At 43.4% G+C, this 121469-nt stretch overlaps 2 protein-coding genes, 1 long non-coding RNA gene and 2 pseudogenes across 3 annotated transcripts in view; 1 reads left to right on the top strand and 4 right to left on the bottom strand.

Moving 5' to 3' along the window:
• ADCY3 (adenylate cyclase 3) overlaps positions 1-45344 on the bottom strand; it is a 68074-nt gene extending 22730 nt beyond the window's left edge. The window contains 2 exon segments of the mRNA XM_039886948.1: positions 14215-14364; positions 44633-45344. Coding sequence (XP_039742882.1) covers positions 14215-14364; positions 44633-45307 — 825 coding nt within the window. The 5' untranslated portion in view covers positions 45308-45344.
• On the top strand, positions 17892-20615 carry LOC120621891 (uncharacterized). Its single transcript, XR_005658330.1, has 2 exons — positions 17892-18390; positions 18479-20615. It is a non-coding gene; the product is annotated as an uncharacterized LOC120621891 (long non-coding RNA).
• A 23003-nt stretch (positions 45345-68347) lies between the features above and the next one.
• Positions 68348-97270, bottom strand: DNAJC27 (DnaJ heat shock protein family (Hsp40) member C27). The gene is made up of 7 exons (XM_039887669.1): positions 96994-97270; positions 86821-86903; positions 83275-83344; positions 78293-78457; positions 77564-77686; positions 75462-75622; positions 68348-72163 (listed from the first exon to the last, which is right to left on the bottom strand). The coding sequence occupies exons 1-7, from the start codon at positions 97078-97080 to the stop codon at positions 72031-72033; spliced, it is 822 nt and encodes a 273-aa protein (XP_039743603.1). The 5' UTR covers positions 97081-97270; the 3' UTR covers positions 68348-72030.
• LOC120622095 (ribulose-phosphate 3-epimerase-like) lies at positions 88310-96956 on the bottom strand (annotated as a pseudogene).
• LOC120622207 (uncharacterized) lies at positions 94062-94180 on the bottom strand (annotated as a pseudogene).
• Positions 97271-121469: the final 24199 nt, after the last annotated feature.

The following is a 121469-nucleotide window of genomic DNA, read 5'->3' as shown; positions in this document are numbered from 1 at the left end:
GAAGGAGGAGGAAGAGGAGGAGGAGGAGGAGAAGGAAGGAGGAGGAGGAAGAGGAGGAGGAGGAGCAGCAGCAGCAGCTGCTGGGTGGCCTGAGGGGGGACCTGGCTCCGATTCTGGCTCTACACCTGAGCGCTGGGAAGGCCTCACTGCCTCCCTGAGCCTCTGTTTGGAAGCTCGTTTTCGGAGCGCTTGAGGAGAAGGATTTGAAGGGAAGGATTTGAGGGGAAAGGCGCCAGCCTGGCTGTGGGGGGAACAGGCCGACTAGTAAATCCAGTGCAAGACTCTGCCTACCGAGGTCGCTGCCAGAGCCGTGTCTGAGCAGCAGGCAAAAGCCTCAGCTGAGGACTTGGGCACAAGAAAGAAGCAAACAACATGAAACTCCAAGCCAGGAGACGGGACAGCAGTGAGATTCACATCAAGGTGGAGACGGCGACACGCTTCCAGACTTTGGACTCACACCATCAGAGGCAGGGGTCCAGCGTTCACCCGGGTTCCGCTGAGAAAGCCATGAACTGCTGGCAATCACACTCCGAGCGAGCTGGAAGTGGAGGGAGGTGCGACCAGGGTTCGTCACGAACACAAGGCTCAGGGAAGGGAGGGCATGCGACAATTTAGATAACCTTTGCATTTTTCTTTTCCTTTAACCTTTTTATTTTTAAAATTACTTTTTTTTTTCCCCTGCAATGCCATCTTTGAAACTGAATCGAAACTGGCACCTCATCTCTTTAAAAAATCCTGGAATTTTGAATTCCAATGACGATTTGTTATCGCGTAACTTTTTGTGATCATCTTTGTCGTGAGCCCTTCACGTCATCTCCTCTTTATAAAAATGACTAGTGGGCACAGAAGCCACCTTTCTCGGGACTGTGTCTTTCCAGGCTCGCGGTGGCCTGCAGCTCTGGCATGTGTCTGCCTCACTCCTAGAGTATAACTTTCAGTAGCGGGTGGAAGTTTTCCAGAAAACTGGACTGTGAGAAAATGACATTTTCCTTACCTCGAAGCTATTTTTAAAATCTGATGGTCTGGACCAAAAGAAGAAATATCAATTGGTGGCTAAAGAGACAGGCAGGTAAGATAATACTGACTAAAACCAAAAGTTGCTTCGCTGAGGTGACAAAACATTTTAAAAATTAAAAAGCTTGTCAGAGAGATGTGGCCTCATCAATCCAAGGCTTTCGGGGTTAGAGCAAAGATCACCGACCTGGGCTTAGGCTGCTAAGGCCCCGGTGACCCTGGGCATGTGCTTTGCCCCTTCGCACTTGGTTCTTCGCCTGTAAAATGAGTGAGATCTCTTTCTTTGTTCAAAGTGCTCAAATTCTTCCAGAAGGAAAAGTTAGAGAGTTTGTGCTTCTAACATTAGGGCATGTCATTAAAATAATCAGTGAACACGGATTTTACTTCAGAGCGATATGGTAAAATATACAGGATGAAATTCAAAAGCATAAATATAATCATCTCTATTTGAGTCCCCAAAGTCAACTACAAGAGAATAGAATGAGAAAGGCATAATGTATCGAGACTGGGGACCAAATAGTCTAACCACCTGGGATGCTATCAGATTTTAAATAAACTCACAGCATAAAGTGGTGCCTGAACAGGCCCTCTGGCCCTTAACAAAAGTCGAGGGTCCTGACAGAGGAAGGGGTGGACCTCTGGGCCCTCCCCTACAAGGAAACAGACCGCCTAGGCCCTCGTCAGGGCCTGACCGGAGGTGGGGGAGCTGAAGGCCGGGCATCTACGGTGGGCTGAGAGTCTGGCCTTCAACCCTGAGAAGAGGGGGCTCCGAGGCACCACAGAAAGTTCTTTGAGTCTGAGGGAAGCTGCTGCATGGCAACGGGGTGAGACTTGCTCTGGAGGCCCCATGAGAGAAAGCCACTGAGGGGACACTGCCAGGGAACAGGCTGTCACTTCCAGAGAAGGAAGAATTTTCTACAAGTCGAAACTGTTCAAACCCTGAGAGGTGGTGACCTGCCATCCCTGACACCGTGGAGAAGGCCACAGGAGGGAGTCACCACAGGAGGGACGGCTGGCCCCGGGGACAGGGGATCCAGCCAAACTCTGGGAGTCGGGGCCTGGGGCACCGAGAGGCGGCTCCACACGTCCCCTCCTGAGCCCCACCGTGCTTTGATGGTTTTCCTAAAAACACAGTAACGAAGGTCAAGGCCCTGACCCTCTCTGGGAAGAGAAGCAAACGAGGTTCAGAAAGAGAAAGAACAAGCCCTCAAAGTCTCCGGTCTGCTTTCTGTGCAGAGAAAAAACTGCCCCCATCCTGGGGGGAAGCACCCCAGTCCTGCCCGGGCGGTGAGCAGACCAAAGATGGGGTCGGGGACTGGCTGGGGCATGAAGTACTGACCCCTGGGCAAGAGGCCACAGTGGCCAGGGGCAGGATGCTCGGCCTTCAGGCCTCCTGGGCTGGGATCTCCTGTCTGTAAACAGTCCTCCGCTGAGCTCTCAGGTGAGCTGTGAGGCCCTGGCCAGGGGCCGTCTGCCAGCCTGGTGAGGCCCGACTCCGGGAAGGAACCAGTCAAGCCCCCTTCTCAGCAAAGACTCATGTCAGGCCGTGCCTTCTCCCTGGCTCAGGGCTGGGACAGAGGAAAGAAGCCAGCACGGCTCCCAGGGGCCCTGCGTTGTTACAGGCGACACTCTGATGAGGCGTGCAGGAGTTAATTACAGCCAGGTGGCCAGCAGGGATTTGGAGAAATGAGTGTGACTGACGAGAAGCTACGTTTCTAAGCGGCAGAGCGGGGAAGACTTACGTGAAGAAGGGCACCGGCAGTGCCCAGCTGGCTGTGCGTGCGCGGTCTGCTTGTCTGTCTGAGGATGTGTGTGTCCTTGCGCATGCCCGTGTGTGACCTACATATGTGCTGTGTGTACAACCACATACAAACACATGTCACTACGATCCATCACAGGCTGTGAGCAGACTCACAGCTGCCCACAAACACGTCCGTTCTCTTCCTGATTTATCCAGATTCTTGGAGCTTCCAGGCCATTTGGAAGCTATAAAGTCACTGGGCCCTACCAGGTGCCATCCTGGCCCGACCACCTGAGCAGAGAGGGCAGCAGGAGGAAGGAAACGAAGAGGAGGGGGACCTGGCCTGCCAGCTCTGGGAGGCCAGGGTCCAAGCAGCCACAACAGGTGAAATCCGGAAGCTCCAGTGCTGCTGTTAGGGTGTGGGGCAGGGGTCCCCATTTAGACTAGGGCAGGGATCACCACTTAGACTAGGGCAGGGGGTCACCATTTAGGCTGCTGCCCCCAACCAAAAGACATGGTCACAACCTCATTCACTCAAAGAACAATCACTGGTTATCTGTGCAAGTTCCTGAGCCAAGTGCTGGCAAGGTCAAAGGTAAGCAGTACTCCTGAGAGCTCAGATGTGCAGGGCAGTCGAGTCACGTGCGGAGTGACTGGTCCCACCCGGCGGGAGTGCTTTGCTGTCTTCAGCCAAAGGCTGTGGGAGTTCAGAGGAGGGAGAGGTTGCGTAATTCAAGAACAAGTGATCTTTCCACAAGACCCTCCAGTGAGAGAACAGGCTTCAAGCCAGCGTCCCCAGAGGCCCCCAGGTTGACGGGCGCCAAGAGGGAATCAAGAGCCACACTCGACCTCAGTGGTAGGGGAGCCGGACTCCCAAGCCGCCACCAGGCCACGTCATCTCAAACAGTACAGAAGTCACACAGTCCCGGGTCAGCCCGGAACTCTCATCCCGCTAGAGCAGGAAGGGGGACACTGAGTGTGTGGGACTTCTGGTCACGTGCCTGGACTCCTGTGCAGTCTCCAGAGACAGGGGCCACTGTGTGGGCCAAGGTGACTGCAATGTCAGGAGATAGCCCTTTGGGCCCAAAGAAGGCCACGTGTGTGGTATCTGGAGCCCTCACCAAGAGTGCTTGGCACAAAGCAGGTGCTCCTTCGGGGTTTGTTGAGTTAATGAGCTGTCATCTAGGAGATGCGGCCCAAGGGGCAAGCCATCGCCCTGTAGAACAGAACTTTCTGCAGTCACATTCATGTTCTGCAGTCCGTGCTGCCCACTATGGTGGCCGCCAGCTACCGAGCCCGTGAAATGTGGCTACTGCAAAGGAGCAACTGACTTTTAATTTTAAAATGTTAATTAAATAGCCACACGTGGCTGGCGGCTACCCACTCGGACAGCTCTAGGACACTGCAGCAACTAAGCACAGCTCGCGCGGCAGCCCTGAGGGACAGAGAGCAGCTGCCTGGAGCACTGGGCTGGGAAGGATCTGTGAGGGGTGGGATGGGAGGGAGAGAGGCAGCGTCTGCAGGGGCGGCGTCCGTCCTGACCTGGAAGCAGCAGCTCAGGCATGAAGACCCGAGCAAGTTAGACAGACGAAATCTCCACCCCTAAGGCTTTACGGTGCTTTGGCCTCACTCCCTTTTCCTCCTCCCAATGGAGCAGTAAATCTTGCTGGTTCTTCCAAATGCTGCCCCCACCTTCCTTTACGCTACCCGCCACCCAGCCAGCCACCACTGCAGCCCCAAAGCAGTTTTTGGTGGATCCCCTGACTCTAGTGCTTCCCACATGAGGGACGAAGAACAGTCCTAAATGAGGACTCTGTCACCATGGCATCATGCTCCGTCACCTCCACCTCCCCCACCACCTCACTTCTCACCAACCCCACCCCTACCTTCCCCTCAGACAGACCCTTCATTTTCCCACCACGTATTGCCATTTCCTGTCCTTCTTCCTGAAAAGTCACCAAGAACCCACATCCATCACGTTCTCGAAATCTGACACCGAACACACTTCTAGGTCTCTGCCGCATGGACGCTGGTCATCCATCCTTCCTCTGCCTTCCCCTGGCCACCTGCTCTGTGCCTGTGCTTTATGCCGCACTGCTGTACACGTAACAGAGTCACATGACTGTAGCTTATCCCAAGTGCGGCCCCCGCCAGATCCTCTGGGTTCTACGGTTCCATGATGCTTTTGCCAATTCGGGCACATCACACCACATTCCCAAACACGCAGGGACACAGAGGGGACTGGCTGATATGCTGAGGGTTTCGCTGCAGAGAATTTCTACCCAGTGCTTCCCTCTTTGCAGCCGGTGGCTGGCTTCTGGGAAGGCCCTGAGTGCCTCTGGGGCAGAAGAGAGGGTGGGGCAGGTCTGGGACTCCTGTATGGCACTTGGCAGCAAGATCACCTCTTATCCTTGGGTGGAAGTAATGGAAGTGTCCCTGCGGTTCCCCGGGTGCTGTCTGGTTGCCAGCCTTTGCAGAGCTCCCAGCATGCTGTGAGGACTGTCCCAGAGGGTCAGACATCCTCACCCGGCAGAGCCATGTGGAGGTGGGGGATAAACGCAGGCACAGGCCCTCCCACCTTTCAGACATACGCCCAAAACGTGAGCCCGCCTGAGTGTGTCCCACCCAACCCGGCCTGGATGTCCATGAGACGCCTCACACTTTTCCTGACAAAACTCCCAAACCTGCACCTTTCCCCATCTTCCCCATCTCTGCACAGAGCGACCCTGCCTGTCCTGTTGCTTCCGGGCTAAAACTCTCAGAGCCACCGCTGACTTCCCACCCTCCCACGTCCCATTCCACCCAGCAGGAAATCCCATCGGCTCTGCCTCCAAAACATATCCAGGACCCTCTTTTCCCCGACATCACCTCCATCCTGGTCCGAGTCACTACCCTCTCACGAAAACCACGGCTCACTTCTGACTTCCAGTGCTGTCTCCATCAGCAGGCAGATTGATCCATTTAAAATCTACAACCCTCCAATGTCTCCCGACTCCCTCAGGGGAAAAGCCGAGGTCCTTACAAGGTGCCGTAAGATCTGGGCCCCATCACCTCTCTGCCTCACCTCCTACCTCTCATCCGCTCACTTCTGCTCCATCGGTATGTGCCACCTTGATGACCTGTGAACACCCCTCAGGGCCTTTGCACTTACTGCTCATCTCTGTAGACACTGCATGGGTCACTGGGTCACATCCTCACCACCTTCAGGTCTCTGTTCACACTTCGCCTTATCAGAAAGCCTTCTCTGGCCACGTGATGTCAATGGCTGCCTCCCAGACACGTCCTGTGCCCCTTCCCCTGCTTTACCCGTCCTACCTCCTACTGCAGCACACTCTCATTTAACGTCTGTCTGCCCCATAGAATCTGTCCTGCTCATAACTGTTTCCCCAGTGCACAGAAGTGTCTAAAATATTTGTGGCATGAATGCTCTTTTTCAGACATTTTGACAATCTTATTCCGACAAAGAAACTGGGGCTCAAAGGGCATAACTAATTGGCTCAAGGTCATGCGGCAAGTCAGCGGCCTAGCCAGGATGTGACTGCACGTCTTATTCTGTTCCCTGTGTTGTCAGATCTTTGCATTTTCCAAGGCAGCCAGAAAATACAAGTTTTTATATAGAATGCCCAAATTTTTAAGTATTAGGAACTTAAAAAAACTCTAGGCAGATCAAACAGAACAGACACCGATAGGGCAGGTGAGGCCCAGCGACTCCTGTCCTGACTCTCCTCGTTAGGACAGAAGCCCCTGCCAGGAGCGAGGGAGCATCGATGCCCCTTCTAGGTTTGCTGTGATGATTAAAGGAAATAATCCGATAAAAACTCAGCCCAGGGCTTGGCACTGAGTAAGTGTTCAATAAACTACCCCAAATACTAAACAAAACTTCATCCTTACAGCCAGAGAAAGGTGGGGATGCATCATCGTCCTGGGCGCCTGGGCACAGTGGACACTACAACTGCTCGGAGAACAAATGCTGCGGGATGGGGCTTACGAGCCTCCGGAGGCCAGCAGGGCCCGAGCTCCACGCCACAGCCCGTGCCTGGGTCTGTGGGTGCTGTCGTGGCCCCCGTGACACTGCAAACATGCTCTCCCTGCCAGGAGCCTCCACGGCTGAAGAACAACCTGCCCTCTGTGGGCTCGTCACCTGCTTCACCTAAAATGTGGATTTGCTAAATCCTGACATGTTAGAATGAAGAGTGTTCTGTGAAATCCAAGCGCTGGGAGTCGGAACCAACAGAAGCGCGAATTCCTACTTCACACCATGGAAAATTCGCCTTCTGGCTTTTCTCAAACCAAGAGGCCGTCAAGGTTAAAATGAAAACTAAAGAATATGAGATATCTTCGTGACTGGTTCTGTGAAGAAGTTAGAACAACAAGACTCTTCTGAGGCTGATGGCAGGGGGTTTCCTCTGTGGTTCCTGTCAAGTGGGTTTGGCCTCAACACCAGGTGCTGAGGATGCGAAGGTGCAGCAGCCACCATGACGTGAGACAGAGCTGCTGTGGGGAGGCGGGGGCGCCCTCCACCCACCTCAGCCTCCCCAACCCTGTTACCGTCACCGGCTCCCAGGAGGCAGATCCCCAGCCCCGGCATCGGGCAACAGCGGGCACTCTGAGGGCTGACTCTAGAAGCCGAACCCCAAGCCAGAAGGGAGCTGGCTTCCCTCTCTCTCTGTCTCCACCCTGACTCCCCTGTCCCCTACCAACCTCCCGTGAGAACAGGGTTCAAGGTCGAGATTACTCTATGACTTATCCTCACAGCAAAAATGTCTTGAAGGGAATGGCGAAGCAGGCTCGGACAGGGGTCAGAGAGGAGGGACATTCAGAAAGACGAGAAACTGAAGCATCCCGAGCCCCGAGCTCTGGGGCTCCCAGGAGAGAAGTCTGAACCCCCCTGGCAAATGGGCAGGTCCTCCCTCTGGGACCTGCTCAAGGGCAGAAGGCCACCCACCCAGAGAAAGACTCAGTACGAAGAAGAAATGCCATCCATGGTCAGAGGTGACTCTGGGCGTTGGGCTTCCAGGGGAGAGGCAGAGTGAAGTGGCTGTTCCATCAGCGCGTCCCCCACCCAGAGTCTGCCTCCACCATGTCCTTGTCCGGTGGATGAAGTGGATCTGGCCCCCTGACACTCACAGAGCCGGTACCAGCGAATGGTTTGCTGACCTAGAACCTGCACAGCCAGCCCCAGGAGAGCTTCCCCAGGCCTCCTCTCTGGAGGGTAGGGACCAAGGGCGCCCTCTCTTCCCCAAAAGAGGACAAGGCTGGTTGACCTAACTCAATTTGACCTGAAAGGAACTGCTGGCCTCGCTGAGTCCCCTGTCGTCTCTCCATCCTCTCCCACATCCTGTTTCAACTGTACCCCGCTCCTTGGGAAGTAGTTCAGAAAGGCTGATGATTCCGTAGTTTGTACTTGGTGACAGGTGTGTACTGGGTGGATTTCCTGGATGTCGGCTGTTGCCAGGTGGCAGTTGGGGCGCTTAGCAACCCTCAAGGTCCCCAACTAAACCCTAGAGTATGGTCACATGGGAATAAAGAAAACAACTCCAGTTACTTTCTCTGGGCCTCCTGTTCCACCCCCCACCCCGTGGAGCAGAGGGGAACAGGAGAGAGGCCTGAAGTCCTGGCAGCCTCGTGTCATAGGTAAATGCCTTCGGACTGCCAAGAGCTAGATGTGTACCCGACAGATATAAGGAGAGCTTTGCACCTTCCCAGGGGATGCTGGCTGGTGGCCCACCCATCAGGGAGTTGCCTGCCATTAGCAGGAGGTCGGTCACCTTTACAAAGGACAACAGCAGCAAAGGGAACAGAATCAGAGGATCTGGGGTGGGATCCCCAACGCCAGCCCATCCCCAGCCTCACCGTCTAGCTGAGGGGGCCAAGGCCCAGAGAGGACACTGTCCTGCTGGAGGCCACACAGCCACCAGGTCGGCCTTCCTCCCCGCACACATGGGGCTTTCCCGAGGCGGTTTAGAAGACAAGATATACCTAACCTGCCCACAAAACAAAAAGTGAGACACGGACCCTGAACACTAAATTCTGAATGGAGGCCTCCTCTGCAAAGGATATACAAGGAATTTTTTAATTGGGAATTGTTTTTGAAAAGGCATTTAAACACTGAGTATGGCACCGAACTCAAGCTCAGATGGCTCCTTCGGCAGGAGCCTCGTTCAAACCGGCATCCATTTCCTCTCCTGCGAAGACCTGCCACAGCCCTTCCCAAGGTGTTTTCATACCTATCATCTCACTCTGACTCTCACGAGGGGTGTTCACAGGAGGAAAGCGAAATGGGATCGTGCGGCCTCCACGACCAGCCTGCTCTCAGCTCCAAAGACACGTCAGCGGACGCTCCTGGGGTAGATAAACCAGCACAGAGCCAGGCCACCAGCAATGTCAGCCCGGACGCCCAGGGAGGGAGCAACCTCTGCCCGACTGGCACCGTGGGGAAGGGCACGCCAGGCCCAGCCAGCTCCAGCCGACCTCTCGGCCCCTCCCTTCAGCCAGTGTCCCCAGGGGCTGGGGCCAGTGTGATCACAGCTAAGGGCACTGAAGGGCTCCACGGGGTTTGGACTTAGCATTCTTACTTCGTGTGATTCCCAAACAGCCTCGTGACAATGGCATTATTTTTTAATCCCAGTTTTTTCAGACAAGCAACCCGAAGATCAGAGAGGCAGAGTACCAACCAGGGGACTTTCAGTCCGGTTTTAAAAATCAAACCCGGGGCTTCTTCTTCGAGTGATGAAATGTTTTGGAACTAGACAGAGGTCACGGTTGTACAACATTGTGAATGCACTAAATGCTATACTTTTATACGGTTCATTTTACGTTATTTGAATTTCACGTCAATAAAATGGAAAAAGAAAAAAAAAAATCAAAGCAAACCTGAAAGCCTTTTCTAGCCAAGAACCCAATTTATCACACTGTATTTTTTTAAACTATTTTTTTTTTTAAAAAGAAACCCCCCGATTATGGGAAGTTTTGATGGCCTCTTCCATACTACTCTGTATCTTCAAAACTTTATCCAACAACAATAATATGATGATAAACAGTCTAAGTGCCTACTATGGCCAGGTACTACGCTAAGTAAACACTTCACATCTAGCTCCATAATAACCATATGAGACGCGCGTAAGACGTAAACGTCTGATTAACTGCTATCCTTAACTGCTATGTTCTACGAAAATAAGGTGTTATATTAATAATCAGGATAAAAGGGTTAGACACTCTTTCAAAACATAAAAAAAAGACTTGAAGGAATATCCTCTATCAGTATTTTCTTTACACTTGTCTATTTTTCACCAAATTATACAACGTATGCTAAAAAAGAAAAGAAACTTCCAAACCTAGCTGACTTGAGCCAAATAAGTAAACAGCAGGAAAGAGCTCACAGGATGATACAACTGCCTTGGGGTCTGTTCCTTACAACTGGGGTTTTCAAAGAGGCATCCTTGGGGGTGCTGCAGGTGCTCCAAAAGCAAAGAAGTATTTTCTTGATAAATAAGAAAAATTTAAGTGCCCAAGTGCACGCCCTTTCATTTACTGCTGGGAGGAGTGTAAATTGTTCGAACCTCTATGTGAGACAATCTGGAAATATTTATCGACATTCAAAATGCATGTGCCTGGTTCCTCCAAAAGTTAAACACAGAACTACCATATGGCCCAACGATTCAACATCTGGGTATGTACCTCAAAGAATTAAAAGCTGGGACTCAGACAGATTCTTGTACACCAATATTCATAGCAGCACTACTCACAATAGCTAAAAGGTAGAAACAACCCAAGTCCATCGACAAATGAATGGATACACAAACTGTGGTATATACACACAACAGAATATCCGGTCTTAAAAAGGAATGAAATTCTGACACATGCCACAACACAGAGGAACCTTGAAGACATTATGTTAAGCGAAATAAGCCAGTCACAAAGGGACAAATACTGTGCAACTCGACTATGTGAAGTAGCTAAACTAGGCAAATTCATAAAGATAGGAAGTAGAATGGTGGTTGTCAGGGTCTGGGCAAGAAGAAGATAGGAAGTTATTATTTAATGGGTATAGAGTCTGCCTGGGAAGATGAAAAAGTTCTGTTGATGGATCCCGGTGATGGCTGCACACAAAACCTCAGTGAATGTCCTTAAGGTCAAGGAAGTATACACTTAAAATGGTTAAAATGGAAAATTTTACATTATGTATCTTTTACCACAGCATACGTACATATGTATGTGCGTGTGATACAAACATTTTAAATGCACGACACATGCCCTTTGATCCAGCAACTCTACATCTAGGTGTTGAAGTCTTCAGAGATCCTTACACACACATGACATGGTGTCCCTATAACAAAATCTATCACAGCAATGTTTGCAGCATCGAAGGGCTAGAAATTACCTACATGTTTACCTGTAGGAGCCCAGTTAAATAAATAGTTTCTTCTATATAATGGAATACAATATATAGTCACTAAAAAGGATGAGGCATTGCAAAATGGGTTTGGAACCTAAGGTAGTAGGTGAAGAGACAGAAGTCTGTACAGAAGAGTGAACAGAGTGTGTGTGTGTGTGTGTGTGTTCCATATATACAGACTTAGAAATATTACCTCTGCAAGGATACATAAGAAAGATGATAGTGTCTGTCCGAGGGGTGGGGAAGTGGATGGCTATGCAGGGCGAAACTTACTTTCCATTTTCATACCTTGATAATTTTATACCATGTATACCTTTAGCTACTCAAAAATAAATTTTAAAAAATTTAACGTCCAACTTTTGCATCTTGCTATTATAGAGCTTACATCAGACCAACCCTTTAGCCAAGAACAACTACAAAATCTGGATAAAATACAAAAGAACAGCTATTTGAAGGCAACAGGGAACAACCACGGCACCTCGGACTTGATGGTCCAAGATCGCGGAGAGAAGGGAAATGCATCGAAGCGAGCCCGATGCACTGTGCGCTTCCCCCCGGAGACCGAGGCTGACGGGCTAAACCAAGAGCTATGGCTAACGCTCTCAAGGGGCTGGAGAAACGAGGATTGGCGAGCAAGGGCCCCAAGGCAGAGTAGAGGGGTGAGCTCCTGGAGAGAAGAGAACCACAGAAAGACAAACCTGATTTGCTCTGTGTGAATCCCCTGAGCATATGCTGATCCCCAGACTGCATGGGGCAAGAGACCAAGAATCCAAGCAGAAAGTGACAGCTCAGAGGCTAAAATCAAAGGGTGGTTTTGGCAGCCTCACTTTATACATAGGGAAACTGAGGCCCAAAGAGATGAAGTAAGTAGCCCAAGGTCACACTCAGCCTAGAGCTGAGCTGGACAAATGTATTCCACTTGATGGACAGTTACAGGCGCCTGCTGTGTCCCAGCGAGGCCTGGGGATTGCACATTAGTGCCCCTCCTTCCCTCGACCCTGCACCTCCCTTCTGCCTCTCTGGACCTCTCATTCCTGATGCCAGTGTCTGCTCCCTGCTACTGCAGCCCTCGGCAGGCTGCTGGCGCCCCGGGGCTGCTCCGTGGTGTCTGGGAGTCCTGCAACACATAGGGTGCCCTCTCTGCCAGGCTCCAGGCTCCCTGAGCTGACCCTGCCCGGAGGGAGCATGTGACACTAGGCATTGAGTTTGCGGGCTTCACGGTCCATGCACTGCAGCCTGACCATCGCTGTTTCCAAGCTCTACAGGTTACAAAGCACGTCTGCCTGTATCTCTCATCTGACCCTCAGGGACCACTGCAAGTTGAGTATTAACACTCCCATTTTGGAGTATGAACATCCCAACTCTGCGGGTGAGGAAAGCGAGGCTCTAAGCATTATGATAACTTGTCTAACTTACCTACGTAGAGAATAACAGATCAGGGTGAGACCCAGGGGGCCTCTTCACCACTCCAGAGGCCCCCCACCCAGCACGGTTCAATGTGATGGAGGAAGTCCTGAATTATACATTATCAGACAGACAAGATCGACACAGATAGGTCTGCTGAAAACTGCACGAAGACTGTATAAAAAAGAGCTCCCAGCCTAGTAAGTGCTGACATGTTTGTTTTTTTTGTTTTTGTTTTTAACATAGAGAACCAGAAGGATGAATTCACAGTCCGAGCGATCAGATGCAAATGAAAGACAAGAGAGTATAAAAAACTTAACTAAAGAACGCCTTTCGAGGGGCTCTGTAAAGCAAGATTTTTTTAATACACTCGAGTCTTAGCAGCTCCTCGATAATAACCACAGGACACAGGGCTGAGAAGGGGACGAACAGATTGAGCTAAGCCTGGCCCTTTGTCACAGTGGAGGCCAGGGAGATAACCTGCTTTCTGGAAGAGATGAGTCCGAGGCCCAGCTCAGAAGCGTCTAGATCTCACTGGTAAAGAGAGAGAGAGAGAGAGAGTACATCCTCAGGACACAGGAAGTTGGGACCCATCAGCTAAATGACTCATTGTGCGCCTTCAAATAGCACTGTCTGGGGAAGGGGAGGCCCACCAATGGGCCACCCCTCCCCACTCCAGACAAGGGTTCCAGAGTGACCCCCAAAACTGTGGCCCTGTCCACCTGAGTGGCAGAGTCCGTGAAAGCTGCAATTTTAGTTAACCCAGAGCACAGAGCACCACATGAATGTAAAGTGACATGGTTCCCAGAGCAGAGAATCATGTATGTTCCACGCATTGAGTTTGCGTGTGAAGGGGAAATAAACCTATGGGTAATAGGAGATTGGTGGATGTAATTTCCAGAGACCTTCGAAAAGCATCTGCCATAAATCCAGACCCAAAACTATTCAAAAGGCTGAGTCGCATGAGAACTGGGAGGTTCCGCGGTGGATCGGGCGGAACGAAGTCGTAAACAAGCAGCAGAGGCAGGCACTTTTCCCAGCGGAAAAATGTAAATGGTGAGGTCCCTGGGGACTGGGCTGGTTTCACTTTGTCACTAATGACTTGGAAGGAGAAGGAAGTGGGGAGACTGCCCTGAGCATGGAGACTGTGCCCCTGGGCTGACAGACTTCACTCGGAAGGGTCGCGAGGCCGAGGATGGGTCCCCACTGTGGGAGAGCATCTCTGCACGCACAGTAGATGTGCAGTGCGAAGCCGCCCTTGACCTGGAGAGAGCGGCAGAGCGGGGCCGAGGAGGAGTCACACGGACACGGCCCGGGAGAAAAGCATCAAAATAAGCTCACTGAACCTTTTCACGCAGGGAGTCATTGGTGGCTGCTGGGGCAACGTATTCCTTTAAGAAGCAAAGTTTTCAATTACAGGCCAAATAAAGGGGCGGGGTGGGGGGGTGGGGGAGGCAGAAAGAGGGGAAGACGAAAGTTTACCAAGCACAGAGAAGGAGCTTCGGGAGTGAGTTTCCAGCAAAACAAACTCAGTACAACCCGGGCGGGCCGTGTTGCTGCACTGAGCTCACGCCCTCCTGACAGGCCCCGCGCCCCAGCCATAGCTCCTGAACCCAAGCTCCGAGCCCGGACTGCCCTGGGCCACCCCGAAGAGCCTCACCTGCTGCTGGCTCTGCTCCTCCAGGTTCATCTTCACCTCCAGCGACTGGCGGGCCTCCAGGAAGGCCTTGCGGTGCTTGCGGTCTGCCATGTAGTAGGACGTGATGCCCACGATGACGGCGCAAAGGTACAGGGAGACACTGGCCAGGATCTGCACCCCACGAGGAGGAGAGAAAAGGACAGTGGTGAACATCTTTAGGAGATGGGATACAGGAGGGGGGGTGGGCGGTGACCAAAATTAAACCCCTAATTACCAGTGTCCGGGGCAGGCCCCAGCAGAGCCTCTGACCTCGACGGGATCCTGAGGCCCTGGAACAGACCTTGCCCCACGTGCAGTGGGGGGGCTCCAGGCCTGGAAGGCTGGTTGCGGGGCTGCTGTTCTCCCTCCTGCTTCGCACCGCAGCTAAGCTGGCCAATCCCGTGCACCGTGAGGCCAGAGCAGTCCCTCTGCCACCTATTCACTCACTCGTCTGTTCAGCCACCATTTACTGAGCGCTCACTCATTAGGTGCACTTGACCCTGTGCTGCTTAGTTGGAGAAGAGAGTGAACAAAGCCCAGATCCACTGGCTGGGAATGTATAATCCTAAAAGCTGGAGGTCATGTGGAATGTCACAGGAGACCTGAAGAAGCCCTGGGCTGATTCAGGAGTCACAATGCCACCCGACACATGTGCCAGGATTACAAGTTTCTGGGATTCACATGCATCCTCTTGGCCAGCACCCCACCCCCCACCCGCCATCCCCCGCTCCCCCCACCAGCAGGTGAGAGGTGACCAGTATCAGTATCTAGGTCTCCTGAGAACTAAAGCTACAGGAAGGGGAAAAGGGGGTTATGGGATCTGATGTCTGTGCTGTGAGCTCAGGTCACTGGCACAAAGGGCTTCTCTGGGCATCAAGAGCCAGTTCCTCTGTACCTGGCACCCTGCAGGCTGCCCTAGGTGTCTGTGGTCCCCAGCCCACTCCTACAGGCTGCTAGGATTGTAGACCTGATCACCACCTGCTGGAGATAACCTTGGATATGGACCTGCATATCCTAATCACACCTGATTTCCTGGCACTGGCTACTTCAGGCTCCAATCTTTGACCCTGACTGGGCTCCATTTGGGACTGGATCAGGGTCTAGTTCCTTCCACTTCACAAAGACCACTGGCCGTGAAAGGAAAGCTCATTATGACAATTTTCTGGGTACTCATGGTTATGCTGTATCTCCTCTGTTTTTATGTTTCATCGAGGCTAATCAATATTAACCCTGAGGACCCAGCACCCCCATCACCAAGTTCCTGCAGGGTCTGTTGAGAGCCCAGGGGGCACTCAACAAAGGCCCACTGAGTAATGAATTAACGAGGAGGTAAAGCAGACTGGTCATCAAGTCACTAGATGCAGATTTCACAAGCTCCTTAGGTGGCTACTTCTGGCAACTAACAACTGATTGTATTATTGGGCCTGGGCAGCCCTTACCCCTATCACCTGTATCATTCATGGGGCAAGCGGGCGAGTTCAACGTCCCATGGAACATCCTGTTCATCTGCTGCTGGGGCATGATAGCCCACTCCGGTCTGAGTGATCATTATCAGCATGGCCCCGGGCCACTTATTCAAGACCTGATAATCTGAAGGGATGCCAACTTATGTTCAGTGAGTCAGAGCAAATCACACAGATCATGTTGGGTCTCAAAGCCAGTCTGGCCTGGGGTCCAGGAACCTTCACCAGCCCAGAGGCCACGCTCTAGTGGGGGCCGTGTGGCCTTGGCAATCTGCCTGCCCCAAGGTCACGGTACAGGAAGCTGGTGGACAAGGTCAGGCTGTACCTTGTGCATCCTCACCAAGCAGCGACACTCCACTGAAGCCCACGTTGGGTCCAGATTCAGCAGCCACCAGGGCCAAGGGGCTCTGGGCTTACGGGGCTGTGGGTCCTGGAGGGCAAGTGAGAAGCTGCACACAGAACGGCCACATCTACCAGTATCAGTAACTCTGAACCAGGGGCTCTAGACATGGCAGGCTGCCCTGGGGCCGCGGGCCTGTCACTGGCCATGACTATAACCAGTATGGGCTGTCACACTAAGCTGAGGCCAGAACTCTGAGCTCAGAGGTCTTCCCGCCCTTCACAGATAGGCTCTGGCTGACCGCCTCATGGGGACAAATGGGACGGGCTCTGTAAAGCGTACAGTGCTGAGCCTGCGTCAAGAATTGCTGTTGCCGTTACCCACTGGGGCATCCACTTAAGAAAACCAGACCGCTGTGCAGACCAAGAGAGCAACTATAGCAGAAGAGCCTCAGACTGACCCCAGCTAAGGCTGCAACCCAAAGACCGGGACAGGGCGTCCGTCTGGTTCGTGCCTGGGACCGTCTGTGCAGGACGACCTTCCCTCCATCGAGCTGTGTGTATTTAAAAACAAAATCTACTTTGGCACTCCACCTGTAGGTATATATACTTGTAGGTATAGAAAGTAAAGTCAGAAACAGCCCTGGACTGTGGCACTGCCCCTCGATAGCTGGGTGACCTGCCAGGTCAAATAACCTCTCTGAGCTCCAGTTTCATCATCCACGAGCTGAGGGGTGGACGGACTCATCTAGAAGGTCCCTGCAGTCTTGACACTGTCTGCTCCCCAACAGACCTGACGTACGAGGGCAAAGGCTGGGACCGGAGAAGACCTGGTGTGGCAAGGACAAGGGGAGAAGGCTGGGGGGAGGGAGAGGCGGCCGGGGAGCCGCGCTGCCTCCCACGCCGGGAGCACCCCAAGCCACAGAGGCCTCCTCCCCTTCCCATCCCGCACTCTCAGCTGAAGGGACAGGGACGTGGAGTCAAAAGGCTGCATCTGGGCCACGCGCTGGAGAGTGATGTGGGGCCTGCTGGTCCCATCCATGCCGGAGAACTCCCTCCTGGCCTCCCAACGAGCTCGCCTGTTTCTAGGCATTTCTCCCTGGAGTCCCGGGCCTTGCCTGGGTTTCTTGGAGCTCCCCCAATTCTATAAACTGGCCTCGACTGAAGAAAGGGCCCTCAGGGCACTGTTTTCCTGACCTACACCAAGCCCTCTCCCACGCAGCCAGGGCTGTGGGGCCTGGAGGGGCTCGGCAATCCCCCAGTGCCAGGAGAGTGGCTGGCGGCTCAGCCAGGGCTCTGCAGGCCACTTCCAGCCTCCGCGTCCAGGGCGCAAATCCCACAGGGTGATGCTGCAAGCTGAGGAGACCTCCAGCCAGGAAGCCAGGGTCGGCTGTGGTCAAGAAGGTTCGGGAGGGAGCAGGAGGAGCTGCTAGGAGGAGTTCCAGGTGCCACACCAGACTTGAGTCTCGGGGTGATCCCCTTGTACCTACAAAGCTGAGCGCCCTGCTCTGGGGTGCCATCCAGGTCCCCTCTCTCACCCCAGTGGCCTCTTTTAGACTGCGCAGCAGTCTTACTTTAAAAATAATAAAATGACGAATCTCCCAAGAGGGTAAACATTCAGACTAAAGCTTCATCTAACCCACGACAGTCAGAAAAAGTAACTTATAATACCCCAGGCTCAGAAACGCAACTGTGAGAAAATTCCTTTACAAATTTTCTAACTCTTGGAATTTGATGAATCACCATATCCTGCACATTTTCTAACGGCCCCTGGGGGCAGGGCTTTAAAACAGAAGTCACCCCATTGGAGGCAGGCTAGTGGCTCAACTGCCTAGGCTGACCTCTCCCTATAGGCTCATCGCTGCCTGCAGATTCCAGAACACTCCAAAATTGGGAGAAAAAAGCAGCAAGGAAGAGAAAATTGCTCTGGAGTGTCGATGTCCGTGTGGGCCACCCTCGGAGACATTGTGATGCTGTGCTGCTGGGGGAAGCCTCTGCTCATGAAAACAAACCGCGATGTTTTGGAAAAGAATCTCCAAGGAGCTGCAGTGCAGGCAAGAGCAGGGGGAAAGGCACCTCTGCGAGCAGCCAGCCGCCTCCCCTCCCCGAGGAAGCCCGCGAGGGCCTGCGCAGCCGCCACACAGCGCCTGTGAGGTCCCCACCGCGGAGCCATGCTTGCTGCAGACCCTTGGAGGGGCCTCCCGGTGGATGAACAAGTCACAGAAAGGGGTCAGGCTGTGCAGCCACATGTACCTCGTGCACCACCAGCAGGATATGTGGCCTAGAACAAGTCACTTAACCTCTCTAAGGCGTGGTTGGCTTCTCCATTCTCACAGGAACCCTGGAGGCTGTTCCGGTAAGATTAAAAGAGAGATCATATGTCACACTCCCTAGCACAGGGCTTGAACAAAATATATTCGTCGTGACTTTTTCTTTTCTTCCAGAGGGGAGAAGGCAAATTATTACCAATAACAACACTTCCGTGAAGTTTTACAAGAGCCTTCGTCTTAATTATTTTGTCACAACAAGCAAAGTGTTCTCATTCTCACCTTGCAGAAGAGACTTGAAGCTCAGAGAAATTAGGTTATGAGTCCATGGTCCCCTGGACTGCTGAGATTGGAACCCCGGTCTCCTTCCTGTTATGCCTTTTCCCCCTGCGAGCGCAGAGTTTAAATTTCAAAACATTGAAAAACATCCATCCTGGCTCAGAGGACTGGACATCAAAGCCACCCTGACCAGGCGTGTGAGGCCCTGGGGCAGGCCCACTGCTGCTTTCTTGCCCAACAAGGAAGTACAGAACCCAAGCACGAGTCCAGGGTGCTTCTCCTACATTACGGTCTCAGCTGAGCTGTGATGAGGGTCAGCAGAGACTGGGCAGAGTCCAAGGCACGGTGGGGTGGGGTGGGGAACACAGAACCCAGTAAGGACCTGGAGCATCTGCACAGGTGGAGAGGTCTGCAGACAGTGAGGTGACTCTCGTGCTGCCCTGGAGCAAACCCTAGCATCACTGTGCCAACAGACGTCTGGGGTCTCCAATAAATATAACCCTACTCAACACAATACAAGGTCCGAGCCTTGGGGTACTACTGACGTGCCCTACCAAGCCGGGAACTGGTCAAGTTTCTACCAAGTGTCTCAAAACAAAAGGCCCTCCAAAAGCTTCCTACTCGTTTGACAGCTTGGGCGTGCCTCTGCTAAAAGACAATCGATGTCCGCCATCTTCCAAAACAAAGACCACGTCCAGGATGGGCATCCAGCCAACCTGACATGTTACATAAAGTCCCTCAGCATCTGCTCGGTTGCCGGAACAGCTTCTCAGCCCGTGCACCGCACAACCCCAGGGGCATCGCTCTGTAGACTCTGACGCGATGGCTCCCCTAGAGACGGGGCACATGCCAGACCTGACAAATGGGCTCCAGTGTCACTCTTGTGCCTTACGTCTGGCTGCTGCCCACCAGGCTCCCCTCGCTCCAGCCACACAGGGCCTCTCTCCAGTCCTCCAATAGGATGTGCTATTTCAGGGCTCTACAGCTCCCACCGGAACACCCTGCCCTTCTGCTGCCTGTGGAAGGCCACACGTGACGATCCCCTGACTTAAGCCAGGTCAAGCACGCAGCACATACCTGGCCTCAGTCATCTCCCAGGAAATGTTAGTTGTTACTCTTCCAAGATCCAGCTCCCACACCCTTCCCTGATGGCCCAAACAGAACTATTCATTCATTTATCCATTCAAAGATTTAGTGAATGCTCACCCTGTGTCAGGTAGGTGCTTGGCATTTAGCAGTGAGTAAGCAAAAAAAGTCCCTTCTGTCATGAAGCTGATGTTAGGGTAACAGCAAACAAGTAAGAAATAAGTCATCAGGAAGAGCATTGGAGCTCGGGAGAGAATACAAATGATACAGTGAGTAGTTGCTTTAGAATGGGGAGTGAGGGAGCCTGTTGCCCCAATTCTTCACTCCCCTGTAGGAGCCACAGGGAGAATAAAATTTTCTCCCCTGCTGCAGACTCTGATCATGTGATTTGCTTTGGCCAGATGGATGTTAGTGCATATGACATGAGCAGATGAGAACAATATGCACCGAGCAGCTCACTGGTACAGCAGAATGAGAGGCCCACAGAGCCAAACTAAACCCCAGCGGCAGCTTGTAGCCAAACCCACCTAAGCTCAGCCTAGATCACCACACCCCAGCAACCCAGATGTGCCATTGAGAAATGTGTGCTTGTGAACCACCGAGTTTTGGGTGGCTTGTTACGCAGCATTAGGTGAAAAGAGCTGACAACTACAGGTGGTTAGAACAGGTCTCCGTGAAGCAATGTCATTTAAACTGAGATATGAATGACCAGAAAAGACTCAGCCATGGGAAAAATCAGAAGAAAGAGCATCCTGGATGGAGGAGACACTAGTACAGAGGCCGTAGGACACAGGACTCTATCCCATGAGACACATTCCCACCCCACCCCCCAACACCTGAGACATCTGTACATATCTCCCCCATTGGGATGTGACAAGCACCTGAATTCAGGGTGTGTCTCTTTCTCACATTTGCAGGCCCCAGGGCCTGGCACAGGACAGTCTCCACACACACAAAAAAATCATCCACCCCAAATGTCAACAGACTCAACGTCAATAAACCCTGGTGGAAAAGCAAGGCCTTCTTCCTCTTTAATTACTGAATATTCATATGAAACGTGCCTAAGTATTTTTATTGAAGAATAATGAACTCTGAGGACAAAGATGTGAACAAGCAGATTTATTTTTATATCAGCTGTAGAGTTTGTGGGCTAAGAGGAGATGCTACTGATATCTGCTGAAGGTAAGGACACACAGTAGCTTGAAAAATGCACCTACTTTGGAAAGACGGCCCGAAAATCACAGGGTAGAGACGATTAAAACCAGAGAAGGCCATCTGGTCCATCTCCCTCTGGGAGGAGATGCAGGAATGAACATCTTGCGTTTAGCGTTTTATACTGACCAAAGGATTATTCACTTAAAGTCTATGGACTAGATTAGGGGGAGTCAGTGAACCTCTGACATTATGGGATCTGCCCTTTCCTGGGGATCAAGTCCATTGCTTTCAGCAGATTCTCAAAAGGGTCTGTGAGCCCAGATGATTAAGAACCACAAAAACTCATCAAAAGCTCCCAGTCGCCTCCTGTGACTTCACCACAGAAACAGAAAACAACAGGTCACAGCACTGTGCGCCTTCTCTTATCGATGTGACCCTATGAGTCACCTGGGTCTTTTTCTCTAGGCCAAATATCCCTACTCTACTTAAAGGACTCTATTTTAAAACATCTAATTATGTTTGGCTTCAGATCCTTTTTTGTAAAATTCAACGCTACTGAGTTCTCAGTGAGTAGCAGGCCCCATGCTGGGTCCTGGAGAGTAAAAAGGGACCTTAACAGCTCAAACGTAGGAAGATAAAGAAGCTACCAGAAACGGAGGAAGCACTGACTGACTGAGGGATGGGGGCGAGTCAGTCAGCAAAGGCCCCTAAGAGGGAGTAAAACTTGGGCTGGATACCCTCACTTATAGGACAACATAGAGATTTTATACCATGTTAAGATATGGATTCTGGATGGGAAAGAACATTTAAACCAGTTTCTAACTGGTGGCCAATGTTAAGTGAAGGAAAGGCAAAAAATAATAAACTATATACACTTATGAGAGTGACCAGAATGACGACAGGGTGTCATGCTGAAGCTCAGGTCTTCCCACTTCTGAGCAAGACTAGCTGCACAGATCCTGGCTTCCCGGAACTGTCTTTGAAATGAACTTGAGAAAGAAAGTACCAGCCCAGAGGAAGAGGAATATGTCATCTGGGGATAGAAGAAGAGTTTTAAGGTTCCAGAAATATCATCACACAAACTTAGCAGGTGAAAACGTGAAGGTCACTGATTACACAAAAACACCGACGTCCACAGAACAGGGCACGCTCTTGGGGTCTCAGACTCCCCACCTCTCACTTCAAAACGACTCAGATCTTGAGTGATACTTTCGACTCTCCGTTGCAGACACCGGCATCACCCCTTCCTCGAATCTCAGCTTTCTCCTGGGAAACTGATCCCCTTTCTTCTCTCCCTTGTGGCTTCTTAGGAATGTCTCCGCCGGCCCTCCTCCCTGCAGCCTTTCAGAACCTGCCTAGACATTGAGGATAATTTTTTCAGGGCTTAGTCCTTAGTTGCTGTTTCTCTAGTTCAGTGTTTCTGAGCCAGGGCCCAGGATGTGCAAGAGGAACAGGCTAAGAATGAAGATTCCTGGGTGCCACTCTGCCTGCAGAGACCCGGGAATCTGCATTTCCCACTCCTGCAGGTGATTCTCTGCAATGGAATCACTGTTCGGGGGGGTGGGGGGTGTAATAAATATTAAGACAAAGCTGAGATCCGCCAACCTGCCTGGTTCTTTGAACCACACTCAATGTGTGTGGTCACTTTAGGTTATCTCCCTGGGCCCACTGCCTATTTTTCTTCTGTCCATTTACTCTCTGTCCTTTTCTAATGATCTTTCGATCCTTGGTTCACCCTTGCCCGGAGTTTCAGCCACCTCCTTATCATTTTTTATGTTTTCTGTCTGGCCAGAATCTCTGCCACGCATTCAAAGCCACACCCACTGAGATGTTTTCCATCTGTTCCTGCTGTTTCGTGTGTCCTGCACTTAATTCAGCTCCCTGACTTTCAATTCAGATTTTAAGTCATTTTCCAAGTTTCCTTCTCATTGTCCCAACCCGTTCTCCTCCTGCCCCATATCTCTGGGCTCTTGGCAAAGCCGGTGCATAGTTACGAAATCAGAGAGACCGTCTGGGAGGGCACAGAAAAGACTTTCAAATTTTGAATTCCAAGTCCTGGCAAACTATCACCTCTCCTAAATTTCAATTCTTCGGCTTCAATTGTCTTGAATTAGTGCTACCTGGGTGTGTTCCCCTTACCCTCGTTCAGGGGTTCCCAACCCTGGCTATACCTTAGAATCACCTGGGAGCTATGCCCCGGCAACACCCCAAAACAAGGACACCGGGGGCCAGATATTGGATCATTAAAGGCTCCTAGGTAACTTTAAGGTGCAGCCAGGGGTCACTGGGAATACCCAAGTTTGTCACGGTCTCCCATAATTAGCCCGAATGTGAAGTTCCATTTCTGCCAGCTCAAAACACCTCAATAGCTGCTGATTGTCCAAAAGGTAAAGTTCGAAATCCTCATTCTGGCACTCAAGATCCTCCAGACACTAGTCCTGGTGAACTTTTCTAAATATCTCCCACCATTCCCTGATGTAAACTATCTCCTTCAGCCAAGCTGATGTCCCCAGTGGGTCACCCAGCAGCCACTCCTGAGCTTTGGCACATGCTAGAGCCCACTCTTTGAGAGCTGTCAGTCTTTTCCACTGACGCAGCTGAAGAGGAAGCCTCACCTCTCACCTTGCTAGTGCACGTGGATTTTGCATTTTATTTCATAAAATCCATTTTCATATTACTATTTTTAAACACTTAAAAATGTTTGCCTTTGAATAAAACAGATGTGTCCATCCATTATATTATATGCTCCACCAGGGCTGGGACAAAATCTGTTCCAGTCACTGCTGTGTCCCCAGCACCTGACAAAAACGCCTGGCACGTAGAAGGCACTCAATGACTATGGAGTGAAGGAATGAATAAATGGAAGGAGGATGGAAATGCCAACTCCACGGGTGTTCTGAGGCTTCCACTACACCAGGCAAGCACATCCCTGTAGCCCCCAGGGTGAGAAGCACCTCGCCTGGAATATCCCCCTTGCATGCTCATCCCTTCCATCTTCCACCCTTCCCTCCGAACCTAGCTACGCCCTGCCTCCTCCTCAGAGCCGTTAGACGGCCCTGCCCAACAGAGTGACCACACTCTCCCCTGAGTTTCCTGAAGAGGAACCGTGAGCAAGATAAACCATTCGGTGACAAGGTTCACGTGTGCAGCTACACGCTGATCTCGTTTTCACAGAGATGACATAGGCAGGGCAGGCGCAGAAACCCCAAAACGTCAACAGTGGTTGCCTTCTGAGGGAGGGGGATTCAAGACAATCTGTTTTCCTTTTTTTTGCCTTATAATCTTTCCTATTGTTCCAGTCGCTTGGACCATCCTAACTGCCAGACTTAGGGACCTCTTGAGAGGGAGCGTCCCCTTCACAGAAACTCCCTCCTTCCGGGCAGGCCCCACCCTGGAGCCTCTACGTCCAGACTGGGAGTCCGTCCACTGGAACCTCCCCTCTGGGCACCTGTTTCTACGCAATATGCCTCACCTGCCCCCAGACCTTCCAAAGGACCAGCTGGGGAGATAAACCTCCCCAAGGTCTCCCAACAAGACCCACGCACGGAATCCAGCAGCCTCGCCCTCCGCCCTCCTGCTCTGCTTGGTGAAATGCAGGAATTCAGAACCACAGGGTCACAGCTGCCATGGGTGGAGGCAGAAGACGCCCCGCCCACCCCACGATCCAGTGCAACGATGCCAAGCCAACCACCTGTCACTCCACAGCCACCCCTGTGCCAATGCTTGCAAAGGATGTGCTCTCTTCACAGACTGGCGCTGGTTCAGGTCACCCCACAGAATCGCCATCTCACTCTGATGAGCCTCCCCTCCGGCGAAGAGAGACAGCAAGTCCAGCTGGCAGGGTGACTCAATCCAGCCCGAGTGGTGCCGCGCCAGCCGAGGCGTGTGGCATGAAGGGCCTGTCATCATCAACCTGACCATCCCTCACTAACAGTGCCACAGGGCTCACTTGTTGGCCTACTTTCTCGGGCGCAGCCACCATTTTCTTCCCCTTCCCCTCAAACGCTTTCCCCGCTGCGGGAGCCACTACCCTTCCTTTCCCCCAGAGACTGGCCGCTGACCAGGGGGACTTTCCCAGGCTTCCAAAGAATTCCAAAACCATCCCCTGGCTTCCTGAGAGGTCCCCGACTTTTAAAATATTACCTTTTGGTTTTCACTTAATTTCTCACGTATTGGCCTTACACTTTTGACACACGAGAGCCGGATCTGGATTTCTTTGCCCTTCTCCTGCCTGAGTGTGGGATTTAAGCCCATTATCAGCAATGGCCCACAATGGCACCTGCACCTCTTGGAGCTCATGCCTGGGCGACATGCTTCCCATGGCAGTCCTCCTCTATGAGTCCCCAAAGACGTCTGTCCCAACCCAAACCACCCCATCACACACACACACACACACTTTCTCTCAGCGAGGTAAACTCTGGGCCAGCGAAACACAGCAGCTAGAAACTGGGCATGAATTCTAACTCCCCCACCACTGGCTGTGGCATTGGCAAGTCACTACTCCTCTCAGGTGGCTTTCTCCTCCGTGAAATGAGCATAAAACGGTTCCTACCTCGGGGTGGGGTGTGAGAATTCATTTAGACAGCACGTACGTAAAGTGCCCAGCACAATATTCTGCTGGAAGCACAGTAAGTCTCAATAAATGTTGGCTATTATGATTAGGCATATTATAAATTCCCAATATCACCACTGAACTTTATTCTCAAGATTCCGGCTTTACTAGTCTCCTTTAATATCACTTTATCACCTGGCAAGGTGATGAGTATCAGCAGTCCCAATCCTGTCTGTGCTTATATCCTAAGGCTTCACCCTCAACCACTCCGCTTAGTTTATCTCAAGTAGGGCCGGGAATCTGGATTCTGAAAAAGCCCACCTCCCCCACTGGGGATTCTGATGCAGCTAGCTCTGCTTGGGACCCACAGGACTGCAGTATAATCTTATCGTCACATTTTATTATTTAAATGCGCGTCTGCGGCCCTTGTTCTTGCCTATAAGGTTCACCCTGGTGTCTATTTATTGTCTCCTCCATATACCTCTTAGCTGCCTTCCTGCCACTATGCCTGTCCCCACCCTCCACTGCCTATCAGGTCTCCAAAGTACCAATTACAGCTCTCCCGGTGTCCACTGTGTGCCAGCTGGGCTGCCAGCCTGGCAATGTTGCTCCAGCCAGATCCTAAGACGCTGCTTTCAGCCCCTCTCCCATCCCTTTGCCCACTCCTACCGGGAAGCCTCTCGTAGCAATGCCAGCAGCTAGCTGCTGGAGCTACCTGCCCATACTGCACTTACTAAGTACCTCCTCAGCCCACAGTGCTGCCTGGTATCTGGGGCACCAATGAAACTTGAGTGATGAGTCAACAAGCCCTTCTCCAGCCCCTACAATGGAAGACACTGTGATGCCAGGGAATGAGCACTGGCTTTGGACCCAGACAAGCTCCTAGTCTTTCTTTAGCAAGTCTCATAAAACCTCCCTCTTCAACTTCCTCATGGGGAAAATAAGAATAGTTCCAACTTAACCTCCATTTAAGAACTCTCTGCCCAACCCAAGGTCACAAAGATTTTTTTTTTAAGATATTCTATGTTTTATCCTAGAAGTTTTATAGTTTAAATCTTACTATGATCACTTCAAGTTAATTCTTATATGTGGGGTGAGGTATGAATTACAATTTTTTTATATGGATATCTGATTATACCAGCATCATTTGTTGAGATGATCCTTTTTCCATTGGATTACCTTGGCACTTTTGTTGAACATTGATTATAGATGTTATGCGTCAATTTCTGAACTTTATTTGGATTCACTGATCTAAGTGTCTATTCTTAGGCTAATACTATACTGTCTTGTATTATTGTAACTTTATATTACATCTCATAATTAGGTAGTATATGTCATCTAATTTTTTAAAAAATTGTTTTAGCTCTTCTAGTTTGTGTATATATTATTTTTTAAAATTAATTTTTTTATTATGGTGACATTGGTTAACAAAATCCAGTAAGTTTCATGTGTACAATTCAACAGTAAGGGCATATATATATATATATATATATATTGCATTGTGTGTTCACTGCCCATAGTTAGATTTTTCTGTCATCTTGTATTTGACCCCTTCTACTCCATCTACTTATGTATCCATTTAAATTTTAAAATCATCTTATTTCTACAAAAAAAGACTGCCTGGATTTTGATTTGGATTGAATTGACCTATAACAATTTAGGGAGAATTGACATCCTAATAATATTGTTATCTGCAATCTCGACATTAATTTAGATCTTTATTTCAGCAATGTTTTATAGTTTTTACTACAAAGGTCTTACACATATTTTGTTACATTTAGTTTTAGGTATTTCGTGGCTTTAGATACTACTTTTAAATGGATTTTTTTCAATTTTCAATTGTTTGTTGCTAGTATATAAAAATACAATAGAGTTTTTAATATTAATCATGTAGCTTTCAAACTTGTTAAAAAACTCATTTCTAGCAGTTTATGGATTCCTCAGCATTGTTTACACAGACAATCGTATCATCCAAAACTTAGAGTTTCATTTCTTTCCTATTCATATGAACTTTTTAAATTGCATGTTTTTTCATACACAATGAGGACTATTCATCTCTAGTGATTTTTTTTTTTTCTTATGTCTGTTTCTGGTTTTGATAACAGGATAATGCTGACCTCGTAAATTGGGTTGGAAAATGTTCAGTCCTCTTCCATTTTCTTGCAGAGTTTGTGCAGAATGGGCATTATTTCACCCTTAAATGTTTGGTGGAGTTTAGCACTGAAACCACCCAAGGCTGCAATTTTCTTTTGGGAAGGTTTTTAACTAAAAACTCACTTTTTTTAATGGATATAGGGTTATTTGACTTTGGTTGTTTATATCTCAAGTAATTTGTCCAATTTGTCAAAGCTGTCAAATTTGTTGGCTTACAGTAGCTGGTAACATTAACTTATTATTCTGTTAATGTCTGTAGGAATTATAGTCATGTTCCCATTTCCATTCCTGGCATTTATAATTTGTATCCTCTCTCATTTCCCTGATCATCTAAAGTTTTATCAATTTTATTGACTTCTTCAAAGAATCAGTTGTGAATTCACTGATCTTTATCATTTGTCCACTATTTTCCGGTCTGATATTTTTTTCTTACTTCCAACATCTTACTCTGGGTTTAAATTTTCTACTTAAGGTAGAAGCACAGATCATTGATTTTAGACCTTTTTAAATTAATATAAGCATTTTAATGCTATAAATTTCCCTCGCTACTGCTTTGCCTGCATCCCACAAATTTTGGTGTTATATTTTAATTTTCATGTAATTTGATACAATTTCTAATGTCTCTTTTGTTTTTATCCACAGGTTATTTAGAAATGTTTAAATTTCCAAATATTTGGGGATTTTCAAAATGTATCTGTTATTGCTACTTCAATCCACCATTTTTGTCAGAGAACGTCATACTTTGCATGATTTCAATCATTTTTTAATGCACTGAATCTTGTGTTATGGCCCAGCAGATTGTGTGTCTTCAAGAACATTTCAGTGCACTTAAAAAGAATGTGTATTCTGTAGTTGTTGGGGGGAGAGTTCTATAAATAACACTTTGGTCCAGCTGGTTGTTTGGGTTATTCAAGTTTTTATATACTTAATAATTTTATCTATTTGTTTTACCAATAACTGAGAAAGGAATATTGCAGTCTTCAAATATAATTATGGATTTATCTATTCTTCCTTTTAGTTCTATCGGTTTTTGCTACATGTATTTTAGATCGTTGTGATTAGGTGCATATGTATTTAGGATTATGATGTCTTTTGATGAATTTACTACTTTATCATTATAAAATGTTTATCATTCTAGTTTATCTCTATTATTGGCTTATGTGGCATACTTCTTTGTGATGCTTTTTTAACGGTTGCTGAGATTTACAATATACAACTTTAACTTAATATGGTCTACTTCAAATATTATCAGAAAATTATATGTTCATGTCTCCCCTCCTGTCCTTATGCTATTGTGCTAAACTTTTGCTTCTAGGTGTTATAACTCCACAGTACATTGTTTATATGTTTGCTTCAGTCTTTTAAAGAGATTAAAAATGAAAAAAATAACTTTTTAATATTTTCCCACATGTTTACTATTTAGGAGTCTCTTCATTTGTCTGTGCAGTCCAAATTGCTGTCTAGTGTCATTTTTCTTCTGCCTGAAAAACTTTAATACTTTTTGTAGCGCAGGTCTACCTGTGATGAATTATCCCAAATTCAGTTTGTCTATAAAAAGTCTTCATTTCCTGTTCATTTTTTGAAGAATATTTTTGTTGGGTATAGAATTCTAGATTGACCATTTTTATTTTTCAGTTTTATTGTGTTCTGCCTTGAATAATTTCTGACCAGACATCAGTTATAATTCTTATCTTTGTTGCTATGTAATTTTTTTTTTTCTTTCTGGTTGTTTTTATGAGCTTCTCCTTATTACTAGTAGTAAGCAATCTAATTATGCTGTGCCTTGGTGTGATTCTTTTAATTTTTGTTTGAGTTATGTTGAACTTCTTAAATTGTGGGTTTATGGTTTTCACAAAATTTGGAAAACTTTCCACCATTATTACTCCAAATATTTTTTCTGTGCTCTGTTATTCTGGGATTCCACTGCTTACAGAATGTAGTCAAAGCTATCTCAAATGGCTTCCTAGGGCCTCCATTTCAGATCCCAAATTATCTTCCGGCCTTCTCCCGTACTATCTCATATATCCAATGCTCCAGTCGAAGGTTCTGTTAATACATCTATGTTCATCCCCCAGACCACTGCTCACCGGCAATCACCTCTGCCCCTTCCCTACCGATCTAGGGCTCAAAATCCAATTTGCCCTTCATGGCTGAACTCAGTCCTGCCTCCTCCACAAGACCTTTCCTAACCGAGATAGAATGATGTTTTTCTTCTGCATTCTCACAGGTCTGTGTGTCATAGTGTTCCCTTGAGGGCCTGAGGACTTCCTTTTTATCATCTTGGGATGAACCCACCTTCAGACCCAGAAGAAAGGTATTGGCCCCTGCTGTCCCTGTGATGGGAATAAGAGTTAACGATTACATCAAAATACGTCTTTGCGACACTTTCCTGAGGGAGAGGAGTTGAGCAAACAGTATTTTATGAAGGAGTGAGTCAGGCAGGATCTCTCCTTTTTCCAAAGGGAAAAATGAGCCACCCAGGAGATTAAGTCAATTATTCTGAGCCAGAGGAAATACCCTCTCAGGATATTCACTCTGAGACCAATCTATCAATGTAGCCTCTCACAATTTGGGGAAAAAAAAATTCCAGCCTCTGACTTCCTTCTTGTAAGGTCAGAGTGCAGAAGCAGGTACTCCTGTTCCAGGAAACCACTCAGCTCCTGGCTCCAGGTCTCAAGGGAGAGAACCGTGGCCTGGTAAGGACTGAGAGGCCCCAGGGAAGTAAACAGAATTCCCAAGATTGGGAGAACAAAAGCAGAATTAACCACGCAACCAAGAGCAGCTCACCAGCCTGAAGTCATCCCAAATTTATGCTGGAAACTCTTTCCGTGGCACAGAACTCCAGACCATCCCCTTCAAATACCCCCACACCAGGTCACCTGCCCTCCCTTTATTTCCACCTCCCCTTGTCATTCTTCCCACACAACCACACACTCAACAGCCTCCTGACTGAACAAATTTCTCCTAACACCCCATTGGCCCCTCGCTCACCCTTGTCATCCCATATTCCAATGCCACTTGCCTCCAATGCCTACCTGCTCCTATCACGAACCCTTGAAACTCCCCCATATCTACATAAGTTCCCAAAGCAAAGACATACAGACTATTCGTGCCTCTGCCTCCTATTTCCTGTACCTGTCACAGGCCCCTGCCCCACCATGCACAGGTGTCACAGAGTTCATCAGCTGTCTTTGAGGGGTTGCGAGAGCACTGGCCTGCAGGCCAGGAGACCGAGGCTATAGACTGAGACTCTGTCGCTGTCTCACTCTGTGACCTCAGGCTAGTCACTGCCCTTCTGGGCCTCAGTGTCCTCTCTAGAAATGCTCAGTGAGATCTCTAAGGCCATCATCCGTCCTGGAAGATGTGGTGTGGGAAGTAGGGAACGGCAAGCAGAAGGGACGAAATTGCACTCGAGCAAAATGCAGTTTGGCACCAGCCAACAGAGACACATTTTGGGGGTTTACATAGTTATAAACACATAATAATAGTAACATCTGCACTTGAATGGGCTTTGTGGCTTACAAGAGAATTTCACTCATTGTCTTATTCTTTACCACAACCCTGTAAGAGCTAGCATCATAACGAACTTAGGAAGCAAGCATATTCTAAGAACTTTACCTATGGTAGCTCGTTCAGAGGCTTAGTTAAGAACAGAGAGAGCTAATCACCTTGACCAAGATCACAGAGCGGGCAAATAGCAGATCCAGCCTTGGAACCCCGACATCTGGCCCCATATCTGGCTCTTACTCCCTGGGCTAGGCGACATGCCCCTCTATCCTCCACACTTATGGAGGAGGAAACCAAGGCTGGTGAGATCAAATGGTTTGCCCAACACCCTGGAACCCACAGAAGGGTTGAGTCTGAATTCAACTCCTATTCACTGACAAAAATGACAGTAGGTAAAATCAGAAATGCAAGAAATGTCAGCACTTGACGAGGATGTGGATAAATGGAGCCCTAACTCTCCAAGAGAGGCCCAGCGGGGTTCACTGAGCTGTCCAGAGCCCCGGGCGTCCAGCCCCTGGCCTGGCTTCCCTCCTTCCCCTGGCTCCCTGCCTCCTCCTTCACAACCACTACTCTCTCTCTTCTACCTTGCGAGTTGAAGTGTGATTCAGACGCCTTCAAGAACCCCAATGAATAAACCCACTCATTCAGGACCAGAGCTACCGCAGGTGCCAGATCTGATGGCAGTACTTCGCTCTAGGCCAGGATGCTGCCGTGTACCCCGCCACCTCCACCATCAGACTGCTGTGCCAGGCAGTGCCAGCACTCCCTGCTCGGCGGGACCCGAAAAAGTCCTTTTGGAGACTGGCAGGAGCAGCTCGCCACAGCCTGGCTCTTCCTCAGCTACACACAAGAGGCCACCTGCAAGGACCTCAAGTGGGACTTCCTGGCTGGAGGAGGGAAGGGCTGCAGGTGCACTTCCGCACCTCGAGTGGGACACTGGTCACCAGAGAGAAATGTGCAGACAGCACCGAGAGGTTCCGCTGACTTGCATGTTTATAGAAATCATTTCTCAATCCTAAGTGTGCATATATTCACAAAACTATGCAAATTCATAGAAAGCTCTCTAGAAGTATACAGGCCAAACACCTGGCAAAGGTTTCTATGGAAGGGGAGTGGAGGAAAGGGGAGCTCTCACTTTTATTCCTTATACTCCTTCCTAGGTTGCATTATTTCTCACAAGCACGTGCATGATACAAAAGAAAAACCAATCTTCATATCTGTCTGTAGAAAGGGGCCCAGTGTTAATAGTAAGTATCCTTGAGGGATAATATTATGGGTAATATTTTCCATACTATTTAGTATTTTAAAGGCTTTCCGTAATGAGCACTTTCATTACTTTTATATTAGATTGAACCATGTGAAATGAAATTGCCATTTTTTGCAGATTTTTTTTTTTTTTTTAGGTGAGGCAACCCTCCATTGACCTCACAGACTGCAAGGACCTTGTCAGCTTACAATCCTTTTTTTATTATTCTTAACGCCTACAGCTCCTGGTGTTCCTAGGTGGTCTCCCATCCAAGTACTAACCAGGCCCAACCCTGCTTAGCTTCTGAGATCAGACGGGATCGGGCTTGCATTTTTTGCAGATTTAGTTTTTGCACATTGATGATTTCACAGGATTCAACCCAATAATAATTCATGCATCAATGTCTAACAAATATTTATGGAGGGACTGCTCTGTGCCGGGTCCATATTTTTTTAAAGAAAGGACATAAACCAAGCTGGGTCTCCCTTGTAGGCAGGACCCCAGCTACTCATCTCTATACCCCCAGCACCCAGCAACCTGTGCAAACATGTGTCCAGAGCCATTTGTGTTTGGCTGAGTGAAAAGGTAAATTAGTAAATGAACGGAAAATAGATGCCCATCAACAGGCATACAAATGAAATTACACATTCTAAGGAATCAACAACAAATACAGCCTCCCTGCAAGAAAAGAAGAGGACAAAGAAGGGGATGTGTCAGACTCCAGTTAACTCGATCATCGTGCTGACGGTGGCTGCTCTGGCAGGGTGACAGAAACACAGAAGCAATGGAAAAGGGATGTAGCATAAGGGATGCGCAGGCTGTGGGGGACAGAGCGTGGTCAGCAGGCAGCTCAGGGAGGCAGACACATCCTCCAGCCATGAGCAGAGTTTCTGGCTAGATGGTCCCTGACAAGTGCTCTTCTGCCTCGCCCCACTGCCTTAAATGGCACATCCGGCCAGGTCAGGGAACATCCCATCAGTCTCTTCAGAGCTGGCCTGTCACCTGGGAACAGGGGTTTTCTCTATATTAACTTGAATTTTTATGCTGACTACCATTCTTTCATTAAGGATGTTTAAACCTTCCAGGAGTAGAAACCCCCTCCCCACCAAATCTTAAATTACAGCTATAAAACTTATACTTCTAGCATTTCTGTCTGCAATAGGGTAGGATGGGCAGGGCTATTAGAGCAGGAGGGGGGAAACGCATGTAAAACAGGCAAGGCACTCCTGGGGCATCACGTTTCAGTCTGCAGCCTGAGAAAGTGCCCAAGATAGTGTAAGGTCCAGATGCCACATCCCCTGAGGACTTCTTGAAAAAGTGAGATGGTTTAGGCTAAAGAGTAAACTAAGGGAGAGAAAGATGGCTGAAGTCAAATATCGGAAGGGCTGCCAGGTAGAAAACAAAAAGCAGGTGTCTGTTCCTTCCTCTGGATAAACTAGAACCAAGAATGGATGCTCAGAAGGAACTAGATGGTGCTCCAAAAGGGGAAAGAGCACGGGACCTCTCTGAAGCTTTCTGAACCCAAATTCCAGATTAGTCAAGTCCTTCTGTAAAACCTGCTGACCTTCCATGCACAGCCAGCCCGACCCTCTTGAGAACAGCCCTGCATTTCTGCTCCAATTTTTTGGAGTGTTTCCCAAGATCAGTTCTGTTTAGTCACAAACCGGCTTATGTCAATTTTTTGGTTATATTTACATAATTTAATTAAACAGAACCTAAACAGATGAATTATGAGTGTGAAAGACGGTACCTCTAAGACAAATAAAGTAAGTATTCTGGAAAGTTTGGGTAAATATAGCTTTAAAAAACTGCTGATGAATTGGAAGTGGGCAAGACAACAGCAAAAACTTATAGGAAAAAAAAGTCAGCCTTCTGCACCCAGATTATTTCCGAGTGGTTTTTAATTCTCCCTCTACTTTAAGGGAATTGGAAATTCCCTTAAGATGACACTTCCTAGCTACAAAAAAAGGCCACCAAAAAACGCCAGTGAGGGCACCCAGATGCAGAGGAAAGGTCTTTCCCTACAACAAAAGATGAGCAAGTGACTGTACAGATACATGTTTTCAATTAAGGTGAGCTATTTAAATTTATATAAATTATATATGTGCAATTTTTCATGATTCCTAAATTTTACTTTTTAAAGAAAAATCTTGAGTTATACTTTACATATAATAAAAAGCACCTATTTAAAGTGTATATTTTGATGACTGTTGACAAATTTTACAGCTGTGTGACTACATCCACAATTACAATACATAACTCTTCTATTACCCCCAAATGCCCCTTTGTGCCTGAACCCCGTCCCACAGAGGACCTAAGGTATCATAGCTCTCGCCACACTATGTGAGCTCATCCACTGATCACCACTGAGCGCTTATTTTTCTGAATTCCTTTTTTTTTCACGTAGATTAAAATTCACTCTTTTTGGTATAAAGTTCTGTGTGTTTTGACACACAGTTGTATGACCACTGCCACCATCATTTAACTTTTTGCATTAACTGACCAACTCCCTGTCTCAGTCTCATCAGATAAGAGGATTTTCACTGCATGTGGATCTGGAAAACTTGGACTTGAGACCAGCCTGCCTGAATTTTCACTGTGTGATCTTGGGCACCTTATTACCTATCTCATGTCTCTCCTCTACTTTCTTTTCTATAAAATGCCAAAGACAGCAATAAGCACTCACAATGAAAACAATGAAAATTAAAAAATCTGCATCAAAAGAACAGTATTCTTTGTCCTCACAGGCACTTCATCTTAAAAGTACATTCTAACATTTATAAGGCAACAACAGCAAAAAATGATGGTCCAGCGAAAAACAGGGGGGGGGCAGATTATAAGCATGAGTAAGACAACCAAGGTACTCCCAGACTTCTGGAACAAGGGGCTGTACTTCTTTCCCTTGGGGTCGGCCCAAAATTCCTCTTCATCACAGCCAATAATATAACACTGACAACAACTGCCAGAGCAACAGGCACTTGTAGTGCCAGCTGCGTATCAGGCCCTGCACTGCAAGGCCACGTACATCCTTTGGTAGGTTTCAACACTGTATTAACCCAGTGAAGGAGGTATCATTAGCCCATTTCACAGATATGGAAGCAAGACCAAGAGATTAAATCTCACAGTTGGTAAATGAGGAGCCAGGAGGGAATCCATGTCAAATGACTATGTAGCCAGGGCATTTATGGATTCTCAAAGCAGAAAGCCTACCCAGGCATCAGCCTCCCCAACGCCCCTTCACTCCTTTATAACTGTAGAGGTCAGTGGGTCTGAGCTAAGACATGATGGAAAGGTAGGAAATGCTCCCTAAACACCCTACATTGGGCCCTTTACTGAAATTAAGAGGCAATGTCCCAAATTGGTCCCCAAAGATAGCAATATAACAACTACAACCCCAATTTGGGGGTGATTAATATGTTTTCCAGAGTGCTTAATACTGCGCCAATGAAAGATAAACTGTAATCAAGTGTAGGAGTTTAGAAAAAAGAGCTGGAGAGTGAGAATTTATGCCACGTATCTGGCACTACAGGGAAGCCTGTGTCCAGCTGACAGAGTCATCCACCACTGGGACAGGAGCCCATGGGGCAGCTGGGGTGATGACCCATACTTAGTGCCACGCAAATCTGTACCCAATAACAGACCTAGTATTCCCCTCCCTGAGAGGGCAGTGAGGTCCACCTATCATCATCAAGTGGGTGACCAAGCCTTGGGTTTACAGGTCAGTCTCTTAAGAATTGGCCCATGGGGATCAATTCCCCAGAATCCAGACCCCTTGGGTGAAAAACTCAGCTTTCCAGGGGCAGCTGGGAAGCCCACCATGGAGCTGGAAAATGCCTTATGCTGCCATATCTGACTCAGCTGGCACCAAGTTCCATTCATGGGGACCCGTCTTGAAATGACATGTGGACAACAAACCACAATGACAGAAATCTTGCCGAGTTCAAATCCAGTCTGCTTCTATTGGGGTCTTGAATGAGGATAAAGGGTTGGGTGGGATTTGTTCTGAAACATGTGATTTTCTGTTTATAACAAAGAAAATGTTCTTGAGAGGAAAGGGAAAAGGCAAGAAAAGGTTATGTCAAAAAAAAAATCAAAGGATATTTCTAAGGAAGCATAAAGAGGAATTTTGCTGGAAGCAACAGCTGAAAAACGTGATCAGAGGAAGAGGCATCAGACATAAAATGATCAGGAGGGGAAAGGAGAGAGGCAGTAGGCCTGCGGTATTATATATAAATAACTAAATAAAATATAAATGGTAATAAATTAAGAGTAACCAAATGCCCTATAGAAAAGGAGCAGTTCATTACGGTACAATTAGCCAACATATCATGCAACCGTTAAAACTGATGATTGCGAAGACTAATTTAAAACACAAGAGTCTGTGCTACAAAGCTAAGAAAAGCAGGAGTAACATATGTACGGCTTTGTAGAAATTCCCCTATGAAAGATTAGAAAAGAGCACACCAAAAAAATTGGTTATAAGATCATAATTTATCTTGTCCCCAAAGTTTCTGCAATATTATAAAGCATTTCATAATCAAAACATTTTTTAAAAAAATAATGCTTTCACAATGAGGAAAAAAGCCAGTTGGTTACACAGAAATGAGATGAGAGAAAGGATAATAAACTTGGTCTAATTCATTCATAGATAAAAGATCAGAGATGGTTTGTCAAGTTTAAGTACAATAAAAAAATAAATAACTAGCATTTGCATGGTGCTTTATAGTTTGCAAGGTGCCTCTACCTACGTTATCCCCCACCAGGTAACAAAGTAACACTCCTGTGCCCTTCTTTGCCTAGGAGAAGAGTGAGCAGCCAGCCCCTCACCTGAACCCCCGGCCCTGCCTCGCCTCTGCTGGTCTTGTTTCCCCAACGCAAGAGAACCAGCAGTGCAAACACCATCAGACAGAGGCTGCCTCTTGCTCCCAAATGGTCCATTCACCCATCACAGGCCACCTGGGACAAGCAGGAAGCTGGGAAGGAAGCAGGGTTGGGGCACAGATGCTCCATGCTGGGGACCCCACCACCACCGGGCTGCTGCTCTCTAGTGCTAGGTTCTAAGCCTTCTTCCCTCTTGATTCTGTATACTCTCCCTGGGCAACCCTTATTCTCCCTATGGTTTTGGGTGCCATTGAAATGTTGATGATTCCCAAATTTGAACTCTAGACCTCTCTTCTAAACTCCAGATCTTGAGCACAGGGCCTGATATACATAGATGTTCAATAATTATCTACTAAATCATCTGTTATTTCCACTTGGATGTCCCATGGGCACCTCAGACTGAACTCATCTTCTCCAAACCCTACTTCCTTGGTGGGCAACCCCCCACGGTGTCATGCCTGGACCACTTTGATAGCTTCCTAAACAGTCTTGGCTTCACTCATGTCCACAAGAATGATCCTTCTAAACGCAAATCAGATCATATCTGTCCCTGCTTAAATTCCTTCAGGGGAGCCCCACCATCATAGGAATAAAGCCCCAAATCTCTAGCCCCTCCTGCTCTCTAGCTTCTCTGCATTTTGTCTCTCCAGCTCCCACCAACCACTCCTGTTCCTGTTACACAGCAATTCGCACCAGTCCCAAGCAAGTGAGAACTTCCTATGACTCTGACCAGAAAGCCCCATTCTCACTGCTCCACCTGGCAAACTCCTATTCATCCTTCAAAACCCAACTCAACAGCCAGCTGATTGGAAGCTTCCTGCTTCCCTAGGTAGGCCCCCTCTCCTTAGCAGGACTGTGAGATCCCTGAGGGCAGGGGCTGAGTTTTACTCTTCATATACCCTGCCTAGAACAATGCTTGCAGCCCTGACAAGATGCTTGATAAGGGATGGAGGGAATGAAGTGTCACAGACTAGAGGAATGAGTGGGGTGGGGGGTGGGGGAGGTGGGATGGTGAGAGCTCCAACTCTGCTCAGCCATTTTTCTGTGTAATCTTATGTAAATCACTTTTGCCCAAGGAGAAGATGAGAATTAGGGCAACGGAATAACAATGACTCATTTTCTGTTGCTGCTTTCTCCCTAGACCAGAAAGTGGTAAAGGAGTATTGATTAGCATCCTTGAAGAGTCATCTAAATCTTGCTTTTAAAAAATCATTCTCAAATCACTTGGATTAACACCAGAACAGTTCCTCTAGCTTGGATCTAGCTAAACTTTATCAAACTCTCAAAGAGTAAAAGGTTAACAGCAGAGCAGGAATGTATACATTTAACATTTATAGAACGCTGGTCACGGACCAAGGCCCTGCCAGGGGCTGCAAAGGAATTCTACTATGAGTCTCAATCTCTCCTTGTGGCAAATGACAACTTGCTAAGAAAGACAAATCCACCATTTTTGAAAGACATGCAGGAGTAAATACTCACCTCCTGAGAAAGAAACACCAACATCAGAGCCAGGCTCCCCCGTCTAGTTGATGTGTGGAGAGAAAGGGCCAGGGTTGGTGCCTGAGTTGGGATTGGAGGTGGAACGGCTTCCCCAGAACCTGGCACAGTGCCCTGGACCAAGCGGGTACGCGTGTTTGAAAAGTTGAGAATGAATTCTCACAAATGTAAGGCAAGGCAAAGCCCATACGGATGAACTGCAAGCCATCGTCTTTTTACATGCAGTTTCTGAAATTTTCTGAAAATCTTAGAAATGATATACTGGATCTCACAGAGAAGTAATACCCTCAAGAAGTTATATATGCCTTGCTCTGGACCACATTTCTAACTTCTCAAGTTTCCTGTGGTCACAGAGTATTTTGTACCCCACCCGGACTCATGGCTTAGTCCCTTCTCTCAGCCTCCCTCATGTGTCCCCTGGTTTGGTAAATGGCTGCCCTCCATCTTTCCCTCCCTGTCCTATACACATGTCTCTCATATCAGGGTAGAATCAATTTCCCTTTATCGTGCACCTGGATTAGCCTTGTGACTTACTTTGACCAACAGGGATGGGTCTCGCCTTCAAAAACTCCTGTACCTCCCACTTTCTCCCAGACATCACCACACTGTGAGGAAACCCAAGCTACCAACACGGAGAGGTCATGCGGTGGAGCCCCGAGGCTCCAGACATGAAAGACGTTCTGAGAACCTTCTAGCACAACTGTCAGCTACATGCTGGTGGCTGAATGAAACAGTCCAGGCAGCCAAGTGAGTGACCCCAGCCAGTGCCACGTGAAGCAGAAAAACTGCCCAGCTGAGTACAGTCTACCTACAGGATCACGAGATAACTGCTATTGGTTTAAGTCACTAAGTTGTGAGGTTGTTATATAGCGATGCACGACACAAACACGTAGTAAATGAACGGCTGTATGTGCAAGGAAAGCCACTGAGAAATGAGCCATCCCACATAATGAATTTCCTCAAGTTCCAAAATAGAATCCTTATTTGTCCAAACTTGTTCTTATCCATTTCCGATAAAAAGTTTTTAAAATGCAACATTGCACTCCACTTTATACTAAATGTTTTTTTTTTTTTTAGACGAGTGGGTCATCATTATGGACACCAGTTACTAGTGTCCTGTAACATGTTGATGCCTCCTACGGCCACAGAAGATATACAGGGGCTGTTGGCTGCAACACTGAACCCCCAGACAGCTATGCTCCCTGATCAGTGGCAATATGTCTGCCCCTGGAAACATCTCTACATCTCCCAAAGCTGCCCCTTCTAATAACTGTGGGTTGAGAGACCAAAGACCCAATCCGGTTGGAACTGTATCTCAACGGTCTGAGGGAAGACCTAAGGGGTTCTTTCATGATTGCAGAAGAGAAGGAACTCTGGAATCCCACGGACCTAGGTTCGAATCCTGCTCCACCACCTACTAGCTGTACGGCCCTGGGATAAGTCATTTCACTCATCACATATTTCAGTTTCCCCATCTGTAAAATAAATATCTGCTTCTGGCTGGGAGACACTCAACTGAAACACAGCAAGAGCTCTCAGTAAACGGGAGCGCCTTATCTACACTCCGCGTGCCCTGGGCCCAGCCTGCACACACGTGTCGCCTCTGAGCACCCATTGGAGTGTTGGTCAGGCCTGTGCCCATGGACGTCTATTATCAAGAGTGCGCATGCTCCTGAGGAGACAGCTGGGGGTGCTGAATGTTTATTCAGGGTTGGAGGACCCTAGTGGGATTCACTGTGCATTTATGAAGAAATTGCAGAAAAAGAACCACCTTGCAGTCCCAGCAATTCCATCTCAGGGAGAACTTACCAGGGCTGTTGGGCAGACCAAGCCTGGGGTGAGCGTGCGAGCGTGCGAGCGTGTGTGTATGTGTGTACGTGTAACCACAAGGCATACCGTGACGCTCAGGGGGCAGGCCTGAGGGGGTGAGGGGACACCGCCACTCTGATGTTCACGGCAAAATGTCAGTGAAATAATGTGAGCAAAAGTCTTAAACTGCACTCGTACGATGACGACAAACTAGAAAAGCTGTTTACACATAGGCAAAGATCAGAAAAAGCCACAGAGGAATGAGACGGGAGAAGGGACTGAGGGCAAAACTTTCCGCTAAGTTGTTTACATGTTCAATAATTGACTATTCTTCCTCACATGCAATTGGATGTGATGGCCTCTCACACATTTCCTCATTCTGGTCTGTAACAGTGCTGATCTGCACACTCTTCATGGAGGGATGACCCCTCCGTCCGTCCCTGGGACAGTGGCAGAGCCCAGAACAGGGTTGAACGTGCCTCCTCCCAACCTGTGTCCAGCGCACTCTCTCAGCTTGACCGCCTCTGGCTGCTCAGAGCCGCCAGGCTGCCATCTGACTTCGTGTCTCATGAACTCCTGGCCGTGTTCCCACAGGGAGCATTCTGTCACAGACTTCTCCCCTCCTTGCATCCACTTCCCAGGAGGAGAGAGGGGTGCTTCCCAGGATACTTAGAGGCCTCCTACCTCTCGACACCATTTTTCAATACTGCTTAGCAGCCAGAGAAGCAGGAAGGTGCTCGGATGCCGGGGTTTCAGAGAGAGGCCTCCAGGGAAGCCCCCAGTCAGTGCCCCACCTTCGCCACCCCAACTTCTCACTCATCGGTGACCCACCCCAGTTTTTTAGCCACTCCACCTCCTGTTTCCTCATCCCAGAACCTCAGTTTCCTCATCTGTAAAACGAACCAGTAACATCCAGGATTAACTGGGACAGTGCGTATAGTATAGAACCCTTAACTCGGGCCTGCAGACTGGAGTCTGAGGCGTTAGCTCCCTCTCACACCCCCACTACGGCAGCTGCCTCCGGCCCCTCCGAGCCGCATGTTCATTCACTGGGCGAATGGTTTGCTATGTAATTTGTAGGTGTGAAAGAAATTACACATCCACAGCTCTATCATGTTCTAATTTGTGAATAAAGGCCTTAACAGGCTATTAATTCCATGAGAGAATTTTGTTCTCAAATAGCCTTTCTGCTATGAAATAAATCAACGGTATGAAATCAGGGGTCCCTTACCCCTAATTTGCCACAGACTCATTCCTTTAACAACACGTCAGAAGCTAACAGGTGTATATGGGAGGATGGGAGGGTCTCAGGAGCAGCCACTGGCCACAGGAATGTTCCCCGCCATTTGGGCGGCATTTTCTCCCCACCCCCATCTTCCCCTCCATCCTCACCCATCAGCTGCTGCTGGTCCTGCTCTCGACTTCCTGCTGCTTCATCACAGTTTGGAGGCAGTAAGGGTAAGTTGTGTCCTAACAGGCCTGGTGGTGCCAGGACCCATGCAAGGGGGGCAATGTGGGAAGACCTTGGCAGCTGCAGCTCACTCCTCCTGTTCCCCCAGCTCCCCGCTCCCAGTATCCCAGCCCCATGCTGTGCTCTCCACCACAGCCTTAGGCTGTCATCATCTGACCTCTTTCATTCCCAGGCCCCGCAGGCAGTGAGGCCCGTCACTCAGCAATATTCACTAATAAATGAAGTCCCAGCAACACCTAAGTCTCCGACACACCTCATCCCACATTCCCTGACTGCACCTGCTCTACCCGTCGGACCCACCTGCCTGCCTCCCATGAGAAGAGCCCAGGACAGGCTTCAGGCCCCGAGGCCCCTGTGTCCCTCCTGTCTTTCCCGCACGGAGCCGAGTATGGGTTGAGGGGGTGAAAGGTGCAGAGGAAGACAACTTGGGCAAATGCTTCTTCAGTGCTGCCGGGGATATAGCAACAAACGTCCTCACAAAACCCCGAAATCCTGTGTCTGCTTCTAACTGTGAAACTGGGTTCGTCCCCTACTGACCCAGGAGGGAGTCCCTGGCTGGAGCCAACAGGTGATGGGCGAAGAGGAAGAAAAGGGGAGTCTATCGACAGGAGGGAGAAAAGGTGAGAGGTGCTGGAGACTGCAGAGAGTTCCTGGTGTTACGATGACCAGGGGAGGGAGTCTGGCCACTCTGTGTTCACGTCCCTGTCCTCCAGCCTCTACCCTCTTCTATCCTTGATGGCACCCCCATCCCATGGGACAACACAGGCCCAGAGGAGCAGCAGGCGAGTGACGCGTCATTCCGCAGCTGGGGGCTGTTCTCCCCACCGCCACGCAGGGCTACGCAGGGCTTAGTTTCTACCGAACTCAGAGACAGCAAATTCAGGGACACTGACTTAAGGAAGACTCTGGTGGATGGGCCTGGGAACCCAAGCATCTTTTTAAAAATCACATTAGTTCCAAACGAGTGACTCAGAAACTTCTGGAACGCAGCCCACTGAGAGCTGGGGCCTCCTTCGCGATCTCAGGCTCCCAAACGGACCTTGAGAGTTACCTTCCCCTCCCCCTCCTTTCCCAAAGCCACATCCAGGGTACTGCTTCCAAGTCGAGGCCATGCTCTCCTGGGATGCTAATATTGTTATTCTTGATTTACTTATTTTTCTTATCTTTTTTCTGCTTACTCATCTGTTTGGGTGTTTGTTTCTTAGAAATGTCCAAAGGACACCAGCAATCATGGGATCAACCTCTGGGCTCCAATAGAGAGAATGTCTGGTTTGCTCCCCTAATGGACAGCAAAGCATATGGCAAACTCATGTGGTCCAGGCAGCCTGGCAGAGAGGAAAGGGCCAGAGGTGACTTCAGTAGAAGGTAATGGTTCAGAGTTTGATCCCGGGCCCCAGATCCTGCCAGGCCCACCTACCTGTGTGCCTCTAGGCAGTCCTGTCTACTGATTCCCAGTAGGAATGACTTTCACCTTTCTTTCCCAGACAGCTTCCAGCAGGGGTCCCAAATGAGCAGAAGCACAAGCCGAAGTTCACCGACCCAGATGTCATGACAGTAATGGCAGGTTGTCACCTTACATGAAATGGCATTGCGAAAAAAACAAAAGGATCTGTTGGTGTGCCAGATGCACCTGCAGAGAGGCACCAAGAGCTTCCATAAGAGAGGACACTGCATGAACCATATGGGAAAACAGAAAGAATCTTGGTCCAAAAACCAGGAAAAAGTTAAAATCAAGAAACACTTGTGTTTTTCTCTAACCAAGTAGGAAGCAATGGGACGGCCCCACTGGGTTCTTGCATCAACCACCAATGGCACCGCTGGGCACCTAGAGACTCAGCCCCCCATCCCAGGAGACAACGACAGTGGCTCCGGCCGAGATGGAGGCAGCCGTGTGACGTAGTAGAAAGAGCACTGGAACTGAAATTGAGAAATAGAATTGGGAAAGGGATACTCTAGTGAGATGACTGCCATAACTGTGTGGCCTTGAGCAGGTTGCTCTCCCTCTCATGTAGAAAATAAAGAGGTTAAAGAGGTATTGGGCAGGACATGCGACGGAATTCACTGACGCTAAGCCCCGCGGAGTCAGTCCCCCAGATACTAAACTCAGAAGGCGCAGAATCACATGTCAGTCTCTGCAGCCCCTCAGCACCGAGCGGGGGTCTTGGGACCCAGGAGAGCACTTTCACCCACATTTCTCTTGATCTTGACAACGACATTATGCAAGTAGGCAGACACTGCCCCATTTGACAGGGGGGCAATGAGTCCACACAAGTCAGTTACTTGCTAAAGCTAACCAATGACAGACTAGGGGCCAGAAGCCAAGGAAGCCTCTTTCCCCACAAGAGATCCTTCTGGCAGAGGTCAATGAAATGAAATGGCCAGGACAATGCTGTCTCAACCTCAGGTCTAGGTGGGCCTTCCTGCCACCCACTTGGGCTTGGCACAAGTGACAGAGTAGCCCTAAGGCCCAATGTCTTGACATCCTTCAGTCCCTAGGGCCAAGCAGACAAACTCTAATGCAAAACCAGGGGTTGAGGGAGAGCTGCACAGACAGCCGAGAGCCTCGGAGGCCTCCCGGACACGTTTTGATTCAAGGGCAAAAACCATGCCACCCCCACTTTCAAAGCAGGTACCACCTTGGCAGCGAGCTGGTGGGCGGGAAAGTCACAGGGTGAAGCCCAGGGCGGAACTCACCTCTCTCAGCAACTGCATCCCCTTCAGCCCATCCTGCTGCTGCTGGGCCACGGTGACCCCCAAGACGAGGGTGTGCACCATACAGGAGACCACAGAGATGACGACGATGGGGCTGAGGCTGAGGGGCAGCGTGATGAAGAAGGAGAAGACAAAGAAGGCCTGCCAGCCCACTGTGTCGCTGGCCGCATGGGCGCGGGCAAAGTTCAGGCCCAAGTAGGAGAAGATCTGGGCTGTTATCAGCAGCCACAGTAGATAGGGCACCACTTTCCGGGTGACCCGGTCCGGGAGCAGCCCCTTTTTGCAGAGCACGAAGAGGATGATGTCCAACAGCAGCCAGATCCCAGCCACCACGAGGGGAGCCAGCTGGTCGCGGGAGAAGACCACAGCGCACATGACCACCACGTAGCAGTCGAAGAGGGCTGCGAAGACCACCAGCACCAGCAGGGTCTCATGGCGCTGCCTTTTGAAATAGGTCTGGTACAGGTTCTCCAAGGACTCGGGCACGAAGGTCAGCCGCATAAAGCGAGGCAGGCAGAGGCAGGACCCCGAGTTCCGCACAGAGATTTCATGGGTCCGGCCCACCCCGCGCTCAGGGTCAGAGGGCAGGCTGACGGAGTACTCCGCGGAGTACTCCGCCGAGTACTCGGGGTCGGAGAAGCCCTGGTTCCTCGGCATCCTGGCTGGTGTCTGCTTCTGCTGGCCTTCCGGAAGTGGACCGGGAGCAGAGGAAGGGCTCTGGGATGGGCCACCTACCAGCACTCTCTGAGGCTGGGGAAGGCTGAGGGCTGGCCGCCTGGGGCAGGAACGCAGAGCAGGTCTCCAGGGCACGCCTGGCCCTGATCATCTGGAACTTAAAGGACACGGCTAAGTAGCGACACTTCTTCCTTCTTACCTGGGCTTCTCCATGACCCACCTCATAAAAGAACCGCTGTTGCAAGAGGCTCGGGAAGCAGGCCCTTCTGCAGCCATCTGTACACTCCCGCCACCACTGACCACACACACGCTTAGTCCTGTCCAGCCAACACTCGGTTTCCTGTCTCTGGCTTGCCGAGGGGCCTGGCCACCTCTCTGTCCCTCACACCCCTGGCCTCTGTCATCTCTTTTCTCTCAGTCCCTGACTTCCTCACCTAAGGCTCCTCCAGGCCCACGCCTGAGAAGCTGAAGATACAACGTGCCAGCAAGAAGCCGGAGCCATCGGGGATTCCTGACTCTTCCTTCTGTTTACTTCCTTTCCCCACCCAGCCCTTGGCGACTCGGCTGCCCACCTCGGGGCGCTGAGTGCCCTCCGGAAGGCCGGCCCTGTCCCCGCGCTTACCTGTGCGGGAACTCCGGAGCCGCGTGGGGCCGGGTCACGCGGGCGGGGCGGGAGGCTTAGCGCGCCCGGGGTCTGCTCCCCGCGGAGCCGCGCCGCCCCTCCATCGCCATGGCCCCCGACCGCAGCGCGGCTCCCCCGTCGTCAGGCCCGGGATCCAGGCAGAGGCGCGGGGCTGCCTCTCCGCATCCACAGGCGCCTGGCCGCAGTAGGAAGGAGGAGGCGACGGGGACTGGAAAATTCGGGGCGCCCGCCCCTGGGGCTGCGGCTTACGGGGCTGGCGTGCGCGGCGCGGCCGGATTCCTCCCTCTCGCCCCCGCTGTCGCCGTGGCCGCGGCGCGGCTAGGAGCGCACCCGGGGCCCTTCTCGGCAGCAGCGCGGGTCCAGGCCGGGGAAGCCCGCCAGCATCCTCTGCCGCCCGCGCACCGAGCGAAACCAGCCGAGCCGGGCGCGGCGCGCTGCACTGAGTCCCCGCGCGCGGCGCGGGCGGCTCGGGGGCCACGCGCGCTCCAGGCCCCAGGAGGCGGGCGGCGCCCCTCCCTCCCTCCCTCCCCGCAGTCACCGCCCTCTCGGCGAGCGCGTCCGGGAGCTGGGGAGGGGTGGGGGAGAGGCGCCTCGCTCCAGGCCCCGGACCCGCGCCGGTTGGGAGGAGAAGGGCGAGGAGGAGCGCGGGGCGAGAGTTGGAGAGGCCCCGGTGGGCCCGCGCTCCAGCACCGGGGGACTGGTTGGCGGCGACTGCTCGGTGGAAGCTCCGGGGTGGGCGGCGGGCAGGAAGGATGGGGGAGTCAGCGCCTTCCCCCCGCAGGCCCTCCCCCCGAGGATAAAAGACCGGGACCTGCCCTCCCGCAGGTGAGGCGCACTCGGGCACCTCTGTCGCCCCCTCCTCCACTGCGGCTTCCTTCCGGGCGCGGAAAGGCGGGGGCTGAGGTTTCGGGACCGCTCCCCCGGGCCTGTGTCCCCGCCCACCCTGGCAGCCCAAACGCCCGAGCGCGGGTCCTGCGGTTTCTGCACAAGGACCCGCAGCTGAGCTGTGTTCTTGACGCACGAGGGTAGGAGTGGCCCAGTGGGCACGTGGAACTGGAGGAGATCGGGCTTCAAAAAGATTTCCCGTGCACATTCCACCTGTTTGAGATGTGCTTGAATTTACAAACTCTCCTTCAAAACTCAAATGCACCTTTAAGTGGTTAAGCCTATCAGTCCCTTCTTAACCTTAGTATAAATTCCTTTCCTTGGATTCGACGGAATATCTTGCCAAGATCAACAATGGGCTTTAGGAATTTAGATGAAGGGAGAGGAAGGAGATGGGTTAATTCGGAACAAAAGCATGTGGGAGGGGGAAGGGATTGCTGAGGACAGCTAGCAACATCCCCTGGGTAGAGCAGAAGACAAGGGTCAGAGAGGAGAGAAACTCAACTATCCAGGCTCTGGATGGAGATGCCTCCTGGAGCTCCTGAGCGTCATCCATGAGTTCCCTTTCCAGAACCTCAGGTGTCAGCTCCCATCCCTCAGGGAATAGATTCATCACTCCCTCATACTGATTCTGAAAAGCTCCCAACTTCAACCCAAACTCATCAGGGTTTTGATTCCAAAGGTGGGGGATATAACATTAGATCTTGAAAGAGGGTAATTTGAATAAAGCAGCACTTTTCCCATTATTTTAATTTGTTTGGAGTCCAAATATTTATTTTGAATTGTTACATGATGTTAAAAAGGAGGTATGATTTTTATGTTTAACAAAGGGGCATGTGTTAACAAAAGGGAAAAAGCTGATGCATACTGTTTGGGCCTGCTTTGGCACACCTTGTACCCTCTGTGCCTCCCTCCCGCTTTCCTGGCACACGTACCGACCCTCAGAGTTCTCCTGTGGGGCTCCCTAGTTGACAAGGCCATGCGCAGCTCCTGGGCCCCAGTGGGTTCCCTGCTGGGTCTACCCTGCTCCCGCCCCCCACCCCATGAAGGAGAGGGTTCCACAAAGAGGTACCCCTGGTAAAAACCCCGATCTCCTGCCCTTCCTTTCTCAACTGCTGCCCTCACTGTTCCGTTCTCTGCCCTGCCACAATCCTCTTTGCTGCAGACACTTGTTCAGTAGACGTGAGCTGAGGGCACACAGTGGATACCCAGCCTGGCCAGGTATCAAGGAAGATCAGAGGAGCCATCCAACCCCTGCCCTCAGGACACCTGCCAGCTCTGCCAGGGCACCAGGTCGACCAACAAGACAGATTCTCGGCTGCTCACAGGTGGCAGTCAGAGGGGACCTGAACCCGGGCCTTTCAGGAACGGAGGGAAGGATCTGATCAGGTGGCTGGAGCCTCCTAACAAAGTCTCAGCAGCACATTCCCATCCCTGCTCTTCACTCCGGGTTATGGGTGTGGCCCTTCTCTGTGGATGTGGGAAACCCCACGGGACAGCTGCAAACCTCACAGGGCCTGCCTGGGAGCCAGAGGCTCCTGGGTTAATATTCCAGAGCAAGAGAGTTGCTCCAGGTCCTGCCCACAGAGATCGGAGAAAACACTAGTCAGATGCAGGCTGCCAGGCACAGGAGCCTCATCTGTCTCCCTCACAGCTGCTTCTCCAGTACCTGGCACCTAACAGGTACTCCACACAGCCATTGAATGAATGGATAATTTCCCTAAGAAGAAATGACACTGTATAAGTGCACTGGCTGTCCCCAAGGGGCCCAACAATCCTTACTGATCTATGCTGAAAATGTCCTGGTCCAGAGACAATTAAAAATAACCACACTTGAGTGAAAAGGGTGGGAGGTACCTTCAGCTTCCAAACTATACATTTTGATGTAATCCGCATGACTGGCGTGCACTGCTTTTGTTTTTAAAAGACACAGTAATCTATCTTTAAAACACACGCGCGCGCACATGCACGAACCCACACAAGCCAAGACCATGAATGGCTTTGTGGGTGACTTGCCTATGACACGTGTCCTAAAGTGAAGACAGAATCGTGGACCTGGGTAGGAGCTGGGAGGGCATCCTGACCCCCACCCTATCCTGGGATCTGCTTGGATAGGATACTTCTTTGCTGAAGGCATCTTTTGTTTGTGTGGTTTGAGACTAGAGATGATTGCTGAGAATTAACTGTTATTGGATAAACAAGAGTGGTTTGGCCCCCAGGGGAAATGTGGCGGCTCCTGAATCCAGCAAACAATAGATTAGAGCAGAACCCTGGCATCCTGGGGAAAGAGGAGTGGAGGAGAAAAGATCATTAGCTCCCGTGCTCTGGGCCTCCTGAGAGCCCCGTTGGGGCCTTAGCTGAGAGCAGAGCCTGAGACAGGGACCCAAGTGCAGGTGGTTTAATTGGGCAAGTGATTCCTGGGGAAAGAAGGCGGGAAAACGGGTAAATATGAGGTACGTGACAGAGCAGTCACTGCTCTGGTCAATGGGGCCACCACCCCTCTGGGCCCCTCTGAGGAGCTGTGCAGAAGGCACCTCAGAATTTTCTACTGAAGCTCGAAGAGGGGAGTGTTTATCCACCTGCTTGGTTAAGGGTCACCAGTGGGGGTGTTCACTCCCTAACACTTCCAGGTGTGTGCCAGACACGGGAGGCAGAGTGGTGGGTGCCGGGGGTTGGTGGGGGGGGGGACAACAGACATTCGGTGCAGAGAGGCAGGCTGCCTCCAGGGTGTGCCTGCAACCAAGACGGAGTAGATAGGTGAGCCGAGAGGATGTGGCACGCGACACACGAATATCCTGTACCGGGCCCAGAGCCCTCATCAACTCCAGCTGGCTCGAAGGTTTGAATCGTGTCACCTGGAGGAGAGAGGCATGTGGTACCAAAGAAAGAGCTGGCCTCCACTAGCCAAAGAACTCAGCCTTGTGCTCTGGCCTCGATGTTATATGGGTCCTCAGATAAATTATTCAGCCTCTCAAATCTCCGCGTCCTTGTGGTGCGATGTGGCACTAACCCTTAGACAGGGTCCTTTGGAGGAAGAAAAGATGAATGGGAACCAAAATGGTTGGCAAATCTCCACGGAGTAAGTGGGAGTTGACCATCCATCTCACAGCGGGATCCCTGAGCAGCTCTGACCACTTCTGTTCCAGTGTGATCTGCACAAGGCCAGGCTGGGGTGCCATCTCCCTTGGGCCCTCTCTGTGGTTACATCTGCAAACTTCTTTTGATTCCATTGCCGTTTTCCTCTTGGATGGCGTCAGTCTGTCTGCAACTTGTTTGTCTCTCTGTATCTCTTGGCGTTTCTGCCTCATGTTAGTGTCTTCCTGATTCTGCCTCTGTCTCTGTCACTCGTTGGGCCACTGTGTGTGTAAGCATGTGAGCATCTGTACATGTGAGTTTGTAATTGTTATGTGTATGAGTATGATGTGTGAGAGAGTACATGTGAGTGTGTGATCCGCGTGTGACTGAGCATGTGTGCAGTGTATGATAGGACTGCATGTGAATAAGCACATGTGCAATGTGCATGTGTGTTGAGTGTGAGTGTGTGTACACACGGCACAGCCACACTGCCCTGCCCTTGCAGGTCTGGCTCTGCCTCCCCTCCTCCCCCGTCTGACTGTTCTGCCCACCTGCACGGCCACCTGCACAGCCACCTGCCCTGCTCACTGGCCTCAGGCACTGTTCCAGGCCTCTCAGGCAGAGCTGAGAGAGCACAGGGAAGACCCGGGCTGGGGGGCTTTCTGGGTCTGTCACCTCCTCGAGCCAATCTCGTCCAGAGCAGGACCAGGTCCCCTGATCCCTTCAGCCCAGTGTTTGAAACAGACTAGCTACAACATAACCTGCCATTGGAATAACATCAATTAAACACTAACCGCATGTCAGTTTTCACGTGCTGGGTCTGTGCCTCCTAATGGGTGGTAAAGACAGTGCTAGCAGTGCCCACTTCCTGTGGCAGCCTGCCTTCCAGGCACTGCGGGTTGTATTTTCCCCTTTAGTTCTATGAGGTAAATACTGCTAATGTCCCTATTTTACAGGTAAAGAAAAAAACTGAGACATGAGGTAACTTGCTCCTGATCCCATGGCTAAGAAGGGACAGAGGGCGGGCAGATTCCAGATACTCTGACCACCTACATACAAGTCGAGCTCAAGCAGAAATCCCCAGGAAGCTTCCTCCAGTCAGTTACTGCTTCTCTAACCAAGGGGACGCTGCGATCTTAGGCTCGATGCCTCATTTGTAGCCAGAGGAAGCCTGGAGAATCATGGCTCCCTGGATGTCAGAGCTCAGAGAGACTTGAAACATCATTCTGCTCCAGCCCATATAGGGAAGTTTCAGCCCAGACAGGTCACATTTGGGGAGAGAAAGACACATGCCCATGGAGCATGAAGCAACGTGTGAATGCTGAATAATCCTAAGGCCTCTGCGGAAATGTCACGTTTCCAAAAGTGCTCAGCCAGGGCCCCTCCGGGAAGACGCACCATAGAAATGTGTGCTAACAAGCCTCTCGCTGGCCTGCTGGGGATAAAAGGAACAGAACAAGATTTGAGAACAAGAGATGGCTAGAAAAGGCCCAGGCTGGAAGGAGAAGGGAGCCTCCATCTCCATGGTCTCTCTCACTGGCAGAAAGTCACCAATACCCAGAAGAGCGAGGCTGAGAGACCCCAGGGGACGGGGGGAGTTGGGGGTCCTGGCTGGAGGAGCTTAGAAAAGGGCAGGTGCAAAGCTATCAGTGCAGATGAAATCGGTCTACCAGCCAAGAGCTGCTCTTCACCACCTCTCCCCATCTCAGGAATCAGGAATCACCCTTGACCCTGCCCTTCCTCTCACCTGCCCCCACCCAGTCTCTGACCCCTCCCCCACCCCTCAGGGCCAATCCAAACCTGGTCTTGTCCCTATCTTTTAAAAAAATCTGGTCACTAGTTGTCCCTGCCCCAGGGTAAGAGGAATGCCCACCTCCCCACATGCTGGGGGGGATTAAATACTACTTGTAAAGTGCTCCGATGTCACCTTCCCATTGAAGTTGTTCTCAAGGAACAGTAATGGGTTTTTTGTTTGTTTTTTTCACTTAGAGATCTGTAGTGGGTTGAATGGTGCCTCCCAAAAAGATACGTGCACGTCCAAATCACTGGAAACTGTGAAGGCGATCTTATTTGGAAAAAGGCTCTTTGCAGATGTAATTAAGTTATGGATCTTGAGATGAGATCATTCTGGATTACCTGGGTGGCCCTCAATCCAAGACGGGCGTCTTTAGGATTAACAGGTCCAGAGGAGCTGGTGATGCAAAGGTAGAGGCAAAGGTTGGAAGGATGCGGCCACAAGCAAGGGGACACCTGCAGCCACCAAACGCTGGAAGAGGCAACGGCGGACTCTCCTCTGAGCCTCCAGAAGGAGTGCGGCCCTGCAGACCATCTTGATTCCGGCCTTCAGGTCTCCAGAACTGTGAGGGCATAAATTTCTGTTGCTGTCAGTCCCCCAAGTTTGTGGTCATTTGTTATGACAGCCATAGCAACCTAAGGCAGGGTCCCATAGCACATTTTCTACACCCATATTTAACACTCGCTACGACTTTTTGTGATTTTACATGGCTATCTCCCTACTCACTGGACTTGGAGCCCAGTGTCAAGGCCTTTATTCACCTTTGTACCTGGAATGCCAGCCCCTGAGAGAGTCTCAAAAAACCTTGTTGAATTAAAAAAACAAACCTGTTAAACCCTGTTCTCCAACCATAGATCACCTACCCCCAGGGTACCCCGAGACATGTCAGCAGGCGGCAAAAACCACAGAACCTACCTTGTAGTTATTCCCGGCATCAATTTCACTTGAAGTGGTTCTTTTTCCCCCTTGGAGGCGGGTTGAGTGACTTAACTGTTAAGTCACCAATTGCTATTTTTATTATGAAACCATAGGAGATTGACAGTGGAGTGGAATGCACAAATTTCTGTTTTAAGGGACAAGGTAAGACTGCAGGAAAATGGAGACATGGTGGCAATCTCTGTGGATCACACCTGCAGACCTCCTGGAGGGCTCCTTCTCTACGTCCGCAGGAACCCTGGAGATGCCGCGGTCCACGCCAGCACTAGGACCTGCCCTGCTGCTCCCCAGCTCCCTGGCCCCGGCCACGCCAAGCTTCTCACAGTTCTGAGCATGCTCTTCAGGCCCTCATCACTGTTCCCCCGACCCTGGTCTCCTGTCCCTCTTCATCCACCTGACAAAATACTACTCATCCTCAAAGTCCCCTGCCACCTGTTCTGTGAGGTCTTCTCTGAGATCCGAGCAGGGGCGGCCTCTTGGGAACCTGCTGTGAGGACAGCCTGCTAGTCTGTCTCCCGCTCTGGATGAGTCCCTCGAAAGTGGACAGTGTATGCTAGGCCACCCCCTATGATGGTGTGTAATTATTTGTTGATAAATCTTGTTTCTCCCCCATAGCATGTGAGTTCCACTGGAGGAGAAACCTTGTTTTGTTTTAACTGCTGATTCACCTGTGCTTAGTGCCACTTGGCCCACAGAAGGCGTATTTCTTTACAATCGCTGCCATGACAGATTACCACAAATAGTGTCTAAATAGTACAAATGTATCATCTCAAAGTTCTGGAGATCAGAAATCCAAAATGGGTCTAATTGGGCTAACATCACGGCATTGGCAAGGCCTCATTCTTTTTTGAAGATTCTTGGAGAGAATCTAGTTCCTTACCTTCTCCAGCTTCTAGAGGCCACCCGCGTCCCTTGGTTCGTGACCCACTTGCTCCACCTTCCAGACGAGCAATGTTACAGCGCTGTGGCCACTCTCCCTCTGACCACTGCCAGCAAAGTTTTTCTCATTTTAAGGACCTATGTGATTAGACTGGACCCACATGGAAAATCTCTCCATCTCAAGGTCCTTCATCGAATTTGCAAAATCCCTTTTGCCACAGAGGGCAACATATTCAGTTTCTGGAGGATAAGATGATGACAGTTTGGAGGGGCACTGTTCTGCCTGTCACAGTGGGTTCCTGATATGCCATCCAGGCAGAACTGATTAGATCAAGGACCTGTGTTAATTCCTCCCCTGTGAATTTTCCCCAGAAGTTTCTAATCTCAATGCTGCACTAAATGGCACTATCAAGTTAAACACAGGAGTTGTAAAGCATCTTAAAAGTCTGCAAGAAGGTGCTTTTTTGAGAAGAAAGATGCTCTAGAAATCTTCTCCTGCAAGAGAAAGCTGTAGAAGGAACGCTCCCTCCTGCGGTTCCCCTCCCCGCCACTTCCATGCTCCCTAATCATCAACAGGACAAACACACTGTTCCATCAAGGCTGGCTGGGAACAAGAGGAGACATGAAGCCAGCACAAGAGTTTTTGCCTGTTCACAGGATTCATTCCAAGACTCCACCAAACCCTCTTTTCACTGCCGTTCAAACTGTCTCTGGGAAGCACAGTTCAGACTGTTTCATGTCCTCGAAAATGTCTACAGTTTTCCTACCTCCTTCAGATTTGATTGTAAAATCATTAGCATCCAGGATATTGCTTGGTTGGGTCCCAACTCACTTATCTCATTTAATCTTCACAACTGTCCTATAGTAAAAATATAATCATTATGTCTATTTTACAGATGAGAAAACTGAGGCTAGGTTCCTAATTCACCTCGGGTTCCATAAGTGAAGGGTGCTGCCCAAGTGTACACCCATACATTTGACCCCAGGGCCTGATACCGAGGCACTGTGCAATCGGAGCCCCCAGCCACATTGCTGGAGAAATGAGAGTCGGGTAGCTCACCTTTCTGCTTAGATAGAGGTCAAGTTAAAGTTAGCACTGGACCTCAGGAGGTTGGTCAGGGGGAGAACAAAGCAGGAGTGAGCATTAACAGGGAGGCCCGGGCTTTGCCTTAGGGCAGGTCTGTTCCAATCCAGGGTCATCCTCTCCAGCCTGGGAGGCAGAAAGGGCAGAGGGTGGAGGACAGAACAGCAGATCCACAGCAGGGCAACACCGGAGGGGAGGCCTGTCGCCTGGCCGGGCAGGACTCGTGCCAGCCCGATTTACCTTCTGCTGACACATGTTCCTATCTTAAAATGAGAGACACTGAGGACGAGGTCCGGCAATTATAACTACCAAGTCAGAATAGCGTGAGGCCCAGGTTTGCGAAGCCGAGGTTTATCTGCCCACCTTGGTCTTGTAGGGTGCCCTCCTATCCCCTCTCCGGGTCTCCAGGCCTCTCCCCTTCTCTCCTTCGTTCCTCTCCCTCTCCTCAAAACATGGTGTCAACACCAGATCCCAGTGATTCACCGGGAGTAGAGTGATTTGAATGTTACTACTAAGGTCTTGGGACCATCTCTTACTCCTCTGCCTCTGCCTGCTCCTGCTTCTGAACCTTTAGGAAGTGAACCCAGGCATCAGGCAGATGAGGTATGCAGATGGGCCTCGTTAGGGATGGAAGTTGAGCTGAAAGCTGGGGCTCAGGTGTGTGACCACAGTTTGGGATAATGCTTCACTCGAACTTGAACCCGGTCCCAGGCCACGTGGGGCGAACCACAGTCTCCCTAGAGGGTAGAGCCTGTGCTGGGGAATATGGAGGAGAGAGAACAAAATGCACCCCCATCTTCTCACCCAGCCAACAAATGTGAAATGAGAGGGCCAAGCAGATGGGGCTCAGTTCTTGTTCCCCATTTCACCAACAGAAAGTTAGCGAGGCCGGGAGAGTGTTCAGGGGGCCTCTGTCGAAACAGAAGGGCAAAAGGGGCAGAGGGTCTCCACTAACAGTGATCTCTGCACACATCACATACACAGGCATGCACACATACGCATGCACACAGCACACACAGGCACACACCTTTCAATCCATGTCAAAGCCATGAGTCAACGGACTAAGAACGGTGGCATTTCAGATTTCACTAAGCAGGTAAGGGGAGAAGGTATTTTGTATTCAAGGTGGCTTTCCTCCCTTGCCCCCCGCCCCCAATCATATCAGAGCAGAAATGATCCAAAAAGCACAACAGAAATAGAAGTGACTATCTCCCGTGCAGGGCTGACCCCGCCCCAGCCCTGGAGCCCAGCCCCTGCTCCCCTCCCGGCCATCCCCTTCTTTCCTGGCACTTTCCTCGAACAAGTAAAGTTTCTCCCATCTTAAATCGCAAAGAACAACCCTTTTAGACCCGTCATCCCCTCTAGCTGCCTCCTATGCTCCTCCTTCCTTCTGAGTCAAGCTTCTCGCGGAAGTTTCCTGAACAGCACTCATAATGTTTACTTCAAGGTTGAGGACCGGAAAAGACTGTGTGCAGAAGGGTGCACTCGAGAAGAAAGAGGAGAGACTATTTGCCAAGAGATGAGGAAAAGACCCCTCAGGAAGAAGGAACAATGTGAGCAAAGACATGGAGGCAGTAAAGTCCCAGGAGGACATGGGGATGAAGAATGAAGATGGGTAGTGGAAGGGTATAGAAAGGGAAGTCACAGCCAGGTAGAAGAGGCAGGACCACAGAAGGCCTTGAATGCCGAGCCGAAACAACTTTACACTTCACAGTTGTTGACGATTCATTTGACCAAATAATATGGGCTGATCACCTACATCCTCTCAGAAGATTGATTTGGGATAAAAGATGGCTCGGAAAAAAAGGAAGAGACTGTCAAGAAAAAACTAGCAAGAAAACACAAAATAATAGCTACCCGGAGATGGCGGTCCAAAATTAAGTAACGGTCTAGGGTTCATTCCATAACGTCCTCGGGTCTGGCACATGAGACGTCATGCTGATTTACACTCGAGTTAGACACAAACCCAAGTTTTTGGTTGCGCATACTCATGTGCTTTTGCAGCTAGTAATTTTTATAACTATTAAATAATTCGTGGCATTGTTTTCTTTCTCGTGTTCTTTAAAGAGATGCTGTTTACTGCTCAGCAAGAGGTGGGAATACATTAGCTTCCCCCTTTGCTCTCTCTTTTCTGATCCTGCTGTGCCACGGGCAGCACCTTTCTCAAAGTGCTGTCTTCAGCAGAATACATGCTAAGCTTTTTCGAAACCAGACAAGAACTCGATCCTTTTAAATTTTTTTTTCAGATTTTAACATTTTTTCCCCCACTCTCTTAAAAATCACCTCAGTAAAATGGGTTCGAGTGGGTTTTAGCAATTCTTTCACCCATTCTCCCTTCTCGGCTGTCCCCAGCTTTACCTGCACCATCCCTGTCAAGTGGGAAGCAAAGACTTCACTCATTGCTGAGCAAGGATCAGACCTCCAATATAAGGCTCCCTGGTGAAATGGCTCTAACCTTTCCATTCACGGATAGCCCCACAGAGCCCACACTACCTGCCAGCTTTAAATCTGTTTGGACAGGAAAGCTTATAACCCTGCTCTGCTATTTTTAGCAACTGCTAGTGTTGAGTCAGTCTTTCTGCTGGCTTGGAGCCCTCTGCTCTTTCTTTCTTGTGCTGGCAGAGTCTTGCTCATTTCTCAGGGCGGTGAGCACATCTGTCTCCCTCATCCACTCAGCCTTCGCCGGCATCCCCTTCTTTATCCCTTTCGTCAGGCAGGTGAAGGGTCTTTCTTTCTTTGTTTCTCTGGATAAAAGTTTGTCCACAAGTCACGTACATTAATCTGGATGGAGCTGGAGAATTTCCACCTTCTTCACAATTTTGCATTAATGTAGCTATAAATGGGATTTTTAAAAAAATTCAAGCGTAAGTTCAAATATGCTTTTAAGTGGAAATAATTACATTGGAATAACTTCAGAGAGAATGATATAAAGGATTTAAACCTTAGTTATAAATTGATACTCACTGCTCATCATTTGTGATCCCAGAGTATAGTAGAGTGACTGGCATAGAAAAGGCACTTAATGCTTGATTGATGAAGGAATGCTTAGGAAAAAATGAATAAATTCTAAGGTGTTAAAAGTTCAGTGATTTATCATTCTCAAGGGTAAAACTCGTACTTTAACACAGAACTTTTCTTTAATAAATTGCAAATGGTGGAGTTCTCAGGCGTCTCTCCTGGGTGGGGCCAGAGATCATTTCGGCAATTGGGATGATTTCTGTCTTAAGTAACCCCAAACTCAACTCAAAATGGCTTAAACAGCAGAGAAAATGTATTACCTCTACAACGAGTCTTTGGACAGGACCTCTGCCCAACAGATATAAGGTTAGTCATCCAGCGGCTCAAGTTTTCAGGTCCATGCTGCTTTCCATCTTCTGCCCTGCCAGCCTTAGGGTATCAGCTTTGCCATCACAGGCTAACTCTCCCCCACGCTACATGATGGCACCATAATCCAGAGTCACGTGTAGATATAGCACTGTCCCACAGAAAGGAACGGCTTCCTTCCATGCCTCACTTTTTGAAGAACAAAACTCTTTCCCAGAAGCCCCCCAGAAGAATGGGCTAGAACAGGGACACATCCCTTTTCCAAAACAATCCCTGGCAACAGACCCGGTACCACCGTGGACGTCTTCAATCACTCATGATTTGCCAATGAGACACACGGGAGATAGACACCTGGACCACATGACTCCACCAGCAAGAGAGAAGGGGGAGGAACAGCTACAGACAGGTCATCGACAGACAGCAGTGGCGCTGGCGTCCATCAAAGGCCAGGCCTGATTCTAAGCGAAGTCAACCTGTTGTAATTTTTCCAAGGAACTTCTATAAACCAGGGAAATACTTTGACAAATTTCAACGAAAAAAATTACACCAAGATTTGACTGGTTAATGAGTGACATATTTGGGTGCTAAGGGCACTCATACTTTTTTTATTTTCTTACTCTCAGGACCCTTTTTACCAACATTCAGTTGTATTCTGTGACTTGTTTCATAATTGGTTGAAAAGGATCTATAATCTACTTCACAGTTCATCAACAGAGATCATTCATTCATTCATTCATTCATTCATTCATCTATCAAGTTCTTACTAGGTTTGTTTTAGGTACTGAGAACACGAAGAAAGTCCTTCTAAGGACTTGGAATTGGAGTTAGGACCCGCCCTATTGCAGAATGATCTCATCTCGAGATCCTTACGCTCTAATTACATCTGAAAAGATCCTATTCCAAATAAGGTCACAGTCTTGAGGTTCCAGGTAGACACATCTTTTGGTGACTATTAGGCAACACTAGTGTGGAATTAGATAATTCACATAACCTCTTTGAGCACATTTCCTCATCTATAATATGGGGATAAAATATTTATCCTAATGGATCATTGTGAGACAAATAAAAAGCTTTTAAATTGCTGAGAAAGTACTTGGTCTATGGTAAGTGCTCAATAAATGGTAAGAATTTGGACTTTTTCCTACAGCAGCAGAAGGCTTGAGAAAGTAGGTGTTTGATGGGGTGGGGAGAAAGAAATCACTTTCCAATTTGTCCCTTTTTTTTTTTTTTTTTATGTTTGGTATACAACATTGTAATTCACCATCTGGATACGGTACAAAGTGATCAATCTCAAATGTCTAGTTACTATCCGTCACCATGCAATTGACCCCTTTCCCTACTTTTGCCCACCCCAACCCAACCTTTCCCTCTGGTTAATACTGTTCCATGTATCTATGAGTTTGGTTTTAGTTTAGTTTGTTCATTTGTCTGTTTTTGTTTATTTTAGATTCCATATGAGTTAAATCATTCAATATTTATTTTTCATTCTGACTTATTTCACATAGCATTATACATTCCATGTTGTTGCAAATGGCAAGATTTTATTCTTTTGTCATGGCTGAGTAGTATTCCATTGTGTTTCTACGTGTCTGTCTGTCTGTCTATCATCTATCAATCACATCTTCTTTATCCATTCATTCCTTGATGGACACTTAGGTCCTTTCCATATCTTGGCTACTGTAAGTAATGCTACAATGAAAACACTAATTTGAAAAGATATGTATATCTTTTCAAATTAGTGTTTTCATATTCTTTGAACAAATACCCACAAGCGAAATAGCTGGATCAGATGGGAGTTCTATTCTTAATTTTTGAGGAATCTTCATATTGTTTTCCATGGTAGCTGCACCTATTTACAGTCCCAACAGTACACATCATTCCAATACCTGTTGTCTTTTTGAATTAGCCATTCTAACAGGTGAAAGGTGATATCTCATTGTGGTTTTGATTCGTATTTCCCTAATAGTGATGTTGAACATCTTTTCATGTGCCTATTGGGCATCTGTATGTCTTCATTGGAAAAATGCCTATTCAGATCCTCTGTCCATTTTTTAATTGGGTTGTTTTTTGTTGTTGAGTTGTATGAATTCTTTATAGATTTTGGATATTAACCCCTTATCGGATGTATGACTTGCAAATATCTTCCCCCATTCAGTAGGTTGCCTTTTCGCTTTAATGATCTTTTCCTTCACTGTTTGGAAGCTTTTTAGTTTGATGTGGTCTCATTTATTTTTGCTTTTGTTTCCCTTCCATTTGATGATTTCACAAAACCATTGCTAAGACATGTCGAGGAGCTTACTGCTCCTGTTTTCTTCTAGGAATTTTACGGTTTCAGTCTCACATTCAAGTCTTTAATTCATTTTGACTAAATTTTTATATGTAGCATTAGTGGTACAGTTTCATTCTTTTGCATGTGACTGTCTCATTTTCCCAGCATCATTTATTGAAGAGACAGTCCTTCCTCCATTGTACTTTCTTGACTCCTTTGTCATATATTAATTGTTCATATATGTGTGGGTTTATTTCTGGGCTCTCAGTTCTATTCCATTGGTCCGAGTGTCTGTTTTTGTGCCAATACCATACTGTTTTGATTACTATAGATTTGTAGTATAGTTTGAAACCAGGGAGCATGAACCTCCAGTTTTGTTCTTTCTTGAGACTGCTTTGGCTATTTGGGGTCTTTTGTAGTTCATACAAAGTTTAGAATTATTTGTTCTAGCTCTGTGAAATATGCCATTGGAATTTCAACAGGTATTAAACTGAATCTGTAGATTGCTTTGGGTAGTAATGACATACCAATATTAATTCTTCCAATCCATGAGAATGGAATCTTTCCATTTATCTGTGTCTTCTTCAGTTTCTTTCATCAGTGTCTTACAGTTCTCAGTGTACAGTCTTTTATCTCTTTGGTTAAATTTATTCCTAGGTATTTTATTCTTTTTTGATGCAATTATAAATAGGCTTTTCTTTTTTTTTTTTTAAGTTTATTGGGGTAATATTGGTTAATACAATTATATAATTTTCAGGTGTACATTATAATTTGACATCTGTATGTTCTATTGTGTGATTACCACCCAAAGTCCAGTTTCCTTCAGCTATCATATATTTGATCCCCTTTACCCACTTCACCCTCCCCCAGCTCCCCTATATTTGACCCCCTTTACCCCGTCTACCTCCTCCCTCCTTACTTACTTCATACTCTCTGGTAACCACTAGTCCATTGTCCATGTCCCTGAGTCTCTGTCTGTCCTGTTCATTTGTCACTTTTAGGTTTATATCCAACATATGAGTGATATCATGTGATTTTCAACTTTTTCAGTCTGGCTTATTTCGCTTAGCATGATTATCTCGAGGTCCATCCCGGTTGTCGCAAATGGCAGTATTTCATATCTTCTTATGGCTAATACTCCATTGTATATATGTACCACAGCTTCTTTAGCCAATCATCTATCATAGGACACTTTGGTTGCTTCCATGTCCTGGCCACTGTGAATAGTGATGCTATGAATATCGGTGTGCAAATATCTTTTAGGATATGGGTTTTCAAGTCTTTGGGGCAAATACACAGTAGAGGGATTGCTGGATCATATGGTAGATCAATTCTTAGTTTTTTGAGAAAACTCCATACTGTTTTCCATAGTGTCTGTTCCAATTTGCAGTCCCACCAGCAGTGTATGAGGGTTCCTTTTTCTCTGCATCCTCTCCAACATTTGTTATTATTTGTTCTGTTGATTACAGTTTTTCTAACAGGTGTGAGATGGTGTCTCATTGTGGTTTTCATTTGCATTTCCCTAATAGCTACTGATGTTGAGCATTTTTTCATATATTTGTTGGCCATTTGTATGTCCTCTAGGGAGAAGTGTCTGTTCAGGTCCTCTGCCCATTTTTTGATTGGATCGGTTTTTTTGTTGTTATTGAGTCATATGAATTCGTTGTGTATTTTGGGTATTAGGCCCTTATTAGAGGTGTTGCTTGCAAATATATTTTTCCATTTAGATGGTTGTCTCTTTACCTTAGTGACAATTTCTTTTGCTGAGCAGAAGCTTTTTAGTTTGATGTAGTCCCATTCATGTATTTTTGCTTTTACTTCCCTTGGCTTTGAGGTCAAATTCATAAAATCCTCTTTAAGTCCAAGGTCCTTAAGATTAGTTCCTATGTTTTCTTCTATGCTTTTTATTGACTATGGTCTTATATTCAGATCCTTAATCCATTTTGAGTTAACTTTGGTGTGTGGTGATAGACAAAAGTCTAGTTTCATTCTTTTGCAGGTGGCCTTCCAATTTTCCCAGCACCATTTATTGAAGAGACTTTCCTTTCTCCACTGTTTTTGGCTTTTTTGTTGAAAATTATTTGCCCATGTAAATATGGGTTTACTTCTGGACTCTCGATTCTGTTCCACTGGTCTGTGAGTCTGTTTTGCTGCCAATACCATCCCATTTTGATTATTGTTGCTTTGTAGTATAATCTGAATTCGGGCAGAGTGATATCTCCAGCCTCATTCTTTTTTCTCAGGATGGCTCTGGCAATCCAGGGTCTTTTGTGCTTCCATACAAATTTGATGATTTTTTGTTCTATTTCTTTAAAAAATGCCAATGGGATTTTGATAGGGATTGATTAAATCTGCATAATGCTTTAGGTAATAAGGTCATTTTAGCTATGTTGATTCTTCCAATCCGAGAACACAGACTATCTTTCCATTTCTTTTTATCTTCTTTGATTTCTTTTAATAGGGTCTTATAGTATTCATTATATAGGTCCTTCACATGTTTTGTTCAATTTATTCCTAGGTATTTTATTCCTTTTATTCCAATAAAGGAATTATTTTTTCCACCTCTTTTTCTGATGCCTCATTATTAGAGTATAGGATTTTCGAACGTTGATTTTGTATCCAGAGACTTTACTGTATTTGCTTATTGTTTCTAGTAGTGTTCCTGTGGAGTCTTTAGGGTTTTCTATAGAGAGAATCATGTCATCCACATATAGTGACAGTTTGACTTCTTCATTTCCTATTTGGAAGCCTTTTATATCTTTCTCTTGCCTGACTGCTCTTGCTAGGACCTCCAATGTTATATTGAATAAGAGTGGCGATAGTGGACAGCCTTGTCTTGTTCCTGATCTTATAGGGAAGGTTTTTAGTTTTTCATCATTAAGTATAATGTTGGCCAACGGCTTGTCCTATATGGCCTTTATTATGTTAAGGTACTTGCCTCCTATACCGATTTCGTTAAGTGTTTTGATCATAAATGGATGCTATATCTTGTCAAAGGCTTTTTCTGCATCTATTGACATGATCACATGATTCTTATTTTTTAATTTATGTGGTGTATTGCATTAATCAATTTGCGTATGTTGAACCATCCCTGTGCCCTTGGGATGAAGCCCACTTGATCGTAGTGTATAATCTTTTTAAATGGGCTTTCCTTAATTTCTGTGATAGTCTGTTATTAGTATATAGAAATGTCACAGATTTAAGTATATCAATTTTGTATCCTGTGTCTTTCCTGAATTCGTGAATACTAACAGTTTTCTTAGTGGTCATTAAGGTTTTCTATATACAGCACATGTCATTTGCAAATAGTGAAAGTTTTACTACTTCCATTCCTATTTGGATTTTTTTTTTTTTTGCCTAATAGTTGTGGCTATGACTTTTGATACTATTCTGACTAAAGTGGCAAGAGCATCTTTGTCTTGTTGCTGACCTTAGAAGAAAAGCTTTCAGCTTTTCACCATTAAGTATGATCGTGTTAGCTGTGGGTTCGTCATATCTGGCCTTTATTATGTTAAGATGCATTTCCCCTATACCCATTTCAAGAGTTTTTACCACAAATAGATGTTGAATCTATTCTTTTGTGTGTCTATTTAGATGATCGTATGATTTCTATCTTTCATCTTGTTAATGTGGTATATTGCATTGATTTGCAGATGTTGAACTATCCTTACATCTCTAGAGTAAATCCCACTTGACTGTGGTATATGATCCTTTTAATGTATTGTTGAATTGGCTAATATTTTGTTGAAGATTTTTGCATCTATGTCCAAGGATATGTAATTTTGGTGGTGTCCATTGTCTGGTTTTGCTATCAGGGAAATGCTTGCTTTGTAAAATGTATTTGAGTATGTGAAAGTGTTCCTTCCTCTTCAACTTTTTAGAAGAATTTGGAAAAAAAAGGTATTAAATCTTTAGAAGAATTCACCAGTTGGCCATCTGGTCATGAATTTTTATTTGTTGGGAGTTTTTTGATTGATTCAATTTCATTTCTAGTAATCAGTCTATTCAGATTTTCTGTTTCTTCAGATTTAGTTTTGGAAGACCATGTTTATGGAAATTTCTTTCTTTTAAGTTGTCCAATTTGTTGATAGTAGCCTCTTATCCTTTGTATTTCTGGGGTATCAGTTGTAACTTCTCTTTCATTTCTATTTATTTGGGGTCCTCTTTCTTTTTTTGTTAGTCTAGCTAAAGGTTTGTCAGTTTTGTTTATCTTTTCAAACAACTTGCTCTTAGTTTCAATGATCTTTTCTATTGTTTTTTTGGTCTCTATTTCTGCTGACCTTTATTATTTCTTTCCTTCTACTCACTTTGGACTTCGTTTGTTCTTTTTCTACTTCCTTTAGTAATACTATGAACGTCTCTCTTAGTACCACTTTTGCTGCATCCCATCAATTTTGGTATGTCATATTTGTTTTCATTTGTCTCTAAGTATTTTTTTAAGTTCTCTTTGACTTCTTAGATGACTCATTGATTGTTCAGTAGCATATTATTTAATCTCCCCACTTTTGTATTTTTTTTCATTCTTCTCATAATTGATTTCTAGTTTCATACCACTGTGATTGGAAAAGATGCTTGATATGATTTTAATCTTCTTCAATTTGTCGAGACTTTTTTGTGGCTTAACATATGATCTGTCCTGGAGGATGTTCCATGTGCACTTGAGAAGAATGTGTATACTGCTGCTTTTGGATGGAATGTTTTATACATATCTATTAAGTTCATATAGTCTAATGTGTTCATTAAGGCTGATGTTTCCTTATTGATTTTCCGTCTGTTCCTTCTCCCCCAACTCCGTTCGTTATTTCTTAGTTCTCAGGCTTACTTAACTTTCAGTTGCTGGCTAGAGTGGATGTCCCTTAAGACATGATTTTCAAGCTGTTCTGGAAGCATAAGAGGTTCCGCAAGAGTCTATTCAAAATTTCACTAAAAAAAAGCCATTAATATATGCAAATGTATTATATTCCATAATTTAACACATTAACTTGTCATATTAATTCCCTTGGCTTGGGCACACCCCAGAAATAACTTTTATTCCTATGCACACATGTAGGATTTGAACTTGTGTCATTAATGAGAAAAATTATATCTCTGTGGTCTTTTAAACAATATAGGCCTATTTATGACCATGTAAGCAACATAGAATAAGCAGATACAATAGTACTTAAGAGTGTGAAGCAGAATATTTTAAAATTTGGATCCTTAGGCTGATAAGAGTAAACTGGGAACCTGGGTTCTGAAACTGGGCAAGTTTGGCTTTGAATAGCTTCCAATGTGGCCTTGAGCAAGTCACTAAACTTCTCTAAGCCTGTTTTCCGTAAAATGGTGATAACATTATAAAAGACATCCATCTTCTTAAAAGTCCTTTGGTTCTTTCCATTACTGGGAACTTCTCTTTGGCTTTCTTTATAATATTACATAATATCTAGTAATTCCTAACATCTAATATCTTTCCAATTATGCTTCTCAATACCCCAGCCTTCTGCTCTATGTTATTAAGTCTCTCTTCCTGTTCTTTTAGGCACCTCCAACCTCTAGAAGTCTTGTTCATTTCTTACGACGAGGAGCTCAGCTCTTTGCCTCACTTTACAAAGCCATAGTACTTTACCTTGTATCTAAAATTTCATTAGGACACTTCATGAAACGGTGTCCCTGTCCAGCACTGCCATCAGTACAGAGCGCCTGGCAGAAACCCCTCCTTTCCTTGAACCGGATCACTTTCTCTCACAATGCGCTCTCCTCGCCGGCATCTGTGTGCAGGAGGGAGTAGTGTGGGGATTTGTCGTGTTCTGATATAAACGCTGCATCTCCTTTAAGGGGAAAAACTGCCTTTTAGGTTGCTTTTATACAGAGGATGTTGAAAGTGTGAACCTATACATTCATCCTGATAAAATCTTGCTCTTGACTGTTTTTTTAATCATGGGATCCCATGTTGGTTAGAGTTCACTAGAAAGGTAGGGTTCTGTCAGTAGAAAACATCTGACAACCACTGACTTGGGGCTTTTCTGTTTGCTCCCTTCTAGTCAGAATAGAGTCAGTTTCTTATTTTCTTTTATTTTCCTGTTGAATCACTAAGATGCTGCCTCTCTCTTTAGTACTGATCTTACTAACCTTTTTGTTTTCTCTCATACTCTGAAACCAGCAGAATGTTCACATGCTGAAATGAGGCATGCAGGCACTTCTCACCTTAATTTTTCTCAATTCTAGCAGGCTTTTACTTTCTCTTTCCTAGTAAAATGCTTTCATGGGCTGTATCTGCTGATTTTATAATTATCACTAACAACTAACTATTTTGGATACAGGGAGAAATAATTTTCCTAAAGTCATAGCATCCTTTAGAACAGTCAACTGATCAGACTTTTAACTGGGTGGTATCACAGGTACATAATACTGATTTAACTAAAATGATGACTTAGATTCTAGATATTTTCCCTCTAAATAAATATAACCTTAACTTCTTTGGAAGACTATTTTAATTATAAATTTTAAAAACATATAAATAAATGCCTAAAGTCTAGAACTATATCCTTCAAGTCAACATGAAAAACAGATTTGTATAATAATTAAGTTCTCAAAAAAAATTAATACAGCATTTTAACAACCTATATGATCTTCTGTATATAGTAGCAATCAGTATTAATTGTAAAATTGCATATCTTGAAAAGTAGTCAAAAATACAAATGTGCCTCTTCAGACAGAAATGTAGAGGGAATAAATTTATAGTAAAAAAGAACATTTCATTATAACTTCACAAATTAAAGAAATAATAATGACACTAGAATATGAGTTTCGCACAGTGGGAATTTTTGTTGGTTCTGTGCTCTGCTATATCCCCAAGTGCCTAGAACAAGGCCTAACACATAGCAGGTGCTCAATAAATATATGATTAATTACTGTTTTAACAAAAAAAAAATTTGATTAGAAATTTAAGTAATTAGAAGTGCCCCTGATAGGCAATGGATCAAATGGAAACCAAAAAGCTAGATAAAATTTTGCATTTTGAATTGACCCTAAAAAGAGAATAAATTTAATATTTCTTTTTAGTTTACAAGTGGTTATTATTGTTTTAAAACATAGCCAGACTCTAGATGAGACACAGCAAGTATGTGGCATATTTGAAAATAAAAAGCTTATAATATACCTATCAAATATTATACCAGTCTACAGACCACAACTTTCTCATCCGTGCTTACAATCCTTGGTGTCTATTATTTTCTCATATTCTTTTAGCTGCAAGTAACAGAAAACAAACTCCAACCAACTTAAGCAGGAAACGGAATGGAGATCTACTGGAAGGAGTCTGGGTGCTGATGGGCTTGAAGAACCATCAGTTCAGGGGACCTTGGGGACTAGGAAAAAGGTCTTAGCCATCCGGACTCTCTTTCTGAACGTCTGCTTCTTTCTCTCAAATATTTTCCATAAGGTTGTAATCAAGGTTGCCAGCATCAGCAGACTACTCCTATCTCCCTCTACTGAGAGGAATTTTGTTTTTATAGATTCAGATGGAAAGATCCCAGGGAAGAACGCCAACTGGTTCAGCTTGGGTGACATTCCCATCTCATGGACCAAGCTGTGGCCAGGGAGGAAGGGTGGATCACAGGAGGATTTGGCAGCTTCCCTTTAGAACATATTAGCAGTATGAAGAAGGTACATCAGCTCTCCAAAGTGGACATTCTCAGATGAGAACAAATGTCATTCATAATGCAAACTAAAGCTCCTGTTTGAAGCCTGTAGAGATAGACTGCCTTCTGCGGGCTGGCCCTACAAGGCTTCCACTTTCAAATTCTGGGTTCACAACCATCTGTTACTTAAGGATTCTTGTTGTCCAAAGACTGGTTAACTGAATTATTAAGATCTGTATTATTAAAATGAGATAACAGTTTCATCCGAATTAAAAAGGCAAACATAATATTAGTATCTTTCTTTAAGAGATCAAAACACTTTCATCACAACTTTATAAGGCTAAGACTAGCCTGATGAACCGATGAATAAAAATTTCCTCCGTTTTACCAACTGGAAACTAAAGCCAGATGTTTTATCTAAGGTCTCAGTTGGTGAGGAACTAGACTGGCTTCTAGACTAATGTGTTTTACATTACAGACCAGTGTCTCAACAAGGAAGCACAACCCACAGACTAGTGTTTAATATTTGGCTTTACTTTATAAAAATACACAACTTAAATACATATTACACTCTCTATACAAGACATAAACAACTGTTAGATTTAACATTTTCAACGGAAAACAAACACATGAATTACCTCGTAAGAGCAAAGGGTTTCTTTAGAGACTGCATTCACAGGTGAAAGGACTAATGCTCATGTGAGCAGTCAATGCAGGAAGCTAACCCAAAGTGTCCAACTTTCCAACAAGCCATTTCACCAACAGGGCCTTTATTGCACCGCTTAATATTGCACTGCTTGTTAGACACAATCTGATGTATCCACATCACAGGTTTAAGCTTTTGTTTTCTCTAGAGACGTTTAATGGAAAAACCAATGTACGAACAGTATTAACTGCCTTAGAATTGTGCTAAATACCAATCACAAGAAGTATAAACCTTTCTTCACTTTGCAAAACTTGCAAAGGAAGGTGGTTAGCTGTATTTTGCAGCCAAATTTATTTTCAAAAGTTTTACAAAAACATTGGCAGAGTCATTTAGGTGGAGTGCAGTGGAGAAGGGTGTAACATTCCTGTGCCTACTGAAATTACTTCTAAGAAAGGCACTGTCACTGTCAAGGTCAATGTACATATGGCTCCCCCTTTCTAACTTGAAACTGAAATAACCTCTCTCTCCCTCCAGATTGTGTGAGGAACAGCTACGTCATTACTGATGCTGCAAACTTACTCTGGCTTTCAGAAATTTAGCTGTCTTACCTATGGCTCATTTAACTAACAGTGAATTAGGTACTAGTTGATGGATATAAAGAAATAGCTACCAGAGAATATATTAGAGTAAGTTTCTTCAGGTAAATGTGAGAACAGTGTGCAATCTATAGAATTACAGCAATTTATCTTGGGTAGCAGCACAATACGCCCGAATCTGGACTTTTAAGTTAACAGGTAAACAAAACCAAGGACATATTTATGTAAAGAAATACAATGACAACGCAGAAGTGAAAGGAATGTTGACGGCTGAGAACATCAACTAAAAAGGAGGCACGAAAAGAGAACAGGAACAAAAGGAGGGTGCATTTTAAAGTGCTTAGGTAGGCTGGACGATTAAATGCCTCCAGGGATTGCTAACAAGTTTTAACAGTGTTCATTCTTGATGACTCAGATGTGGAAGGAATGGCTTTTCTTGAACAATAGCAGTTCAAACTTTTTTTTCTTTTTTGAAATACAAGATTCTCTATAAATTTTTTTTTAGCCATTGAAATTAGTCTGCTAGTTACTCTCACTGATATATTTTGAAATACTAACTGGCTGAATAATTTTAATGAGGTTGAACGACAAAGTACATATTTGCACCAATAAATTAATGTGCAGAAGTCTGTAAAGTTTTGTATGAAGTTAGTACTAAAAAACTTTTCATTGCAGGTCATTCTTCATTATCTTTTGATTCTACTCAAGGATTATGGAAATCAGAAAAATTCTAGGACTCTGAATCTTACTTTTCTTCTTTTCTTTCCTTTACATAAATGAAGTAGTTAGTACATGGCCATCCTTAATATTAATAATGAAGGTGCTGGGAACGGAGTCCTCAGACCTAAGAATCAAGATCAGGCTTAACTTTCATAAGTCACTGATTATGTAAAGATATGCATGAAAAAACTAAAGAACTATTTGTGCTATAATTGTTCACATGCACAACGTAGCTGGTGAGATGACCAACCTAGTGTTTAATAACAGTGATGAAAACTGGCACCAGCTTTTTATACAGGGCCACATACTCAGTGAGTTGTCATGTCAATTTGCACGATCCCTCATTCACTCCTAAAGTCTGTTGCAAGAACAGGTTAATCACTATAGACATGATGAATGCCTTAAGCAAAATTTAGATACAGAATAACTTTGGGTTGGAGTTCTGCAGTCTCAGGAGCTAGTTAAAATGAAAAGGCCAGAAAAAAATCCCGTAAGAAATCATATCTCAGATCTCAATTCATAAAAAAGAACATTTTCAGTATCACTAAGATGAAAACTCATATTAGAAAACAATGCTCTGGTTTCCTAACAACGGGCTCGATGCAGCCCAAGTGCAGCCACACAAAGTGAAGCTGCTTGGGAAAGGGTGAGAACCCAGAAGACTGCAGTGGGCTTAAATTAAACAAAAGTGGCTTTTCTTCTTAGGTGATAAGGTATGCTAATAGGCGATCAATGTGGGATCGCTGTTTAAAACTCACAGACAGTAATGTTTTATGCCCTTGAAAGCCCCCATCAGTGCAGAGTCGTCACAGGGAAAATTATGGGTGCCATAACGAGTGATGATGTCACGAGTCACGCAGTAAGAAAGGTTCTACAAGCTCTGAAAGAAAGGCCAGTCCTAACGTTTGTTCTTCATCCACCCTTGGAGCTTCAGGAGGAGACGATGGCAAGAGGATGCATTTTTTTATGTGAAATTAATTTTCATAAAATGTAGTTTAAAAATATTACTATTCAGAAATTTAGAACACAAGCAAAATTACGGAGATTCCTCCCACACAGGTTTTAAGGCCTCTCCCTCCATCACTACCCCGAGGATCCATTCTTGTTTCTGGTCAACCAGGCCCGGGTCAAGGCTTGTAAGGGAGGACTGAGAAGGCAGTGGCTGGAAACCAGGGTTTCGAGAAGAGAGAAATGATGCAGATGTAATGTATAAAAAATAAAAACAAGAAGGGAGAGAAGAAGAGAGAAAAAAGAGGGAACCAACATTGATGAGGAAGCAAAGAGGAGGCCTCACTTGTTGGAAAAGCACCCTGGTCTTTCCCATCTGTCTGTGGTAAATGATGCAGAAACAAGAAAATGCATCAGTCTCATGTGGGGGCTCTCCTAGGGCACCAAAAGTGCCTCAGCCAGGCTGACCGTGCGTGACTGGGGATGTGTGCACAATCTAGTGTGACCTGCCACCACTCTTTCTTGGGTCTGATTCTTGATGCCTAGGTGATGACACTCCCTACAGCAACCAGCAAACCATTTCCACAGCAAGAGAAAGGTCTTAGATCCAGGGGCAGGACTAACAGCAGCCAGTGTACCCAGAAGTTGTGGCTGCCGTTGCCTTTACTCTCTTAGGACTGGCTTGTCCCTCCCCCTGGTGGTTGGAGAAGGCCAACGGCGTGAATGTCATAAAAGGGCTGCTGATTTCAGAACTGCATTGCCTTGCAGCACAAACTTCCAAAGGGCTACTAAGAGTTCATTAATTCTAGGCTGATGGTTAAAATACCACCTACGGAACTCATTCTAAAAGGAGCAATTTGCTTGTGAGGTCACGCCAAACTTTCAGGGGTTTTGCTATGTCTGCCTCTGTTTTTGTCATTTTCTTTTCTGATGATGAATTTTAAAAAAGGAAGAAAAGACAAAGCGAAAGAGTCTTCTTGTCCTTCCTCCCTCTAGAAATCTAATGGACTTCCCTGAATGAAGTGCCTAAAGGAGCTTACGAATGAATCAGAAAAAAAATTCAATTTGGAAATATGAAATGAACTATGGTGTATAAGTGATGCTTGGTTCTCTTCACTTCATCTCTCTACGAAATGGTAACAGGCACCCAAATTACCAATTTCCAAATAACACACGAGTGGAAAAAGCAATAAAATTTTGTGGAGGAAAAAAAATCTATGTTGACTATTTTACCTCTAGGGAAAGTCTGTTTGTACTTGAGGCCCACGCTTGTCTTTTTCTACTTTCTACTTGATGTTTTTCAGGAGGGCTGTCCGGGCATTCACAACTGCTTTGAAGGCATCTTCACTACCGGGCGCCACACATTTGTCAGGGTGAAGCAGCACCGCGAGTTTCCGATACGCTTTGTTGACTTCATCCCTACGAAAAGCAGCAAAGGTCGACGTCAGCAACAGGGCCAGCCCCGCGCACGCGCACTGCATTTAGCTGTTTGGATAATGTAACGGCTCTCACAGTTAAGCGTATCCCAAATAATTACCACCCTTTCCAAGGGTGAGACTACAGGACTAGGAAACAAACAATAAACAAATAAATAGTATTTAACATACGAGTAGAAAAAATATAGTGCAAGTGAGTATATAAATACTAAGAAAACACTTAGTAAAAGAATGATCCGGTGAATAGAGACAGTACTTGGCAGCGAGCAGACTCTCAGCGAACCTTTGCTGACAGCAGTGAGGATATGGGGTGATCAGAGAAGGCCCCCCGGAGTAGGGTTAGGAAAGGTGGGTCTTGGGGATTAACACGGGAGTGGGGACATACAGGGCGACTGGGAGAGAACTGGCAGAGGCTAGGAACAGAGCACGGGCATGGCGTGTTGTTCCCAGGAAACTGCTGGGAAGTACAAAGAAAGGAAGTTGGCCATGGAGCAGGGGTCAGTAAGTTAAAGGCCATAAAGGCAAAACAACAACATAAAACAACATAAAAATTGGATTTGATAAACAATAACAATAGTAGGTGTTTCATGACAAAATGGTGCTAGGAAAGATGTTTCTTTAAGTTGGGAGGCAGGTAGAAGGTTGTTACCATAACCCAAGCATGGCCATAAGAGTTTAGATTACAGTGTTTGTGGAAGGGAAGATAAAAGATACAATATAAAGAAAGAATTGGCAGAAGCAGATAATGAGCTAGATATACAGGTAGATAAAAGAAAAAAGACTGACATGAATTCCGGGGTCACGGGGAATTTGAGGCCCTGGGAAGATGGTGACGCCAATGACCAAAAAAGGGACATGGAAAGAAGTACCTGAGAGTCACATACACTGAGCTCCCTGAGGCCAAAAAAATCAAGAGAGAATATTATCCAGAGAGGAAATGACTAACAATGAGCATTTTTCCAAAGACCTTCTAAGCTCCTCAACAAGCAGGGACAGGTTGGGGAGGGGCCTGGGGACCACTTGACTCTGTTCTTTATTATCTTCAGGCACCTGTGAGACTTCTAAAGATCCAACCACTCCCCTGGTCAGAGTCTGCCTCTGTCTCTACCAGATGGTTTTATTTTCCACCATTCTTTTGTAATTCATGGTTCCAGTTATCCTATAAGCCTGGATATGGTACTTTCCCAAATGCCCTAGCTTCTCTCCTTTATTTTTCATTGGAACAATTTCTAGTTTGGCTCCCCAGATTAGGGAGATGTCTTGGGTGTGACAGAAAGTCTTATGTGTCAACTTGGAGAGACTGAGGTCATAGGACCATGTTAATAGTTCTCCATGTCTTAAGCATACGTTCTAAGGCTTTTTCTGTTTTCTGCTCTTAGAAGAGTCCTTCTGAATTTTGTTTTAAACTTGCATGTAGCTTTTCTACATAGATAAATTTGATATTAGCTAACAAGAGTTACATTCTCCCTAAAAGACTGTCTTTGAGGCAGGCACAGCTTCCTCTCCCTTCTCCATGAGTGACTCCTGGGCAGGGCTCCTGTAGCCGCCGTTTCCTGAGGGAACACATCCATAGGGGGTTAGTAATGAGGCTTGTTCCTCTGCATTAAGAATTCTGGATAGCAGGAGAGACTTTCAAAGGAAATTTCTGGAGAAACAAGACTGAGTCAAGTGTGTAAGAAATATACTAATTCTACTGAAGATGAAGATTTTCTTAAAGTTCAAGAATAGTAAACACAGTTAGCACTGAACAAACATTAAAACTCTCTATAACTTAAAAAAAAATGTTTTTAGGTTATGCCCACATGTGCTCAATGCCATACAAAATAAGTTAGATAGACCCAGAGGAAAAAAGGTAAGAAAAATACATGTTTGTACTGCTTAAGGATATGGATTATGGAGGTTCTGTAAATTTTGGTGATTCCAATTAGCCACAGTGAGTAAATAAGGAACCAAAGTTTCTTTTTTCCTTAATAAACACTGTTCTAAGTTAATTAATAAGTACAGTGATAGTTTCTTGGTTTCAGAGCCAGTATCCCATGTAGATGAAATGGAAGAATTGAGAATGAGGCCATGGAAGTCAAAAAGGACATTTAAAAGATACCAATGAACTTGGTGCTATATACATGAGGTCATCTTCATTCCCTCATCTGTTTAAAGTATGCTCAGTCATGCCTGGCCCGTCAAGGATGACCAATAACTGTCTTCCTCTTCCCCTTCCCTCTTTCCTCCTTGATTTAAAGATAAGCTATGAGACCGAAACGGAGAAGAGATACTTAATGCTGTTATGCTGACAAGGTAAATTCAAGATGTACTTTTTTCTTTTGTGGGAATCAAGGTGAAAAAGTAGAAAGGGAGAAACATGGAGAGGAAAGCTATAGTGCAAAATAAAAAGATCTAAGAACGCTTCTAAATTATAATATGCAAAGTAAGAGTAGTGGTATATGGTAAGAAGTTATGTAACCCTTGAAAGTTAAGAGGACATCCCAAGAGTTCTTATCACAAGGTCAAATCTTTTTTTCTCTATGAGATGATGGATATTAACTAAATTTGTGGTAACCATTTCACAGTGTATGCAAATCAAAACATTAGGTTGTACACCTTAAACTTATAGAGCTGTACGTCAATTATATTTCAATAAAACTGTAATAAAAGGTACCTAACCGTACTAAGCAATGATTTATTCTTGCACAAGCAACAAAGAGTAGTGATTGCATTTCTTTTTCTCCCAAATAATTCTTTTGGCTAAAATAAAATAATTTAACGTTAAGTACACACAGATGAAGAACTAACAAGATTTTTTGAGAGAGACATAAAGACAAACAGGTAGATAGTAGTAAAATTGGGGTCAAGAACCAATTCTACTACTAACTCCTTAGGTTACTAAATGTGTTTAGTTTCACTGAGTCCCAGTTTTCCCACCTATAAAATTGAACAAGTTGATTACTAACATTCTTTCCTCCTCTAAGCTTCTATGATTTAAGAATTCTCTTCTGTAAGGTATTTTTTTAAGGTTACATTAGTTTCAAGGCTCTTATTCAACAAAAGCAGAGCATATAATTTCAGAAAGTATTCATGTACGTACACCACATAGTTCCCACATCAGGCGACTGATATTAACTAAACATCAAAGATCAGTGAAAGAGCATTGTTAAGTAATCTAATCTATTTCCACACATTTTCATGCTTCTACCCAATTATAAGATATAATGCACCTATAATTTTGATGATTGAGTCTTCCTCTATAATAGAACTCAGCACTAACATCCTAGAACACTGCTTACCTTGAGGCTCCAGGTTTGACTCCCAACATGTCCCAACTGTCTTTACTATTTCGAATTCTGCGAATGGTGTCTGCTTGTTCTTTGGTGAAACTAGCACTGCTATTTGTGACAGGACGTTTCCCACCATTTTCACATAAATCAACTATGGATGAGTAAAAGGTCTGCAAAAAGAAAACACGTCCCAGAGTAGAACCGATTTTGTGAAAATATAAATTCCTTTTAAGCATCAACTTAAAGAATTTCAATGTTGTCCAATAACTCTTAAAATTCATAAAAAGCAATTATTTCAAAGAGGTAATGAAAAATATGATCAAAGAATTAAAAGAAAATATACTCTCAATGAGTAACAGATAGAGAACTCAGTAGAGAGCTAAGAACAAAATAAACAAATGCAAATTCTACAACTGAAAAGTACTGAATTAAAAAATTCACTCCATGGATTTAACAGCAGATTGAAGTCAGAGCAATAGAGACTATGTGATCTGAAAAACAAGAAAAAATGAAATAAAAATAAACATAGCCTCAAGGACTACAGGACAAAATCAAATGGTCTAATATATATGTAGCTGGAGTCCCAAAAAGAAAAGAGTGAGAATAGGCATATATATGTAAAAAAAGAAATACTCCCCAAATTTGATGAAAAACACATGCCTACCAATCTGAGAAACTCAACAAATCCTAAGAAGGATAAATATAAAGAGAACCACATCTAAGGACATAGCACAATTGCTGGAAACCAAAGAAAGATAAAGAGAAACTCTTGAAAGTAGCTGGAGGGAAAAAAAGACACATTACATACCAAAGAATAAGAGTAAGAATGACAGCTAACATCTCATCACAGACGCAATAAGAGGCCAAAAGAGAATGGACTAACGTCTTTAAAGTGCTGATTTAACCTGTAACTGTTATTATTCACAACTCTTGAATAAATCACTACTAATCTTAGGTGTCCTTTTATCTGAAATGAGATTAATGCCTGCCACATATTAAGAGTCTCAAATGAGATAAACGCCTCCAGAATTATAAAATACCCTTCAAATGGTTAAGTATTATTATTGCACATATATAGGTACAAACTCACACAGGTCTATGTACTCAAAAGAATACAAACATGGCAAACTGATATCGACCTTATTTAGTCTTGAAATAGAAGCTACTGATGCCCAACTTAGCCTGTCAGCCAAGGATGAAGCCTGTCTTCTAACAGGTGGGGTGACAGCTTGTGAGAAGGAAATTCAGCATAAAAGATTCAATAAAATCCCACTCAATAATTAAGAACAACTCTTTATAGTATAGCTACATTATTTGAAATTCTAAAAATTCCTAAAATATCTGATATATTCATAAGAAAAAATGCATTATTCATGCCACCCCTTACTTCCAAATGTACCTATAATTAAGATTTGACTTGACTTCATAACTTATTGTTTAAATAGCTTCCCCTCCTCAAAATTATTCAAGATTAGTTAAGTTCTAAAAAGTGACCATCTATTCATGTTGCAATGTGAGTACATCCTTCTATTGCTTACTAAATTGGTGAGACCTAATTTTTATGTGTGGCTAGATTCTGCAATGATAGTCTCCTATTCTCTAATTGTACCCCCATGGGCTACAATATAGGATTCTATTAGGTATAGCAAGGCAATTCTGCCAAAGCAATGCTTCCATTTGATTATGCATACAAATGTAATCAAGGGTAGTTTTGAAGAAAATCTTTGTCCTACTTATAAGTAAGTGTATAATAACCATTGTTAAACTTGATAATCATTGGAATCACCTAGAGAGTTTTTTCAAAATGTATATATTCCTAGCTCCAGCACATTAAGCTTCCAGTAGGTTTGGAACCCAACAATCTGTATTTTGAAGAATTTCTCCAGGTAATTCTCATGATTGGCCAGGTCTCATCTAAAATAGACAGCAGATAGGTACCACACATATGCACACACTCATATTCATATCTTTCTCTTTCTTTCTCACCAGCTTCTGAAAAGAGCTTATTCTAATGAGAAATCCCTATTATTTTTCGGCTTTTTGTAATTTACACTAAAATTTGGCATGGGCAGCCTTGACACAAACTCTAAAACGACAAAATGCTAGGTTACCTGGAACATTTCATTAATTCCTTCTCCAGTTTGTGCTGAAGTTTCAAAGTACAGGAACCCTTTGCTTTCGGCCCAAAGACGCCCTTCGCTTTCATCGACACAGCGGTGCTTGGTACAATCAATCTGAAATAGTAAATGGAGGGATAGAGAAGATTCCAACCGTGTCCCAAGGAATTCTTCGTCAATCTTTTACTTAGGCAAATACTATTCTTAAATGAACCCCAGCACTAGTACAGAAAATTACCAGGACCAAAAGGACAAAGATTTACTAATAATTGAACGTGGATTGATTTTCTGTGGCAACAAGTGCCTATTACCACACTACACTTCATCCCTTAACTGCCACTATTCACCTCTGTGACAAAGTTGGTTTCACGATGAATATTTGCCACACTCAAGGGGCTATGGTCTGCTTTTCATATCTTTCTATAGTAGACATTTCACCTAATAATTGCCCCTCCTCCAAGCAGGTCAGAGTATAATAATTAGGATTCACCTCTCCTGTTCGGTCAGCAATACCGTTCCCCAAGTTTGGCACCAGAAATGAAAATGGATAAAAATCCTGATATATCAACTTTTATTTTCTTAGGGGCATATGATTTTAAAAGTTGGTGATTCTGAAATTACCGAATAAGGAATTTTTCTTTTTATTTGTTCTCCCAAACTCAGAGCCACGCTCTTCCCATAATAAATCTAGAAAGTTGAGCATACCATTTCCAAAGCAGTTACCTTGTTGGCACACACTACAAATACAATATTTTCCATGTTTCCGTGAGGTCCAAGATCTTGCTTCATTTCTGCCAGCCATGCATCGAGGGCATCAAAGGAGTCTTTCTGCCCAACATCATAGACCAGTATCACACCTTGTGTGTCCTTGTAAAACTCATTACGAACCTTCGCATAAAAGAGCAGAGGCACAAAATCTGAAATAGCAAGCTGGGGAGTTTTGTAATCTCATAACAATATATCTCACAGTCATTAACTTAGCAAACTTTTGTGTTTTCACAGTATTTGCTGTTGTATCTTAGTATCTGGTGGTTTTGGGGGGACTTTCTATACAATCAAAGTAACATGACCAAAAAAAATGTGTTGGTATCGAAAGACATTATGGAAACAACAGCTTCCTGCCCCTCTTCACCTCCAGGGCCACTCCCCGGAGGCAATCAATCTTAATTGTTGTTAGTAGATCTTAAAAGAACACAAATTATATAAAGTTCTTCATAGGATGAACTTCAATGGTGAAAAGAACTTAAGGCAAAAATGACACAAATATCGGCAATAGGTATAGCAATTTATAGATCATATTCCAAAGCTGGCTTTCCCCAGGATGCTAGGGAGAGAGCTTCCCTGTAACTCTGGGGTCTGCGCACCAACTTCAGAACTCCAAATTCAAAGCCTCTTTGTAGCGTAGTGGAAAAGAGCACAGGCTCTGGAGTTAGATCTGGTTTACACTCACTAGCTGTGTGATCTTGGGCAAGTCACTTAACCTCACTCTGTCTGTTTCCTCATCTGTAAAATGGGGCTAATACTACGTACTCCATAGAGTTATTGTGAAGATTAAATGAGAGAATGAAGGCAAAGCACCTACGTGGTACCTGGAAAACAATGTATAAGCACCTTCTCCCTTCCTTCCTTGCATTCATTCTGATCGTCCTTCTTTGATGTTTTCATTAGAAATGGCAACTCACCTGTGGGGCATATCTGCAGTTCTGGGAAGAAGCAGCATGTAGTACAGGGCACACTAAGGTTGAATGGGTAAGAAGCATCGCTGACAGATTTGGGGTTTCAGTAACAGAGGCCATGTATTATACATTCTTTTCAAAGAATTCCAGTATGTATTCAGACTCACGCTGGATATGTAGTAAAATAAAGACATCTTATACACATCAGGTATAAAGTATCTATAGTTTTCTAAGCATAGATACCTGGACCAGGAATGTAAGGACCTGTTATTCTGCAGAAACATAAGAAGCTATCCCCTAAAACTAAAACCAACAAAATCAGAAAGAATTTTAAGTGAAGACCAGGAGTCTTCCACTCCTCAGTGTTCATGGTCGTTAGCCCCGCTGCAGTAGTAAAAACGGGGCCCTCTCTTCTCTCCTGAAACTCTTACTGCTTTGGCTCCCATACACCACATACCGCAGGTTCTTAACTGATCTCTCTTCCACCATCTCCTCCTCTCCTCCCCGCTGCTCCCACTCCAGCCTGCCACCGTAATCCCCCAGATCCTGTCTGGGCACTCTTCCTTTTTCCTTCCCCCCCGACTGAGCAAAATCAACCACCCTTTCATCTGCACTTCCAGACCTGCATTTCCAATTAGCTCTAGACTCTTCCAGCTGAATGTCCTATTGGAATCGCAGGTTCAATACGTGCAACAGGAAACCCTCTTATTCCTACCTAAACTCTTCCTTCTCGTAAACTTTTAGTGATGAAAGGAGCACACCAGTCTCAGTCATTTGGGTTGGGTTGAAAGCCTGGTGTTAACCTCTGCTGCTTTCTTCTCCCTTTGCTTGTGGAAGTCACCTCTATCATATTTCTTACACCTGTCACTTCCTTGCCATTTTCATTGCTAACATTGTCTTGACTTAACTATTGCAAGTCTTCTGTCTCCCTAGCAACATTATACACTCTGCATATTTATCTTTTTAAAGCCCCAGTTCAAAAGTCTGTTGTTTCCCCACTGCCAAATTCCCAAAGTTCACACTCTTTGTGTTAAATTGATATTAAAAGTTTCTGATCGGTCCTCCACCAACTTCTTAGTCTCGTCCTCCTCTTTCTCCCTGTACTTCAAACTGGGTCATCTCTTATTCCCCAAACCTGCCCTATGCTTTCCTAACTCCATTTGGAAACAGAGACCTTTATCTTCAATCTCTCAAGGTCTAGCTATAACACTGTATCTTTCACGTAGTTTTTTTCTGCCCTGTTCCTCATCATCTTACTCCTTACTCCTGACAAACAGAATGTAATCTCTATATCCTCTAATACCACAGCATTTTGTACTTCTAATAGAGCTCATATCACTTCCCATCTAGTTTTGTAGTTACAGCACAACCAGCTGTCTTCCCCACTAGACTGTAAGCAATGGGAAGGCATGCATCTTGATGCACCATCTTTGTGTCATCCACTGGGCCTAGAAGGTATAAACATCTAAGACATATTTGTCTAATCAAATGGCTAAATGTGCTATGGTAGAGAATAGAAATAGAAGCCAAATGGGGAAAAGAATTTCAAAACACAGATCATGGTGTCCAGAGGGATATTTGCATGCAGAAAAAAAGACTTAAGCAATCTCAATGGATTTCTCTTTCAAAGGACTCAAGTTCAAGTCTGGGCTCAGCAACAGGTTATATATGTAATCTTGAGTAAGTGATTTTATTAGCTCAAGCCTTAGTTTCCTCATCTGTAAAATGAAAGTAGATGTCTCAATAATCACCTACAACTCTATTATTTTGTCTCCCCAAACAGCTTTCTAATGTTAGAAGACTTGCTTCATCCAAAGTTAAATTAAATAGGATGCTAAGGGACCTATGATTATTTAATTCTTAAAGAGAAATGGCAAACTTTTTAGCCTGTAGGTTAGAAAAAATGGTTAGTTTACTATCATTCAGGCCTCAGAGAGTTTCTACAGCCCCTCTAACACATATCAATACACCCCAGATGTGCACCAGTGGAAGAGAGACTGGTGGTAAGAGACAGGCTCCACCATTCCCTCAGCGGTCCTCTCTTGGACAGTTCCCTCTGAGACTGTGGTCTCATATACTAAGCAGACTGTCCTTTCTCAGCAGGTCCTTTGAACACAGCTGTCAAGAGGATTGGTGACAGCGGAAGTTTCGATGCAGGGCAGGCAACAAGAATTTGAGGAAGCCAGAGATCGTGAGAATGGCTGTGTGTGCTTCACGAGGTCTATGCTGAGCAAACGGATACACTTGGTTAATTTGGGAGCTTAGAAAGATGATGACGGCTTTGGTCTTGTCAAAAGGAAGGTTTGAGCTACAGACAGCAAATATTTGACAAAAAAAAAAAAGGAGAGATCAAGGCTATTTCAGAAAAAAGTTACTTCAGAAGTAATGATTTCAAGGAGCTTCTATTAATTATACTTCTATTTTTTATGAGCTGCTGGAAAAAAAAGCTATTGCAATTTCAGGTTGCATTAGTAAGAGTCTAGTGTCTAATGAAGGAAAATAACAGAACACTCAGTATTTTTCACTAGTTAGACAATCTCTGGAAAGTCGTGTTCAGTTCTCAGCTCCCCATCACCTAACTAGAACTTATCCACAATGGATGCTGATAGTCTAGCTGTGGCAGGGATAAAAAATGTTTTCCCTGGAAAGGAGCAGATTAACAAATATTAGGAAGGATCTCTTGTAGAAGAACAGATTCAGTCTCTGTTGCATCAAAAACAAAGTGAAATCAGTGGCAAAAGTCACAGGAAGGCAGCCTTCATAAGGGAGAAGTTAATCTAGAGTTTTTAACTCTGTAAAGTACTGACTTGTGAAGCAGTGAGACCCCATCATTACAGATATTCACATTCTCCAAATGCTTACAGTCTGCACTACTTAAAAGTGTCCTGTGTATTATTATATTGTCCCCTGATTCCCAAAAACCTACATAACTCTTGCTTATCCATCAGTGCTCAGTTTAAATGTTGCTTCCTTCAACGGCACTTCCTGACCTCTCAGATAAGCTAGGTCTGGGTTTTAAGTACACCCAAGCATTCTGTCATATGTTTAACATGTGTCTTCTTTCACATATTTATGTCTCATGAGAAAAGGATCTCTGTATTTCAAGTGTCCAGTATAGAAACTGGCATACTGGTATCTGGAGAATGAATGATGGCCATCAGTCAAGAATGCTGCAGATAGAAATCCTAAAATGGGCAGGGGTCTAGACCACATTAATTCTCAGGCATCTTCTAACTCTCCATTTACATGATTTGGCATAATCTAAGATTTATGTTAGCGTTTCTGAAAGTTAGAATGTATGTCAAACTTGTGGTCACCTAGAATCTCCATGCTTTTTTCACCAACAATATTCTATACTTGTGAAGTTCATTTAATTCACCATTAGGCTTCACATTTAAAAGAAATTTATTTTACCTAAATATTTGGGTATATTCACACGATGGAAGATTACAGAGCCATTGGAAGCCATGTTTCCTCCGGGAAGATGAAACTGATGTACTTTCCCTATTCTTCCTGCTAAATACAAGTAAAATTCTGCACATTATATATAAAACTTATATAAGATGACTCTGGAAAGTGGAGAGAAGGTAGACAAGCTAGGAACCTCGCAACCTGAGGAAAGACAGACACCAGGTAAGTTTCCTGGGCTTTCTTTTACCTCGTATGTCCAAGACTCGAAGCTGAGGAAGTACAACTTGGAAATGCCCATGTGTGCAGAGAAATAAAAGCCGAATAGCAGCTTATTCTCTTTAGACAAAGGACCAGGAGAGGGGCAGCCTCACGAGACAATAACCACTCTACTCCGGCCAGACACCTCAAAAAAACTCTGTCTTTCCGCCCCTACCCATTCAAGCAAAGGCTGAGTGGAAATTTTAGAAAAATCAATTACTGAAAAGTACAATAACCAAAAATACATTTACTTTATTTTTACATATGATTTGAATATTGGTTGTTTCAGATAATTCAGGATCTTTCCCTAAACCATTGACAATACTGGATATAGGTTTTCTCAAAAAAAGGCTTTCTTACCTCATAGAAGAAGGGATGTCCAGCCATATCAAAGATGTTAACTTTGATTTCTCTGTCTCTGACTTGTACCCTGAAGTGTTCGAATGGAAAAAATCCCAAAGGTCATGGTTTCTGTATTCACATTAATATCATTTATGTCACTTATAAATATTGAAAGGGTATGTGTATGAAATTTAAAAGAGGCTTCTTAGTGCCACTTCTTGATTCCAGATAATCTTTACAACAGAAGCTGGAAACTTGGCAGAGAATCCTGCCTCCTTAATAACACTGAATCCACTTGGAATAAGCACGTTCATTTACCTTCAATTTACCTCAACACGCTCAGTCTACACCCCTTAATGAACAAATGGTGGCCATTATTATGGTACTAAGAAAAACTGATTTGAGATGAGTAGGAGTGAGATGAAGGAAAACAATGTTTTATTTCCCTTAGTAAGACATCTTAATAATTACTAGTTATGCTTGGTTATCATGTAGAACAACAACAAAGATGCATATTATTAACAACGTTTGTTTAATTTTCTTGTGATCTTCATTTGAGCAATAGCATTAGTGAATCTGTTTTCAGAAATTTGAAAATGAAAAAAACAAACAAAAAAATAACCATTCATATTAGAATTAACTACTGTTAACATCATAGCATATTTATTTCTAGTCTTTTTTTAATGAAAAATCACTACTGAAAAATGAATGAATAAAACATTATAAGTAATTCAAACATTAAAGAAAAATACAAAGATGAAAGTTTAAAACGTATCCCAAATCCTACCACCCAGAAAAACTTTCATTAATATAGATGAACATCACTGCAGACTTTCTTCTATGCATAGATTAAGACTAATAAACAAGTATTTTAATAAAAATAGGATTATCCTACTTTAAAATAAAAGCATAAAAGCATAAAATTTACATTTTATTGCATTTAACAACAAAGAAGACACTAAAATGAACTGAGAGAAATTATTGAGCTTTAGATATAAATGTGTCCTTACTACGGAAATGTCATTTCCTAAAATATTCCTCTAAGGTTAAAGAAGAGATAATTAACAATAAATTAACTAGTCTTTTTTTTTTTTTAAGTAACGTATTTCAGTTTTAGACAGCACTGATATGACTCCCTCCTGTGGAATATGAAGACATCAGCACTTGCTCTCATTGTCCCTATGCTATCTTCTGGTTTATTTATTATTGTTACTCTCTGTCCAGATTTATAACAACCACTCTCAGTTCTGAAACCATAATTCCCACAGTTGTTTTATATTACTTGTATATTTAAATCAAACTAACCACCACTAATATTCTTATCATGATTTCTTTACTGCTAAATTCTCTACCATATTTCATCATGTCTAAGATGCACATTTGTGGAATCAGGATCCACCTGATAAAAGACTGTGAGAACAGCAAAACAAAACAAAATAATAACAGAGTTTGAGAGCATCTGGAGAAGATCCAACATAATAATTTATATTAGAAAATTTTACCTTAAAGAGATAGCATCTAAGGGATGGAACTGAAGACTGTGAAATCAGGAAGTAACACAAATGTGCTCACACATTGAAACTCAAAAAGAAGTCCATTTAATTCAGAAGCCAGACAGAGAAAATTACATCAAGAAAAATGACAATTCATCTCCTCGAGGCAGTGCTTCCCTGAGCTGCAGCCTGAAGACCACCTGCGTAATCATGGGGAGGGGGGCTGTTAGAAATGCAGATTCCGGTGCCCCACCTCAGACCAGCGAGTCAGAATCAAAGGGGGTGGGTCCTAGGAATCTGCATTTTGACAAACTACAAGTAATTCTTAAGCATACTGAAATTTGAGCTTCACCATATTGAAAACAGGAAGGATGAAATGGGCATCTATTGTTTTGATGGGCCAAAGGACTTCCCCCTCTTTCTTCTCCCAGTGTGGTTCAAATGGGCTCTGCTGTCTTGTTAGTGATTCCACTCTGCTGGCGACAGCTGAGTTGCAGAAAGGCGCCTGTCTCCACCTGACAATTGAAACCTTTTCCGGGATTTTTAAACTTGAAATACTAATTGTGGTCCCTCTCTGAAAATAAAATTTATGATGTGAGCCTGAGAGCTGCTGGCAGCTGTGTAGAGAAAGTCAAAAGGTAGAGAGAGAGATGTAGTGAAATGATCTGGCTATATTCTGTCCCTGGTTCAAGCCATCTCTGAGGCTCAGCTACATCTTTGTAATTGGATTATGTGAATTGGTTGATGTCCCTATTTCTTTTTTCTCGCTTGGATCGGTTTGAGTTGGGGTTCTGTCAGTTATATCCTCCAGACTCACCATGGGACAACTATCTTTTCCAAAAAAAGTTTCAGCCAGAAACAGAATAGTCTGTTGAAAAAACAAACCACAGTTCTGTGGCATAATATGATGATTCTCATTTTTTAGACGAATAAACTAGCTATTTATATGATTCAAAACAAAACTGCCTTAAGAATATTCTACCATATCACTGATGACATCGTGTGACCTGAAGTATAGATACACTCCACCACTATTGTCAGCCTTCTTGAATGTTGCTCTCATATTCTAATCTTGCAGACTTCCTTTTTAGATATATTTATCTTACCTAACAATAAATATTTATTGAGTATCTACTATGTACATACACCATGCTGGGCACTTGAAATAATTTATGTCAATAGGCCCTTCTTCATGGAGCTTATAATCTAGCAAGAGACATTAAATACATACAAATAATAAAAATAACAAGGCAATTTATGATAAATACTACAGCTAGCAGGGCATTTCGATGTATCTTTCATTTGCAACCAAAGAGTCCTGACTGATAAAGGAAGTGTTCAGGAGGCTTATGGGAACAGGAGTATTTTACAGCTTGAAGAGACTGATGGATGAAGACATGAGGGAAAAGGCCATGTCAGGTGGACAGAATGAATAATGGCACAGAGATAGGAAAATATGACGGCAGTTCAGTGTGGATGGAGAGGAAAGTGTGTAAAGGAATGTAAGAGTGAGCACCTGAGATTCCGCCTTTAGCGAGTGTGTTGTCTACTTCTGTTCTACTCTTTGGCAGTATTATTTCCTGTAATGTAACCGTATCTCCCCAAGCTCGACCCATCCTTGATTTATCTCCAAATAACTCTCCAATTATATTTAATTTCACTCTTCTAAGATCATTTTTGATAGAATCCAATAGGCTATAAATATCATAAACTAATAAAGTCCACTGATAGAAAATTTTCCATGTAATATTTAAACTTTTCAGAGAGAATATTTCAAAATGTTCTAAAAACACATCTGCTAATAGGACCTCCTTCTATAGAAACATTTCCTGAAAAGTGACACCTGCCAGTTAGGCTTTGTGTTGACATGCTCATGCAGACCAAACGCAAGGCCTGGTGAAAAGAACACGCTTGGTGATGAACGAATGACATGATCTCTACATATCTGTAAGGATCTCTTATTACTATTCTTTCCCAATTTATCTTCAGAATCTCTATGCCAGTATAGATAATTTTGGAAGCGTTCTGAACTACTATGTAATTTCCAAGTCTAAAGAAATAATATACTTACTTTGTGACTCCATAGTCGATTCCAATTGTTGCAAGGTATTTGGACACAAATCTTTTCTCACAGTATCGCTTTATAATACAGCTCTAGAAAGGTGAAAATACATGCTTTTAGTAAATATACTCTGGGAACATATACAACCTAAGCACCTCCCTCCCAAGACCAGATCCACAGTGCAACTATCTACTAGTTTCTACTTAGATGACTTGCTCTTACCTCAAATTCAACAAGTCCAAAAACAAAACTAAACCTATACATGAAAACAACTCATCCTGCTGACATCCTAGTTCTATTAATACCACAATTTTCCCAATCACGGAGGACCAAAATATTAAAGTTATGTTTGATTCTGAGCCTTTCTTTTTAACACAATATCCCTTTATTTGAAATCACTGATATCTGTTGGACTAAACATAGGTTATTTTCTATGCACTTCTAACAGAATAAGACAAGCAAAGTAGAGTTAAATATTGATGTTTTTTTCAAACTATCACAACTTCTGAAACTCAACTTGAGTTTCTATCTACTTTATTTTATGTATCTCTTGAAGAGAAGACACGAACTCAAAAGGAGTGACAGGAAAGTCCTATCAGTATAAAAAAATATTGTTCTGTTTCTAGTTAATTTGGTCATTTCTTACCATAGCTTATTCTATTCAAATAAGCATTTATTCTTATTGTATCCTAGAATGAGAATTAAAACTTTTCAAAGGATGATGCTTCAATATTGGATACTGGAGTGTACATTAAGGAACATTCCTTTTGAAGCTATTGTATCATTTTTTTCTATATATATTGAAGACAATTTATATGAATCACTTTTTCTCATGTAAAAACGTTATTCAAATTGTAGTACCCATATAACTGACAATCCTGGCCATCTGGCCTAGCCTAAGAGTGACACTGGGTTTCATTAGGGATTAGAAATTATGCTAATCCCTTTAAAGAAGAAAAAAATTCAAATTAAGTACTGACAAATTTTTGCTTATAATTTTACCGTACATTAATTTTTTTTAAAAGAAAACAAAAGCCAGTCAAACCCAAGTTGTCCAGGCAAATAAACTCAAATCTTTCTGTCATGTCTGATATTATAATCTACTAGGTAAGTTATTTAATTAAAGTTATTTCTTATGCCTTATGTTGTCTGATTTGATTAACCACCACCTATTTATGGCACAAAACTTTCCTAAGCCAAAATAAACACAGACATTAAGAAACAAATTTTTACCCTGTAACATAGAAAAAAACAAGCAAGCTCTATTCCATGCTTAAGTATTAATGTTCTTATTTTTCAAATCTAATTTCCTAAAATTCATGGTAGCCTAATAAAGTTTAATGACACTGGTCTTATTTCTTGCTATATGTACTACATAGCAAGAGTATTTACAATAATGAAGTGGCAGACACATATTTGTTGTCAAAGTATAATTTGGGACACAATTATAGATATTTAACTTATGGATTAACTCTGTACCTTATCATCTCAGCCTACCTGGTCTTTCTTGGATTAATAAAATATATATTCTTATAGTTCCAGAATAATCTCAGCCACCTAGTTCTGCTACAAGATAAAGTGAGCCTGGAAGTAAGGCAATGTTAAGTAGAGAAGCTTCCTTTGCCTAATCCACCTCCCAAGGCCTCCATCCGTAAAAAGAGTACAGACCAGAAATTCTAGGCCCTCCCAAATCCTTTCTGTGCTATCAGCCTATTGCTGAGCTTTAGTATCTTCATTTTTTAAACAGGAAAAAATTCCTGTCATACCACTGATAGGAGTGATTTGCAGATTTAATGAGATTATATCAAAATACTTTATTACCTACAAAACATAAACTTTATAACGATAGCTACTTTGTACGGAGCATCCTCATTTCTACTACCCTACAATTCTAATAGCAATGGAAGCTTTACATATACAATTGTTTCTCTTTTAAACCTCACTATAATTCTACACAGTTATAATTATATTCAGTGTATACATCAGTTAATAGAAGCTGAAAGAGTTTGGTTGATTTGATTCGCTAAGGTCTCGATTTTACCTCCAAGTAGAAGCTTTTCTTCCCTTTATGCTCAGAGCTGGCACGATATTATTTCACGTCCTTAAGATGGTGGGGTTGATTAAGAAAAGGGTGAGGTGGGAGGAATCTCTGAATAACCTGCCCCTGATCAAATATATGCTCGTGTTGTAGAACAGACCACCTGAAAATCCCTGGACTTCATACATTGTTTTTATAGTTTTTTATATATCAAATATAAGGTGTAAAGAAAAACTAGGTTTAATAAGAGCAAGATGAATATGGTATGCCATCCCAGCCAGATTCAAACTTAGATTTTTCATAAGTTCATCAGATTATCACGCATATGTGCAAATCAAAAATGACATCAAACAGAAAAGCATAAGGACGTCCTTTGCTTTTGGAAAACAGAGAAACAACAGAAACTCCTTTTGAGATGGAGAGACATTTTTTTCATAGTAGGGATTAAGACATTTAAACACATTCCTGTTTAAAATCTTAATACAGCCATGTTTTTACTCATAAAAATCAAGTCTCCCAGTAGAAATGGTATTTTACCACACTAATCTTTAAATTCCATCATTAAAAAAGTAGTAATACACACCAATTTCTAACCTCTTGGAACATTCTGCACAATAGATGTTAGTCATTGAAATGACAAATTGCTTAGAAAAGTGGTACAGCCTCAATTGCGACAGGATTTGGTAGTCAATATTCTTGTTTTCCAGTAAAAAGATTTCACGAGCTGAAACATAGGACTCCTTGTGCTTTTACCGATCAAGGGAGCATTTCTGAGCAGCTTCTCAGAAAATATTTCTTTACAGGTTGACCATAGATCTAGGGTCTTCACTCCTTGTAATGGCACCACGAGACACAGTCATGCTACTTCTGCCTCTGCGCATTTATGGACGATTTCAGGATCTACTCCACCATCGACCTCTATGTCCAGAGACGGGAACTGGGTCTTCAGCTAGTGAACATTTGGCATCATATCTTCCATGAGTTTCTGCCCTCCAAGCCCAGGTTCCACCGCCATAACCAAGGCCATATCTATCTGATGAGCCCACGGTGCCAAAGACTGAAATGGAGTTCCTGGTTGGATGGCAAGGCCAAACTTCATCCCATTCTCCTGAATGTCTTTAATCAAAGCCCCTGGGTTCTCAGTAGCGTGGAGATGAAAGGTATACTGATTGGCACCTGCTACGGCCATTGGCTTTACCCACTGTTGCAGCCTCAACACCAAAATATACACATCGAAGAAAGGGTCCTGGCCTTGCTGCTTTTGGAGGCTTTCTCCCACAGGGAACCAAAGGTAATGTTGGGAACAAAATGCCTGCCCATTACATCCAGGTGCAGATAACTGGCCTCAGGGTCCAGCATTTGGAAGCACTTGGCCCTGAAACTGGCCAGAATGCTGTTGGGGATAGATGGGCTAATCTTGCAGCCAGATGCCACGGTGCTGGTTTCCAAGGATTCTGAGCTTTCTAAATCTTCTCTTGAATGTTTCTCCCATCATCGTCTTCATTCCAATTCCCACTGACATCACTTTGATTTAGGTTATCATCTACTCCTAGACAACAGTAGAAAATTCTTTATAGAACTTTCTGCCTCTTTTTCCTCCCTACTTCAGTCAATACTGAACACCACTAACATTATTTCAACTTAAAAATCTTTGGTGGCTTCTCACTGCCAAGAATTCAAAATCTAAATTCTGTTGTCTGTTATTCAAGGTACTCCATAATCTGACCCTAAACTGCCTTCTCTGTCTAAACACTTCCATATAAACTCTCCATTTCTGCAAAACTCCTAGGACCTGGCTTCCTGACTTATCATTACTTTTCCTTCTACTTGAAATAAGCTTTTTTCTCCCTTCTTTCCAAATCTTACTTACCTATTAAGGCCCAGCTCAAGCTCTGAGATTTGTAAGAGATCTTGTCTACATACAAATTCCTCTAGCGCTTTTCATATATACTATCATGTATACACAGACTGTATCTTTGCCATCGGTCATACACTGCTTTGTATTAATTACCTTTTCACATGTGTATATTTACCTTATTGTTTCAACTATACAGTAAATTACTTGAGGGCACATACTAGTATTTTACTTCTTTATATCTTTTGCAGCAATTAGCTCAGTGCCAATTTAAAAAAAGCACTCATGAAACTTATAATTTACTTGAGGTGCTGGTAACAGAGTTTATTCCACTCAAATTCTTTTCTGATGAACTTCAATCTAAATGAAATAGGACAGTTACTATGAAAAGTATTTAATAAGCTCATTGTGAACTAAAGGAAGAAACTTCTTTGAAGTGACTACTACTAAAATACTTTTAAAGAACTTTGTAGCTTGAAAACACTTCACAAATGTTTTCTCTCACAATATCTTATAAAAATATAGCCTTTTTCTAAATTATTCATGGGAGTAAGGGGCCTGGAAGTCCTTTAGCTCTGGTATGCTATTTAAACACTAGTCCTAAGTGTTTAAAGAGATACACATTTAAATAGTAGTGTTAATAACCACTTCCTATAACACAAAGAGATGGGGTTCTTGGTCCTTAGTATCTCACAATCTACTTAAAAAACATAAAATAGAATATTTTTGCTTTCATTATTTTTCTTAAATAATTTTTAGGCACTTCTCTTTTAATGAAATTACAATATTAACAGGTTTGAGTCTTTAAAAAAATGAACAAACCAGAATTATCCTAAAATTCATATGAAAGAACTGTCTGAGAAGAACTAATCAAAGTAGTTAAAAGAATAACAGAGCAGGGCAGTAGAAAGAGGAGGAAATTTGCCTTGACAGATATTAAAATATAATCTGAAACTAATTAAGATATTATACTGGCATAAGAGTAGACAGATAAGTCAGCAGAACAGACCAGAGAGCCCAGAATAGATCCCATTATGTAAGGAAATTTAAAAAGTGAGAAAGGTGATATTTAAATCAATGAGAAAAGAATGATTTATTCGGTAAAATGCTAATGGCACAATTGAATACCCATCTGGAAAAAAATTAAGGCCCATAACCTCCCTATATACAAAATAAACTACAGCGCTCACTTTAGCAGTGCATATACTAAAAAAGTAAATAATTACAGATGGATTTATGATTTAAGCATCTAAAAATAACATAAAAATTTCACAAGGAAATGTGCAACACATATATAACCTTAGGGACTCCTTTCAATCAAGAAAGGAAAAGCCAGAAAACATAAAAGAAATGACAGACATAATTGCATATATATAAATAATAATAAAAGCAATTGTATGACAAAATAGCCGTAAAAATATTAAAAGACAAAACATATGTGGGCAAATATTTGTAACTAATATGACTGGTAAAAAGTTAATATCTCTAATGTCTCTAAACCATAAAAATTGATAAGACACATCAACCAATAGAAAAATAGGTATGGAGTATAAATTGGGCAATACACATATTAGCACATCCAAAATCCAATAAGCATATGAAAAGATGCTCAACTTCATCTGTAGTCAGTGAAATGCAAATTAAAGTAACAATGAAATTATTTCTTATTAACCAGATTGGTCGTAGTAATTAAAATAATGACAACACCTGAGTTGGTAGGGATTTTGAGAAAAGGGTACTTGCGTACTGCTGTTAGAACTATACCTTTTTTTTAAAGAGCAACCAGCAATAGCTACTAAAATTTAAGAATGTGCTCTTCGAATCAGCAGTGTTATCCCTGGGACTCTAGTCCATAGAAATTACAGTACCAGTATTTAAGGATATACATATAGGCATACATCAGAGATATTGTAGGTTTGGTTCTGGACCACTGCAATAAAGCAAGTCACATGAATTTTTTTGGTTACCCAGTGCATATAAAAGATACATTTATATTTATACTGTAGTCTATTAAGTGTGCAATAGTATTTTGTCTTAAAAAACACCAATGTACATACCTTAAGAATTTTTATTGCTAAAAAATGCTGACCATCTTTTTGCTGATGGTCTTACCTTCAATTTGTAAAAAACGCAATATCTGTGAAGTGCAATAAAACAAGGTATGTCTGTACGTGTGCACACGCACATGCGCATGCACATACAAGGTATTTATTACAATAGTTTGTAATAAAGAAAAAAAGCTGGAAACACGGTGAATTCTCATCAGTAGAGGGAATACGTACATATCATGGACTATTGTACAACTATGAAGAAGAGCGAACAGAGCTATGTCAGATAACTCGGAGGAATTTCCATTATCTACTGTTAGGAGAGAAAGGCAAACTTCAGAGAAGTACATACTACAATACTGTATGATGAGGGTATTTTTGACCATAAGTAAGAGAAACCCAATTCAACTAATTTAACAACAAAATATTTCTTTAATATAACTAGATATCTAGAATTAGTGCAAGCTTCAAAGTTGGTTGATATAAAGATTCAGTGGTAATGTCATTAGGAAACTTCAGACCCTAGAGGACCCTGAGAACTGGGCTGGGGCTTTGGGAGCAAGTTGACTGCCAAGGCAGAGAGCTGAACTGGATATAGACAAAGACCACAGAGAAACTTCAGGGTTGCCCTACGAAGAAGATTATGCCTTTGGGAAGCCCCTTTTCCTCACTGCATCTCTAGAACTTCTAAAACAATGCTGAATAATAAAGGAAAATAGCGAGTATCCTTTCTCGTTTCTAATTTTAAAGGAAATGGTATTAGCACTTTACCATTTGGTGTGTTTGCTGTTGGTAGGTAGTAAATAATGTTGTATCATATTTAAGTAGTTTCCTTTTATCCTGACCTTAAATTGTTTACTAGAACTGACTACTTGATTTTATCAAATGTTATGATACTGAAAATATTTACTCCAGTAATCAGTTGATATAACAAATTATAACAAGTTGATTAACATCTTGATATTGAACCATGTTTGCATGCATGTGATAAACCATATTTTCTAATAGTTCATTATTTTTTATATATTGCTGAATTGTATCTGTTGCTATTTAGAAATTATGCATCTCTATGTATATATGAAATTGGTATATACTTCTTTTTTGATACTATATCAAGTTTTGCTATTTAAGTTACCATGACTTCATATACAATAAATTGATGTCCTATTCATATTTTTCTTTACCTTGGAATAACTTAAATAACTGAAAGTATGTGTTATTTAAAGCTTAAATAAATCTTATTCATGAAGCCATATGATTCTGATACATTTTTAGATAGTAAGCCTCTTAATTACTTTTTTTTTTTTAAAGCCTACAGCACCTGGTATTCCTAGGTGGTCTCCCATCCAAGTACTAACCAGGCCCAACCCCACTTAGCTTCCAAGATCAGACAAGATCAGGCATGTTCAGGGTGGCATGGCCGTAGACTCTTAATTACTTTTGTAATTCCTTCTGAGATAACTGGTCGATTGGATTTTCTACTTCTTTTTGAATTTTGGTAATTTATATTTTGCTGAAAATCCTCCCTTTCCTTGACATTTTCAAATGTGTTCCTATAGAACTGTAGATAGTATTCACTAATTAATCTTTTAATTTCTTCTGGTATGTGATTATTCTCTTTTTCCGTACAAATCTTGTAATTTTTTGCTTTCTCTATTTTTCTTAAATAGAATTTTAGACTTTGCTTTTTCGTTAATCTTTCCAGAGAATTTTTTTTTTTTTTTGGTTTATTTTGTGTCCTTTTTCTAATGTCTTAAGTATTAAGTTACTTAATACTTGATATCTTAAGTAGTATTTTTAATTGATATACCATACCAGAAAATTCACACTTTTAAGGTGTACACTCCATAATTTTTAGCATACTCACAAAATTATGCAACCATTAAATTCCTTTAGTTTTTATCTCTTCTTTAGAAATGAATAAAGTAATTCATTCTCTTTTGACTACAACTTTAATTTTGTCTTGAAGGTTTTGGTAGAGATTCTATCCTTTTCATTGCTTCCTGGTTATTTTGTCATTTGTTTTGACTTGCCTTTTGATCCAAGGATTATTTACTAGGGCATTTCTTAATTTTTAACTTAAATTTGTTTATCTGTATACCTTTCTGTATTTTCCAGATTCTTTAAAATGAGTATGTGCTACCTTTACAACTAAGGGAAAATCTTTTTTAAGTTACATTTAAATCTTTTATCCACCTAAAATTTATTTTTGAGACAAGAATGCAATAGGAATCCACTCCACTCCCAAATAGGTAGTTGTTCCAATAGTACTTATTAAATGATTCCTACTTTCTCACGTAATTTTATTACATTTGTTGTAAAGTGAATTTCCTTATATGTTTGGGTTTATTTCTGGACTCCATTCTGTTCCACTGATGTCTGTATTTTACCTTTTTGGTATCAATAGGAAAAGCTTGGTAACTTTAAAATGTGTTTTAATATCTGATAGAATTAATCTCTCATCTTTTTTCACAATTTTCTTGGTTATTGTTACATTTAATTTTTCATAAGGATTTTAGTACCTTTTATTATGCTCTGAAGAAAAAACCCATTGGTAATTTAATTGGAATTGAATTACATTTGTAAATTTTAAAGAATTGACATTTCTACAATATTGAGTGATCCTAATTAAGAAGAAATATTTTCTCATTTGCCTAAGTAATTTTACATCCCTTTGTAGAGTTTGAAATTTTTCTTCATATAGGTCCTACCCATTTCTTCTTAAATTTAACCTAGGCATTTTATTCTGTTTTTTTTATTGTAAATTAAAAGTTTTCAGTTATATGTTCCAAACCATTATAATTTGATACAGTAAAGCTATTAACTTTTGTATACTAGTTTTTCCTTATTGAATTTTCTTATTGTTTCTAATAGCTTTTCAGTTAATTCTCTTTGGGTTTGCAAACAATAATATCATTAACAAATAATAATAATTTTGCCTTCTCTTTTCCAGTACTTCAAATTTTATTTCTTGCCCTTATCTAATTGCACTGGCTAATAAATCTAGAATAATGTTAAATAAATGTGGTGATACTGGGCATTTGGGGCTATTTCTAATGTTGCACTATTAAGCATAGTAAAATTACAAAAGCGACGCATGCTCACTTTGCCAGTTTAGTACATAACCTAGAGGCTTTTTATTTTTTTTCTTTTTAATGCCTGGCACATAGTTGATGTTTGATAAATGTTGACTTTCACTGAATGCTTTGTTAATACATATTTACACACGGAGATACATACTAAAGGATAATGCTAAATGGAAAGAAAAGACACTAAAAAACTTTTACTGAGCATTACCTACGTGCAGGAAGCTGGCCTAAACCTTCTCCTTAACAGCTCTTTTGGCATCTAAATCTTACTTGGAGTTGATTTTGACAGCATGCAATCATGGAAAGAGAACTGCAGTGGGAGTGTGAAGACCCAGGTTCTAATTCTGTCTCTGCCACTACTAATTTGATGACCTTCGGAGGTTCTTAACCAATAGCGTTCAGTTACCCAAAAGGAGAGACAACTTGGGTGAAGAAGAGGCAGTCTTAGAATCCATTTGGGAAAAGACTTTCAGTTACCTTTCGCCGTCCATCCCTCACCAACATATAACGGGAGGGCTTATAGATGATACTCAATAGACGGAACAAAGAGGAACTAAAGTTCCTTTGAAAAATGGATGTGGTGACAAGTGCCAGAAATAAAAACAAAACATACGAAGTAACGCAGGCTCCTTGACATCCATCGCACCTCCCCTGTGAAACACGTCAGCATCAGTTATGCTCTCTTACAGCTAAAATGGTAGATTCTGGGCTCCATGTCTGCAGAGCAACATTTTACAAATCCCCAATCCTCTTACGCACCCCGTAAATTCCCTTTGGTTCCCAAGCACTGCTTGGGGTAACTAAACTTTTATTCTCCACCTCTCAGTCCTGGATGTGTCACGTAGAATGCAGATATGGTATCTAAGCAGACGATCTGCCAGTAGGACCCAGGCCTCCTTACTCTCTTTGGAGTACATTCAAGGGTTAAGGGTCACAGAAGACATCTTCTTAAGGAGAGTGACGTCGGTGGAGAAGGGGACAACCTTAAGGTCAAAAAGGTCAGTAGAGTTTTCCTCGAAGAGCCACATCCCCAGGAGGAGACGGGGCCTGCTCAGGGGCGGGAAGGAGGCTGGGCCCCAGGCTGCTGAGTGGCCGCCCTCCCAGCCAATCGGCATGTAGTAGAAGTCCCGCCCCTCCCGGCGAGGTACTCACTTTTCCCACTTCGGCGTTGCCCATGGAGATGACTTTGATGCGCAGGGACTTGCCAGGCTCCTTCCGCTTCGGCATGTTGGCCTCCATTGCCCTCGCTCTCTCGGGGCCACCCGCCTCGGTCTCTTCTTGTTCACTAAGCTGGCCCGTCCCTCAGGTCTCCTCATCCAATAGCGAAACCGTTGTTACTGTCACCGCCCCGGCTCCGCGGCTCGCCATCCCTGCCGCTGCCTGGCAGCGGGCGCAAGCGGTTAGTAGCGCAGGGAGCTAGGGGAGGGAGAAAAGAGTCTCGCGATGCTAGAAAGGGGCGGCGTGACGTCATCGCCAGGCCCTAGAGCAGAGACTGTGGTTACCTGATTCCTGGGACCTAAGGAGTCTGGGCGCCTCCCTAGGCAGGCGACACAGAGAGTGGCTGGGTTTACTTTTAACGGAGTGCGCGGCATTATGTCCACAGGCTCCAGGACATAGGCATTTGTTATATTCACAGCCGAGTAGTAGAAATTTATTGGCTGTTCAGGGCAGATTCTCAGGTTGGGAGTATCTGGAATTACGAATTTCAACAAGCGGAAAATTTGAAATAGACTAGGGCCCATTTTGAGGTGTTTTTTCAGGATTCTTCAGTCCTAAGGGCTCCATTCACTCACCCTTCCCCTTTTAATCTGTTTCCCCTGCTCTGGCTTTGGAAGAGGCAGGGTCAAGATTTAGGGAAATGGAGAAGTCGATGCCCTGGTTCCGGAAGAAGGGCTTGTCAACAAAAGGTCGCCACCTCGAATACAGTGCCAACATGAGTCCCTAGTCTGGGATACAGGAAGAGGAGACTACTCAGATAAATAGTCTGCAAACTGGGGAAACCTAGCCTTTAATGGAAATTTAAAGTGTGCTCCCTCCAAGGAAACAGGGAGGCGTTATAAAGTGTGTGTGTGTGTATGTGTGTGTGTGTGTGTGTGTGTGTGTGTGTGTGTGAGAGAGAGACAGAGACAGAGACAGAGACAGAGACAGAGAGAGACCTCTGTAAACAATGGCTGGTAGACTCTAGATTGTGAGTTTGGGCCGGGTTAACCATAAGGAGTCCTTTTTGGCAGGTAGGTTCTTTCTCCAAGTCAACAGGCCTTAGGCAAGATCTGGATCCTATCCAATCATTTAAAAAAAAAAATAGGTTGTTCATTTGGAACCAAGAGAGGTCTAAGTTTAGTCCTTGTTCTTCTATTATGGAGTTCTAATATGTAGGAAGAAATATCAGGCTTTTCTTATACTCTTAAACCTCTATCAAGACGTGTGTGTGTCATTGTAGCTATAAGCTCCTTCATTTTCCTCCTCTTCCTGCCACTCACATCTAAATTTAACCCCATCTTCTGTTCTCATCTTTTCTTTAGTCGACAATATGATGGTAGAATAATATTTCTAAGATAACCACTTTTTCATTCTCTCATTCCAAGGAATAAGAAAAGCATCTGCTTGATTAAAATCAGTCTTAGAGGAACTGTAATTTTTTGAGTCAATATCTTCAGTTATGGAAGATAAATAGAACTTGACAAATGATTATTTAGTGCCCTTAGAAAGAATGGCTGCCAATTTCCCAGTAAATGACAATGGTAAAGGTAGCGTTGCCAGTATTCTCACACAGCTTTGAACATCTTAATACATTGCAGGAAGACAGTGAAGAAAGGCTCAAAATTTCATGATAGTTATTTGCAGTTAGGTTTCAAATATTTCTATTTAAAATTTAATTTTAAATATTAAATGCTTTTTAAGAAAAGCTTATTCTAGATTGTTTTCACATTCAAGTAATATAACAGTTCAATCTTCTAAAATGCTTTGCAAATATGAACTATGAGTCATAGTTAGAATTTTGATAGTTTAGAGCTTGGGTTTATACTGATTCTCCAGATGCTGATTTCTCAATATGATGTAATAAAACCAATAAACATCTGTTGCTTTAATAGTTCAGCTTTGACCCTGTAGTAGAACTGGTATTGTGGTAGAATAATTGCAAAACGTCAAGTCTTCAAATATCAAAGACTGATTAGATATGATACGCTTCAGCATAAGAGCCGTAAGATATGCCGAAGATTAAAATATATTACTATCTTTTCATATTGCTGTTTTTAAGGTTTTAATGTGTTGCCATATTTTCTACTGAGTGTGTTAAATTGGCTCGGAATTGAAAAAGCAAGAAAGTAGCTTTCTTTTCCAGTCTTTAATATAGACAGGAGAGAGAGAAGCATGAGTTAGCTGTGTAGTGTGAAGCTAGAGGATTGGTGTATGGGTTAGGAGCATGAGCTCTGGAGTCAGCTCTGTTATACTCTCTGTTGGCGTGACATGGGCATGCAGGAGATAATGCCCACGAAGTACATGGTAACCCCCCCTCCCAATAAACAGTAGTTATATGCTTTCAGGTACTCATGTTTTTTAATTTTTATGTATTAAAAAAGATTTTGCTTATTTTAAACCTGCGTTTTAAAAGTAAATTAGGAAATACGTTGGACATACTAAAAGGTATAAAGAATAATATAATGACTACCTGTGTATCCACCACATAGCTTAAGAAATAGAACATCACTGATACTGCGTGTCCGCTTTCCCAACACAGCCTTCCTCCCTCTCTACAAAAGGTTGCAGCTATCTGAATTTGTGTTTTTAATTTCTAGGCATTTAAAATTTTTATAGTACTTATGTATATATATTTCACAATGTAGTATTGTGCTGTATCTTTTAGAAATCTTTATTTTGAAATAATTTCACTCTGAAAAGTTTCAAGAATAGTAGAAAAAAAATTCTTATATACCCCTTTAGACAGATGCATCAATTGTTAGCATTTTGCCTTATTTACTATATCACTTGTGCTCGCTATCTGTATATACACATTTTTTTTCTGAATCATTTGAGAGTAATTAGCATATGTGTTTCTTTACCCGTAAACACTTCGGTGTGTATTTTCTAAGGACAAGGACTTTCTCTTATTTAACAACAGTGTATTTATCAAAATCAGGAAATGTAACAGATACAGAACTATTACCTAATCCTGGGGTTCTCAGACTGCATTGAGGTAACCCACAGCCCCCTATTGAATTCACAGAGAGAGATCTATGGGGTATTTTACATTCTAAATTCTCAAGGCAAACAGAAGAAATCTAAGACTACACAAAACTACTTGCTCAAGGTTGTTTACAATTTCAGCAGTAGATGGTGCCATATTCCTTGAACATGTCATATATTTGGGAAGCTGAGTTTTTTCGGTGGCTGTGATAAAAAGCCAGTACAGTGGAAAATCAGTGCACAACAGGAAATGAAGGTCATCCTATCCAATCTGATTCCAAGGTTTGAGAAGTTGTGCAGTGCCCAACAGGTGCACAAATCCCATTAGTAAGTAATTGTGGTTAAGAATGAAATAAAAAAATATTTTTCTTTCAATTTATAGGCATTATTTTTTCAAATAACAACTAAATTGTTAGGATATAAATAAGTTGTTTGGACCTAGATATTTCTTTTTGCCAAGGAACACCACGAAAAAGATATTGAGACACTGAGGGTGACTCGAACCAAGAATATTTGAGAAAATTTCATCTAACCCACAATTTATAATCAAATTTCACCATTTGTCCCAATAATATTCTTTATTACTATGTTCCCCAACATCTCAACTCCACCCCCTGGTCTGGAGTCTAATCCAGCATCATTTAGTTGGTATGGTTCCTCAGTCTTTTTTTATTGGTATGGTTCCTCAGCCTTTCTTTATCTTCCAAAATGACAGTTAATTTTAGAATATTCCTCATTTTGTGTTTGATGTATTCTCGTGATTACATTCAGTTATATTTGGCTGGAATAGCACAGAAAAGACAATGTCCTTTGAAGGGCATCAATATCAGAAGGCTGGTGGTGTCGATTTGTTCCATTTATTAATGATGTTAACTTTAGTTGGTTAAGGTGTAAGGTAGTGTTCATTAGATTAATCCACAGTAAAGTGAGTTTTTTCATTTGTAATAAGTAATTTGTAAGGGAATATTTTGAGATTATATACATATTATTTCTTCACTGAACTTTCACCCACAAACCCAATGATGATTCATGGCTGAAGAGATTATTACCATGATAGATGCAAAACCATGATTTTCTAACTTCGTCATTCCTCCTACATTTATTACTTGGTATTTTACTTTAAGGGAGAGCTTTCCTTTCTCATTCATTTATTTATTAATTTATATCAGTATGGACTCATATATGCTTTTTTACCTCATGAACATTGTTTTGTTACTATTTTTATTTTAATGCTCATTCTGGCTCTTATGTCTTTTTGATACGTCTCCACCATTTTTTGAGCAACTCCTTGCTTTCTGACACAACAAGCCCTAGTTCCCTAAGTCCTTTTAGTGGAGAATGGTTTTCAGAAACCAAGATCTGGGTGCTTGGTGTGCTCAATTGATACGAGGGTCCCTTTGCTTTGGCCCTTTAGTTGACTGAGCCCCCCCAAAAATACATGTATATATATATGTATATGTATATATATATATATATATACATATATATATACATATACATATATATATATACTGATATCCCCAATTCATTTTAGCACAAAAGGATTCATTCTAGTTTTCTCTCTTTCTGTATTTATAACTCCCTGGCTCTCATCATCTTCAGTATATTTACTCACTTGCTCAATCCTACAATACACAGAAAGTAGTTTCAGAATTGCTAACTCATACCATCTCAAAAAACAGAACCACTTTGAATTAGAGTTCACTATTTGTTTATAGCTATTTTTGTCTTAAATTGACAAATATAGTTTGTCATATAGTTTCATATAGGATGAATGTTTATAAGTTAATTGGCTTAATCCTTTTTTTTCTCTCTGGCATGGTTATGGTTTTCATTTGAAATATGAACATTTATTTATTTATGTTTATACTCTAGTTTTCTCTCTTATTACTGTTAGCTTTATTTTATTACTTTTTGTAAAACATTAATGTAGTTTCAAAAGTCAGAATGATACCAATTGACGTACTCAGAAAAGTGTCATTTTCGCCTCCATTCCAATCCGTTCCGCCTCTTTCCACCTACCTTCTGTGACCAACTGATCACATTAGATCCCAGTTTATTCCTTCTTGTGTTTCTTTTTATAAAAAGTAAGCAGTTACATGTATATTTTCTTATTTCTCCTTTTTTCTTGCAAGAAAGGTTACTATATGTATGTGTGCAGTTTTGTTTTGTTTTTTTGAACTTTGCTTTTTTCACTTAATATGTGCTGGAAAGCATCTCCTATTATATCACAAAGATCATACCTGTTCTTTTTTACAGATACATAGTATAGTACTCCACTGTGTGGATATGCTATGGTTTTTTAAATCAATATATTTATGGGCATTTACGTACTTTCAGATTGTTGTGGGTGTGTCTGCAGGGTAAATCTCTTAAAAAGTGGAATTAGTGGGTCAAAGGTAAATATATATTTAGTTTTGTTATATATTGCCAAATATTTTAAAGTAACATTTTGAGAATTTTTGCATCAACGTTTTTAAGTAGTATTGGAATTAAGTGATACTCTTATTCCTAAGTAATGTAATTATAAATTAAGTAATCTGTGCAACTTTTACCTGGCTTAAATATTAATGTTATACTTGCTTCATAAAAAATTTGGAAGTTTTATTTCATTTTCTATGCTTTAAAATAATGTATGTGACAAAATTCATACATTTGTAGTAATAGGGAGAATTATATATTCAACACTCTACATATTCACTTCCCAGCTTATGTACAATCTCGTTTCATCTATACTCCCCCACCCCCGAGTTATTTTGAGGCAAAGATCTATAACAATACTTATCTTAATGTATCTTTAGAAAGTAAAGCTCTTAATTGCAAACATACCCACAATACCACAGGCGCACTGTGATGGGCAGAATTCCGTAGAGACCAACTCTTCCACTGAAAACTATGAACTCTGGAAAAAATGTGAAATGACTACCTGGGGATTCGGAAGAGTTATAAAAATCAGGCAGATAGTAGAAGGGAGTCAAAAAGTTGGAGAAGCAACTGGTATGAGATGAATTTCTCCTCAGCAATATAAGGACCTTGGGACATACTGGCTGATTAGCCCTTTCTATCTTGCATATTAGTCCACAGGATTTTAGTTCTGAGCATGCACTACACCGTATCAGAGGATGCGAATTTCATGCTGTTACACAGATATCTATGTACTCATCCTACTAGCATCCCAGGGACTGTGTGGTGGGTTGTATTTTTAAAAAATGGCTGCAACAATATTTCCCAATCTGTATGATATTCATTTTTTTATTGTGACAAAATTAAAATATATATAACATAAAGTTTACCATTTTATCAATTTTAAGTGTACAGTTCAGTGGCATTAAGTATATTCACATTGTTGTGCAACCATCATCATGATCCATCTCCAGAACTTTTTCATCTACCCAAACTGAAACTCTGTAACAAACACTCTTTCTCCATCTCCCCTTCCTGAACCCCTGCAACCACCATTCTACTTCTGTGTCTATGACTTTGACTACTCTAGGCACCTCATATGAGTGGAATCATACAGTATTAGACCTTTCACGACTAGCTTATTTTACTTAGTATCATGTCTTCAGGGATCCCATGTATTATTCTTACAATGAGACTGACACCCCTCCCCATGACGGGTGTGTGTGTTGAGGGGGGCAGGTGTCTATGTTTCCTCTCCCTTGAATCTGGATGGCTTTGTGACTATGGCATGAGTGACATTATGACACTTTCAAATCTAAGTAATAAAAGGCAATGTAATTGCCTTCTAGTTCTCTTGGAATGCTCACTTTTGGAGTCCAGACGTTGACTATGAAGAAATCCCAGCAGTTCGTGGAGAGCCCCACCCCCATCCACAACCAACAGCTAAGCTCCCATGTAATAGCTAGAACCAACTTGCCAGCCATGGGATCGTGCCATCTCGAAAGTGCCAAGGCAAGTAAACGAGAATGCCAACAAGAGTGGAATAGCAATAAGGAATATGTAGCAAGCAATAGAAATATATATAGGTAGAAGATTGCCATTAACCCCACTAAGGAATGTAAACTCAGAGCAAGGTGCCAATTCCTTGGAAGACATCCTGGGGTACCAAGTGTATTAGTAAAAGAGCTCAAATGCCATCTTTCTCCTGTTCCTTAGATACCAAGTTCATTTAAACCTCATGGCCTTTGTACTTAGTTTCCCTCTGCCTAAAATGCATTTCCCCAGATCTCCAGGTGTTCCAACCATACTGGTCTGTTACCCAGGGAGGAGAGATTTTGACAGAAACCAATGTTTCCACCTACATATTCAATTGTAGTTAGTGGTACCCAATTGTCTAATGACATGTTTATGAAAGAAAGAAGGGGAGAGAAGGGAAAGGAAGGGGAGAGAAGGGAAATCAATGCCAAGAAATAGAATTAAAGAGGGAAGGAACACTCTAGTGCTGTGCCATAGAACTCCCCTTTTATTACCCGGCTCTCTCACAGTTAGGGTAAAGCAGAGATTTTGGCAAAAGTTGTGGATGACCACAAAAAAAGTAGGAACTATGCTGATCATGATGGACAACTGAAAAAAGATTTAAAATGACTAGTCTGCTGCTGATTAGTCATGCATGTTGGCAGCTTGACGAAATTTTAATATTTTGCAAAGTCCATTGAAATTTTGTATGTTCACATTGCTGTAAGGTTTTGCTTTGTCATGGGGTATGTACATGTTCAGTTTTGGTAGGTGCTGCCAGTTTCCCAAAGTGGCTTTGGCAATCTGCACTCCCACAAACAGTGAATGAGAGTTCTACTTCTTCCAAATTCTCCTTGGCCCTCAATTTTGTCAGTCTTTTAATTTTAGCCTTCATTCTATGTTTATAGTAGTATCTACTCATAGTTTTAATTTGCCTGTCCCTGATGACTAATGAGGGTGGGTGTTTTTCATATGTTTATAGGCCATTTCCTTTTATATGAAGTGACCGTTTAATTATTTTGCCCAATATTTCATTGAGTTGTTTATATTTTTTATTGATTTGTAAAAACTCTTTATATAGTCTAGGTATATATCCTTTGTCAGATATATACACTTTGCACAAAAATATTTGTAGCAATACTATTAGTCATAGTCAAAAACTGGAAACAACTCATTGGTCCAGCAGTAGCAGAGTGAATAAATAAATTGTGGCTTAGTCTTATAATGGAACACTATGTTATTGCTATACAGTACTATTCTACTGCTGTGCTCATAAATATGTTGAATTAAAGAAGCCAGACACAAAAGAATATGTCCTACATAATTCCAATTTTTTAAAGTTCAAAAACAGATAAAACTAATCAGTGGTGTTAGTAGTCAGGATTCTGGTTATCTTTAGGTGTAGTGGATGAAAAGGGGTGCAAAGAGAGTTTCTAGGTGCTGGTCATGTTCTGTATCTTGATCTGGGTGGTGGTTACAAAGGTGTGTTCACATGAAAATTGATTGGTCTGCACACTAATGATTTGTGTACTTTTCTGTAGTACGTTACGCTTCAATACAAAAGAGTTTACAGAAACAATTCCTACTTAATTTTCACAAAGGCCTCAAAGCCGGAAAAGCAGACTTGGCCTGATCTTTTCCTCTGCTCAGAGTTTCTTGTGCTGTTCCTGTGATAGATATTGGTGTCCATGGAAACCAGACAGAGAACGTGTGGCGGGGAAGCAAGGAAGAAGAGACTGGGGCCTGGGGAAGCAGCACGTGCGACGAAGGAACAGACACTCAGCGGGCGTCTTCTCCCCTCTGTGCTTTCAGATCCCACTCAAGCTCGAGCCAGTTCCCTGCTAACGCAACTGTTCGCCAATGACAACTGTGACAGCAATTGCTTGTCAAACTTACTGGGAATACACCCCATAACTAGTTCCAGCTCATCCTCTCCATTACTGGTTTCCATTTCACCTAACCTAGCAGGAAGGTTGGCCTGGTGGGGACTTGCAATAGAAAAGGCCTCTCTGGATGATACAGACTAATACTTCACTACCTAGAGGTCACTTATACGGTAACCTGAGCACTGAAGTGGAACCTTACCGAGGGCATAAGCCTAAAAAGGCCGTTGAGTAGAGAGAGTGAATGTTAAAGTGTCCGTGCATAAACACTTTGCTTACAGTAAAGTTCTTCAGATTCTTGCTCAGAGCTTATTAATTCTTATTTTAAGCATACTCATATCACCTTATCTGACTTTCTAGGTCTATAAAGAGACATTTAAAAGAGAATGAGTGAAATTTTCTTCTAAGGGTGCACACGTGTCTAGCTTTGTTAAGTCTGAGAATTCTGGGTATATCTGGATGTGAATGTGTGTATGTAAGTGTGTGTGTACAAGTCCGTGTGTATAGCAATGTGTAGGTTACGATGAATGTGTGTGAGAGAGCATGTGCAGATTTGCATCTTGTGCATCTGTTGGTTTGTGTGTGTATATTGAGTGTATGGAATGTGAAGACATTTGTGAATGAGTTTGTCATTTCCTGTGTTTATATACATACGTGTAATCAGATGTAAAATATGTAAATGAGAGTTTTCACTTATCTGTAGGATGTATAAGAGCATTTGTGAGGCTGCTTATAAGTTTGTAATTTTGAGCTAAGCTGTGAGTTTTTATCACGGATTACGTAGGGACAGCCCTAGGCAAAGTTTTCAAGTCATATGTTTGGACCATATGGGATTACCATTTTTGTGGATTAAAAATGGTTAAATATTCAGTGATGTTTGTCTGATTTAACTGAATGCGTGTATGCATGTACATGTGTATACATATACACATATATTCAAGCTAGCGTAGCCTCTGTAACACATTAGTTTTACTCTGAGATCTAAGGAGATGACGAGCACAAGTGTGAGACCTGAGCAGAAATTGAAAATAGATCTTGAAGGAAAGATAAGGTATAGAAAGAATGATGCAACAGAAAGTTGCAATAGGGAAATAATGAGAAATGAGATTGACAGTTCTTTACTTTGGGACGCCTTCTCAAAAACCTGTTTTATACCCACCCACCACAGGTTTGCCTCTGCCGTGGGCTTCTACACCCCCTGAGAACTTCCTCTATGATAATGCTTGTCATATTGAACTGTAATTGTTATTTTAAGTGGGTGTCTTCCCCACTAGACAGCAAGTTCACTGAGGGCAGGAACTGGGTCTCTGTAGTTCACTTATTTCTTAATATTTATCACAAAGCTTGGTACAGAATAGAAATTCAATATTTGTTGAAGAATTGGATGACGAAAAGCGAGATAGATATTCTGATAAATCCGTGCATGCGTGACTCTTGTTCTGTGTAACTGACAGGCATTTTGGAGGGGGAATTAACATGCATGGAATATTATTTTAGGAACATTAATTCAAGAGTGATAAAAAGAATAGACAAGTAGGGATGCTTAGTAATCAGAAGCCCAGTAGTTACCCAGGTATGTAGTAATAAAAAACCTAGGCTACAGTGGCAATGGGAATGAACAGTAAGGGAGAGATTTAAAAGTGCAATAGAAGAAGATTCTTGGTGATTGCTAAGTGTGGGAAATGGAGCAAGAATAAGAAAGGATGACCCTAAGTCTAAGTGACTGAGGAGATGATTATAACACTGATAGAAATAAGGAGGACCCAGGGTAAACAATTAGTGAGCCCCGTTTTGAACATATTACAGATGTGGGGTATGTTGGAAATGAATTAAGGGTAATAAACAAAAGGACATCCTAATAAAGATGACCAGCGGTTAGTGAGATATGTGACAACAGCCCAGGCAGGAGGCCTAGGGTGTTGATACTCAGACATTCCCTCAACAAATATTCTTTTGGCACTTACGTGCCAGGCAATAGTCCAGGCACTGGGCATACAGCAGTGAGCAAAACCAAGTTTCTGCTAACCTCATAGATTCCTTATCCCTGCAGTTATCTGTAAGCTATTCTTTTATTTACTTAAATGTAATAAGCATTGTTACATTATAATCTGTATTTAAAAGTTCCATATCTGAAGTCTTTGCTAGTCTGTTTCTACTATCTTGTTTCTCACTCGTGTTTTCTTATTTCCTTCCATGCTTGGTTATCTTTGACTTTGGGTTGAAAAATATTTGTAGAGATATGAGAATTAAAATGAAATCTGAGAACTAAAAATAATGAAAAGTATAAAGATGCCAGTTCCCTTTAAATTAACCTATAGAATCAATACGATTACAGGTACAATCCCAAAAAGATCCTGAAAAGTTGATTCTAAATTTTATATGGAACAACAAAGGACCGATAACTGTTAAGATGCTCCTGAAAAAAAAAAAAAAAAAAAAACCAAGTTGGAGAAATTGTCCTACCAGAGAGCAAGACTTATTTTAGACCCTCCAAGATTAAGTGTAAACTTCTCATTCGTGTACTGAGATCATCCATGATCATGCTCCACCTTATCTTCCTTGCCTCATAGTCCACTGCTCCTCAGCACAAAAGACCCGTTCCAGTCTGTTCAATCTTCTCCCAGTCTTCTAACTTTGGATACTGCCTGCCCGATCTTTACCTTTGCTCTTTCTGTTCTCCTTGCCTTTAATTCATAAATCCCTCCCTTCTACCAACCTCTGGCCTGGCCCTGCCCGAATACTACCTCCAAAATTTCATGCAGGTTATATAAATTCTTATCCAGGTCATATAAATTTCTTTCTCCAAACTCTCATGCCTCTTATTGTTCCTGCCATTTATTTTGGTATTTTATGATATATAGCATCAAAAAAGCGAGGAAAGGAAGAAGGCAACCTAGAAATGGAACCTAGAATTGGACATATGTAGACCTGCAATATATATATATATATATATATATATATATATATATATATATATATATATATATATACCTCAACAAGAGGTGTACTTCTCCCTGAGCATGTATCCAAGATCTGCCAGAAAGCCTGCTAAGAGTCATTAAACACCCATAGGCTGATTCGGGTGAGAAATGTTGCATAGTCTGATAAAACCCTCCGGAATCAGTGGCAACCTCGAAGCTGTTGGTACACAGAAGCTGGTTTCATCTCTCTTCACCTGGTTAACAGCTACTCTCCAAAGATAAATAAGGAAAAAATAAGGTGCAGATGAACATCAACACGTGTGGGGTTCTTGGTAGTTTGCATGTTTGTTTGAAGAACGCGCGTACTCGTGGCTCCGAACACGCAGAGAGGCTGGTGGCTGAGGTGCCTGAGGAGAGAGACTGAGGGCTGAGAGATGAGTGGGAGACTTGTCACTGAAACCCTTTTGTACTTTTTGTATTTTGTACCATGTGCAGCTGTTGACTATTAAAAAAAAAAAAGGTTTAAGAGACAATAATAAGAAGCAAAGACATTGGAAAGGAACAGCAAATTAGATGGTGCCAGAGAACAGAATTTGAATTTTTTGTGCAGCATTTCATGGAGCCAAAAGGAATGCTGGAAAGAGACGGCATGCTCCTCGTTAAAGCTACGGTGAATGTGTTTCAGGGCTGACCTTCTCACCTGACCAAAAAGACTTTCAACTAGAAGGTGAAACAGAGGAAGCACAGAGCCAAGCTTTGTTTGCAAAAATTAAATGCCTCCGAAGAGATACCAGCATCAGAATTTGGTTCCAGAAAGAGAACCAAATTAATAATCACATGCAACTGGGGAAGCCCAAAAATCCTCTTGTGTAGTTGCAAACCGGACACCGGCTTTTAACCAGCCTTCTGCTGAAGGAAGAACAGAGGTTTGTGGCAGTTCAAGGCTTCTGCCCAGCTCTACCTGTAGAGACCAGATCCCAAGACCCCCAGCTGCTGTGATATGGTTATCAAGCAGGATTTGGAACTGCGGATTCAGATTAATGGTTTCCAGAGATTCAAGAAATTTCCAGAAAGGGCAAGGTCAAGGATCTGAGAAAAATACTTGATCAACACATGCCAATGCACTGGTATAGGAGCGAAAGCCCCGGAGGCTGAGAAATGCCACCAACCAAGTGACAATCTCCAGAGTCCCCTCCTAAGAAGGTGTTTGTGGACTTCAAAACAGAAAAACTGTTAGTTGGGTGTGAAGCTTCCTTCCTTGCTAAAGAAAATACAGCAGACTGGATGGATAATTTGGAGGATTAAAATGTCAATTCATAACCATGTGTCAGCAAGGATTGGAGAACAGATCCACTGATGTGTTCATGCCAGAGTGGGCTATTTGCAGGGAATAAGACCTGGAGGATCAGGGACAATCTAATGAAGATAATATAAGAATGATCACGTACTAAAATAGATGTAATAAAGACATATCACGACCTCAAGGGCCCACTGAATTCTTAGTATTGGTGAATCATTCAAGGCTGAAGAAGAGAAAAAGAAAGCAGCATGACTCTTAGAAAAAGAGAACAGATAGAGGACTTAAGGCCCAGAGCAGCGAAGGAGGAGGTGTAGCTGGGCCTCTGCCCCTTAAGCCAAGCCTCTGGCTGGTGAGTCTCAGTGTGTGGGGGATAGTTGTCCTCCAACCCCAGTCAAGGAGCTCTGAGAGCCAAGTGGGCTCCGACTGGAGACTTCAAAACCTGACCTGCTTTCAGGTTGGTAGGGTGTGTCACAGCAATATCACTGTGAATACTTGGTCAGCCATCCCTTGGCACGTTTGGAACCTGAGCAGATGGGGAATGGCCCCATGTTTGCTTCAGCTACGGCAAAGAGGAACAGCTAGTGGGAGCCAACAGTCTTGAGGGTGTTTTTTTCCCAGTGAACATATCTTTTGTTGCATATGACAATGCAACTTCTAGAGAAATTTCCCATTCTTCAACCTTGAGGACTTCAAGCAGAAACTGTGAATAACTAAGACTCTAGCAGCAGCTTAGATGCCCCGATAAAGAATTGCACTCCCACAACAGGGTGTTGGAGTCTCAATGCAAAAGAATGGTGGGTGGCCTAATAGACATGCATCAGTTTTTGTGGAGAGCCACAAATGTTTGACAGGCGAGAAAGGAAAAGAGTTAAAAGTTGGGAGAGAGAGACATGAAAATCAAAAAGAATGGAGGAGAAGATTTTTAAAAAGTATTTCTGTAAGTTACCAATAGCTCTTTGAAAGAGGTAAAGAGAGATTGCAATTCCTTTTAAACAGTTTTTGTTGCTGGACTCTTGAGCATGACACCATGCAGAGACTGGGGACCGTGGAGCTCAGGGTTGGGTTGCATTAGACTCCATCCTTGTTAGAAGCAGTGGTGATTTTAAGTAACAGACAATGTTTTATGCTTCATACATACTTGTCGTTGAATGCATAAATGAATTAATGAATGAACAATTACAGATAGTGAAAAAAGTGATGAAAACAGAAAAGCAGGCAATGAACTGAAGGAGAGATGAAGCTATTACATAGCTGTAGAGCAATAAATGGACAAGTGGGGTCATTCGTCTTCGAGGATGTGAAACTAGAAGAGGATTGACATAGAGACTATGTGTGGCTTAGAAGAGCTAAGGTCAGGAGCACGAAATGGGACATGGCTTCATGCAGAAGCCAGAGAACGTTACCAATCCCATGAGAAATTTATGTAGGAGGAAACTCTTTTATACTTATCCAAGCCTAGACAGGAAATCCATTTTAAATAAACACACACAAAAAAATGTACATGGTTTTACTATATGCTGAATTGTCCATAGATGCAACTGCTAGTTAAATTGTGAGAAGATTGCATTTTGTTTTGTTGGGAACTTTCCAAAGAATGTCTCAAAGTTTCAGAAAATCCTTTCACAGATGGCAATGTTGCTCAAGGTATTTGAGTCAACACATCCGTGTCAGCCTGCATTTGTGTCTATTAACTAATGGTGATCTTATAGAAATGTAGAAGCATATTTGTTTTACCTTTATTTCTAAATGTTAACTATAAAGATAAAAGATCAACAGTATTCAAATGAGCATTGTCTTTTCTTAAATCCAAACTTATTCATTACAAGTAGGTACGAGCATCTGCCTATTTTATTATATCTTCTAGTTTAGCTGTGCCTGAGCATTTATGTATCATAATACAAATTATTTCATTATAAATATATATTTTTAAATTTCTCCTTTACGTCACAGGTATATGTCAATTTTAAGAAATTATGCAATTATGTAGGCTATATCGTTATGTTGCAGTTTTTTAATGAAAAGCTAACGTTAGTTCTTATAGGATTGGAATGACTGTCCTAGAATATTAAAAGAACTTTTATATATAGCTGTAGAACAGTAGTTTATACACAGCACACATATCTATGTGTCTATATATGCTGTACATATAAAGCCAATCTCCTCTTACAACATAGCTTGTTATTATAAACGATCAGATATAAAATGTGTCGAACGACAAACTTCAGGAAATAATAACTTCCTATGGAAAAACTGAACCTAACTCGTCTTTAAATATCCTTCCTGTCCAGACTTGTATTCTTGGAACAGGACCAAGCTAAAACAGTTTTGATGTATGTGATTACTTTTCTAGCTTAAGAGGAACCACAGTTCTTGTCCATAAGATTTCAGTCTGTGTAACACTGAATTTGCATATGCAGTGTACGTTATACTGTATTGTGAGTTACAGCAATTACAGTTATAGTAACATCCTTTTATTCCTTCAGTCTCGTCTTCCTTCCAAAGTGACATCACACTGGACCGCTGGCCTGCTGTGTGAAGATATTTCATCTCACCATTTTCCACTTTTGTGACTGCCGTAGAAGAGACATGCTCTAGATTCCAAGTTCAGAGGCTTTCGTTCCTTTGCTTTTTCTCTCCTTCCTCCCCACCCCCCACCTGTGTTTTCCTCCCTATCCCTCCCCTCCCTGCCACTCTTGCCTCCCTCTGCCGTGCCTCCACACTTTGAGTCACAGGCTGCATCCCGCCTTGAAGGCATGATCATTAGTCAGGGATGCAGGCCCGGCCTTCCCCTGGTTTTTCTTGTCTGGAGAGAGCCATGTGCAGCCACACGGGCTCTCTGTGGGCACTGGGGAGATTTCAGGGACAGTCCCGACAGCCTGCACAGCCCGGGCACCTCTGGAGTTGTGGCCGAACCCAAGGGCAGTGATCACCATAGTGGCAGCAGTGACAACAAGAGGATCGGTGCTGGAAGCTGACAGAGGCTGTGCGGAGGAGGCAGGAGGCTGTGTGGCATGGAGGTCCAGCAGGTGCTCCGGTGGAACGGCCTCTAATCTGCTTGCCTGGAGCAACCTCCACCAAATGTGACCCACAGAGTGGATATTAAGCTAATTATCTGCCTGCGGTGTCACCAGGCCCTGGGGCTGGCATGATGAGGAGTTAAGAGTCCACCCCAGATGTGCCTGGGCCAGCCCTTAACCTTCCCTCTCTCTCCTCTGTGCCTCAGTTCTCATCCCTCTGCCCACAGCCTCTGGGGAAACAGTACTCATAGGACCTTTTAATAGTTGCTATGAGGTAAAGCTCTGGAATCCCCAGATGCTTGAATTATATAAACCAGGGGACTCAGAGGAAGTGTGTGTGCTCTCAGAACCCAGCCCTGTAGGCAGGGAAAAAAAAAAACCAGTCTATTTTTTCTGGCTTTCCCTAAGCTCACCAAGCTGTTCTTTTGAAATATATAGTCATCACCTTTTCATGTCTTCCTCAGCTTAGAGTCCAGGGCAGAACTAGGGCTCCTGCTTTGTTAATAAAGGGGACACGAAAGCTGAAAATACCTGAAGGGCATGGCTTCTTATAGTTAGTTACCTGACAGAGATGCTCCTCCTGGGGGCACGGGGCAGACCTCGGAAACAGGTTGGAAGAAACAAGCTGCTCTTCTCCGCGTCTCTTTGTTGTCCTGAGCCAGGTTTCTGCCTCTTCTTTGGGGAGAGAATTTAGTAGCAAGGGTCAGAAGAATTAAAGTCCAAGACTGGAATAGGTTCCTAGGGGATGAAGGCGAAGGTGGTCATCTCCCTTTCTACCAAACTCAGAGACATAAAATGATGGGCTCTCTTACCATTTTTTACCCTTGCATCTCTAGAAAGGACACATTTGGGGGTAGACCAGCAGTTCTAGCCTTAGTGAAATTGTGAAGAAACTACCGTTTCTTTTGACTGTCCTCCTCCCTTTTCTGTGCCTCTCCCCAATTCCTCGGTGTTGTCCCCCTTTCCATCCCATTTGCTGTCATCCAGGGCATCAGGTCCTCCATGCTGCTCCATCCAGAAGTGCCACAGCCAGACCTCCCGGGGCAGGAGTGTGTACTGTCAAATGACTTCTCCCCACTCCCGCCACACTTCATCACAACTCTGGTTCCGGTGGGATGGTTTGTCTTAGCTAGTGGACCATTAGGAGAAAAGCATCTAATTAAGATAATTCAAATGAAAGCCATGAAAATGCTCCTCTTAAAGAGCTTGGCTATTTCCCCTTACTCCTAAAAATCGCCACACAGGGTATCCAATTGGGCTGACACGAAGGAATCTTTTTTAAAGCAAGACTCTGCATTTTCCTCCTTTTGTGGTCTCTAAGCTCTGTAGACTGCTTTGGAGAAGGCCAGCCTGTCTTCTCTCCTCATGCCTCATTTGAGGTGCGAGCTAGAACATATTCTCAGTGACGGTTCCCTGAAATGCACCTGGCATTTTGACACCTCTGTCCTGGAAAGTAGCCCTACTCCTTACCACTCCACCCTAAGCTCCTCACATCCCCCAGAAAAAGCTTCCAGAAGCAGAGTAGATTGTTGACCTCCGAAAAAAAAACAGATGCCATGAACCATTTGCAACGAGGAGGTATTCGATAATCTCCTTGAACAGAATTAATAAAGATACTGGCCAGTCTTTACCATTTATGATATATATATATATTTTGGTCTGCTTTGCCCCTTTGGAAAGACCTAGGGGGCAGAAGCATCAGAATAGAGCCCCCAAATACGCCTTGAGTTCTTCTGAAGCAGCCTAGATAAAAGCTCTCTTCCTGGTTGCCAGGGGCTATAGAGGTGGGGCTGATTCAGGTATCTGTGGTGGTCAATTGTGTGTGGCAACTTGACTGGGCTAAGGGATGCCCAGATACCTTATGCAACATTATTTCTGGGTGCTTCTGTGAGGGCGTTTCTGGAAAAGATTAACATTTGAATTGGAAGACTGACTAAAGGCGACTACCCTCGCCTGGGTGAGCATCATCTGTTAAGGGCCTGGATAGGATAAAAAAGTGGAAGAAAGGTGAATTTGCTCTCTTTGCTTGAGCTGAGACATCCATCTTCTCCTGCCCTTGGACATAGGCACTCTTGGTTCTTACGCCATCGGCCCCCTGCTTCTCAAGTCTCTGGACTTAGATTTATACCATCAGATCCTGTGGGTGGCAGACCTTCGAACTGGGACCAAATTACATCGCTGGCTTTCCTGATTCTCCAGCTTGCAGACAAGAGATCATGAGACTTCTCATGAGCTAATTCCATTCTCTCTCTCTCCTCATAGCTATATCTATATCTCCATTTATAACTATATATAATTTATATCATTGGTTCTATTTCCTTGGAGAATCTGACCAATACAGTGTTTTTATATAATTTCCCCCAAATTAGTAAAGGACTAAATGTAGGTGAAATTCTTATTTTCATCTCAGTTTATCTGCTTAACCAAATGTGGATTGTCATGGAATCGGATCTTGTATATTTGTCAGGATTTGTCTACTTAAAAGGCAAGAAGGAAGGCATTCATTGACTTGTGTGCCAGGAACTCTAAAACATGACTCTTCAGATGTGACTGGGTTAAGAGGTTTAAATAATGTCATTAGCTCTGTCTCCCCATTGAGATGGCTTCCTCTCCACCTTGAGATAGAGATGGCCTCTGGCAGCGATGGCTATTACAATGTTTTCCCTGCATGTCTTTCCTGATACCTCCTTCAAAAATACCAAGTGTCCTCCTTACCTTAGCCAACCATTGCAGCCAGGAGAATGGAGTCCTGTAATTAACTAGCTCGAAATATGAGTCACCCGTGTGTGGGAAGGCCAGGCAAGGGATTGGTTATCTTGTTAGTAAAAGAGGAGCAATTCTCAAAAGGAAAATATACTCGGCAGGTGAAAAGTACTATGTCCGTAGACTTTTATAAGTGCCAACCTGCTCACTCAAAAGCTGATTCAAATTACCAAGCAATACAGTGGGATATGTGAGCAATACAAAGATATATAAGACATAGTTTTTGTCTTTAAAGATCATATAATCTAGTTGTTCTGGAAGACGGTCACATTATTTAATTATTTGAGGAAACGAGTTAATTCATTGGAAAATATTTTCTGAATGCTTATTTAAAGCTGGATTCCTGTCATACAGAGATGAAAGACAGATCTCTTCCAACAAAGAGCTTACAATCAGGTGGGAGAGACAAGCAAACCAACAAAACTTTCCAATGCAGGGCCACAAGCGTGATGAGAGAAGTGTGCGCAGGTGTCACGGAGTCCCAAAGGGCAGCTATTTAGCCTGAGGCTCGGAGGAGCTAATGAATGAACCAAAGCTTGAAAAATAAGTGGGGCTCAGGTGAGGTCAGCAGGTGGGGAAGCACCTTGCAGCAGAGGGACTAGTGTGTGCAGAGGTGCAGGCCTATGAAGTAGGGTGATGTGTTTGGAGAACTATAGATCATTTGAATGAAATACAGGGAGGGGTACAGAGAGAGAGGTGAGACAGGAACCAGGCTCGCAAAGAGCCCCGTGCCACGTTCACAGATTTGAGTTCGTTCCAGAAGGATGTTAAACGGGGCATGGATGTGTCCAGATTTACAATGGAGCATGTTTCTTCTGGCAGCAGATGGAGTGGAGTCGGCCAGACCGGAGGCAGAAAGAGTAGTTGGAAGATTGCTGGGGAAAGCACACAAGATGGGATGTGGGTTTCTTCTTTACAGAGAATGCCAGCTAATAAATAAGAAAATGACAAAAATCACTGTTTTGCAACCCCAATTCAGGCAAGAATTATGATTATTAACAGATGCTAAGATGTTCATATGGTCTCAAAGACTTATTCCATAAATTATTAGAAAGGGGATACTAAACCTTTGCAATTGAAAGATCTGGTGGCTATTCCTTAACTTATAGGTCAAACAGCATAGTGGGACATTCTAATGTTATGTGCCTTCTGATATTATACGATAAGAGACAAATAATATCCCCTGCATAATATTCTTTCCAAAGATGTTTAATTTGAATCTAACCATGAGGAAACAATTAGAAATCCAGAATGTGAGAGATTATCTAAGAAAACTGGTGGGAACTCTTCAAAAGTTTAGTGTCATGAAAAACAGAAGTAAAAACAAAATGCGAGGGGATTGTTTTAAACCAAAAGAGACTAAGGAGACCCGATAACTGCATAAAGTATGTAGCCCTTGATGAGATCCTTGATCAAAATCTTGAAACAGCTATAAAAAACATTTTGGGAACATTTAGGAAAATTTGAAGAGATTAAATATTAGATATGAGTTTTCTTAGGTGTGATAATGATATCATATCTATGTAGGAGAATGTCTTCATTCTTAGGTGATGCTGGAGAATTGAGAAGTAAAGTGTTTTGATGTCTTCAACCTACTTTCACATGGTTCCGGAAAATGCGTAATGTTCATGTGTGTACATATATATGTGGATGTTTTTACATATATGTGATATATGTATGACATGTATGGATGCTCTTATATATACATGCTATGTATGGTATATGTGCATGTGTGTGTGAGAGAGAAAAGGGGTGGGATGTGGTAAAATGTTAACAGTTTTTGTTTAGGAGAAGGATACATCAAAGTTCTTGCACTATTTAAGGTTTTTTGTAAGTTTAAACACTATAAGAAACAATGCAAAGGAGGAGGAGAAATGTAGTCAAGAGGGAAGTAGAAATATTGAGAATCTGTCCCAATTTGAAATAATGTTACATGATCCACCCGAAGTGAAGTTAGGGAAGCAGGCTCAGCCAGGATTTCCGGTCCAGGTGAAAGGTTGTACAATGTACTCTCTTGATGCAAATAGCAACAACAATCACAATAACGACAGCATGTAATTTGCACTGGGAAACAGAGGGCGCTAGAGTCAGGACCACTGACTAGGACTCAGGATGCCAGAGTTCTAATCCCAGGTCTCCCACTAAGCAGCTGTGAGTGAATGAGCTCAGCTCTTCTGGGCTCTTTGGACCAGATGTCCTCTGAGGTCCTGTTTATTCTTCTGTAGTTGTAGTTATCCTTCCTTATCGATGTTACTCAGAGCCATCGGAATGAGATTTTGTCATGTCTGCCATTTTATTCTCTCAGTCTTGATTTTTTCCTCCTTTTTGGCCACCCTCTCTTGAGAGCCTACCCTTGACTACACAAGGTCCTCACTGAACATTGCTTCTTAAGTGGAGCTATGAGACCCTGTCTGCCTCTTGACTTAATGGCAGGACTTCTTTCCAGACTCTTGGATATTGCTTTCTATTAACAACTCTTCTGATTTTCTCTTTATTATAGATCTAACACACACTTGTGATAGAAAATATGAAAGATATGGGAAAGTATACAGAAGAAAATTGAAATTGCTCACAATTTCAGCATTTCACTGATGACCACTATTACATTTTTTTCTGAATGAATATGAGTGTGTATGTATTGCATAATTGATCTCTTACATACATATTTTTGTTTTCTGATTTTTAACTTAATTCTATACATAATTTTGTATTCTGATTTTTAAAAACTTAACATATCTTAAGCATTCTCTTGTGGGGAAATGGAACAGATCACCATTCTGCCATTTCTTATTCAGAATTTTGCAAACTTGGAAGATCATTTTGGAACCTTATTTTTAACAGCTCTCAGTATGATGAGGCACATTAAATATTCGAGAACCGTAATAAAATAAATGAGATATTAAATATGTTAGGACAAAATGTTAAAAGAAAATATTAAAATATGTTCCTTTATCATTATTTTATCTTCTTACATAATGAAAAGATTCATCATTTTTATATAAGATGTTTTCCAAATGATTTGGCAACTCTTTGCCCATTTCTTCTTCTGATGAAAGGCTGGCCCGTAGACAAAGAACTTCTCAGTTTATGATATGATATTGTTAATTCTGGATTCATAGAAACACTTCTGGGTGGTGGTGGTGGGATTGCAGGGGGTGTGTGCGTGGCGAGTGGGAAGTTAGAGCCAAGCAGAGGGTGTAAGAAAGTGAATTAAAAACAACAGGTGTCGAGGTCCGTACGGTAACTACTTCGGAGATTCCTTCTCTACTGTTCTTACTAATGCCAAATAATACAATCTACTTTTAATGTACTGTGTACATATGTGCTTGTATGTTGTATGTGAGAAAGAGACATGGGGAGACATGTGAGGGAGGATATAGTCTAGAATCTTTTCTTTAAAAAATCTAAAACACCACTAATCATGAACGTTCGCTAATGTCATTAAATAATTCAAAAACATCATAACCATTGACAGATGGATATTCTTTAACGTCTCCAAGGAAGAACCTGAACCATTCACTTATCCGAGCATCTAATATTTTGATCCAAGAAGTTCAGACCACTTAATTCATCTTCATGGCTCCCCTGGGAAGCAAGGAGAAAGAAGAAATTATTCTCCACTCTCTCTTTTATGTGATATATGTCTAGATACACTTATATTTTTATTATGCACTTATCTTTACAGAAAATGAAATCCCGCAAAGCAAGTACACCTCTCTGAAATCACTTCTAACCTTCATTAGAATGTACACATTCACTTGAAAGTGTTGCCTACAGACGTACTCCTTGTCTTCCTGCATTTTTTTCAAAAATACACATGTCAATGATTATCATACCTATTTTTTTCAGGTTTTAAAACTTTTTATTTGCATATTTAAAAAATTGTGCATTCTAATAATTAAAATCATTTGAACGACAAAAAAAATGGCACGCTGATTAAACTGCATGTTACAACCTGCGGGACCCCTCGGACCAGCTTGGTTTCCTCTCTAGATCTCACTGTCGTCCCACACAGCTTCCGCCTTCACCCACGTGCAAGTTCTTTTCCTTCTCTGCCAGCCACACAGGCAGGTGGGAGAGGCAGGGGTGGCCTTCGTTGTTGGCGGTAGTTCTTTGATGTGAAAAGGGGCAGCATAGTCATTTACACTTGATCCAACCGCTTTGCATCTCACAAAGTTAAACAGCTAAAGGAGTAAAATACGAAGGCACTGCTTGTGGCATGCGCAGTGCATAGTGGCGCCGCGCGCCTCCTTGCGATTCGCCTGCTTGCTTCCCCTGTTCAATCGTTTCTTTTGAAGGCAGTGGATTTTTCTCCCGTGTTTCTGTTTTCTTCAGTTCTGACGTATCAGATTTCTCAATCTCAGCCATATCGGGTTCGTCAGACATGGTTACAGAGGCACCAAGGCGTGCGAACAAGTCTGATCTGCTCAGTGGTGATTGCGGAGTTCATTCCTATGATTTTAAAAGGCTACATATTATTCCATTTTAAAGGCTATGTGGTATTCCATGGTTTACTCAATCATGTCTTTATCGTGAGAACTTTAAGGATTGCTCCTAAATTATTTTAAGCATCATAAGTAATACTATGAATGCATCGTAGTGCGAATTTTTTTCCTCTTGGATATTTTTACTTGAGTCTTATTAATGTTAGCTTTTATTATTTCACTTTTGCTAGATTTGTAGGTATATAATAGAACCTCTAATCTGTTTAATTTGTACTTATCTAATTTCTGTCGGTGGTTTAAGCCATGGTTTCTATTTTCCCGTGTATAAAGTTGTCTATTCTTATCCTTTTATACTCTGATCATTGCCAAGTCGAGCTAAGGATTAGCCGCATAAATTTTTATTAGATCTAGATTTTTTAGGAATGTAAGCTTTTATGAGTTATATTTGTCACAAAACTTTTCTCGGTTACACTATTTTATATATTTTTAGATGTTAAGAAGGGATTGTGACAGGATTTATTCATGGGTTCTTTTCCAATGAGTTCTATTGCCATTGGATACCTCCATATTACCCTCTGCAACTCCTAATACCTAATACGTTGGTCTCAGAGCAAGAGGAGAAAACAGCATTGACTCAAGGTTGAAACGGGCCTTGGGATATCCCAGGAATGTGGCCCTTCCCTGGGGAACATGGGTGAGAACGGGACTGTCCGTCCCCAGGGATGTCGCTAGCGGCCCTCTGCTTTTCCACTTGACTATTTGTTCCAAAATGGTCGTGATATCTCAGCATTAAATCTCTGCCTGTCCCTTAAACTGTGTGGTTAGAGGCCAGAACTGATTATTCCCAGAGCTGCCTATTGGATCATGGGGAGAAAGAAGCAAGGACAGGTGGCGTGTTTCCTTGACTTCAACATACTTGCCCTGGGCCACTGTAATACACAGTTGTCTTTCTTCCGTTATCTTGGGACCAGGCATTGCACACTTTCCCAGGTTGAAGCTAGAGGTGTGAGACAGAGCCTGGCTCCAAACAAAGTTATTCATTATGCTAGTTTCAAGTGGGACTCTATATTATTATTATTGGTGTGTGTGTGGTGTGTGTGTGTGTGTGTGTGTGTGTGTGTGTGTGGCTGTTATTGTGGTCCATCTCTCTGTATTCTCCAGTGCACGTTATACTTGGGTAGCAGCCCCTCTTGCAC

The sequence above is a fragment of the Pteropus medius genome, unplaced genomic scaffold (assembly GCF_902729225.1).
Source record: "Pteropus medius unplaced genomic scaffold, Ma_sr-lr_union100, whole genome shotgun sequence".
NCBI classification, from domain to species: domain Eukaryota; kingdom Metazoa; phylum Chordata; class Mammalia; order Chiroptera; family Pteropodidae; genus Pteropus; species Pteropus medius.
Note: the sequence above shows the minus strand (reverse complement) of the source record. Positions and strands in the feature narration are given on the sequence as shown.

Coding starts and splice junctions, on each gene's coding strand:
- DNAJC27 (XM_039887669.1), bottom strand. CDS start 97,080: ATGGAGGCCAACATGCCGAAGCGGAAGGAGCCTGGCAAGTCCCTGCGC. Junction 83,345..86,820: donor ATCGACTATGGAGTCACAAA/GTAAGTATATTA, acceptor CGAACACTTCAG/GGTACAAGTCAGAGACAGAG. Junction 75,623..77,563: donor GAATTAATGAAATGTTCCAG/GTAACCTAGCAT, acceptor TTCTTTTTGCAG/ACCTTTTACTCATCCATAGT.